Source organism: Zonotrichia leucophrys, chromosome Z, assembly GCF_028769735.1.
Source record: "Zonotrichia leucophrys gambelii isolate GWCS_2022_RI chromosome Z, RI_Zleu_2.0, whole genome shotgun sequence".
Taxonomy (NCBI): Eukaryota; Metazoa; Chordata; class Aves; order Passeriformes; family Passerellidae; genus Zonotrichia; species Zonotrichia leucophrys.
In genome coordinates this window covers 26,389,279-26,533,457 of record NC_088200.1, presented here as the reverse complement: position 1 = coordinate 26,533,457, position 144,179 = coordinate 26,389,279, and the positions used below count along the sequence as shown (strand labels likewise).

The window sequence follows — 144,179 nt, the reverse complement described above, 5'->3', positions numbered from 1 at the left end:
TTATTTCTGAGATATAAACATTTGTTCATTTCCAAAATAGTTGAAGATTGAGGCAAAACCACCAAGTGGATGATAATTCCATTCCCTGAAGATCTCTGGCTCCAGTTTTACAGAGAGAAAGACACAAAAATGTCCAAAATGGCTGCCGTGACATTTGCCCTGTGGATCAGTTTCAGTTTCATCAAAACAATAGAAAATTATGAGGAAAGCATGTTCTGCCTCAGTCCCTCTCCCCCCAATCTTTACAGTTATTTCATTATTCTCATACCTATGTTCTCTCCGTCTAATTGAATATCTAACCCCTTTTGCCATATAGTCGCTTGAAAAATTAATTAAAACTGGCAATAAAGTATAATCCATATAAAAATTGCTTATAAAATGTACTAAAATGATTGGTCCTGTTTTATAAGACTTCATAGCACAGACACAGTCAAAGCAGAGCTCTATAAATATCACCTGTTTTGGGAAGTGTACAAGTATAGCCTTAGCATTTAGAATGTCTCTATTTTTTAAATTGTTATTCAGCTTTAATAAGGTGATGTGTCTCTACATTACAGAGCCCCACGCATTCCATTACTCCTGGCACATGGTCCAGGACTTCAGTGCTCTGAATTGGTTCTTTTCCAAAAGTAAGGACATGTTCTCAGATGCCAGACACCAGCCCACTTTACAGAAGATAAAAAAATAGATGGCACACCCTATATACAAAATATAACATCAAAATATAACAAAGACGCCACTGAAAAATGTTCCTCAAAAACTTCACATAGAGTATGAAGTCATTTATAGGCAGGCATCAAGGACCACTGAGTGTAGGGATATGTCTATAGGAGGCAACTCCCATGCCTCTGCGAAGACTAAATCTGTAAAATATAGTGATTGGCTAGATGTTTCCATTATTGTCAAGTTACTACCCAATCTAGATACCTATACCAGCAGGAATAATTAATTTCAAAAGGCCTTATGTTGTCTATTATCTTTAGATAATTATGTAAAATGCTGTTAAGCACACTAATCTGGAAGACAGGGGGGACTACCTGGCAGTAGCTTAAGTGCATTCAAACCCACATCCTGGAAAAATGCCTCAAGTGTAGAGCTACATCATGAGTACAGCCTTGTCTCCAGCTAAGTGACCTGGCACCAAAAAAAATCACACAAAAATGCAAGGTTCATTTAATGAACAGAAAAGAAAGCTATAGAGAGTGATCAGTCCTAAACTCTGATCTTTTCTTAGCTCTGGAGTTTGTTTTTGATTTAAACCTGGATTTAGCTGTGTAGAGTGAAATACATCAACTAGCCAGGAGCAGTTCCCCCACTCCAAAGCACTATCAGAGAAAATGGTCTCCTTCCTCTGCAATTCCTGTACCTTTTGTAGCCATTACTTATCTAAACTACTTCCCAGCTCCATGACTATTGCACTCTTCTGGTAATTTAACCATTGAAACCCTCCAGACTGAGGTGGGTCCCCACAGTTTCTGAACCAATGCTGTAAATGTATCAGGACTCCTGCTCCTCTCCTTGTATTTTGAAGTGACTGTTGCTGCTGTGTTGCTTTCTCAACCCCATGAAGCCAATCTTTGTTTTTCTAAATCTTTGTTTTTCTAAAATCTAATTTTTCTAAATATTCATGGACTATTCCTCCCTTTTTCTTTATGGTCAATTTAATAAAAACTGTCAGAAAAAACAGGACTACCAATTCGCACCAGGACCTAACCCCAACCAATTACAACAAGTGCTGGACACTTCACTTAGCAATTTCTAATGTATGATCTTTCTGTCTTCCAAGGTTCACAGCTAAGGTAGAGCCTTCACAAATACAATATTACTCAGCAGGGTATTTAGCAATTATTGTTTCATTGGCTTTGCATGAAATCTTAAAGGCTATTATTAGTTTCCAAAAAATGGCTTGGAGATTAATGGCTTCACAGTGTGCTACCATACCTCCAGGGCCACCCAGTTCTCCTTTATAGTTACCTTTCAATATATTCTCCAGGAGAGACAGAGGCATTTTACATCTAGGAGATGTGTCTGATCTCTTTATCCAAGGAAGCTTTAAAGTAACCCTCCTGACTAATCTCTCTCAGGCACCACAGACTGCTGATTTGTGAGGTGACTATCTTCCATATATATCACATCCAGGCCAGATGTCTCAGCTATTGTAAACTTCATCATGACTTAATGGGATAGTTAAAAATTCTGTGCATTTAAAAAAATCCAGAGGTCATTAGCATCAAACATAAAGGAGAGAGTAAAATAAATTAAAAGTCATATCACAAGCTTTGATATGAAATGATACTAGTGAAAAACAAACTCCTTTGCAAGGCAGAGTAAAATGTCTTCAGATAACCTGGTGGGTTTTATCTTGAAAATAAGAGGTCTTGTATAGAATTATGAACATAGAAGCAATATTAAAGCATTGGGATGATTACTTTAAATTTTTCAGGGAAAGTGTTTTCTATTGAATTGATAGTTTCCATATGCAATAACATGGAAGCAAAGCATAATTATGTGATACTCATAGCATGTAAGAGGATGATTACATTTGCGCTTATTCTTATATTTTTTTAATGTTTCTTAAATTAGATGAGTAATAAAAGCTTATTTTATACGGGAATGAAACCTACAATGACATTTCTCTGGGGAAAATCTCTTTCCTTTGCAGTATGAAAAGTTAGATGAAACAATATTTATTGACTATTTCAGTCAATCTGTTGCCAATTACTCCACACTTACTCTGTATTTGAAGCAAAATCTTTCTCTAACTCTAATAACAGCTAAAGATATTATTCCCTAGCCTCTAAATACAGCTCTGATGCCAGAAAGTAAGCATATAAAGTGTTCTACTGTAAACTTTGCAGTTAATTAGCTCAGAGACCACAGAAGACTTCCATTTAATCCATCCCTTAAACTAACTCTTCCTCATGCTCGAGCCAGTCTTTTTCTCAACATCCTCTTGGTGGAGGAAAGCTTTCTGAGTCGTTTCTCTAGAGCTCCTTGGTTGTGCTGGAGACAGAGATCTGTATTTGCCTTGTAGGGTCAGCACTGTTTCTCTGTCCCACAGACATTCTTTAAGGCTTTTTCTTTGTATGTTTGTTTTGTTGGTTTGGGTCTTTTTAATGGAAAAACAGTCACACTTCTTGCATAGGGAAACTTCCGTAAATAACATTTACATCAAAACTTTGGGTTGCACATCTAGCAGGATATTAAAATACCATTTTTGTAAATTTGGCTTCAGTCAGTAAGTAGACTTGCCCAGTAGATTGTCAATAAAGAAGATTGAGGCTTCTTTAGAGCTGTATAATTTGGGTAAATCTCTTCTCTGTACTTGTGTATGTCTTTTCTTCCCTTCCACCACCTTTCTTCCCTTCCAATCAGCCAGAAACCCCTGTGATGCTAATCTTCTTTAGTACTGCTTTTTGAGATACCTGGAAAAAGTGTTATCCTAACCACTATGTGCTAATACACCTCACTACTTCAACTATGTCAATTTGAAAACATGTAGAACACAATCACAAAATCAGAGCTTGGGGGTTAGATGATGATGTTTGTGCTACCCTTTCGCCCTCCTGACTCTTTTGCAGCTTGTGGTGCGTTAGTGCCAAGACAATAACTCACATTATTTATTTTAGTGGCCATATTATTTTGCATCAACTTGTATTTCTCCCCCACCTACCCCAATCTCACCAGTAATGTCTGTGATTATATTCAGGGAAAAGCAAAGGGAAAATCCCCTGACATTACCAATATCAAGACAATTTAAACCTACTTTTCTATTTGTATTGAGAGTTCGACAAAAGTGGGCCCAATAAAATGCATATGTGTGAACATTTTAATATGTGTTGGGAATTCAGGACTTTGTAGACAGACATGTTTTGGCATTGAAATTCACTCTCCTATCTCAGAGGCAAAGGGAGACTCTGTGATTACTGAAATCTGTCTCATATGTTAGGCACTCTTATGTTTTGATTGTGCTTGAAATAGGTTTCTGCCCCTCAAAATGGGGTTTCCTGCATATGTTTGGCTAGAGGACACATCCTAAGTAGGTGTGATTTTCAAACGTACAAATGATATTTATATCTTGCCCGATCTTTTTACCCAAAATTATCTTCATTCCCTCTTTAGTAAGATTGCATTTAAACTGAGTATATTCCATGACAAATGGATTAATATTTCAATACATATTAATGAGCTTCACAAGTCACTGTCTAGTAGTCAACTGGAAAGAAATGGGCAGCTGTTCCATTTTTTTCCATTTGCTTCTGCTAGGAAAAGAAGGTACATCTTTATTGGTTACAGATAGAGGGATGTAAATTTCTACATCAGTGGACACAATATGTATCATCAAAAATTTAATGTTTGGAAAGAAGAAAGTGGATTATCTTCCTTTTTTTTAAAAGATTTTCTGTCTTATTTTTGCTTTCATTTCACTTCCATTTCAAGTCAGTATCTTGTATCATCAGCATTGTTTGTTATAGAAGTTGTTTCTTTCATAATCTGTATTTTTACCTTTAGAACAAATCAGAGCTTTGTCACAGTCCTCAGATACTCAGATAGTGAATTAAATTTGTTTTATTCCCCAGAATGTGACAGATCTTCTTGGGATGAAATTAGTGGATGCATGAAATGTATCACACAATACTAATGTGGTAAATAGATTGTAGGTGAGTTTTCAAGTCTAAATTATCTGTTCTACATGATCTTGTCTGCAAGAACATCATGTGCCCTGAATTTGATGTTCCATAACTAGAATTTCTATTGCAAATATTCATCTATTACACAATACTGATAATCACGTTGACATTTGCAGGCAACATGTAGGGAGTGGGGTTTTTTAGGGTAGCCTGTTTTTCTAAATCGTAACCTCTGCTATGTATTATTTTGAAAAATAACAGCAAAAGAAATTATTTTAATTAGTAGGAAATATAGAGATATCTGTACATTAGACATAAAACAGATTTGGAAATAGCATTTGATGATTATTATTTGTGATGTGAGATTATTTGCTAGACAACAAAGAAGTGACCAAGAAGTAACCTATCAACAGCATGCATTTTAATTATTTCTGTTATTAGTGAAGAACCTGGTTGAAAGTGACAGCTCCATTATTAAAATGTAATCTTTCCCCCATAAACCACCCCTATGTGTATCAGTAGGGCTGTAAGCTAAAAGTACTAATATTTAGCTATGTAATTTTTTCAGACACAGGAAAATGCTGGACAAATAATTCTGAGCCTTGTGACTTTTAATCTGATCAACACAAAATGGAAACAAAAACAGTAGTGATAGTGCAGTCTGAAAAGGACCAGTAGAAAGAGTGACTAGTTTAATTTTGATCAGCAAACTTTAAGGAAAAAATCACCATTTTATAAGTCATGGTTGCTTGAGGGTATGAGTGGAGAGGAAGATTGAAGGCCAGCTTCTTGAAATCCATTCTGCTATTTTTAATTTTCTCAATAGATTTTGAATTAATGACGTTTATTTAAAATAATCCATATGCCAATATTTGTCTAATTCTGTCAGCCTACTGACAAGGGAAATAAACACTTTCCTTCTAAAGTCAAACCAGATTCAATCAGATGTTATGTTTCTGTTGCATGGGCTAATCTGTCTTCTCAAATGGTTATAACACATCAATCCATCTGATAAAAGGCAGTTTAAGGAAGTCAAAGCATGGCATTTTGGTCTGGTCTGTCAAGTATTTTTTCCTTTGCTTTTGAAATATTCCAGTATCCTCTGAAAAAAACCAATCTTTTGTATTTCAACCTGGAATTCATATTAATGGATCATTAAAATACAATTACCCAGGACAATGCCAGTTGAGCATATCTCACCTGCCTTACTCTGTTGCTAATGCTGTGAATGCTCTGCATCTGAAGCAGCTTTATCTTTTGCAAATGGAAGGAGAGCATTTTAGAGCTCAAAACAGTTGAAAGAAAAATATAAGCTGATTTCAGTTAATTATTTTAAAGCTTCTTGTTTCTCTGCTGCATAATTTCTTTGCATTTTTGTGGCTCTTTTGAAAGCATGTAAAAATCATACAGAAAAATCGCTAATTTTGACAAACCTCCTTCAGCAAAGTAACATCCCGACCTTATATTCAACCTTTGCTGAAAGGCCTACAAAATAGTTTCCCATTAGCTGCATCTAATTGAAGTTTCCATGTTGGCATTTAACACTAGGTACATTTGTTTGTCAAATTTGCTATGGAAAGTCTGATTATTGGGAAAATTACTAGGATCTGCTCCTTGCTCTGGGACTGGACTGGTTTGACCCCTTTTGGTGGGTCACTTTGTCAATTTTCAAAAGGAGATTCTGTTTCTGGATTCCATCTTTCATAGAAGCTGTGTAGTGAGTCATCAACGACACTTACACTTTTCTGACTCCTGTATGTACAAGACTTAAAATATACTTTCGTCATGTAGTGCGTCTCTCAAATAAAGGACGTAATTACTCAAAATTTCCTTTTAATATATATCCAGATTAAATACCACAATGAATAATTCATTCAAAGGCTTATGAAAGTAATTAATATGATCTAATACCAATGTTTGGTGGTCGAGTTTGGTTTGCCTGACAGAAAACATACAAAAGTACCAGTCATGACCTCAAATGATTTATAATCTATGGCACTGACAGTCAGACAGAGAGGTAGTGTAACAGAGCCCTAGCTAATGAGCTGTGCTGCAGCTGGAGAGAGGAGTCAGCAGCAGAAATTAGGAGGTAATTACTCAGTGGCATAGATGAAGAAAAGGCAACATCAGTGAGACTTGGCTAAAAGCAGTTGGAAACATTCATATGGAATGTCTTACTATTTCCCTTGTTAAGTCTATGTGGAAACTGGGTCCAGATTCTGTGTTACCCTCTAGATTGCCATCTGGCAGTCACTTTTTCCAGTAGAAATATTAGCTTGCTAACCTACAGACCTCACATTCATGAAATAAGAAGTCACACCTTGCCCTTAATTAGAGCATTTTCTCATGTAATGGATCTACTCTGTAAAAATGTTTTTACATTTCAGGTTTAAGTTCAGACTCCATGGATTTGAATACAAAAGGGTGAAGAACACAGAAGAAAAAGGCACATAATAATGCAACTTCATACTTGTGGGACAAAATTAAGGGACACTGCAAAAGTTAAAATATTAGACTTGTATAATATAAAGTACTCTAGGAGTGTTACACAGAGCACAAATGTGATTATAATTAAGTTTTGAAAAATCACTTTGCAAATCCTTAAAGGTATAAATCACTTATAAAACAACATTTGGTGTGTAATATAACTATGCAGAATTTAGTGTTTTCTGAAGATTGCTTGGAAAGAAATGCCAGCATTGCTTGAGAACATGGTTTTGAGCAGCATGTCTTAGAGTGAAGGGCCTTACATAAGAGGACTGCAAGAAATGAGTAGACTGTCATCTCTAAAGTAAAGCAAAGCAAAATTTTTCAATCCCAGAGGAAACCAGCTGTTCAATAGCACTGTAACTTTGAGTCACTCCAACTTGAGGACTCCACAAAAGCTCAATTGTCCATTTGAGTGGATATGGCAAGAAAATATTTTCCTGATTCACATCGTCCATGATTTCTTTTGGAAGCTGGTATCACTAGTGGGAGAGTGCACATTCTAGTAGAGGCCCTGTTCCCTGCCCCTCGTCACTTTTAGAGATGTTGATTCTGAAAAAGACTTTGAAAGCTGTTTTTCATTCTTATGTATTGGCTTTTCCAGTTAATTTTTAGAAATTAAAAATAAATTTGTTCTTATTCAGGGTCTGCAAAATAGTAGTTTTCAAAGTAATATATGAGAAATCTTAATAAGTGGTTTTTGTTAAAGATAAATGAAAGACACAGTGCTTTAGTGTACATCTGAACAGGTTACATACACAAGCATCCTTCAGAATACTGAATGTTTGCAGAAATATCACTTCCAGTGACTACCACTAGACAGTGGAACACAACTCATCTAAGAAAAATTACTCTTGTTGCCAGTTTCTGCATGGCAGGTTGCTTTATTATATGGCCCTACATCTGCCTTAAAGATAGTTCACCAGATAGCCAGTTGAGAAAATATATTTTCAAAATTGAAATTTTATTTTCATGAGTAGTGTTTTTATAAAGAAGAAGAAATCTTTTACTTAGAAATGTTATTTAAAAGTTTAAGGACATTTTAGTAGCACTATATTGTTGATTTGCAAAACAAATGATTACTTCTAATAGTAAAAGTATCTTTGACCATCTTTCCAGGGACTCTCCAGTCACATGTAATGATACATCATGGGCTCTGTTGCCATTCCAAGTCATTGTAATGGAAAGAACGAGACAAAGACTGTGATCCCAGTGGGAGGTCTGCTATTCTTGGCCTTTGTTTTCCTTCTGCTCTTTCACTTCCAGCTATGGATTCTTCTCAGAAGAGTGGAGCAAGGAGATCAACAGCTTTATTGGGTACACAGACAAAATATATTCTGATTCCGATCTTGGACATCTTTCTCTTTTTTAAAAAGGCTGACCTAAATAAATGAGTTGCAAGTAATTCAGCTCCTCATAGAAGACAAAAATGTGAATATTCTATTTAACAAAATTGCATAGAAAACAAAATAGCAAATCAAGCAGTTATGCTTTATTGCAATGCACATAAAACTTTGATTTTTACTTCACTGGAAGTATCTGAAATTCCTCCTAACTAGAGGAAAGATAAGAAAGAAGAGAAAAATGATGTTTTCACATACAAAAATTCATAGACAGAAAATCAAGGACCCTAAAACATTTTTCTATTCATCTACTTAACTGTGAACTCTCAAAATCTTGGCTAGAACACTGAGGAAGGAATATTCATGCTTTAAGGAAAATACAAGATTAGAAGAAAAGGATTTAAATACTCTCATTCAGTACATTTATTTTGTACAATTTGCACGCCTTCTATAAACAAATAATACGTTTGGATGCATACAGCTACTCATCTTTGGCATGTATATATGGGAGTGAGATGTAGCCAACACACAACTGTGCAAATAAGGAACACAATGTTGCTTAGAAATGATGCTTTTCTTTGAAAAGATGAGTAATATTCCAAGATGAAAACAATTAGTATTGGACTCATATCATATTTTTTCCAATGCTTTCAAAAGAACTGGAAAACGAAGAGACATACTACAATAAAATTGTAAAAACAAAAACATGAAAGGAAAATTAGTGTAGCTATTGAGAGCTGAGTATCTAAATTTGGGCTTCTGAGTCTACAGTAAAGCAGCTGTATATTAGATCTACTTTTCCAAAGGGCTGAGATGGCAGCATCTTCTATTAAAACAGACATTTTTGAAAGTGTGATGACCTACTTAATTGTTTTCACCTGGATTTCAGCTCATAATGCTAAATTTGCATGTTCATTAGCCCTTGGGAAAGAAACATAAATTCTCTGCAAGTAGTAGAACATTATGATGAAAGGAAATAAAAAGAGGAAAAATAAATATAGTAGTAAAAAACCCACCCTGCATTTTATAAATCTGAGATGTCATCTTTTACCTCAGTTCTTTTGGCTATCAAGAAAAGCAATGCTGTTGTTTCTCATATCCTTGTTTTTCCAGAATACTACAAGGTAGGATCAGACCTAAATGTGGAACATACTCAAAGGTTCATTTGACTATGGAAGCATCACTGAACCTGACCAATTTAGCCTTCTCCATTCTATGCTCCACATAGGCTGAGTCTTTTGAACAGCCTGTTACCCGTAAACATCTGGGAATATTTTATGCTTTAACTAGTGACCTTCATCTTGGATGCTGAGAATATGCTGTTCAAAGCCAGCAATAGTCCCTACTTGCCTTATTTCCTGAGTTTAAATGCACAGTGATAGAATGTGCTCGATTTAAGATTAATAGAAGTTAACTTATTGCACTAGGACACTGGATGAGACTATAGCTTTCCTTCAGTTCTTTGGGGAAATCCTTTGTAAAAATAAATCATTTCTACATGCATTTTGATTCCATGAATGTATTATAGAACTTTTTATGTACTAACATAACATAATTTAGGAAAACATTAAAATATATGTAATAGATGTATTTTTGCCTGAGGCACAACTTCTTCTTTTTGCACAATATGTTAAGTATGGCCTGATTCACAATCCTTTTTGGCCTTCTGATTGTTACACCATGGCTCTAAATATTCACAGCAAGCAAGAGGAAGCACCATTCTCTAGTGGAATGCATCAGAGGGAGCAAGGCAGAGATCAGATACCAGCATTCCAGAAGAAGATTCCCTGCAAGAAACCTTCTGGCAGTGAGGATCAGGTGTCCCTCCTGTTCTGTAGAAGAACACTTCCACCTCTCTTGATCCTGCTCTAACTGTGCAAATCTGTGCTGTGTAATACAATCTCACGCTATAGACACATAAGTTTGTTTGTTTGGGACTGTTGATTGGTGTTTTGTTTTGTTCTGGTCTTTTGGTGGTTTTTTTGTTTGTTTTTTTTCCATTAATAGTACTGTTTAAGTTCTTTAGTGGTCTTATAGAAGGTCTGGGAGTACAACATTTCCTGCTCCAGATTCCTCCTGAGATCACTCAAACAGAAGGAAAAGGAGACCCTAAAGGTGGGATTGTCATAAATTAGGAAGAAATATGGGGTTCAGAACTAAAAAAAACAAACAAACAAAAAAAAAAGCAAAACAACAAACAAAAAAAACCCACACCAAAACAAAACAAAAAAAACCCCAGTCACAGCTAAATAAAGAACCATTTATTTTTGAAGGGCAGAGAAAAGCAGTGCTGGGAATTGTTCTCTTCTTAATTGTAGAGAAGCATACAGTTTTATACAGCCAGGTTCTTGAAGACTGCTGTCTGCCTACTTATGCGGCTTCATACAGTTGCTTATCCACACTTAGCAGAAGCTATTATTAACACAGTTTGTACAAAAAAACCCCAAAAACATTCAGACAAAAATGCAGTAAACTCTGAAAACAAACATATTATGACTACATGCATATCATTGCCGGCTTGCACTAAATTATTCTAAAAGGAAAGTAAAAATAGTGATTTTCAATATCAGAACAGGACATTAAACAGGGAAAGGAATATTTATTGTGCCTGATTCCTGGCATAATGGCTTAGATGAACTACCAGATAAATGACTGCTGGTCTTGGCTGATGCTCTGACAAAGAAGAGACTTGGCAAAATTTAAATTCTTTCTTGGCTCAAGGTATTTGTACCCAAAACTAGTCAATTCAATTCAGGGTTTGGGACTACTCCTATATTCCTTATTGATGAAAAACTCTTACACAATGTATTATTCCCAGTCTGTGCTTTCTGGAGTGTCACTGTCCAAACTCTGTCACATAGTGGCAGATGATGATTTAGCCTGGTTATTCAAACTCTCATCACCTTTCAGTTCAACATGAAGCATTAAGTGCCTAGGAAACACTAAGTGGTATAAAACATTTCAGATTGTCCTTTTAGTAATACTGGCTACTGTAAACAGCTCAAACCTTCATCCCATTCTCTACAGTAAAGATAACAACTCATCAAGTTTGAAAGAGTTCAATAACCCCAAACCAGTATATTAGCATTATCACCTAAAGTTCTAGCCTTCCTTTAATAAATTCCTGCTCCTGAGGCAATGGCACTTGCTAGAAAAAGCCTAAAGACTGTCTGTGAAGCAACAGGCATTTTCAGCGGCTGATCTAATGACTTACAATGCTTTACCCATGAATGAAGAACTAGCTTAATAACTTCTGCTCTAAAGTAATTCCTTCAGCACTTATTTTTTGCCCATAGCGTAAATATGCAGCAACATGAATCTATTACTGAAATTAACTGTAGACACAGCATTTCTTGTGCATCTGCCACCGAGGAGAAGATGTGAGAATCAACATGTGGCAGATGCTACTTTTGTTGCTTAATGCATTATTGGAAGGTGTTCAAATATCGGGGTGATTAGATATCATATGGAATACAGCAGAACAGAACATATGCAACAACAAAACCTAAGAAAGTGCAATTGTTCTGCAAAAAATCTGGGTTTGCTTTCCCTTTCCTCATAGCAGTGTTTTCCCCAGTTTAATTGACTCATTCTCTCTATAAACCATAGAACAAATGAGCATGTTATTGTGAAGTCTTTTTCTTTTTTTTCCTGACCTTATCTAAACACAAAACTTGAATGTCTTGCCTTTTCTTTTATTTCTTTTTTTCCCCGGGCTTGTGTGGAAATTTGTTCCCTTAATGTGGTGTTTAATGGAGCTATTTTACTGCTTCCTCTAATATGTTTATGGTTTGTTCTGATATGTAGCTAGATTAATAGTACTAAGGGCCCAAGCTGGCCTCCAGGTCACCTATCTAATCTGACTTCCTGCATATCATGAGCTTCGAAGGTTATGTCTACATATTACAAAGCAGCATGATGAAGAGATGCCTGAGCTAACTCCAGAGTCATAAATATTTTTGTCACATCATTATGGCATTCCTCCTGGGATGATTAGCTCTGTTGGAACACTGTATAACATAGCTATACCACTGCTGGATACAAGCTAATATTTTTGCATGAGACCCCAAGGACGTCCCAATGCAGCATATCTCAATATGAGCCTGCTTAACTTATGTTGGCATCCCCTCAATTTCACTTAGTTTCTGATGTTTGAGACAAAATAAAAATAATGCTGAATAAATATTTGTTTTTTAAAATTAATCTTTGCACATCATTCATAATTTTTGTGTTTTGTAATATAATAGAAGATATAAGTGAAAAATTAAGATAAGAAACCCTATCTGAAATATTCAGCTAGAAAAGTCATGACATATATGAGGACAAGGTGATAAGCAGAACATTAAATTATTCCTATTGTTTTTGAAACTTACATAGCAATATGCAGAGGTTTCTAAGAGGACCAGAGCCACGCAATATTTTAAGCTGTACAAAAGCAGTAGCTGACTTTTTACTTCTTCAGGATCTTGCTCTTCATTTGCTTGTTGAAAATAAAATGCAGAACAGTACCATGGGCAAAAACTAGCCTTGAGGCTGTTTGGGATGTCTCCATGGAAAACACGCTAAACTAAGGATCCCAAGAGATCCCTAATTTAATCATTACATCATATATTCACAAATAATGGATCTCAGTGATTTTATTCCTTGAGGAATAACAACAACTTGAAGAAATCCTGGCAGCAATGTGACCTCTTGTTTATTACAGTTCCTATAGATTTTTATTCATTTGCCTGATGTATATTCAGATGTGTTCATTTTGAGGTTAATAGATTTCAAATAAATCAAGTTAACAGAAAGAAAACAAGATAATACCCAGGCTTCACAGGCTTACTCTGCATTAAAGAGCCAGCTCCAGCTGAACAACAATCATCACAAACATGATTGTCATTATTGTGATGGTGAACCAAGACAGTAAATAGTACAAATTTTACTAAATGAGATATAATTTTAAATCTTTGCTTAGTTTTTTTCTTTTTTTTTTTTTCTGAATTAACTTCCTCTTAGCTCTACCTTGCATGATTTAGCTGAGTGGTTCTTTCTGGCTTCTTCACAAACTTTGGGTGAATATGTAGTGGGCTAAAAACATATTATCCATATTTCAAAAGAAACACTTCTTTTTCTATATACAGCCTAATAGGGTTTGTTTGCTTCTATTATGCAGATACAGATATGTGCTATTGTTTTGATTTTGACCTATGCTTCTCCTATCATCCTTGAGCTCACAATCATCTATAACTTTCATACCAAAGGGCAGTAGTATCAATGCAGGAAGTCACTCCACTTTTCACCACATTCCACTTAAGCCATTGGTAGTCATACCATAAAGGGTAGTAAAAGGGAGAGCAAACAGTTACAAATTCACATGTAAGAATCCGTAAATGAATCACAAATATGATTTGAATGTAATTGGAGTTTGAGACTGGTTATAAATGGGGCAGTTTCTCCTTGGTTCTTTATTCATAACAAATATATGTGATCACTAAATGGAAAATATTTTTTTAGAAAATAAACAACGTCTTTGTGAATCTTTGTGAATGAGAAATAATAACAAAATATGTAAGTCTGGAACTGATGAGTTTGTTCTTAGGTTGCTTCTGTTCCTTCTTATATGCCATTTGCCTTCTGATTTTCAGTAGTTTTGTCCCTTTTCTGCCAGCTGAAATTTTATGCCACATGCCTGTTCTCCCCCTAATCAGCCATTATGGAATCATAGAATCATAAAAGACCTCTAAGATAATCAAGTCCAATGATTATCTGACTGTCAACTCCATCATTAAGTCATGACCCCTGAGTGCCACATCTACATCTACTTATAGCGGCAGGTACAGTCCCACCTTGAGTCCTGGATGCAGCTTGGGGTGTGACACCAACACAGAATATAGTGGGGCAATCACCTCCCTCTAGGTACAAGGGCTTGACCCAGGTACCGTGGATGTTGATGTACTTCAAGTTCTCCTACAGCAGCTCTTTGCTGTTGTTGTCTTCCCTACAGGACAGTGGTTGGTCGCTGCTTTCTTCCCTTTGTGAGTCTCTTGGCCTCTGTTATCTTCCCACTGCTTTTCCCTCTCGGCCAAGGCCCCTGCTTTGGTGTCCAGTGCTGCCAGCTCTGCCTGCTGAGTGCACTGGGGTCCAGCTGGCTTGTGGCACGCTGGGGCAGCAGGGGCACTGCAGGACAGCTGCCTCTCTCTCTGCCCTTGCTCTGTTGCTGTTGCTGCCATTGCCACAGCTGCGCTTTAGGCCAGGTCCCACTGGTCTGTGGGGGTCTTTCCCCCAGTGTAGTGGGTTCTGATCTGTAGGGCTGGGCCATGGACTGTGGCTGTGCACAACTGAAGGTCCAAGCATTCTGCCGGCGTCTTGCATGTGAGGGACACAGGGAGCGTCTCTTCTCTAGCACTCCGGCTTTTGTCTCTGGCATGTTCCCCTTGAATCAAGCCTTGGGAGCTGCAGACTTGTTATTCTTCCTTGGCCAAGGCCCCCTCCTCGATCTCTGGTGCTGCCAGGACTGTTGCCCCTCTTGTCCACTGCCCACTGAGGGTATGGATGTCCAGCCAGCTTGGTGAGGGGCTGGGAGGTAGCAGAGGCAGTGCAGGGCATCTGCCTCATTCTGTCCCTGCTGCTGTTGTCTGTTCACAGAAGGCAGGAGAAGCTGCTTGTCTTTGTTCTCTGCCACCTTCTGTTGTCTCTTGTGCCTGCGGCGCAGCTGCCTGTGGTCCACTTGCAGGCAGGAGGAGGAGGAGGAGGGAGGATAAGGTGCTGGCAGCATGGGATGGAGACAACTGCCATGGCACACAGCAGTCCCCTTTGTCCTGGCAAGCCCGGCTGCATCTTTTGGTAAAAAATCTGTATATTAATCAGTCTGCTTACCTTCTCCTCAAAACAGTTTCCTGGGCTGGAAATTTAGTTAGACTTGATCACCAAAAGATGGAAAACACAAGGTAAATACTAGATTGTGTATATTCATAGTGGTTTTGTTTATATATGATCTTGAATCTGAAGTTTGAGCACAGACAGATTAGATACCCATGCATACACAAAGAGAACATAGTTTCTGTTGTTAAGATACCATGCCATTTTAAATTCATTAAATTTGGTCCTAAGTGTTTGCTTCCAGTATGTAAGGGAAAGGTTTTTTTGGTTGGTTGGTTGAGGATTTTTATTGCAATTTTCCAGCATGGGTTAGGGTTCTTTTCACTTTAGCTGTATATAATTGAACTTATAGTTAAAAGCTAATGTTCTTCATTTGGATCCTCTACATCCAAATAATTTTCTATAGGCATTGAGTTCATCAATAGGGAATCTCATGTTCTGCAGGATGGTTTGCAGTGAAATTATAGAGAAGTCCCATTTCAAAGAGTGAGAGGAAAGTCAAAGCAGCAGATATTCATTACCTCATTCCATCTGCATTTTGAAGGAAGAAAATGTCTATTTCTGGTCAGCTTGATATAGGAAGCAAAGCAGTATGTAAGGGCTGCTGGAGTATGGAGGGAAAAGAGACACCAAATATCATTCATGTCAAGTCCATTGTTTGATGCATGCTTCTTTTCCTTTATATCTTTGCATATTCATATAATTTAGGTTTTATCTACATGAACATGACATCCAGTTGTTGAACTCACAGTCAGTTTTCCAAAACTTCTGATTTACATCCTGAATATGTAGCTAGTTATCCTCTAATCTTACTCATTTAGTAAATAGTTACAATGTTTTTAATAACTTCAGGTCATGTGTTTGGTCAATATTGTCTCTGTAACCAACAGGAAAAAAAGTCATCCATAAATTAAGTATTCCATAGCTTTCAGAAATGTTATTTCTGAAGACTTGTTGTGTAGATTTTCATTCAACAACTTGGATGCTCCTAATTCTTGCACTGTACATTAATCTATTTTTAAATTGTAGTCTCAGGGACTCAGGTACCTCAGCAGGGACATATCTGTGCTTTCTTTGGTTCCCAGTGGTCACAGGCTAGTGTAATAAGATATTGCTTGCCATAAAGGATAGTACAGTATTTGGAGAGGTTTTTAAATGAGCTATGAACTTAGCCTCCTGTAGGTTCTTCTTTGGCTAGAAAGATGAGGGGAAAATAATCATTAAGAGATGTAAAGTTAATAAAAAGCCAAACCAAAAGGTGTCAGCATTTTCTTAGAGAGTGAAGTTGGGAGTTCAGGTTCTTTTAATACTTTGTGAGGAAGGCAAGGTAAAAATACTTGTGTTACAAGCTTGTTTACAGAAAGTCGGCTAACACTAGTAATTTTCATGCAACTATTTACTGAGACTTTCATGCTTAGAACTTGAACTCAGATGGATTTTTGTATCTTCCAGAGTATTGGAATGATGCAGGGCTGAAGAGATACACAGTGCAGTCACTGTATGTGCGGATCAGTTTCACAGAAGCAGGACTGTGCCATTAAATAAGTGAGGTACCATATTAAAACAACCAAAAAATTGTCCCATAAGTAAAGTTCTGTTTTTTCTTTACAATATGCTAAAACTACACTTCTTTTTTGTCTTTTTTTTTCTGTGTGTTCTGTCTCCTAGTACTCATTCAGAAACTTTAACTTGCAACACAAAATAGAAATTGTTGCTTTCACTCCTATGAATGAGTTCACCTACCACTGGGTTTTGTACATGTGAATGAACAAAGACCAAAAGCTTCCTTGTCTTCTCTTTCCAGCAATGAGTCTATTTAGCATTACTGCCTCTTACCTTGCTTCCTTGACTCTTTCAGATCACTGCACACTCAACAAAACTGTCACTGCAGAGTACTTTGTGGTGAATATAATCTCATTCCAACAGCATATGCAAGTTACACTGAAGGCAGGGAGTGACAGGAAAAAGAACCTCCTCAGATCCAGGTCTCTAAACACAGACCTCTGTGACACAGTCAGGAGACAGCCCTGTGTGGTTCAGCTTATTGAGGTAATCATTCATTATTATAGCAAACACTTGTACAGCTGAATCAAAGTTACATTTGCTTTCTCAAGAAGCTACTCAGGTTTAGTTTATGGGTTTATCCAAATATTGTTGTAGGAAATGTTCTTCACTTAAAAATCCTCTCCATGACCAGAAGGGTGCATTGTCTGCACAGGATGAATTACTGCCAGACTTGAGACTGTGAAGACACATACCATGTACCATGGGTGGAGCCTGGCTAAGTATTTCAGTGTTGAAATAATGGCATAAGAAAGGCATCTTTTGACTGCCTATTGTAACAGTGCATACCCTCATGTGGAAAGCATTTTTACACCCTATTCATCAAACAGAAAAGCCTCCACTGACATTGTAAACAGAAAGATTTTAAGAACCTCACACAAGAAATCTGGCTGTAAAAGTTTATGGTACTGCTGAAACTCCTGTTGATGTCATGTTGGCAGCCATGGAAGTCATGTTGACTTCCTCAGCATCTGGTGCTACCACACTTGATCAGGTCAGTGGTGTCTGAATACACTAAGAAAAGGAAGACCACTTCTGTCTTGCCCTAGGGATGACAGTTTAGAAGCTTTAGGGATATGGATCTTAGAATTAACAGTGCAGAATTGAAAAAAAAATCAACAAAATCAACCAACTGACTGCAGGCAATGTCCAACAGTTAACTCTGCTCTGGAAATGAAGAAAATAGGAACATTTCATATAGAAAGCTTGTAACTGCAAAGATAAGACATGAGAAGCTTTATGATGCAGAATCTGAAGATCAATATCCTTCTGAATTCATTATTATTTGTTTATATGTTGTTGGAGACATGCATAGAGTTCATATTCTGTAACTATACCAACTAAAAGATTTGAAATCAAATAAGCAATACATAGACTTCTTCAAAGACAAACCAAACTGTGGTCCAATGCAATTTTCAGTGCCGCTATTATTTTTATTTAACTCATATGTTGCACCCAACTGATATGCCCTGCAAGATCACTATCAATGTTCCATCAAAAATTATTTCCCAGTATTTTTGCACAGCTGTTCAAACTATAATTTATTCTCAGAGGACAAATATAAAAAGGAAATTAATCTAGAAATACTGAAACTTTACCATATGCTATGGTTATTTTGACATAACTTCATTTGCCACCACAGAGATCTATTTTTCAAAGATTCATGAACACGTCATGAATATCTACAGGTCAGAAAACAGCCAGCTATTATTGTGGGAAATTACATGGTTTGTTGATTGCTCCAATAATATTCAGCTGAGCTATTGGTTAAAATGGTTTCCAGAAGTAAGTTCTACTTGAGTCTGTTTTGCAGGCAGAAAATATAGTCCTACAAAAATAAAATCATTCTTTGTCATAAGGCTAAAGAAGATATTTTGTCTTGTGGTCATACAACTGGCTTTTATAACACTTGTCCAGCTGTTTATAAGATAGCTCCTTCCCTGCAAGCTGGCATAAATCTGTGCTCTGTCTACTTGGTAGCAAGAATTATATACAGAGCCATATCTGAGGTATTAAAACATGGGAAAAGAACCTTTATGTATATAAGAAGGCATATCAGTGGTAGTTAGCAGTGCTTTTATTATTTAAATTTTTATTAAATCTGCTGTAATGAGATTGCTGTAGAGTGGAGGCTAAATTAATGTTTTGCTGATTTGGCACAAAACACTAGTGTCTGGATCGTATTAGGAAAAGTACTAGGAAGGCCAGCTGAGGAGAGGATTCATCATTCAGACCTGAGAGTGTTTGGGGCATAAACATGTCTGTATTTCATAGAGTTCATGGCAAAACATGTGTCCCGGCTCTGCCAAGGCTTATTTCCTGTTTCTAAAACATAGCTGCAGGATAGTTAAGTGTGGAATATTGGCCTGATGGGTCATCAGCTGGCTGTGGAAGACAGGTTGGTGTAGTTTGATTCCTCACACATTAACACCATCCTGCACAGGATGTCATTCTGGCCCCTTCTTCTTGCCTGCATACACCTAAGCCAGATGCATTCAAAAGGCAACTTTCATAAATTAGAAACATTGCACATCCCCATGAAAGCTAAGATTTGAAACAGGAGATAATGTGGCTGTTGTTTGCAGTAAATCCAGTATGAAAAGTAGTTAATGCATTTCTGCTTATGTGTCTTTTTCTTAAGCCTTCTAAAAGAAAGAAACTTCTGTTCCATCAGAAGTGCTGCAAACATGTATGAAATTACCTTTGTCATCTCTATGCAGCAGATAATTCTTATGAATGCTGCATCAGACCCTTAACATGTGAAAGAGTAAAAGATATTCAGATTTTAAACATTTGAATGTAACTTGGGTTAAATTAAGCAGCAGATATCAGATATCCCACAAAACCAATCTAGAATTTCTAATTATTTTCCAATTACATTTATCATTACCTTCTGGAATGTGAAATGAAATTAATTGGAGTAGGTCAACAGTCAAACTACTAGTTCTTGAGAAAAACCAATCTTTCTCATCTAACTCAAGCATTAAAGAGGGTCATTGAGTGCACTTTTGAAAAACATTTCAATACTCTTCTATTTAAATTTATTTTACAATTAATCACTTCATTTGTGAAACTGAGTTTCTTAGAACCTTATTTTTCACTTATGTCTTCATGTAAGTCTCTATATGTTTCCAGAGTTACGCATATGTCTGGTATAAGCAGATGTAGCTATAGCTTCCTGCAAACAAGCTTGCAGAGTACAGCTTGGTACAGAAAGCCAGGTTTTGCAGATTTTTCAGTGAAGCACAAAACATTTCAGAGACAATACCTAAATTATTACTGTAAGACTTGCATTATTCATTATTAAATTTATACACAAGGTCTTTGTTCATATAATTTCTGCATGTTGTGCTAGCAAAAGAGAAAATAATCCACTGTCAAGGAATTTAGATCCTCATTAAGCTTCTGTATTGCTGAAGAGGTAATGTTATTATGTTGCTGCAAAAAAAAGCCATGTGAATAATTTTTTTCTGTTAGTTTAATCCAAACTGATCTGGAGCAAAACAAAAGAAAGCCAAACTGGACCAAACCAGAAATGCAAACAAACAAAGAAACAAACAACCACCACTGCAATAAAACATTCTTAACCCAAGCCATTCATAGAGTTAAGATTTATATAGATTTGAAAGTAGAGAGGAAATTCTGAGGCAATCACCTCAAGTTTTCATAGAACGTAATCTCTAAGAAACTTTGATTTATTTGGGTTAGAGCACAAGGTATATAATTGCTCATTGTTTAGATTACAGGGAGAGGTAACTTCTTGTGTTGCAAACTTTGAGTACAGGGGACAATTATGACTAGGCAAGTGTTGAAACCTGCTCAAATAAAGGCAAGAGTGCAGAGAATACAGCTCCTCTTGTGGTTCTCTGTTAATTTTAACTTTGCTTTAAGTGATGTAGTGTCATCAGTATTTTTAATAAAAAGTTAAAGGCAATTCTCATTCATATAACTTACGTAAAAGTAATCAACATATATTTAGTAAACAGATCTCATGTAACTTCTAACATATGTTTTATGTGTCTATGTGTATGTACAGGTACACCTGCACCCACATTTATACAGATCTAAGGGAAATTATTAATTTCTGTGTCTAATAAAATCCTGGTACATTTTCACAAAAATATTTTAGATCCAACATGGACTTAACTCTCTGAATTTACTAGATTTGAGATATTAGAATCTATTTTAATTTTAAGAGGCTTTTCTTTGCTTGCCATAAACTACTGCATAAACTTGAATAAGGACAGAATCTCCAAAAGAGGAACAGAAGAGAACACTGCCAACAGCCTTGCTAGCCAAGGCCTTTAGGAAAGTTTGTTTGGGAAGATGAACACTGTTATCTGAGCCATACATATTGGATACTAATAAAATACATTGTCAGCTTGCCATGAGTCAGGCTGGGTGTAAGACAGCGGCCAGAAGAATTTTAGATTATAAAATATTCACTTCTCTCCTCATTTTCCTACATAGTTTCACAAGCTGGCACAAAGAATCAAGACATCATATTCCATGATTCCTGTGCAACACTAAGTATAGTTTAGTTAATAATTCAGAAGTCATGCTAATTTGAGAACAACTTGGATTAGTAATATGTGCACTGAACATCACAAAGATCTTGTCTAGACAAATATTCTCAAGAAATATAGGGCAAATCAATTAAAGTTAATAATTTAATATACAGGTGCATCCAGATTTTTTTTCCTTTCGACTCATATTCAAGGGCACAGTGGTTTTATTTCAGTTTAGGCTAATCCTATACAAAATAAATAAAAGCATCTTTATTTCTCTTACATCCATATTGTAAGAGGTCACAAATAACAGAAAAATCTATTCATATTTTGTGCATTAGCTGTGGTTGATTCCTCCTAACTTTTCCTTTCCTCTTTTGATAAGACTAATCATAATTTTTGCACCCTAATCCAGTGCACGATTTAGGTACTTGATCACTGCATTGATTTCCAGGTGTACCTGTAAGGTATGTTAATTAGAAAAGTCTCAGGAAAAAGAAAATCTAGCAAAGTCTACAATAGAGCTCTCCTCCAGAAGATCTTTTTTTTCCATTTCTGCAGCACTGGTATAAAATGTAACTCTGTGAGCAATGAGTACAAGTCTTAGGCCTGCTTGAAATAACAGCAGAACAGGTAATTTTCAGCAATATGTTTTGTATTACATTGGACAGATGTAATTTTAATATCATTTAGCAATTATGCTAGAGAGAAAAAAGACAGCTAGATGCAAAAGAGGGGCACCAAGGGGCAGAAACAAGGTGAACCAGGGAATAAAAAAAATAATAGATACAGACGAGGGTCAATCTCTTGGTTTTGCCCAGTCAAAGGAAAAAAGCAAGGAGAGTGATGAGGAAAGGAGCAGAGTCATAGAGAGGGCAGGAAAACTAGTGTAGTTAACTCTGTATGTTGGAACTGTACCCTTAATCCAAGAATGTCAACCTGAGTTATCAAGAGTGAAGCGTAAACAGAAGTCCTACCAAAATTCAACCTAATTTAGAAGAACAAATATGTTTTTCAAGAATATTTTTTTTCTTGCAGTTTCCATCCCCCTTATTTTAGGGTTTTCTGTTTCCATTCACATTGTATTATTGCTTGAAGAGAGGAACACAGTCAAATAGCAAAATGGGAGATGTTCTCTGATAAATTATATGTTTTGGACTTATAACAGGAATTAATAACTTAAATGACTTGATATCGAAAGCAGACATTTAGTTTGCAGTTTGGTCACAAGAAAATCAACTCCAGTAAAGGGCACTGAAGATACTGTTCTGTTCTAGTACTCTCCAGTATATACCTCATATCTATATTTGAATTACTGCTAGTGATTCTGTTAGTAACTGGAAATCAGCAGTTTCCTACACATTGTTATTTTCCTTCTGACACATAACTTTTCACTCTTTTTATAAGTTTAACATGCAGCTAATGTTAAACTGTCCTGTTCTTATCTAAGGATGCAGCTTGATGTTACAACTAAATTGATCTAACCATAAACTGCTGTCAGAAAAAGCAATCTTGCTTCCTCTTTGCTCCCACCAGCTTTTTATTTCCACCCCTTCACTCCACTTTGCACTAGCAAGGTTTATTTTCTCTTTTTATTTTCTCTGTTTTTTTCGTTTCTCTTTTTCTTTTTGTGATTTTATTTCCTTCCTGTCTTTTTTTTCCTCTCTCTCTTCTTGTGTCCCTCCCTGACTCTCCTCCTCCTGCCCTTCCTCTTCTTTTCTCTTTTCCTTCCTTCTGCCACTTCCGCCACTTTCTTCTGCCACTTCCTTCCTTCCTTCCTTCCTTCCTTCCTTCCTTCCTTCCTTCCTTTCCTTCCTTCCTTCCTTCCTTCCTTCCTTCCTTCCTTCCTTCCTTCCTTCCTTCCTTCCTTCCTTCCTTCTCTTCCTTCCTTCCTTCCTTCCCTTCCTTCCTTCCTTCCTTCCTTCCTTCCTTCCTTCCTTCCCTTCCTTCCGCCACTTCCGCCACTTCCGCCACTTCCGCCACTTCCGCCACTTCCTCCGCCACTTCCTTCCGCCACTTCCTTCCTTCCGCCACTCTTCCTTCTGCACTTCCTTCCTTCCACCACTTCCTTCTGCCTTCCTGCCACTTCCTTCCTTCTGCCACTGCTTCCTTCTGCATTCCCTTTTGCCCTTCCTTCGCTTTTCCTTCTACTTCCTTCGTCCCCTTCCTTCTGTCACTTCTACCACTTCCTTCTGCCTCTTCCTTCCTTCTGCTACTTTCTTCTGCCACTTTCTTCTTTCCTTCCCTTCATCTTTCTCTCTCCTGCCATCTGTTTTTCCCAAATGGAGGCAGGGCCGAGGTGCGGGCCAGGCCAGAGCCTGAGGAGAGGTGTAGGCACATGGGATGCAGGAGGGATGCCCGTGCCTCTGATCCCCCTGGAGCAGCAGCAGGAGCCGGTTCTGGATGCCAGCAGAGGGAGCGTCCAGCTCTCCTTCGCCATGGCCACGTCCCAGGGACTTCAGGGACTGAGCAATACGTGCAGAACAGGTTTGAATGGAAAAGTCCTGTCCCGTCTACTACAACATCAAAATGGGGATTTAAGACAGCCAGTCGTTTAAACTGAATAATTGCTTTCCCCTTGCCCTCATAGTAGATTTCATACTAGTCAAATAGAATAATCACTGTTTATTTAACCATTTGGTCAGAATTCACATCTGGGACGTGCTGTAAACAGACATGAAATCATTTCTGAAGAGCAAAGAGGTAACAGACTAACAGCTTTGAGAGAGCCAAAAGCAGCCGTGCAACTCTTACAATTTCCATAAAGCAAATAAATTTATGTAAGAAAATACATGCGACCTAACACAAATAAAGCAACGTTCACGCTAAGTCAGGAAAGCCAAATGCTAAGCTTTAACTTCCCTAGTTTTAACTCTTCACGTTGTATATCCTGTAGTTTTTATGGTAGACCATAAATAACAAAATGATACATTAAGATTTCCATTTAATAAGGAAACCAGGAATAGAAAATAACACATGTACAACTTGGCCAAGTAAACACTGTGGAAGCAGTCTTAAATTTTAGTGTTTCCTGAGTCTGGATTGAGGATGTTTTAGATCCACATCTGGATCAAATGATGTGACTTGAGCTCTTCTCAGACATGAAACTGTAGTATAAGATTCATTTTTACACTAGTATAACTCCACTGCACTGCTTTGGTTTTGGTTTGGCTTGATTTTTTTTTTTCAAATTTGGGGAAATTTACTGTATTTAGATTGAAAAGAAACAACTGTAAATTTTACCTGCAGAGTAATAATTTTTAAATATAGTATCACACTGAAGAAACAGGTGAGAAGGTGAAGAAAAAAAACCACATCCTGAATAAAATTGAGGTTTTTGAGATAACCATGTTTGAACAAGAATGTGCAGTTGATTGCAACTGATAATGATCTGTCTTGCATGAAATGATACCAGGACTACTACATCAGTTGTAAGTAAATTGTTCTATATTTACACAAGCACAAGTGTGATTAAACACCTTTGGTCACATTTAAAATATAATATCATATTTTTCCAGAGCCTACTTTCTAGACAAAAACATCTGTTTTGCCTTTTTGGTACTCATAGCAGACAACTTCAGTTCGCTTATTATTTGTATAAAATACCATTATCTTTTTGAGACCCCAGCTGGAGTCTCTGGAATGTGCACCTCTCACTTGGCTTAGAATCCTGAGCTTTGAAAATATCTACAGTCACATTTAAAGAGAGAAAATGTAGGTGCCCACAAGCATTCTGTGTAGATCACTAATTGTAGATCACTTATATTTGAGGCCTACGGTAACAAAGGAAAAACCAAGCTGTGTCTGTTGTACACTGTAAAGCATCCTATGCAGGTAACAGTCTTCAACAGCTGCAGAATGCCTAAAAGAGAGTCAAAATCAGTTTTAAACCTTGCAGTATTCAGAGTAGGCCTGGTTATGGTGATGGCCTCAGACATGTTGTCACAACCCACCCTGGCACATCAGACTTTCCTCAGAGAGTCAGATGAGGAGGATTAGAAGAAAATTTATCTTTCATCTTCCTAGTCCTTGCCCACCTGGACTCCAGATGCACTGCAGGGGGGAGGATTATTTGTTCTAAAGCCTGTGGAGGTTTATCCCTTGGGCCTTGTAGGGTGGTGTCCAGAAGATGGATCTAGTAGGAGGTGGATGAGGATTCTGGGGCTGGGACTGCACCAGTGTACTCCAGTGGTTTTTCCACAGTTGCACATGGGGCAGCTACCTAAAGTATCTAGATTTCACCACAGCTTCCAAATTCCATTAAAAAAAATATTAATTAACTGCCAGCTTCCCTACGAACCATTTCAAGCCAATTTAGATGACTGGTCAATATTCAAGTAACTTCAAAGTTCCATTACAGGGTTTACTTGATGCCACTAAATAATAGTTCCGGATGCAGTTAAAAATCAATATGTAAGCTAATGTATAGTAACATAAGAATTACATAAACTGTGATTGAGAAGGAAAATGCAGTTACTGGTAGCCAACACAAGCAACAGAGGAAAGCGATATCACATAATTTCAGGTTATGTGTTGGTAAGCTCATTGTCAGAGTACAGAGACTAACAGAATGAGTTTCCTGGAGACTCCAGCATCAGATTGCAAGAGCAGATGTGACAGACCCCTCTAAGAAGGACACACATCCTACCTGGAGTGGTGAGCCCAGTTTTTCTGCTTCCGCCAACACGGTTTCCTCTGGCAGGAAGACAGCACCTACAAAGGGCCCTCACCACCTATTGTTACCTGATCTTGCCAGGTTATCAACTGTGTTACGAATTCTATTTTTATAGTATTTTTCCCTTTTTGTGCATTTTTAATATACACTTCAAATATTCTCTGCAGTACTACCAGAGCAGAGATCACTAAAACAGAGATCCCCTACTTTATTATTTCCACTAGTAAGCTATTACATGGGTCATTGTCCAGCTGCGCAGTACAGCCTGATTTTAGTTGCTTGCAGTGTGGCAAGTCTACCCAGAACAGACAAAATAGAAGAAGTTGTACTTAATTACCCTTTGAAAACTGATTTGGAACCATAATCACCTATTTACGGCTTTCTGATAAGATTGCAGCTAATGAAGATACATTGTTTGTCATGCTTTCTGAAAAGTCTTGAAAAGCTGAAACTGGCTTGTTCAGCAAAAGAGCAAGTGGAAGACAGAAGGAAAAGAAGTATTTTAAATATACAATTGTTTCAGGACTTCATAGGGCCAGTGTTTTGGAAACATACTCTGCATTAGTCTCTTTCTTCAAAAAAAATTGATAGGAGTCCAAAACTACAAACTTTTATTTTTAAAAATATGTCTTTTTTAGATCACTTAATATAATAAAAAATTTAAACAGTTATTAATAAAGAAGTGCCTCTTTTTTTCTCCCTCACAGACAGAGAGGATTCATTGGCCTCAGCCTCACATTCAATATTCTATCAGTGTGTTTTTGCATCTACCATAACAAACATGCACATAATAAACAGAAAAATGTTACAAGAATGGGGTCTTGCAGAGAAACTGTCAATTGTAATGACCAATTTTTAGTGATCTCCAGATAGGAAACAAATAACATACATAGCACAAGTATACTTCCAACCATGAAATACAGGACGCAGGTAAATTATGAAATTATGAAGTAAAAGGATCTGTGCTGCAGAAAGAGATATTTGGTGGGTTTGGAGTTGGTCCATATATGTGACGTTTAGCACTAAAGGTGGAAGGAGTGTTAAGTCATTTCAACCACAATGTTAGACCAAGGCTCTGAATTTCAGGACTCAAGAAAAGGTGCAGGGTCTTGAAGATCTCAAAGGACTTTCTCTAGAGGCAATCTGACAGGTCATCACTGCAACCGTCACAGACATAGTTCACAATTAGCAAAAGGTGGATTATTAAGGGCCCATGTCTGTGGCTAGGAAAAGCACTGGTTTTCGTTATCAGGTTTTTTACCTTTCTTGGATGCCCTTGACATTCAGGGAGGATTTTTCAACTTTGTTTCAGTCACTATTACAGTAGCAGAAAATTCAGACATCAGATGATGTCAGACCGGGTGTGACAAAGTAGAAATTTTCCACTCCAGTAATCAGAAAAGAACTGGGATCAAATACTCAAGCACGTTTATAATTTGTAGGCATTTCATATTTTATTTTATGTAGTAAAGGGTTAGTAACTTCACTAAAAGTAAAATTTATTAATGGGAGACCTTTCGGGAAAAGAAAAGTTTTAAAACTCCTTTAGGTTTCCTTTGGACAAGATGCTAACATGGGATATTTCAACACATTTTTACCAATAAACATGTGAGAACAAAGGATTAGGACAGTTCTCAGCTTGCATTCCAACTGGAATATAGCTTTTATCACTAACCAAAATGTATATTGTAAAAGAATTAAATTGGTTATCCTGGACATCCAGTGAATATTTGTAATAGAACTGCCTGTTCCATAAGTCCTTCTCAAATTATTGTTTTACCAAAAACCCCATTATTTTTCTTTGCTTTGAAACTCCTGCTATACCAAGTTTTCTTAGAGTCATGTCATAATCCATTTTTATAACAGAAATCCCTATGGAAAGCAAGAGGAAATTTCAAAAGCTCTTTATTTCAACAGAGTTGGCTCATCATAAGCAATTGTCTGAAGTACAGTTATTTGAGTTATCTTAAGGCCAGAACCTTAGTAAACACGAAAAAGGGCTATAACTAAGTTTATATTAAAGTATCTTGTTTGCAGAATTATGTTTTGTTGCCAAACCTGGCATATCTTGTAACTGCTGGATGATTACCCAAGAGAACTCAGTCATTAAACTGAATTTTCCTATGCTCACTTTTTCATTTATTTGTGCCAAAACCCTTAATCTGAATCTACCTAAACTCATAGGAATGCCTGTCGAGGAACAGATTAATGCTTTTTAATTCCCCCTTAATATATTGTCCAAACCTGTTTTGACCCTGAAGGCAAATACAGCTGCCCAAATCAATATCAGATTCACCACCAGGTTTGTCATTCCTGGCTGGTGACCCAGAGTGGCTGTCAGCAAAATAATCACTCATTTGCTGAAACTTTTAAAAAATTGGAACCTTAAGTCCATATCCTGACCTGTTTAAATGACAAAGGCACACATTGCTGTGTTGACTGGACTTGGTAGTTGCGCAACATGAAGTTAGATCAGGAGTCCCTAAGGAGGGGAAGTGGGACCAAGAACAAATAGAAAGGTATAATTTAAGTTCTTTCAGAGTAGATTTTAACAAATTAATTTTAAATGTGGTTGCAGGAACATGCATTCATTTCTGGAAAGGCGTATTCCTGTAATTTGTGAACTCCTCAGTGGCTGAACGCAGCCCATGGTGGATGAGCCGTACTTGCAGCATCAGCTGTCCCTGAGAGGAGACCTCAGCACGCCCCAATCTGATCAGGAAGTGGGGAGAAGGACATCAACTCCACCTCCTCAACTTTCTTTCTGAGGTGCAGATCATTGCCAGTCATCACCTTCAGTGGTCACCCTGCTGACCACTCTACCTGTTTATCCCATGAGCAAGCACAAGGTGAGCAATTGCAGCCCTTCATTTCCACTCTGCCTTGCTAAATATGAAATCGTCCAGCCTGGTGTGCAGGGCTGACACTATTTGCCCAGTCTCAAGGACCTCAAAGACCATCCACTCACACTCGAGTAGATGCAGCTGGGAGTATGGTGATTTTCTTAGAAAGGCTGCTCTTATTTGCTGAATGATAGGAGAAGGAGGCTCTACCAGCAATAGATCATCCATAAGAAAGTTTTGAAAATTTAAAAATATATACATTTTATATATTTTATATAAAATATTTAAATTTATATATTTGGTATATAATGGTGTTCGCAATTTTTTTTGCATCTGGTCAGTTGTCTATGGTTTGTATCTTTTCTGTACACATCTAGCAGGATTATAGGAAATTAGCATAATTTAATGTCACAGTTCCATAATCCTGTATTAGAAAATAATTTTTTATAAAAAATACAATCATGTTCATAAACACCCCACTGACTTATGTTATAAAATAAATTATTTTATGCATTCTAAAAATTATATAATAAATTCTAAAAATAACATTATGAGAAAAAAAATGTAATATAAAATTTTTCATTTGGCAATTACTTATTTAGAAGGGGAACAAATGTATGCTGTTTCACAGGTAGGTATTTATGGGTTGTTCTTCCAACTTCCCTGGGACTTCCTATTTATACAATGATCCTTGTTGGGAAAGTTTGCACTAGGTACAACATAATATTTTCAGTCTTTGCTACCTTTTTATAGTATCATTAAAGACACAGATGTTAAAATAAGTTATTAATATACTATAATTACAGATGCTAAAATTGAATTATACTAAATCATGAATTAATTCTTTTCATTGTTATGAAGGATACTTCTAATCAAAAATCTGTCCAATGTTTTACGAACCAGTCAAAAATATTCTGTGGATTGTTTTGCACCACCCTTTTTTGGCAACCAAGGAATGAATAGTGACTTAGTACTTAGACAAATATCATGGTAACATTGTGGTGGTATTAATAAAATTATTATTTAAATTATTGATATAAATTCAGCTATGGAACTGCAGCTGTTAAACCCATGGCCTTTAAACATATAAGAGACATATTGCCAGTAGTCAGAATTTCGCAATCACTTTGCTAACTACTAATTTTTGCACAGACAGATAATGCCAATTCAGGTGCCAATTCATACAATGCCCAATTCACTTTTGCTTTTGGGCACTGTAACACGGTTTAGAGCCAGACTTTCATACAAGCAAACAAATTATGATTAACTCTTTCCTGTGCTGAGATCCCTGCTAACATTCAGATATATTCCTTTTCCCATGGACATAGAAGTTTATTCAGAAATCACTTTTTATAAATTATTAGAATAAATAAAGTCTAGCTGTCCTCTGATATATAGCATAGATGAATGGACCAAGCTGCATTTGCACCTGCTGCAAGTGGTTGTCTCTGAAATTTAGTGGTAAAGGGAGAGATGTTTCAGGAAGGAGAAATTATTTCAGGCCTTATCAGAATTAGTACCTTCAATTAGTGCAGGTTTAATAGTCCTTGTTTCCCAAGACGTGGGTTAAAGTGATAGATTTGAAGTGTTCCCAAATATAATACAGATTTAAGACTTCCAAAGAAGAGGAACATTTCTGAATAGAATTTGTATTAGGGCTATTTTGGAATTTTCTTTCAGGATGATTTTTTTTTTTCCAAGAAAAACTTCATATTTTGATTTTAGAAAATTGCAGTTCTTAAGATGAGAGTGGTAATTTCCAGCTTTGCAAATTGTTCTGGGGAGGATATGGAAAGAGGCAGGAAAGAAAGGCTTCCAGCGCTGAGAGCCTGGAAAGCCTTGGAGGCTGGCAGCCTCTGCTCAAGGTCCCATGTTCAGCCCCCTTTTGACTGAGCTTCCGGGCCTTGCCTGCTACCAGTGGGTGAACATTTCCAGGCTTCCAGATTCTGCTGTGGGGAAGAAAGACAGCAAGTATAGAGCAGTCCTTGTATTTAAGTTTGTCAAAAAGAAAAGGAAAATTAATTTAAGAGATAAGAATTTTGTGGAGGTTTTATGACTTGGAATAAAAATTTCACTGCTTCTCAATCCAGGTTTAATTTTAATTAAGCAAAACTGAAAAATCCTGTCTTTCAATAAATAGGTTGAGTAACACTTGAATTTTATTCCTACTGCAATTTTCATAAGCCTTTCTATACTCATAGAATGTTATTCAACTTTGTGCTATGCTTGCTGTACAAAAAGTAGCTTATAGTCTGATGACATTTACAGAAAGGAACAAAGTCCTATTTTTGTTAAAATGTAACTAGAAGCCAAGTCTGCATATGATAAATGTGGGTGGGAAACTAGCTTTCCAGAAATTTTAGTCATGTTTAATAAGACACACATGAAACCTTTATTGTATGAACACAAGGAACCTGGGAGAAAAAATGGGTGAAGAGCTGCTAGTCCAGGATATGGAACCAGAGATGGTAGAAGTTACAAACAGCTACTGTAACTGAAGCATAGGTGTAGGATTTAGGGGAATAGAGAAACATGAGGATGAAGGTGCCAAACTGAACACTAGTGATGACTGACACTGTGAAAAAAACTAATATAAATAAAAGCAAATCGAACTGAGTCAAAAAAATCAGTCTCTGATAAAGAATGATGGTACATTCTGGATTAATGTTGTAAATCTCTGTGAAATCTTTGGATTAGATTTATATATAAACAAAAATCTTGGTATTTTTAGTAGGGACAAAAACTACTGCAAATTTATATAATTATGGGAGATTATAGCATTGGATATTCAACTTATGAAAAATAAGGCTGTGCTAGTCAGTCCTGGATGGGGTGGCTCTAAGCTGACAATCAGCTGAACCCATGGAAGGTGAGGGTTTGTTTACAAAAGGTTAGACTTTGTTTACAAAAGTAGAAAAAGGAATCTGAAACACTTGCCCGTGAGCAAAAGAAGATATGGGCACAGAATCATAGAATGGTTAATACTGGAGAAGCACTCCAAAATCATTGTGTCCAACCCCTAACCCAGATCCACTGTGTTCACCACTAAAGCATATCACTACATGCTATATTCACAGCCTTTAGAACACTTCCAGAGATGGTGATTCCATCCCTTCCAGGGAAGCCTTTTCCAATGCCTCACTACATTTTCACTGATGAAATTTTTCTTAGTACTGAGTGTAAACCTTTACTGTTGCAACTCAAGGCCACATCCTCTTCTCCGGTGACCTGTTACCTGGGAGAAGATTTGCTTTACTTTAACAGAGAGACAAAAAATAGCTGACCTGCAGTGCAGGGTGTCAGTTTCAGATGGGCAAACTCAGAAATTCGCTGAGTTATGAAGTATTTTGGCTTGGTGATAAAGAATACTCACACTCCCTCATTTTCTTCTTTACAGTTACTAAGTGGCTTTGGTATGAATTTAGTTCCCATTTTGGGGATACTTAGTGGAATTTGTTGAGTGACAAATATTTTTAACAATAAGCATTGTTAAGGGCTAAGAAAGCCTCATTCTGAATGCTTTCTCTTTGCATTTCTGATAATATTTTGGTGTTTATGCTGTATTTATAAACTTGGGATACATTATGAAATCTTCTCTGAATACTTTAGGCTAGGCAAGGTGTACTTAAATAGAGCGCTTCTGGTAAGTCTACAAATATGTAATTTTTACATAGTAATGGGCATTTGAAAGCACAGCTTTGACTGCTGTTGAATGATACAATGAAATTCAATTTTGGAGGCTTCTAGCTCTAGATAGATCAAAGATCATGCAGCCACGAATCATTAAGTGTTCTTGCATTAATTTTATAATGGTGTTTCAGGCGCATTCCAAAAACATTGTTTATCTAAACTGTTAACTTGTTTGGATTTATGCCAAAATATTTGTCTTTCCAGAATCAGCATGCATTCTGGCTTTGTGCTTTAGCTGATCTGTGCCTGTGCTATACCCTATATATATTTCTCAGAACTGGACTGTAAAATTTTTAGTATAGCAGACAGACACATGCACCACAATCAAAAGAAGATACAATGCAATACAGTAGAAATAATAATAGTAATGATGATACTATAAATTAAAGAAGAAAACCAAATTAAACCAAAAACCGAAAACAAAACAAAGAAAACACCCCAAAACAAAACAAAGAACTCAGAAAAAATTTTATATCTATGATTGACAAATCTAAGATAGTACAGTCAGATCACGTTTTCTATTTTAAAACCTTTTCTCTCTGTTAAGCATACAGAAATACCCCAGAAAGTGTTTTGATTCTCTTTAGCTCTTTGCAGCTCTTCAATGCCAAGAAGCACAAGAAGGGACTAGAAGCATAAGTCACAGAATATAAGGACAAATTAATGACATTGGATAATAAAATTGACATAGTTATTAGTTTTGAGAATTTCATCTGCAATTTAATTGGAAAAACGATTCAGTGTCATCCATTTCTAGAAGAGTGACAGGCAATTAAACCAGAAAATTGTATAAATCTGTAATTTTTGGGAAACAAGTGAAATCAGAATTGACGTAATGAAATCTATTTTGATTTTTCAATTTAAACTCAAAGTTTGTTTTTGTCAGATTTAAAAATACATCTGGCTCTTCAAGTAGGTCAAATAACACTCATTGTAGGAAATAAAATGCCTTGCTATCTCAATTTTTTAAAAAAAATAATTTGTTTAGTTTTTTACTTACTAATATTTCAGTTTGTGCTATGTCTGGGACTCAGAAAGATTAATCAATAATATCAAATCTTCTTTCTGTTGAAATCCACATAGAGCATACTGTATCAAGCGTTTTCAAGAACCAGTTACAGAGGAAGAGAAAGTGCCCAATTTGTCAATATTCACTAGAGCAGAATTTTTCAGCGGCATTATTAGGACTTAGCAGGATTGATCAAGGCATGCTCCAGCAAGAGTTGCTTACAAGGGTGCAAGTTATTCATTTTAGTATTCTTCATCCAAGTTAGTATTAACATCCATCTGATTATTTGATTTGGAGAAGCCCTCTTACCATCAGGTAAGATGATTTCTCAAATATCTTGGTGACTATTATACACATGTATACACTTTTAGCCCCTAAGATCATCCTCATTCTCTCCATCAAAAAAGTAAAATGGTTTTAATTCTACAACTTTTTCTATTAGTTAGACTCCAGACCCCCTGAACTAGGTAGGAACTTCTGCTTTACATCAGAGAATAAGCCAAGATTTGAATTCCGTTCTGAAATCAAGTAGTCCATCAATGATAAAGCAGGTGTGAGGAGACTAAAAGAAACTATCTGGTAACAAGTCTGTAAAGTCACATCACTTGCAGCAGGTATCTCTTCAGCAGATGCCAACAAATGCCCGCCTCTTGTCCCCCACTTGAATGCTGTGGTCCTTGGTATGAGAAATTTTCTTAGGAAGACAATTCATAAGTAGGATTAGATTTGTTGCTGCTCCTTAAGGTATTTAAAATGGGAACTGGAAAACTTGAGCTGTAAAAAGTTGAGCTAGCTACTGCTTAGAGACTGTTTGTTCTGTTCTGCTTATTATCCATAATGGCAGCAAACAAATTCCTCTCTGCATTAATTCTGATGATGAGTTCTCCTATGATTATGAAATCCAAGGAATGTTTTCACCACACAATTGCCAGACTTAATTTAGTGTGTCTGACTCTTTAAAAAAGCTCTCTTTTCTTCAACTCTCTGGACATTAGTTGTTGAAATTAGTACATTTCAAATGTACTTACACCCCTGTAAATCATCTCCTGCCATTTGCTGTTGTTGTTAGGAATATCATGAGCTCATAAATCAGTGGACTTTTCACATTTTTAGGATTATCTCTAGAAAATCTTAATAACCCATAAGCTGACTCCAGCAAGAGTGTTTACCACGCTCAAATGTCTTATGGGATAGTCTGCCTCCAAACATTTAGATCATACGGCCAACCACTTCAAATGTACATTAGAAAAATCCCTGATGCATTTGTTCTTAGTAAGACTTCAGTGTCTGGTACCTCCTGCCATCAGACAATTTCCATGGTCTTTGAGGCAACTTAAGAAGTGAGAGTTTCTTAATGTGGCTGTGTGACAGCACACTGGAGATGTTACAACACTGACTTGCAGGACTTAAGTTTTGTTCTCAGTTTGATGCCTTGTCTCTTCACAGTCTCATCCAAAGTCTTCTAAAACTCCTAAAGCCTTTGATAATCTGTGGTTTATTTCATCACGTGGGTGTGCATCTTATAAATGGTTGCTTCTTATTGAATGGCTTCCAGCGCAGACAGCAAATGCCTAGCAGGAGTTTTAGCCAGCATTACCAGGACCTGGTTGATAAGGTATTTTTATCCTTTTTATTAAGTGAAGAATAGAAACAAAAGTATCACAAATCCTGTGGACCTTACTACTAGCCATATCACTTTTTTTTTTCCAAGATCATGTTAAGATCACCTGTTCTATTCTTATATGTAACCAATGGATCAGCAAATGAGGAGCCTAAAACTAATCTCATGATAGAGCACTGTCAGTAAAACAAAAAAAGGTCTTCAGAGAGACAGAGGATTTTATTAAGAATCCTGGGCTGAAAATCTTTCTGGAAAAGTTTGCTGGAAATAAAGTCTAGGTGAAGAAAAAATGCAATTATTTCCCCTTTATGGAGAAGCATTTGGATAAATGACAGGCAATTCATAGCGTAAGAAAGGTAAGACAGAAAGTAAAAGCACAATGAAAAGTTGTCTTCCTTAAATATTTATGACTTCAATTGATGAGATTCTTATTCCTGATGGACAGCTTGCAGACTAATGAGTTTTTAGTTGTTATGCAATTAAGGGTGATGGTCTTTTGCTAAATCTTGAGTTTCAGCCATAGTTTATGTAAGTCGTTCACATTACTCAACCTATAATGATGTACTTGGCTTCATTGTTTGTGATCTGGTTCTCATTTGTCTGGCACTACATTCTAAGATTGCAATGACTCAGATTTCCTTTAGTTTTACAGCAAAAAGCAATAGTATGTATTGCATGAGGCATCTCAAATTTATTCACTTGTTTGTGGTCATTTTAGTGCAGGTTTCTCAAGCAGGTGTACACTGACACTTATCTCTGCATTCAGAAGATAAATAGGAACTTGATGTAGTGTTACTATAGTGATGTCTTCACCATACAATGAATTACTTACATTGAGGGGGTTTCTTTGTTATTTGAAATTTTTCCGTCCAGGAGAAATTATCATCCTCTTGGATGTACTTTCAGCAAAATTTGCTTTACCTTTATTGAGATAAAGCACTGATAAAGTTGGTTAGTCTTTTAACTGTGTCAGGAAGGCAGAAGTTGTCCATTGTGGTGTTAAAAAAAAGAACTGCTATACATTTTAATAAGCTTTAAGTTAATTAGAATGTTTTCTGTAGGCAATAAAAAGGGTTATCCAAAAGTTCATACTGATAAAGCAAAATAGATTCCAGAATTTTAATGGACTTTGGGATTTAACTTGTATGTCTATTCACACAGCAAAAACAACGGTATAAGTTCATGCTAATCAAAGTACATTAGGTTAGCATGAGTATATTAGTATATTTGGTTAGCATATGCTAACCAAAGTATGCATTTAGATTCCCTTGACTGTCTATACTTCAACTCTTTCTGCATGTATGTGGTTTAGGATCATTAGCTAGGATTATTAAAATTAAAACTACTAGAATTGAACCAGAAAGTCAAGTGCATGCTATTGTCTTAACTCTGCTTTGTCATCCCTGTACACAATCAGAATAAAGTATGTCCTGGAAGAAAAAAAAAACTGAAGAAAAAGAAAAACTAAAGAAAAAAAGGATGAACAAAAAGATATATTTTTAAAAAACAGATTTTGGAAAAAATAGCTTTTTTAGTTGTTCTGGTGGGCCTGGAAGTAAAACAGAATTCTATTAACTCTTAAATTTAATTCTTACACTATAGAATCCTGTGGATATTTACGTGGGCCTATCACTCCAAAATGGTAGGTGGTAGGGAAGGTGATGGAAGAGGGCTTTGAAAATACAGGGACAGAATATTATTGTAGTCTGACTTCACAGGCACTGTATAATGCCTATAGAGCACTCTGGAAATTATTGATGGTGTAAGAAGCAACAGAGTGAAGCCTGAGGAGCCACATTTTGACTACAGATCCCATATAATTAAGACTGTGTATTCACTAATCTCTATTATGTGCAGCTATAGCCTCTACTTTAAAAGAAGTAAGAAAAACCAACAACAAAAACTCCTCATAGAGATGATCTTGAAATCTCAAACTACAGACTGAAGCAACTGGATATGGAGAGTCCCGGTTTTGTGATCAGGAGCTGTAACACTCATCCTGTAGATAAATAGAGGGACAAACCTACACAAAATACTCAGCATGAGCTTTTCAATGGCATTTATGTTGAAGTAACTTTATCTTAGTTTTGACAGATTTGTCATTAACAACAGGAAATAAAAAAAAACAACCTGTAACACAGTCTGATGATAATTTTGTCAATGAATTGCAGCCATTTTTTATTCTCTGACTATTGCATTAGTTTTAATAGAGTTTGTGGACTTCTTCAACTATCAAAGCATGTTCTCTCTTCTGGCCAAAAAATCATAAAAGGAAATCATAATTCCTCCTGACCATGGAGAAATCTTGTGTGTATGCCTGCAATCTGTTGTTGGCTTTCTCTGCTCTTTTTCATTTTCTTTTTCTGTAGTAGCTTTATCACTGACCCCTAAAAAAACAGGAAAAAAAGACCATTTTTTTTCCTTTTTCTATAGAAAAGGCCAATAAAAATGGCAAATATAGAAGACTGAATGGACATTGCAGTGATTCATTTTGGCAACTCACAACTAACTTATGTAAAGTTCAGTTGGTTCACAGAGTTTGACTCTATGCCATTATTGATGCAGTTCCTGCAGTTCCTGGGGTACTAACTCAAATTCAACTCCCTGAGCAACTCCAAGGATTCCAGATCTTCTTTCTCTGGGACAGACTGTTCCAAAATCAGAATGTATTTTCTCAGAAATTACTTTAGTGGCATACTACAAGAAACTGTACATTTCCACATGTGACCTGAGATTTCAATAAACAATTTGAATGATGCTGATGAAAGCAAGTTTGAACAGCTTTCAAACTGTTCAAATATAGAACACAACAGATCTGTAGCCAGTGGAAAGCCTTTCCCTTCCATTTCCAAAATCACTTCAGTTGGCTTCAAGCTAGGCATCATGATTATTGTCTTCCCATGAGTGCAATAAGGAAGGTCTTCATTCCTCATTCTATTATGCAATTCACCTTGACATGCTTTTTGAAATTTGAAGCTGTCCCAAAAAATGTAAAATATGATAGTCTTGTTACATAGATGTTTTATTTTCAGAACAGCAATAACAAGAACATTAGAGTTTCAGGAAGAGCAATAAAAGTAAAAACACACATTACATAGTGTGTTTATTTATTTATTATAGTTTAAAGAATCTGCAAAGAATTAGTTGGAACTGTAAATACACTCAGATGGGCTGTAATAATTTTAAATCAGAAGGAGATCATTCCTAGGACTCAAATTCCATATGGGCAAAATCTCTACTTTCCTAAATCAAATGAGTAGCCCCACAGGAGCCAGTGAACCAGGAGAGGAGTAATTTTTGTTTATGCAGGGCTTAGAATGAAGAAAAACATCTCCTACCTGCATATGCCATGCTCTTGCTTCTTAGTACAGACAAGAAAGTTATCCTTTCAACAGCAATTATTTAGAACCTCATCTTAACCTGTTTCCCTCTTGAGTTGAGTGGTTGAGTTGAGTGATGAACAGGAGCAGGGCTAAGAATGGTAAAATTGATGGGTAGGACCATCAGTCATGCCAAGTGAGGGTTTGGAAAGTCAGGTAAAGTGTAGGATTTGGAAAACAAGGCAGCTGGATCCTGGTGGATACAGGATCTTCAGAGCAGAGGAGGGTGTGCACTGACCAGTCCCCTAGCAATGTCACCACACTGTCATAAAATCCTTGTGGTTCTCTGCAGCTCTGCACAGTAACATGTAAAGTCAAGACTCAAACACAAACACCTTGCTGGCTCACATATACCATTTTACAGTCAGGAGAGGATCAGGGTTCCAAAGGGTTTTGCGGTGTCCAAACTTCACCAAATGGGATGTTGCTGTACGTGGCTAGTGTGGCCCACTGGAGAGGAAGACATAAGATTCAGATGTGAACCCCACTTTGGATCTTACAGTAAGGGATTTGAAAATATAATAGGAAAACAAATTTAGTAACTAGGAATACTTTATGTTTCCACTCCCACAACTTTAAAGGAGTTCACCTATTACACAAAATTTTAAATTGTAGAATCTTGTAAAATTTTTTTTCAAATTGCACCATTATTCAAGCTTTCTCTTCATCTATAACCAGATAAAATCATGCAGTTTTAAATACATAATATAAATCTATGGCTTTTTTAAGCTAGTTCCACACAGAACAATTTTTAAGATTAAAAAATATAAAGTCTGAGTCTAGCAAGATGACTTAAAAGAAATTATCCAGTTTACCTTATGCTTTGTGAAATGGCAAAAGTGCTTATTGAAATTAAATCCTCAGTAAAATTTATCATTTTAATTATGTGAGGCTCAATAAAAACCAAAATAATAGAATGCCTCTAAAGCAAAATAAAACACTTAATGATGAAACTTCTTTACAGAATAACAAAGATTAGAAGAAGAACTATCAAAATACCCCTGCTTTTATATTCATTAATATAACCCGGCCAGCTCTTTATAGAGAAGGAAGCACTGGGATACTCTGAGAGGGTACATTTGCGCATGGTTCTCCTCATGAAGGGATATCAAAATTGACCTCTCATACGTCAAAGACTTTGAAGTATTAGTAGAAGGGTAAAAAGCTCCCTTACAACCCCTGGCTCCCTGGCTGCAGGTCTCTGACCACTATCTACAACACACTCATTCTTGAAAACCTCTTTTTAACAAGAACGTCTGGTGCAACACAGAGGAGATATGAGATTATATTATCAATTTCTCTAGTCCAGGATGCTGGCAAAAATGGCATACCTTGTTCCCTTTGGGTGAAACTTCAGCACACAGAAAAATCTTCAGGACGGTCTAGGCAAAAAAGAACAAAATGATAAAGAGCACTGACATGTAGAAAAGTCTCATCCTGTATCAAGGATTATCAACACACAAAACCATGACAGTCAAGGACAAAGATGAAAAAAGATGATCTTTGGAAAGAAGACACCTGTGTCAGAAAGGCAATACAGAAGTAGAAAAGATCAAGCTTTCCCAAAGAAATGTAAATCAAAAGTAAATAAAAATCTTTCTAACAATACAGAGTTTACAGCAGAAATGCTAATACCAAAATATTCTAAGGCTTATAAATCTTTCAGAACACATACTGGTCTTCTCTTTCCCCTATATTTTTCTCAAAAAATGAGATTCTTACCAATATGAAGTGGTGCATCATGAAAAACAACACTAAATATTGGGCTGCTAATATAAAGTAGCAACATGAGGCTGAGCAATCATAACCATGAGTACTAATAGGGCAGGTCAACCTTTCCAGGGCAAAGATATGAAAGCCTTACTTTAAATAAATATTTTTTTTAAGTAGCATCAAAAGCAGACTTGATTAAATTTGTTCACAAAGTTCTTGGAATGATTCTAGCTGGAACACAAATCTCTATTAATTTTGGTCCAGAGGAGAGAACACCAGTAAACCCATCCCAGCTTTTGCAGCATTTTGTTTGTAACATCTGATCAGAGTTTAGCTTGTAGGATCCAAACACAATTGAGCAACATTTGATTATGATTATTTTATTTGATTTTCTGAAGTATTTGCACAATATTCTTGTTACTTTGAAGATAGCTCACTTCAAGCTGTTCAGCTTTTATTCAACAAAGCCAAACACAATTTCTTTTTATGAAACACTGTAAATATAGAAAGCTGTAAATTAAGTTGCTCTGGAACAGAGAAAGAAATATTAAGAAATGTTAAGGGATATATCTAGCTTTGAAATCACTCTCCATGGGAAGAAACAGGACTTTCCTTATTTTCTTGCCAAAAATGGGAAGCAAAAAGGCTAATTCAATTTCACACCAGAAAAAAAGAAAATAAGTATGTGTATATATTATAACACATACCAGTAGGTAGAAGAGATATTTAAGAAAAGGAGAATTGTGCTTATAACCACAAAACTTAGGCATTAGCGAAGGTGTTGGAAGTACACTCCAAATTTTAAAAGTTACAAAGCAATTACTGTATTACCTGTTAGAATATATGCTTTAACTACTCCTTTATCTAAAATAATTAATTACAGGCTTGTACTACTATTTACGTATAACAGTGGTTTAGGGACTATCATAATAAATTTAAATATTCAGGAAAGCATGTAAACTACACTACTGATATGAATGGATGTATTAATTATAAAAACTGGTTTTGCTTTTAACATTTTTTTCATACACAGAATCATCCAACCAGAAACTGAATTGAAAGCTATTCCTCTATACAGGCTGGCAATTATTGAAACCTTACCACAGGAAAAGGTTTGGGAGCAGATGTTTCAAAACTGGTTTGCTGAGCTTAAAGAGTCTCCTAAATAATGGGTTACCTGAGTTGGAGCACTCCTACACCAGCAGCTCCATCTGATCCCTGCCACGTCACTGCTGATTGCCTCAGAGGTCACCCCTTGGCAGCCTGTATGATTGGCAGCCTTTGCTGCAAGAATACAACCAGCGCTGGAACCCGCTCTTCAGGTTCAGCACATGGGATCAGGGCCAAGGAAAGGCAGCTGGCTTGGAGCAGGGAGGGAGTCCAGAGGCTTTACATAGGCTTAAGAGCACAATAGCATTGGCCAGGCAGCTGTGTCTGAATGGAAGTGCACAAAAAGAAGGCAGAACCTTTGTGGTGGTGTTCTGGCTTTAGGGACTATCAGGATAAAGGTGACAAGAATAGGAGAGACCTGTTAGGCTGCCATTTCTCACAGCCTGCATAAAACTGAAACAACCACCTTTACAAATAAAAGAAAACATGGAAGGCCAATATGGTGTTAGGTGACAGTTTATTTGTTCACAACAAATTGTATACCAGTCCTAGATTGAGCTGGTCAAGCAGGTAAGTGAAAGGAAAGAGTCCTAGAATCTGCTAATCTTATTTCCACTGAAGAAATTTTTATTCTAAATTTGTCATTACAAGCTATGTAAGTGCAAGGAACTTTTATAGCCAATTAAGTGTCTAAAAAATTCAGGAAGAAATTTTTCCCAGAAACTGAAAGTGGTTTCTGAAAACGCAGTCCTGTGTGCCCTACTGTGCATGATTCCATCATCCACTTAATGTAAAATTTTCTGTGTGTTTACACTGCCTTCCAATTATCACATAGGACTTGATCATTGTGATTTCAATTCTTCGTAGATGCGTTTTTTGGGGGACACCAATATAAAACAGCCAGTCATGCTTTTTAAATTAACAGTCTATCTGGAAAGCATATAGGTAGATCTCTATTGAAGCAGTCCTCAGAACAGTATTGGTGTTCAATTTAAGCAGCTGTTGAATGCAAATCAGTGATGACAGCACTACTACCACAGTGTACTACTCTAGCAGAACCTGAGAAGTTTTCTTCTGCTACATTTATGAGTCCTGATAATCAATATATTTACACCAAAAAAAAAAAAAACCTGACCCTAAGACTAGTTTAGTTGTTTAGAAAGTGGTGCTAATAAAACCAAGGTCAGGTGTTTGAGCGCCCCTTATGGGCCATTCACTTCAGTGCTGGACTTGATGATCTCTGTGAGTCCCAACCAACTTAGAATACTCTGTGACTGTGATAATCACACCTGAAACCTCCATCTGCCTTACACATCCATATTACAGTGCTTGCTTATTGAAACTAAATTATTCATTACTGGAAGTAAAGAATCCAAGCAGCACAAGCAGATGGCTTCTTCCCAATTTGAAAAGAAAACATACATAAGAAAGACAATGGTGTAGGAACTGGTAGATTTTGTTACCCAGTCTTCTGATCACAGCCCATTGTCTACCACCCTTCCCTTCAATTTAAAGAAAATTATCAACAGAAGTTTTATCTTTTTCCAAACTCCTGAAATCCAAATAGCGTGTCTCCTGACTAGGTTTTGTTCATTTTCTGCTAAAGAGAGCATTGTTTGTTCTTTGTTTGAAATTCTCAGCAACTTTAACTAGATCTATCAGCTGCAAGGAAATCTCTCAAGTTCTGAGCAATTTCTCCTCCACAAGCAATCTTTTATTAGGCAAAAAAGTTGCTGGGAAAATTCCAAATTCCCTCTTCATCCCTCTGGGATGTTTCTTAAAATTCTGCACCAGGTCCTCAACAAAGAAATGAGCTCTTTCTTTTGGAATCAACAAGAATAAAGTGTTTAGTTTCTTAATTACTGGGCTAGGCTCTCTCCAAAAGTGTCTAAGTTTGGAATTCTTTTTCTGGCTACTTTTTCTAATCAAGAGCCAAGCATTTTCTGCTCCCTGGTTGGGAATATAATTATTTTCATTTCTTTTGGGTTTTTACTGTCTTTACTTGCCGCTCAGAAGTGCCTTATGTTCAGGAATACAGAACTGTAGACAGATATGTAACAACACTACCACAAAAGCTACCTGTACAGGACTCTGATAATTCCCAGGGCATTTTACATTAGGAGAGGGAAAAAACCAAACCAAACAAAAACAAAAACAAAAACAAAAAAAAAAAAAAAAAAAAACCAAAGCAGAAGTACAAAAATAAGAAAAATAAGCTCTGTAAAAGCAATGGATAATAGAACACTAGAAAAGTAAAAAATTGTTATTTTTATGTTCTAGCATTTATAGTCTTCACCAAGACTTTAAGCATTTAATTTGCAGCCTCCAAACTCCACACCAATCAAGCTCAATTTATTCAAGTGCAAATCCCACAGCAACTTTCAGCATTGCATAAAAGTAATTTCCCATACAGAAGCCGCAAGTGACTAGGATCAGCTTGGAAATTTAAATACAATCTAGTTCATAAAAATCCTTTCTTCACCAATTCAAATCCTTTTTGCTGTTCCTCTGTCAAAAGTCACTCAATTAGTTGCTACTGCAATGGCATTCCCCAGGCATGCAGAGAGTACAAAAGTCTTTTCTCTCAAAATGGTGAATTTCCTCCCCTCTTGAAGAAATTTCTGGATCCTTTTTAACAGTCAGTTCTGGGATTGGAGGTGCAGTAGCAGAGATGACATTACTTTGAATCTGCTTCATCTTCATGCATGTTAAAGGATGAACTCTAAATTGAAAGCACTCATTTGGATACCTTTAGAATGTTTCTAGTTCCTACCAAATAGCTATACTCTATTCCATATAAAGAGTTGAAATAATTTAAGTACTTGAGAATATCTTCTATTCCCAAAGACTTAGGATATATTATTTCCCCCTCTTTGGAGAATCCAGAGCATTCCACAGTGAGTTTTTCCTCATTTTAATTACAGTCAGAATAATATATTTTATATATTTTGTTCCCAATGCTTTACATTGTCTGCTACAGGAGAAAGCTATTAGCAATCTTGAGTTATCTGTGGGATCGAATCAACATGTCCTCCAGTTTTGGTCATACTTTAAAAAAATTATTCCTGTAAAGGATGTCTAATCAGCTCATTATTTAGTTTCTTTTATCTTTAGGTGATAAAGATAAAAGCAAGATTAAAAGATAAAATCCCACAGGCTGGCTTTCTGTCCATAACATTCTATGGCTTGTCCTAATGCTGCTCCAGATCACATCTCTCAAGTTTTCAATTAGTTACAATTGCTGCTTCCTGCCCTTTTGGCTCGCAAAACATTCTCTAGATCTTTGACTCACATGAGCTTCACAGCTCTCATTCCGTGATTACCTTTGCAGAATAAGCTACAATGAACCCAGTATCCTTGGTCTGTGTTCTGACAGGCTACATCTTGGTCAGCCTTTGTATCCTCAACTGTACATTGCTCAAGAGTACAGTTCTCCATGCAGAGCAAAGAGTTTACTTTCACATCAGTGCATTCACTGCCTCAATGCAACTCTATTTCTGTGCACTTGCAATTTTACTTCCTTTAACTTGCTTTTACAAAGCTTATGTAGAGATGGCCTTTTTCATATATTGTCCCACCGACTGTAGAGGATCATTTTCCATGATGAATCAGTATTCTGTATGTGTAAGTGCTGCAGAATTCACCACTGACGTGTTCACCATGTCCTTCCTACCTCACTTTGGATTTTCCTTTATTCCTCACACAGCCTGTAAGCAACTGATCTTCCAAAAAAGGCTCAGCACAAATATTTCACATATACTCACAGCCTATAAAAGGCTTCAAGATTGTGAAACAGTGCCCAAATCATTAGATATTTAGACACCATTGATGCATTTAGAAATAGGCAGGACAGATGAAATACATCTACATGAAAGCAGCCACTAGATAAATCTAAAGCTAAACACCTTAGCTAGACAATTTCACATCATTGCTTTTATTTGATTTAATGAGATCAATATCAGCCAAGAGTGGAAGGAGAGTATGAAATTTAGATTCCTTTCTCTAAAGCAAAATTTTCTCCTATTTTCCCTTCTAGAAAGCTTTTATGATTTAAGTAACCAGATTCTCATTCTAAGACTTCATCAGTGTATTGTTTTTATAAAGATCTTGGAGGAAGACGTGTCAAGCACTTGGTTTAGGTGAGTTAGAGCCAATTAGAATGTGTTCTTTCAAAGGAAGACATTCTGAGCATCAAAAATGAAAACATTTTTGGAATTTTCATTTGGGATTTTTAGGAAGTTTTTCTTGAAAAATGAAATGCATTTGAAAACTCAATTTTGTATGAAAAACAAATATGACCAAAACTACTTGATCAATTTTGGCTCAACAGATGGTGATAAGTAATGAATCTATTTCCAAAGACTTCTGAATTACTGCGCTGCTGCCTTGATCATCAAAACTGCAGATATCCACTAACTAATAAATCTAGGCAACATTTTAAAATACATTAATTTTAAAACGTAATTTAAGTTCTAGTGTGCTTGGTACTGAAAAAAACTTTAACAAAAAAAAGTTCCTTTCAGAGTCCTACAGCCTCATAATTTGGATAAGATCCTAAGAATACAATTCCCATTTAATTCAATGGTAAGCACATAACTAAAACCCTGTGCAAGGCATTGAACATTTAGCACAGTATTCACTAAGTAGATCCAGATGATGGGCCAAATCCAGCTCTGATGTAGGTGGGCAAAATGCCATTTAAATCATTTGAGTTGCAACACTAGAGCCGAATTTGACCTTATATTTTTTGAACATGATGCCAAATGACTGCAAAAACAATGTAGTTTTTACTCAAGTGCAAATGAATGCGGTGGTTTCATCCTAGACCCTGGAGGACATGTATTCAGAGCACAAAAGCATCACAGACTTTGGCACAGCTTGTAACTGCTTTTCCACAAAGATCCAGGACTCGAGTGTTTAGGGCATTGCAGGTCATGACCAGAAGAGGCAAAGCAGCAGAGCTGCATGGACATGGCTGCACACTGCTCGCCTCTTGCTAACCTCTGGCCAGCACTCGCTTCCTCATTTTCATCATTCACTTTAATGTTTCAAGAACAACAACATCAATTTGAATAATTCTGAAGTCTCAGAGGATGTGCTTTCCCTACTGAAAGGCAACTCTGTAACTTTGTATTTTTGCTGATGGAAATACAAGCTGGATTTGTTTTGGTGAGGTTATTCACACCTGGCCTGTGTAATGTTTTACTTCTGAAGATGTGAAGGGTCTTTCCTAAGGAAAATTTATAGAAGACAGTGATAAATGGAACTAGAATTTATCATATGTAAATTTTCTAGCCATCCATATTTTCATATTTTCATATTATTTTTATATTTTCATAATTAAACTTTATCTTCCAGAATTAGTAAGAATAAAAGAAGAAGGTCCTTTAGAGCTATATGCATCTTTATTTAGCACAAATAAGTACACAACTGGTAACAATAAAAAAATAAATCTAGATGGCCCATAAAAAGGCTGCCTGAATCATGAGATCCAGCAACTCCACTCATCACTTTTTGAGGCTATTGAGTCCACTTAGCTTCAACATCCCCTTACTGCTCATTTTCTTACTTACCTTTTCCATCTTAAGGTAACAAGGAAAAAGATAGATCCTTCCATAGGAAAAGGGAAAAAAGGTACAAAAACATAGTCCGGTGAAAAATTCCTCATTTTGAATGTGTGTACATGTAAGAAACTGGTGTCCAACAAGTTGAATATATAACAGAGAAAAAAGCAAGTCTTCTAATTTTTCTGGTATTTCACAAGAACAATTTTTGTTCTGCTCTTTGTTCATCTCATTTGTACTCTTTCAAACTGTACTGTCAACAAAGACACTTTCCTGAAAGAAATCAGAAGGATAATACCCCAGGACTACAGAATAGCCAAAGAAATAATCTGCAGTAGTACTTGTTCTCTTCTCACATAGAAAATGAGAAGGATAATTTCTTTCTGGTAGCTTTCTCCTTCACGTTCTTAGCAATTTTTATCACCAGTTTAAATTTTCCTTCCAATGTTCTCTGAGAATATTGTTCAAACCAGAGACCATAGCAGAGTTTGTTTTGCAGTTGTATGGACCCCATACCCCCCACCTCTGCAGACCAAAGCCAGCACAAGGCAGGCCCTGCCAGTGTTACCTGAGCAGAAGAAACACTTGGGTCATGCATCCAGACTGTAAAGCACTTATGGCAAACTCAAATGGAGACTGCAAATTTATCAGGAACTCTCTTAAAAGCAAGACAAAAGTCTAAATCTATTAACCTGGTTTTGACAATTTTGATTTACTGCTCTTCAGGCTTTTGATTTGGGATTTTTAAATTTAATTCGGAGTAGATGCCATTCAGTGTTTTCCATTATATTCTATATGACAAGGGTTTGAGTCTCACAATTCATTTATACATCTTACAAAGATTCCACTCAATCATCAGCATGTAATGCTGTTATATTTACCTAAACTTGCTCCATCTGGTTACAGTGACACCAGACTTAAATTCTTCAGACAGATTTTTAAACGGCTGCTGAGAAAATATTTTAAATTTCTGTAGGTGGCAGATAAACTTTTTCTTACCCTTTCCCTCCAACCGGTAGAAGGAATATCTCCTACAACCCAAAACCAAGACTTTTCAAATCAAAAGATGGGCAACATAGTAATTTTAGAAGTGTGGTTTACAACCATAGGTTTTTTCCTCTCTCACATTTTTTTTTCAAATGTGGTATCTGGAAAACTGTAGTAAACTGGCTTGCAATTCCAGTAAGCCCCCCTAGGACAGCAGCTTTCAATTCCAGGAGAAAATTTTTGCTTAGTGGCTAAAAGACTTCCAAGTTCATGATCCAGAAGAGGCCAAGAGCACTTGTAAGTCAAAAACATCATAAATTAACTGAGTAAAACTAAAGTACTGAAATATCTGAAGTTGATTTCAGGGATATCAAATCAGAACTTTGCTCAGACTTCCAAATCTATTTTAATTTTCATAGAGAATTTTTGTCCCAAAAACTGAGTCTTTACCAAAATACAACATCCCACAAAGCCCACCACTGAAACTTGAACAGACTTTTGCATTACAACTGCCAGATTAATTTTTTCCCCCGACCATCTTTTTTGCTAAATCAGACTTCAAATAGAGAGGTTTTCTGGGAGAAATTAAAAGACGCTCACAACTACCCCCATCTTAGATTGACTTTGACATTTCACAAGGATGTTAGAGCTAAGTCTAGCCAAATTTGGGTGGAAGGCTTCCAGCCCAGGATTCTGTGGTGAGTAGGGCTGGTGAATAGGTCACATTCTTTCTTCCAGCCATACAAACTGATGTCCTAATATGGTGCTAGGTGGCGGTATACTGTGAACAGATTCTTTTCCTAATAAAATAACTCTTCATCACCAAATACCACTGTACTCTGACAAAATTGTGGCATTAACCCGTTTTTCAGCAAATACAGGACATGAGCTACCTTTGTCCCAAATGAGTTCTAACCACTCTGTTTTGGTTCAGTTCATACATCAAGCTTCTCGTACTGCCACTGTTAGAGAGGATATAGGTCTTTGTGTATATTTTGAAGATGCTTCTGCTTTCAAATTAGGATCACATTAAAGTTAATGCAATTTTTGAAAACATTCAATAGAGGATTCATTTGGAAAAGCCCCATGGGTCCTTTAGAAGAAAGGCTCCATATCTGTATGAAGAATTGTTTAATGAGAGAAAATTTAAAATCTTTGCTCTGTCATCAGTCTGTCATCAGATTCATGCTGCCCTACTCCCTAACATGCTGACTTCTTCAAAAATATATGGATGATTCTTTCTTTTCAGGGTACCCTTCACTTTCCCCTTTCCTTGCAGGCATCACTGCTGTACAGGGATCCAAGAACAAGAATTCACTGAGACAGGATGTCTATTTCCTTAGGGGACTGAAAACCAGGAACTTGGGCTATAGTCATACACTTTTATATTTTTTATCTGTGTACCTCAGTTTCATCTAAAAGAAATTACATATCTTGACATAACTAAACTGTGGAATCCAACTGTCTCTTATTACCCGTTTCACAAATAAACAGAGTTTTCCTAGGCAAGCAGATCTACTTTCCAAAAAAATGTTCAGCAGCAATGAGAGGGAAAAGGATTCCATCCCTTTTCATGGGAAATTTCTTTTAGTGTCTTGGTGTTGCTCTTGCTTAATGTAGTGTAACTTTCAGATGACACTTCCATCTGTAGTAACTTGTAGCTCCTGTATCAGCCTAGAATATGCTGGGGTTGCTAATGTCTTGTATTTATTTCTTGTATTTTATACTTGTTAATTATAGTCCAATATTTTTTAAAATAGCAGCACTAAGGAATTCTAATAAAAGAGAGTCTATTTTACATTTATTTCTTGCCATTCATTCTTACCAGCAATTTGATTACATTCTGAAAAAAAAATTGGCAATTAGGCATGCAATATGATTATTCTTATTAACCATTACGTTCATAACTATTACATGTTATTGAAAAAACTCTTCTAGTAACAGACAGCCAGTTTTCATTACATGGAAGCCATGGAAATCTACAGATAATAAACATGTATTTTCCCAATCATTTCACATTCAGCTTATAATAATAGGATATCTGTTTAAGCTGAATTCACATATATTATATTGTCTTCATAGGAAGTATAATACACTGCAAAAGGGAGCTATCAGATTTATCATGAACACATTTCATAAAAATGAGGTCTTCATTAAGCACCAAATGAAACAAAGAAACAAAATCAGGAAAGCAGGGGGAAGGGGTGAGATCAGAGAGATTTTGTTTTGTCCTTTTTCAACACCCTCCTGCTTTCTAGGTTGGCTGTTCACTTATATATTCTGTTCCTGCATAAAGGCATTTTGCATTCCTCTTCCCTTGTCCCCCATTCGACCATCTCACATGAAAGATAAGAAGAATGGGACAGGTAGCAAAGGCAGAGCTTGCCCTGGCTTTGATAGCAGAACTATCCATGTCTCCCCTCCATCGGACTGTAGCCAGAGCAACTTTCCCTCCCTTTGGAGGGACAGGTATGGGCAGCAGGAGGAGCAGCCTCCAGGAGATTCACACTCACACTGCAGTCAGTTTGCAGACATCAAATAGCTCCATGGCATTGTCGGACTAACAGCTATCCCGTTTGCTGTTGTCTGTAGAACACTTCTGAGTTATGCTGAGTTTACTTAGCTGCAGAAAGTTTGGTGAACCTGAGTTCACTCTGAGGCCTGTTAACCTGGAAGGAAAAGTCCAGCCTATAGTTTCAGAGCTTCACTGCTTGATGACACTAATAAGATCCAGATCCAAGAGGTAGTGACAGCTGTGATCTTCATACACTCTGCCCTGCAGGCTGAGTATGCTAAATAAAGCATTTCATCTCACAATGTTGCCCCTGCCCACTCAAGCGCCCAGGGTAAGGGGAAAACTGGAGAAATTAGTGCCTTGTTTTTGAGTTAATAAGAATTTTTAAGCCTCTGCCAAGCAGATAAGACTTAGATGGAATGCTGTAAAGATACTCCAGACTCAACAACTTTTTAAATAGATATGCTCATTATGACCAGAAGATTAGAAGCTATTTACAAGTAACACAACCTAGAGAAGAAAAATATACATAAGGAGACTGACACAGGAAGGGTTTCTTTGAAAAAGTCAAGATAAAGGAAATGCAAAACACAGCAAAGAAAAAAAGCTGAAGATTAATTAAGCTGGAAACATGCTTCATGAAAATGTGGGTTTTGTATTAAAATTAAAATAAAAATGAGTACTTAATGAACTAACAGATATTACTACAATTTTTAATAAAATGGCTAGGTATTTGTACAAAATATCAGTATCACAACTGAAAGATATAACAGAAGTATCTGATGGTAAAAAAAGCAATTTCTTCTTTATCTTTTTATCCTTTGTCTTTTCATAAAATGCTTCCATTTCTAATATGAGCAATTACATTAAGGACAGTAATCTCCTTAGCTTAAAATATCATTCACACATGATAGGAGTTATATAGGAAGTGACTGCATGCCACAAGGTCAATAATTTACATTCACTATTCAAAAAACAGAGATGGTCCAATTCTGAAAATAATGCCTTGTGGGTGAGCACCTTTCACTGATGGTACTTCTTTAAGCAGGATCAAGTCCTACTCTGTGCACCTGACATCACACCATCAAGAAAACTCTGCAGATGTTCATCGTAGAGCCCAACAGTGACACCACAAACTCCATCAAAGAAAACACAAAAGCCCTTTTGAACTGTATTTATTGTTGTCGGGAAATACATACCTTTCATCTCATGTAATGGGATATTTTGGTTTAGTAAACCTAATTCGAACAGGTGAAACAGTAAGTTCATAGCTTATCTTTTAAATTCAGATGGCATTGCTATAGTTAAAGGGAATATCAGTAGAAGGCACAAAAGATAAAATTAACAGAAGTCATAAGAGACTAAAAGACATACTTGTTACTGCATTAGACCTGTAGCATCCAGCAAAATATTTATTTGCTTATTAGCTGATAAAAATTATTATCACTAGTCCTCTTTTATCATGAGTTTCTTTACAATTTTTTTAGAAAGGATTAGTTATCAAGTTTCAAAATATTATGGAGATTTTTATGTACTATAGAGATTTTGCTGTATAAAACTTGAGTTCAGGAGGAACCATTATGTCTAAATCAGTATATTGCCTGTGAGATTTTTTTGTCTCCCTTCTACAGTTCTCTCATTTCCAAATTCTTTATGGCCTACAGGATGTTTTAGCAATTATCTGGTTCAGGCACGCTTGGCCTTGACTTTTGTATCAGTTGTGTGCCTGTATCATGCCATACAGGAGGGATCTAATTTAGTTGCTGCATTGTCAGCATTAGTAAAAAAACCAAATTTCTTTCAGAATTAAAGAGTAAAAAAAACATTTTAACATGCAGAAAGTTCAAATGTTGCAGATGGTTCCTATCAAATGACTGCTATCTGGATATAGCTTTATTGGAAAGCTAAATGTTTATAAAATAATTTGGGCTTGAATTTAAAGGTCATCTAATTAAGCAAATAAGTAACATTAAATTAGTCACAAATGTTCTTAAAATATGGGGTTTGCCATTTACAATTAGCCAGTAGAAAGTTGACTCATACTTCTCACATCTGACAAAGTGTTACTTTTGATTTTTAAAGCAATAAGAGGTCTTAAACTATATCAGGGTACTAATATTTAAATACAAATCAGGGTACAAATATTTAAATGCCAAATAAAATTGGCATTGAGTCGTATTTGGCATGATCTCCTACTTTTCTTCCAATGGCAAAAATTATTACTGAACTTCTCAGTAATTCTCATAGCAATGTTTTTTGGACAGATCTGGAGAAATTTGTCAGCAATTTATATTCTGGAATCCCAAGCACTGTAAAGATGCAAATTATGGCCCAGACACTATCTGCCAAAAGGTAACATGCTGTGATGTGTCTGTTTGCCATCAGGATACTGCTGTGGTAAATTACAGTAATAACTATAATATTGCAGTTATCCCAAACACCTTTTCAAAGCCACTGCTCCTCCTTTGAACATTTAGGTGGTGTTTACTGCAGAGAAACATTAATCTGAATGTATTGAGGGTTTTTGATCCCTGTAATTGAGCACTTTTGCACTAGAGCATTTGTCAAGGAACAGATAAATACGCGGTTTCAGAGGAAGATTTTTAATGAGACAAGGAGAACCCTTTTTTTCTTTAATAGAATGGAACCAGTTGTATCTCATCACAGCACTTTCCACTATCCTTCTGTTGTTGACAATGGCTGTTTCAGCTTCATTTAATACCTTTTTGATTTCTGTCTACAGGAAGAATGATTACATATAGTCCTGCGCTGAAATGTTTACCCGTTTGCCAAATGATGGGAAAGTAATCAACAAACATGTATTAACAAAAGTGTTTCCCTACCTCTTACAAGCCAACAAACAAAAAGAAATTCTTAGCCTGATGCAGCAGCATTTTAGAAAGCCCTAATATCAGAGTCCTAGAAGGATTACACACACTGGTTTCAATTGCTGTAGAATTATTTTCACTTCAAAAAAGCTTCTATTTAGAGTACTTTCAGCTTCAGTTTGCAATACTCAAATCTATGATCTACAACAGGTTTTGTTTCGATCTAAACTTTCTTCATTTTAAAGATTGTTTTCTTAGCAGAATAGAGAATTAATGAATTCTCAATTTTACTTGATTCCTCTTCTCCATTTTGAGCATAGCTCTGCTCCTGAAAAAAACTAGATCACAAGGGTGTACAACATATGCCCAAATCTTATTCTATAGCACATGCCAAATAGTAATGCATGGGTTCAAGTTCTTGCTCCAGTGATAGTCTGCAGCATAATTCTCATGGGTAGAAAACCACATTGTGTTGTGTCCTCTTGACACAATGTATAACAATATCCAGCAAGCTTAATACTCTTGAATATATTTCAGCAGCAGAGCCACAATTATTTTTAGACATCTAATTCTTTAAGCCTTTCTGTGTTATTGTAGGAAATTTTGGCCATCCTCTGCACCGCCAAAGCAAGCTTGAATAATTTCTGTCAAGAGTTCAGAACTCACAACAGAGCAGGCTGGGAGATTGCCATTAGCCCCCAAGAGTCTACAGAATTCTGCCCACTTCTGACACACAGAAAGAGGCTGAGGTTTTCAACTTCATACAAGCTTAATAGCCTTAAAATATTTGCAAAGGCTGTAATTCACCTATTTAATAGAAATTTAAATTCATGTGAGAGAGCAAAATATGTCTTCCTTTTAAGGCTGTGTCCTTTTTTCAGGGATTTCAGTCCTTCCCTAATTAAAGGAAATGGCAAAACTCCCGCCCATTTCCCTAGGAGCAGAATCAGATCCTTTCATATTTTTACTAGGGATTGCACCCTGCAATGTGTGTTTTAATATGAGAATCATCCATATCCAAATGTATTTTTGCTATGGAATTAAGAAAAAAATGAGGCCTGTATCACAGACTCCAGAGCAGAGAGTCAGTACTGTTTGCTCAACCCCTAGCATTTGGCCATCTTATTAAGTCCCAACAGGCTTGTTATAATCCATCTCACAGGCCTCAGGGTGTAGGAGAGATCCAGCAGCAACAAGAGCTAGCTGAATAAACAACAAATGTGCAAGTGGAGCAGGGCATCCCACTTGTTTCATTAAAAGCCCTAAGCATACGTGTGCCTGACTGTCATGCATGATCACACCCTAGGACATCACAGTAACACAAAGCAGCTCTCGCTGCAGTTGCCTCATCTCTTTTCAGATTGCGCTGTCTCTTCTGACCAGCAAAAATAATCAAATCCTCTGCTTGGATACACTTTACAAACACTAAAATCTTGGTGTACAACCTTGTCTAACACTTCCATTATTAGCTTGAGCTGTGGCTTGGAGGGTGTTGAGGAAGGAGCAGGAGGAAAGAAAAAGCTGTGTGTTAAATATTGTTAAGACTTCCGCTGTTTTATATGTAACATCAGAAAGAGAGAACTTCTGCATAAGGTTGTTCTCATGGTTTTCATTATCACATATAGTTAATTAAAAACACTTCTACCCCAGGCAACCAACACACTGCAAAGAGAATATTAAGAGGGTATAAAAGCATCCTACTCACTTGGAAACTAATTAACTTGGTTAAAAATGAAACAGTTTTTTAAAAAGTACTGTAGTGTCAGGAAGGGCTTGTTGATACCTCAGATTTACTATGTGTGGACAGAAATGAAAGCCAGTTTTGCTTCTCTTGAATGTAATGGCAAAAGTCCTTCTCCAGGGCAGGCAGATCAGGCCTTTTGAATTAGACTTAAACCTTGAAATCAGTAGAATAGCTCTATGGCATTTAAAATAGGCTTTAGGTGGCTAGTGCTAGTTTGAGAACAATTTAGTAATCTAATTCCAAAACAATAGCCCTGAAAATCTTTCTTCAATATCTTCCTAAATTTTGCAGCACCACTATTCTTATTAATATCTATCTAAAATAGATAGATAATTTACTAAATAACCTATCTATGAAATATAATTCATATCTTCTTTATAAAGACTAAATAGCTTCTTTCTTAAATGCCATATTGAGACTTATTTAACTTACCACTATCCTGTGGCCAGGTAGAGACTGGAGCCAAGACCCTTCCATTGAGCTGTAGAGTCTACAATACAGATTCCCCATTCTGGCATTGCCATCAGAAATATTTCTATGGTCAAGGGAGATCATGTCACTACAGGTAAAAGAGTTCAGACAAAACTGAACTTCTCTCAGAGTTTGCTCAGAACTATGGAATAGATTCTACTCACTTTTTTGTCAACAAGACACTTACCGCAGTCATTAGGTAAAAGAACTCTAGGTTTGGGGTCATGCTTCCTCTCTCTGTTAGGCAAGCATTAATTCTCTGAGCATGTCTACTGAACACCAGTGGAAGTAGGACCTTCATAAAATGCAGTAGGAAGTCCTTTCATTTGAAAAATGTGTGGTATAACTGCTTTCCTTTTTACACTAAGAGATCAGAGAACACATGCATAGTATGAAAAAATAGTTTTCTGTCTTTGCCAAAATCCTCCAGGTATTGGCTAGTAAGATGATCATTTACAGTTTGAGACCCTCTTAATGAAGATTCTCTTTGTTTTTGTTGAAAAAAACAAAACAAAACTAGAAATTTATTGAGCTGGATGAAGACAGCAAGAAGCAACAAGGCTTTTTGCAGCTTGGTGTGCAAATCCCCAGTCTCCTGACCAGATACCAGAAGCAAACAAGTGCATCCTTTCTTTTCTTTAGAAAACTCACCTTCAGCACAAGCCCACATCCCCACATCTCATGAGGTGGCCATGCTTGAGTGTCCCAGCCACACAGCATTCCACAAGCTATGCAAGTTGAGATCTCTTTCCGAAATCCTGACTAAAATACATAAAACAACCAAGCCCAATGGAGGGAACCATCCATGGAATCAATACTAATTCTGGAATATTTTCCAGGCACTCATTTGATGAGAAGAATACAGTTTCCATAATATGTGGCTAGCCTTTGCCAATTTTAGACCTAACCTTGCTCTCAAAGCCTGCTGCTTATATGCTGTGAAATTCTCAGCAAGTACTTTGCTATGTTATAGGAGTTTCTGAAGAATGAAGGCCAGAATTTTAAATTCTCCCTTGCTGACACAGATTTAAATATGAACAGCCAACTGAATAAATATTTACTTTAAAAAAAGCACCCAATCTTACATTACAGGATTATTAGAAATAGCATCAAAATTATTTAAACAAGGATCACTAACAGTACCTAATAAGTTAGAAGGCTAAAATTGTTAATGATGCTTATTTCATACTAGGATATTTTAAGTGTTATTCTGTTGCACCCATTAATAATAGATAGAGCACATTACAGTGGTTTTCTTTACTCAGCTTTCTCTCACACGAAACTAATCCACACATACATTATTGATAAATAATGCACACCTCTCCTGTTCACAGCATCTAAATTAAGCAGAATTAGGAGCAGCTGACAAACTAATACATATAATTGTTTATCTTAATAGACTTCACTTTATTTTTAGCCAGCATACATGGTGAACCTCACTTTTGTGTAAAACATGAAGTTTAATATATAAATGGAGTTTTTTGATAAATGTCAGAACATTTGGCTTTCAGATTGATACCTGTCTCCTTACTCTTTTTTCAGATAAAATACATTAGAGTTAACTTAAATATACATTCAAAAGGATCACTTGAAATAGTGCAGCCTGACAAAAATAAATTTTTTGCAGTGTTTTAGAGTAACTTGCAAATATATCAGTACTATGTTGCACTGTAGCTCTCCCATCAACAATAAATAACCATCATACCAACATTCATTTTGCCTTCCTTTTACAAAGCAATTAGTTCCTATTTTCATCTAGGAACTAAACACATAATTGTCAAGCAACATCTCTCAACAATCATGAAATATTTAGCACCTGAGAGCATCACCTAGTGCAGATTTTCAAAGCAATAATCTTAGGTTACATTTGCATTGGGTTTCCAAGAGGAAGTATGAGTTTTCCTAAGCAGACACACAGTGCCAAATTCACCTCATCAGTTCACCTAATTTACAACTGGGCTATTTTCACGCACCTGAAAATGCTGACAGAGGCATTAGGGCTTCCAACCCCAAAAAGGTAGCAGGATCATCAGCCCAAAAGAAATGCAGGTACATTGCCAGTGCACATAACATGAAAAGAAGCAGGTCTCGTTTGTAGAAGGAATAATTTTAGGCAGTTGCAATAATAAAAACTGATGGGAAGAATTGCACAACTGGGGTACTCCTTTAGAGGGCAATCTTTCAAATGTGTTGAGTTATATTTGCATCTTCAGCTTTTTCTAGCTCAAAATAATTGCCTGAGAAAAGCCTCACAGAATATTAGTTATTTAATAATACAATTTTACAGAGAAATATTCAAAATTCGTCATAAAGTTCATTATTTGCTATATATTCTGACAGTTATGACTGGACAGCTCAGGTGAACAATTCATAGAGCTGATGACGTACATTGTGGGGTCTGAGGCTTTTTTGATCACTGGGGCAATACAAGTACAAGACAAAAGCATAAAACCCTAAAAGCAGGCCATTCTTCAAATACTGAAATCTAAAGCCCATTTTATTATGCTGTCAATGAACTGCCGAGATTCTCCTTTGCTTGTTAACATGATAGCAGACAGATGAGAAGAAATAAAAAGTACTGGTGTGTGAAAGGCAAATCAAAAGGGGAGATTGAAGGGATTTCTCGAGTTACTCAGGTGAGTCTTTAAGCCCCAGCCAGTGACCCAGCCAGTGGTCAGAACGGTGCAGGTTCCGTTTGGTTGCTCCGAACACTTAGACACGGTATCCAACTGTCTGCCCAAAAGGCTGAGAATTTGCAGTTTCTTTGTAAGCTTACTGCACAATTAACAAAAGAAGGGAATTTGATACTAACTAAACAGAGAATGAATAGTCAATAACATTGTATAAACTTTTTCAAGTCACAAATCTTTATGCAGCAGGAGCAACTTCGCATGTTACTGGAGTCTTTTACTGCAAAGATTGGGGGTTTTTTGTTCTCTGCACTCATGTTTTAGTTGTAAAATATATTTTTCTAAAATGGAGCCCTCACCTGTTGGCAGATAATGGCAAAAAATCCCTAACACAAAGAAAAAGATAAATCACAGACTAAACAGAAGTTACAGTAAATTAATAAAATGAAGAGCACTATGGTTAGAAAGATCCTTAAATTCACAGAACTGCAATATAATTATTTTATGACTTTCAACATGGGTAGCATAATATTTACAAAAGAAATTATTTCAGAAAAAAAAATTATATTTTTTCACTGCTGGATTTCTAATTCTTAAATTTAAAAAAAGCATTCAAAGTCCCACAGCCAACATTTTGAATAAAAAAATAAAACACGAAACAATTTCCATGCTATCATAACTCAACAACTACAAAATGAGGTGGCATGTGAAGAAGAAATGCAGCAGACAAAATGCAAACACATTTGTAAAACAAGTTTTAATGCACTACTACTTTCATATTTGTAAAACAAGTTTTAATGCAGTTAACTACAGTTTATAGACCTCAACCTGAATACCCTTACAGTGGAAACATTATTGTTTGCATGATGGTGTATATTTCTCAGAATGCGCTAGCTGTCAAGTTTAAGTAATATTTTACATACCCTTTTCATAACTGCACAATTAGCTTTATGAAACACAGCTGTTCAAAATAAAGCCTGGAGTAGCAGTGCCATCTAGCATCTTTTAAAAAAAACCCAACAACAACAAAATCTCTGTGCACTTACAGAATTGGTAGATTAGCATTTATTAAGACTATCAATCTTTGTAATTGATCTATGCATCAAGTTATAACACTCAAGTGAGTAACAAGACATGTTTTGATAATCAGTGTATTACCAAATATAACATCTGTAACATGTACACGTCACAAACCATCTGGACAATAAAAGTGTCAGATAGAATTCTTTAGCCTTTGAAAGAGTTCAACTGAGACTGGGGAAAAGGGGACTGCATTTACTCATTCAGTGTTGGGTTATAATACATGGATGTGTAACATAGTGTGAAAGTGTGATAATATGGTAAAAAGGAACAGTAAGGTTTTCTTTTGGGAACAGAGGCTACATACACAAACTGTACCCATTTCTTAGGGTAGACTACAGACTGCCTGGGGCCCAGGTTAAAGATGTGAAAGAAATATTCCCACTCTGGTACTGCTTTCTGAGTATTATCCATTTTTCTGGTTGAAAGCAATGAAGTGGCAACAAGAAATCTGAGGCAAATCAGAAGAGATTTCAGGATAACTGATTGAGGGATCAGAAGCAAGTGTTTTTTCTTCTTTCCTTGCATTTTCAGGGACTGGTAAGAGAGCGTCAGAGACAGAGCAGAGTAATATCAGGGTCCAAGCCTGACATAATCAGCAGAATTTTTTGGGTTTTGATCCCAGGTCTGTCCACATGGCACCAGGCCTGATCAGAGCAGGAGAGTCACACCTGTCTCAAAGGGTGAAAGGATCTTTGTGCAGGAGTTAGTAGGGTCACTGAAAGAGCTTTAAAGTATATTTGAACAGTGAAAGGGGTAAAATCAGGCTCCCTAGAGTGGCCTGAGGGTGGCACGACAATGTCAGACGACAGTGTGGTAGGAAGTCTTGCAGTCTTGCAATTTCAGTGGAGAGAGAGAGGGATGGAAATCTATGAAACAGCCAAGATGCAAGGGTTATTGATCTGTTAGAAACCATGGATCCACCTGAAAATGGTGACATAGGAACTGGGGCTTCTAAATCAAAGAAGCCCAACAGAAGTACAGCTACACCAGTGCCCACAGCATGGGCAACAGCAGGAGCCATAGAGCAGCAGGAAAACTACCACACAGCTGACACCTTGAAAAGGTGGTGTGAAGATTGGCACAGCTGGGGTGGTGTAATAGAGATCTAAATTCAATGAGCAATGATGGAGGGACAGTAGGGTAGCCCTGTATATTAGGAAGTATTTTGATTGTCTAGAGCTTAATGATGGTGACAAGAGGGTTGAGTGTTTATGGGGAAGGATCAGAGGAAGGCCGACAAGGCAGATATCCTGGAGGGAATCTGTTATGGAGCACCCAGCAAGGACAGAGAGAAAGATGAAGTATTCTATAAACCTCTCAGAGAAGTCTCACAATCACTAGCCTTTTTTCCATGAGAGACTTCAACTTATCAGTTGAAGCTGCTAGAAATATAATACAAAGGAGAGGTAATAGTCTAGAAGGTTCCTGAAGCATGTGGAAGAGAAATTCCTGTCATGGTTTAACCCTGTCATGTGGTTTAGACTGGGATATATAACTTTTTCAATTATTTGAAAAAAGAGATCAAGTGCACCCCTAGTACATTTTTCAACAACATCCAAGCTGGCTGGGAGTGTTGTTCTGCTGGAGGGCAGGAAGTCCCTGCAGAGGGATCTGGACAGGTTGGATCATGGCTGAGGCCAATGGTGTGAGGTCCAGCAAGGCCAAGTGCCAGGGGTCACAACAGTACCACAGTCTGGGGCAGAGTGGCTGGAAAGCTATCCAGTAGAATAGTCAATAGTAGCTGAACATGAGCCAGAGTATGCCCAGGTGGCCAAAAAGACCAATGGCTGGGATAAGTAACATGTGGCCGGCAGAACCAGGACAGTGAATCCAGTATTCAGTTTTGGAAGAAACACACTGAGGTTCTGGAGTGAGTTCAGAGTAGGGCAAAACGACTTGTAGATGTGACATTCAGGGACACAGCTTAGTGGTGGGCTCAGCAATGTCAGGCTTATAGTCAGACTAAATGATCCTAAAGTTCTTTTCTAACCTAAACAATTTTAATACTCTATGTTCTACCATTTCTTAAGCAACATAAAATACATAGAATGCTTCAGATGATCCAAAAAAATATTTGCTCATGCCAGTTAAAAGCAACATGTGCTTTTCATGGTTTAATTAATTAATTCCTCATTCTGAAATCTGATTGGCTTCTGCTTTGCCCAGGTACATATTGACATGTAACAATACGTGTGAAGCATATTCATTTTCTCCTTTCTATATGGAGTTAAAAGACTTCAGATTCACAAAAGTGTAACAGTAAGCAAAATTTCACCCACTTTCATTGTTTGTTGAACAGAATGAATTGCTTGGCATTGCATAAGACAAAACATGAAAACAAATACTGCCTCTCAGAGCCTACAGTGTAGAGGACAGGCTCTGAAATGACAGGATGTACTGGGAAGCCTTGAAACACATTCATTAATTATTGTCATTGTTAGCAGCAAGCCTTTAGAAAGAACTTGAGTGCAAACAAGGATGGGAACACTGTAACATATGAAGCTTAGGGAAAGAGAAGTGAGATATTATTGCAAGTTCAAATTAGCTCATTGGCACTATGGTATATAGATAAATAATATAGATAGATTAGATATAGCTATATATAGATATATAACCACACATTTTAGCCCCAAGAATAATTTCTATATTGCATAAAACAGATTAATTGCATTACAGAAATGATAATGAGATTACAGCTCTTTCAGTTAAAGCCTCTGAAGAATCATTGCAGGGTAAAAAGTAATGTCTTGGTCACTTTTAAATAGATTTCACCTGCCACTGTTTTTCCCTATTCCTGTGCATTTTTGTGGTGATGCTCCCCTGGAAGGGTTTTATTAATATAGAACTCTAAATTGAAGATGAAACTTGCAATACCATTCTGTTCATGAAGGAAAATTCTCTCTCCACCCCAAAAAGGATTTTGTTGGGATACAAATAAAAAATACAATGCAAAGATTTAAACAAATATCTTCAGAACAAAAACAACCCCATCAAGTATAGATGCCCAGTAAGTGAATTCAGACAACCAGTGAGACCAGTCCACGAGACACCACCAGCAGTGTCTTTCTGAAGAAATGCATACAACAAAACCCCAATAACAACAGCTTAATATACATTCTGACTCACATTTCAGAAATAAAATTATGCCAATGTAACACACACTGTAACACACACTCCAAATATCTCAAAAGTTCTTTTAGAAGGCCTAGTAGAAATTCTGTGACTACATACATATATTAGGATATTAATTAAATTTATTTCCTTTCAAAGGACAAGTATTTCTTTTAGCCACATGATGCTATTATCTACTTATTACACCTGGTATTATGTAAGGTTTTGTGAGCTTCAGCTACAGGTCAGCATTCTGCTGAGTAAAGACTCAGCCAATAAATACATATGTGTGATATTATCATTTTCAGTGTTAGCACTTGGACTGTTTGTTTTCCAAAACACATTTTTTTTTATTCCCAAAGAGAAGTCTTCCCTGTAAGAAGAGTTATGTTTAAATTGTAATGTATTTTCAAAAAGACCGGCATACCATGTGGAGAAGTAAAGCAACAGACTGGCAACACTATAGTCTGAAAGGATGTTTTTACCTCTGTAAAGAAAAAAAAATTACAATGGTGGCAGCAGTATATTCACCCTAACCTTGAACCATTTTTGCCGTTTTCTGAGAAACTTTTATTTTCTCTTCTTATTTTATTTCTGTTACAGCATACTGGCGTGATTGAGAATCCATACCCACTGTGTAAGTCTGTTTCCAGACCTAGGGAGGCAAGGTCCCTTCTGTACCCTAGAGTAGCTATTTATGCACCTCACATCAGTTCATCCACATCATAAGCCTGCAGAGCTCAGGGCCCGATATGCGTGTGCTCCCATTTGTCAAGCATCATCCCTTTAATGATTAAATAGTAAGAACGTTTACAAAGGAAACAACAAGCAGAGATTGGAAGAGGCGGGGGAGGGGGCCATGATGCATTCAAACTAGACTCTCACACACACCACTGGCTCACTGGCGCAAAACTGATTAGCTGCCTAAGGCCACTGAGAGCGCAGGCACAGGATGTTTTCCTAAAGGGAGGAGGGGCGAGCTTGACCTTTTAATTTATAAAGGGAAACCACACACCCAGGTGTTGCAGCTCTGCTCACAAAGAACAATTAGGACATAATCTGGGCTGTTTATTTTGTTGGGTTCAGAGGTCCATGCTGAAAGATCAAAAAAGTCTTACAGTCATTCAGTAATCTCCATGCATGTGATGTTTTTCAACAGCCTTTTGTGTTGGTACTATTTAGTTATTTGTTTGTTTGGAAAGAAAAAACAGTCTCTAAGTAGGAAATCCCACTTGAGCTACAACAAGGCAAATTGCCCTACTCATGTTAGAGCTGGATTTTAAAGGGAAAGGACAGCTTCCTCAGAAGGGGAAGTGGAGGGGCAGGCACTGATCTCTTCTCCCTGATTATCAGTGATGGGATCCGCAGGAATGGTATGAATTGTGTGTCAGGTGAGGTTTAGGGTGGATATGTGGAAAAGGTTCCTCACCCAGAGGGTGGCTGGGCACTGGAACAGACTCCCCAGGGAAGTGGACACAGAACCAGCTTGACAGAGTTCAAGATTTTTCTGGACTACACTCGCAGACACATGGTGGGATTCTGGGCAGGAACAGGCATTGGGCTCAGTGATCCCAATGGGTGCCTTCCAACTCTGTGTATTGTAAGAGTTTCTATGACAGTATATGATAAAAGAAAGCAATAAGCACCAATTACAATAGGTATTTTAAAGGGCTCTTCTGGGCAACAATGACATCAATGTCACAGCCAAAGTTGCACAATTACCTCAGCAACTTTCTTATAAGGAAATTGTCAAACTTGCATGACTCTTCTGATCCAAACTGTGCCAGCTAGGCAAAGAAATTTGGGCAGTGTTAAAAAAAAATTAAAAAATTTCTCAGCCTGTCAGCACAAAACAAATAGTAGAAATATAGAAAATACTGTGGCATACCCAACCTCTGTTATGTTAAATCTTTTCAAAGAATTATAGGCGCTGTTCTAAAATGACAGCCTATCAGCAGGGTCTCAGGTTTCTTTATAACAGTCCTGCATCAAAGATGTTCACAGTAGACTCTTCAGCCAGAGTATTGGTTTGGGGTAAATCTGACTGTAACAGCTTGTGTTACCAGTTTGGTTTCTTTATAAATGGATGCGTAATAGAGTATTTTAAAGATAATTTCTTCTGTCAACCACCCAGGAAATCAAAGTCCCTCAGCAGGGCAAAACCTGTCATTAATTATAGTCGTATATGTTGTTGCATATGTCATTTATTATAGTTGTATATATATATAGTTATATATACATATACACACAAAACTTTTAGCATAATGTAATGTGGTGGACAATCTTCTAGAATGACAGAGATTCTTTCCCTCTACAGAAGTGCTGGGTAGTTGATCAGTCATCAACTACCCACAAGAGAGTGGGAGGGTAAAAATAGATGTTCTTCACAACAAATTCCCTTCCAAACCTTTCAGATTGCCCGGCACTACCTCTTCTGTGGGTGCTGTTCTTGCAGCTACAGGGGACTTTGGCTGACTGGATGGCAGGCAAGCCATATACTGGAAACTCTGAAATCTTGAGACATGCACAGAAAGATGTCAAAGCTCACCATCAGAGTTTCTTTACTGCTACAAATAACAGGTTGGGACACCAAAATCTGGTCCCTACTCTTGCAAAGGCTTGCAGGGAACCTCAAGTTAACACAGTTAGCCTGATTCAGAAAACACAGATAATAATGGAGACCTTTTTCCAGCTGATGTAACAGGCTGTAGGTTCAGGAATTGTAAACAGTCTTTTGTGTGGGTACCATCTCTTCCAGTGTGTGAATTTAAATTAAGAAGTTTATGATGGCAGAACTTTCCTGGGACATGTTGGTATACAGCATCCAAAAGCATTAGAAAGGAAGTAATACAAGGTGCATTTTTTTCTTGGTTTATTTCTAATGTTTGCTGATATTTAAACTTTCAGCAAGAAACTTTAAAAAAAGACAAACTGGCTGTTCAGTCTTGTCTTCACTATTTAGAAACTTTCTCTCTAGAGTTTTCATAGGAAGAAAATAAAATCCAAGTCTAACATCTCAAGCTACCAAATGTCTATTTTCTTTCTTTCTTTCTTTCTTTCTTTCTTTCTTTCTTTCTTTCTTTCTTTCTTTCTTTCTTTCTTTCTTTCTTTCTTTCTTTCTTTCTTTCTTTCTTTCTTTCTTTCTTTCTTTCTTTCTTTCTTTCTTTCTTTCTCTTCCTTCCTTCCTTCCTTCCTTCCTTCCTTCCTTCCTTCCTTCCTTCCTTCCTTCCTTCCTTCCTTCCTTCCTTCCTTCCTTCCTTCCTTCCTTCCTTCCTTCCTTCCTTCCTTCCTTCCTTCCTTCCTTCCTTCCTTCCTTCCTTCCTTCCTTCCTTCCTTCCTTCCTTCCTTCCTTCCTTCCTTCCTTCCTTCCTTCCTTCTCCACCTTCCTTCCTTCCTCCGCACTTCCTTCCTTCCTTCCGCCACTTCCTTCCTTCCGCCACTTCCTTCCTTCCGCCACTTCCTTCCTTCCGCCACTTCCTTCCTTCCCGCCACTTCCTTCCTTCCTTCCTCCTTCCTCTCCTTCCTCTCCTCTCTCTCTCCTCTCCTCTCCTCTCCTCTCCTCTCCTCTCCTCTCCTCTCCTCTCCTCTCCTCTCCTCTCCTCTCCTCTCCTCTCCTCTCCTCTCCTCTCCTCTCCTCTCCTCTCCTCTCCTCTCCTCTCCTCTCCTCTCCTCTCCTCTCCTCTCCTCTCCTCTCCTCTCCTCTCCTCTCCTCTCCTCTCCTCTCTTCTCTTCTCTTCTCTTCTCTTCTCTTCTCTTCTCTTCTCTTCTCTTCTCTTCTCTTCTCTTCTCTTCTCTTCTCTTCTCTTCTCTTCTCTTCTCTTCTCTTCTCTTCTCTTCTCTTCTCTTCTCTTCTCTTCTCTTCTCTTCTCTTCTCTTCTCTTCTCTTCTCTTCTCTTCTCTTCTCTTCTTTTCCCACTAAATTGGAGAAGTAAGTTTTCCCAAAGGTAATGGCATACAGAAAAATTCAGCATTTTAAGATCTGATTGTCTGCAACATTTCAACTAACACAAAAAAGTGATGTAGAGATGTGAGACCTCTCTTTATCTGACATTAATATTTTCTACAGGTTTGATACTCTAAAACAAAAATTACAATAGAGTCAGTTCTTGCATCTTTACCTTCACTGAAGAAAATCTGCAGCATTCTGTAGGATTAAAACTAATCTTTCTTTCCTCAGAGTTAAAACCCCATTTTCCAGGACACAAAGAGCAAAGAGAGATAAAATCTGTTTCTGAATGCATCTGTTGGTTATGAACACAAGTTCAGCTAAGTTTGTGGTCTTTTTAACTGGAGAAGATTAAAATGTCAAAAATACAGCAGAAAATAAAATTTTAAAGTTTCTACATTTCATCTGAAAATAAATTTTCTGCATATAGATACCAATTTCTTCAATTCTGATTACCTGGAACATATTTCCTTTGTATAAATGTTCAATTTTGAGGGGTAAGGCTGTTGCACAGATTCATAAATTTCTAGTCCAGAGAACAGTGGATGTCACACTCAAAGCATGTTCCTCCTTATACTTTTGACTCCACTGTTGGAGGCTTTTGCAAAACTCCTTTTAACCACAAGTTATTAGATACAGGGATTATGTGGAAGATACACACAGAAAAGAGAAACTTTCCACAATTTTAACTTATGTTAAAATACAAGATTGACCAGATAGACATGATAGTTGCTCCTGCTCTAGTATTTATGAAAAAAATGAAGCTTTATCAATAAGGGATGTAAATTTGTTACCATGTTTTAAAGAAAGCCTACCATGTACAAAGCTACAGAGATACAAGGCTGGCAGTAATTTAAAAAGAAAGATGTATTTGAGAAATAGAGAAGCAAAATCAATGGTTTATTTCTTAAAATTTTAAATTACATCAGTTAAACAAAAAAGCAAATTAATAATTACACAGATGAGCAAGACTGTATTTTGTCAGATATTTTACAATTCCAAGTGTATACTATATGAGAAGAAAGAATGTGCTGTACAGATGAAGTAGCAGAATTAGATTCTGGAGGTTTTACTCTTTTTTCTGTTACTGACCTTCTGAGTTCCCTCAGCAAGCACAGCTTGCAATTCAATTTCATAAATTTAATAGACTTCCTCTGAGAAAAATCACATTTAGTGATGTCTTGGTAATCTGTCATAAATTGCAATTTTTGTATATTTTAATGTGATCTTACCCTTTGTAAAGACAAAATATAATTAGAGCAAGTGGGAGACAATTTATCCCCACCATGCTACTCTTGGGCAAATAATGTTAAACCAGGATTCTTTGAAGAATTCAAAATAGGATTTAAGGCAGACTTACATGTCTAATCAGTTGAAAGCTTTGCTCAAAAATTGTTTAATGCTCCTAGGAGCATCAGGCTTCAACAAAGGTGCATTGGCACCTACAGCTCAACTTCTACCACGTTAAAATGTACCTGAGCACCTAAAACTGGACAAACCAAGGAACTCAGCACACGAGTACACACATGTCATACATACATATATGTCATGGTACCAGCAGATGCCCTGCTGGAGCTCTGAAATTAAATGTCCTTATTTCCATGAGGGATTCAATCCATTGAGTGTCAACAATCAAACAAATTGATTGAAAATTAAGACAGACTTGATTATCAATTCCTGTTTGAACTGGCATTGATTCAATTTTCAGACAGTCAGACAGTCATAAAATGCCTAAACATACCATGAGCAATAACTGGGATCCAGATCTTCTAGAAGAGAAGTTTAGCATTAGGCCACAGCTAATGTTTGTGTGCCTGTGTTTTTCTGGACACAGGCACACAAAGCAGGAAAATTACATTAAAATTGATTAAGAAGATAAAGAGATTTCACCTAATGTGGCTTAAGCCCCTTTTTCTATACTGCACATAAGACTGAAATCTGCTTTAGGAAGAATTTGAAACAAGAGGTCTTATCACATTAGGAAGGACTGTGGGTGAAAAGCGATCACTACTTCTGCTTTCAGATCTGTTTTAAATTATCGGTTCTTACTTCATTTGAGCAAAGATTTACCTGAAATGCTTATAAATTTGAATGAGAAGAAGGATCTTGCCCCTCTACAGAAGCAGCACCTCGGCTGGTGTTTAGGTAGCTAGGTAGAAGTCATTCTCCTACCTATACAGACAACAAATTAGATGCATAAAGCTGCAGCTTCTTCTAGGGGAGATGAGCATCATACTTAGGGACTGTGATGATGAACATCACAAGTGCTGAAACCCTTTATTGTGAACAGATTTTCATAGTACCTGTGTTGCACAGAAACAGAGCTCACTCTTGACATTAAGATGCCTCCAGACACCCAGTAATTATTGGCAGTTTCTTGCAGTGTTTCAGCTCAGGTTCCACCATGGTAGTTCATACATTTTCTCATAAAAATGAATGTTTAGGTACCTTACACTTACCAGTAAGAAATGACATTCTGACAGTCAAGTTATAACCCACAACAAATCTGAGTCAAACACAGTATATGTTGAGTTCAGGTCCTTAGTATCTTAAACTGCTTTCACATTTATTACAGCTAATTCCTAGAAAGTTGCAAAAAGCAACTGGTAAGAGGGGTTAGGAGTGGGGGTGTGTGTACGCACAAACATTTCTGAAGAGCTTGATTTGGTATAAATTGCAGCTTCCTGAGTTTTTATTATTGCATTATTTGTTTAAATGCTGGAAATCTGACGATCCAATGCTTGGTACAATTCCCTGTTTCTTGTATCCATTTTCTTTACAGAAAATAGCACAAAATCTGGCTCAATGCCATGAGCACAGTTAAATTTTTGACACAATTCAAAACAGCAGAGGTTCTATGAGTAAACAGGCTTCAGGAGCTGGTCTTGGACGACTGACAGGCCCTGGATTGGTAACATAGCCTTAAGTAAGAGTGGCAACTAAACAGCATCATGACAGAAGAAGCCTGCTCTGAGTAAGATACCATCTTATGACTAACTCTCCCCTTTCTATGAAGGCTGATAATATCACCAGCAAAAGATTCCTCCCCTAGCTCAGTACTAGAGGAGAAAAAGGAACTCAGATTGCCTGTTGTTATCTGGTATCACCATCCCCAGCTAAATACCTTGGTGCATCACACACAGCTCCTTCCTACCTATGCTGTCATAGCAGACCTATGCCCGAGACAGCAGAAGGGTCTGGTGAGGTCCTCTTTTTCTCAGCTCTAAGGATGCATTCTTCAGACTAATTGGTTACAAATGTTCACTTAACAAGCAAAGTTATTCACATGATGCAGTAATGCAATAGTGAGTCTTGAAGACTTTAAATGTTGTTGACTTGTCTTTCTAAATCAAAATCAGACAAAAATTATTATGGAAAAAAAATCATAATTAAAGAAAATGTCATTTTTAATCTAGAGGAAATTAATACCCCAGAATTTAATGGATTGTTAGCATTCTTTTTTTTTTTTTTTTTTTTTTTTTTTTACCAAAGAACAAACCCTTGCTTTGCTAGGAAAAAAACACCAAGAATTAGAAATGAAAGTAGGAGTCTTTTCTTGTTACAGTATTGATCCTTTTCAGTAAGATGTGATCAAACACTTGTACTGTCTCACAGGTATTTAGTGCACTGTGTAGAAAAAAATGCTAAATCAAATTCTTAGTGGATGTGGACACAGGACAGTTACAAACACTGGCAAAAAATTTCAGTCCAATGGAAAAGAAATCAGCATACATTGAATGAGCAATAATTGCTGTCTTCCTTAGTTAAAGCTGGGAATTTCCAGGGAATTTCTAGAATTGCCACACTCTAATGCATCCTCTGCAGCTTGGTCAGTGCAGGAAAACCACACAGAATCTGTTGAAGTCATCCACCCAGAATCAACTGAAATTTGAGTCCTGTTTATTCTCCAAGTTTAGCAGAATTAGAGTTTTAGAGAGAATCCTTATAAAAAGAAATGGAAAATAAATTACTGTGAAATGATCAGAAAGCTTGTTTTGTTCTTGCTTGGGCTGTCGTTTTGCAGAAGCCGTCACTTAGTAATGCAAGTATTTTGTTAAGCTTTTAAAAATAGTCTGAGTCTTACATTTTGGATAATTTTTACTATTTTAAGTTTTTATCATCTCCATCCTGATACTATTCTATAAAAAGAATTCAACATCTGATAAACTTTTTACAGGTGAAAGTATGACTAGGAAATGGTGACTAAATCTGCCCTAAGAGAACTTAACTGCACCTGCAGCTTTGAACATAGGTGCTGTCATGTTGAAATTTATTGGTATATGCAGCTGCTTAAGCAAAGGCATAAGAATCACAAAGAATTACAAAATTAGTAAGGCTGGAAGGGACCACAGTGAATCATCTGGTCCAACCTGCACCTAGAACATGTTACTCGCAATTTTGTCCAGAGGGTCTTGAAAATTTCCACTGATGGAGGCTACAGAACCTCTCCAGGCAACCTATTCCAGTGTGTGGTCACCGGCACAGTAAAGATTTTCTTCTTCATGTTCAGGTGAAACTTCCTGTACATCAGTTCCTGACTGTTGTCCCCCGTGTCCTCAGACTCCACCAAGCAGAGCCTGGTCCCTCTTCTGACCCACCCTCCTGCAGACACTGATAGACATTGGTGAGGTCCCTTCTCAGCCGCCTCAAGGCTTAACAGGACCACACCCCTGAGAGAGAGAGGTGTTCCACACTCTTAATTGTCTTCGCAGGCCTCCCTGGGACTCACTCTCAGAGTTCCATGTCTCTCTAGTCCTGACCGGCCCAGAGCTGGACACAACAGTCCTGGCACGGCCTCACAAGGGCTGAGCAGAGGAGCAGGATCACCATTTTTGAGCTGCTGGCACCGTTCCTCCTAATTCAGCCCAGGATACCATTGGCCTTCTTGGCCACAAGGCCACACTGCTGGCTCAGGCACCGCTCGTTGTCCACCAGGACCCCCAAGGCCTTCTCTGAGCACCTTTGCAGCAGGTCAGCCCCTAGTCTGTACTGAGGCATAGGGTGCAGCACCTGCATTTGCTGCTATTGAACTTCAGACAGTTCTCTGTCTGTCTCCAGCCTGTTAATGTCCCTCTGAAAGGCTGTACATCTCTCCAGGGCAGCAGCCACTCCTCCCAGCTTTGTATTGTCTAAGAATTTTTCTAGAAGGCTGGCAAAGGGCTCAAAGTGCTGTAGAGCTCCCAGTTTTGCCTGAAGATTTCTAATAGTTTAGAGGAACTTATTTATGGACAGTGTTTTCTATGTCATGATTTCATGAGTTGACTTGTATTTATTTCTCTGACATCAGGCTCAGTAGCGACCTCTTCATAGATACAACTTGTATATTGTCATGGTTTGAGCCTGGCACAGAGCCAGTGCCCCCATGAAAATGCCTCACCCTGGTGTCTGCTGTGAGATGTGACCAGGAATAAGCAAAACAGGCTCCAACTTAAACATAAAGAACACTTTATTACCTAAAACTACAGGAAAAAATAGGGAAAGACTATAAGGAAAAGGAAAAAAATTGAAAACCTTACAAAAACCACTTTTCCTCCTCCCCACTCCCTGACTTTCCCAATCCAATACATTCTCTCAAAAACACCAACTGCCCAGCCCGGCACGACACTTTAGTATACTCAAACTGCAGTTCATGAAGAGGAAAGGAGTCCTTCTTGTTCCATAGGCTTCTGGAAACACACTGAAACCTCGGATGCTTCCTTGTCACTTCGGCACCGCCCGGGGGAAAAAAAGTCCTTTTGCCGCTTGTGACATGTTCCTTCCATGCCCAGTGCTCTCACCACCGAGACATGGCCAGAGCTGCTTTAGGGTGGTCTTTCAAGGATGCCTTGTCTCACTCCAAAAAGGCACAGTCTCTGCTTTTGGGACAACTGTCCCCCCCATATTTTTCCAACCCCCTGGGGCCGGGGGGTCCTCACGAATGAACCCTCCTGGTTTTGAGGCACTGCCTCCCCCTAAATGCAGTCTGTGTCACAGGAACAACTGAGTCCATGGCTACAAGAAAAAGTCCAGCCAAAAGGCCACTCCAAATCATCTCTCCCCATCCAATCATCTCCACAATCTCCGGGCCAAAGTCCTTATCTCATCTCATCTCTCATCTCCCTTCTTATTCAGCTTCGAGGAGGATTAGCATTTTTGCAAGGCCCCAATCATGCAAGAAAGGGTTAAAAGTTTTCAGTCTCTGTCTGTCCTGGGACGAGATGATACTCCCACACGTGCTGCTGCTGCGGCCGGCCGGGCTCTCTCTCCCTCCCCCCTTCTCCTCCTGGCTGGCTGCCATCACATTCGGTGCTGCCGGCTCTCTCTCTCCGGGGGGGGGGGGGGGGGGGGGGGGGGAGGCTGGCTGCCCGATGTCTCGATGTCCCTTGGGGCTCCGCCACCCTTCCATCCTTGAAAGCCCCCCCTCAACCCCCACCTCTGTCCAGGCCCCAGGCCTACCGCATGGCGGCTCCTCCCCCGCCCAGCAGCAGCGGGCCGGGCGGGGGAAGAGATCTGACCTCTTCGCCCGACGATGTCCAAAAGAGGAAGTGCCAGGGCAGTGCCTTGCTTTTAACCCCTGTGTATTCTCGGAGGTGTGTCCAAACCCCACTGGCTACACCAGGTGTCAGTATGAAACCCAAAACCTTCATTGGTTTGACCACAGCTTCCCAGAATTCCCACTCCTTCCTGGTCAAACCATGACATATATTTACTTCTCTTGTAGAGGATAATACATTTTATACATTAGACAATGTTGGTTGGTTTGCTTTCATCAGAAGTCCAGTCCGGATGTGGTCATTTTTGGTGGCAGGCCACTCCCTGCTCCCAGTTCTATTCCAGTTCAGAAATGACATCTGTATGTGTGACTCATCAATCAAAATGCTGGGAGTCAACATCCTAGCCTCCATTTCTATGCCAACGTTTAATGTCAGGAATAGGATAGGCTATTTTAAGGGTCCACAGTATCTTCTGAACAAATTTTCAAGGACAAGTTTTTATTTTGGAGGATGTATGGCTACTCCCTAGCTCCTATCTGATGATACTAAACAATTGCAAGACATTTTTTCTGAAGGCCACCAGGGAATAACTTGTCCACTGCGGCTGTGGACAAGCTACCTGTCTTAGACATCTGGAGGAACACAATTTCTGCAAACCATAGAGAAACTAAGAGATTTAGTTCCCTCTTCTCCCTCTCCTCAGAAACCTGACTTCTGGTGGTTTATCTGATTACATGTGTTCCTGACAAATATATATGTATGACCACAGAAATATTGTTTAGTAATCAAATTGTATAATTTGAATCAATACATTGTCTGTAAATACTATTATAAATTCTTTTAATTGCCATTCAGTAATGATGAATCTAGCTAGCACTCTCATGCCCAGAGCTTTGTAGAAAATATTAACCTGCCACTTTACTAGGTAATGAACTAACTAACTAACTAATAGAATTGTTAATTAGTTGAAGTGTTTTCTGCCTTTTGATGTATATCTGACAAAAGCACCAACAAGCAAAGCTGACCTGGGCAAGTCTGAAACAAGGGTCACCACTGTTTTGTTAAACTGTCTGTACAACAGACTCACACAAGTTCAGAAGGCATCAAACACACTGGTCTTAGATGCCTCAGAAGCTAAGCAAATATATTTACCCATATTTAATCTGTAGATTTCATGGGTCAGCCTACCTATTCAGCCCTTCCATATGCCCTCCTCTGCTCAGACAGTATTTTGAAGGTATGTAGCTCCTCTTGCAGTCAACAGACAGCATTTGCCACAACTAAATAACGTGGCCTTTCCTGTTTATATCATTTAGATAGATATAAATGGCTCCAAGACGACATTCTCTGCACAGTAATCACATGAATAGAAGAACTTGATGATTCAGAGCTGGAAGGAATATCAGAGGCAAGGTAGCATCACAAGCAAGGTCAATGAGAAAGAATGCATATAAACCCTCCTTCCTTGGCCTCCTCTATGCTCTGGGTGCATGAAGTTCTTGTACACTTTTGAAAGCTACTCAGAATGATCTTTTACCATATATACAAGCTTCTATTGCTTGTTATGATCATTAATGTCTCTTGGTATCACAAATCCCAGTCTGCTTTAGGGAGTATGTATGACTGAGCTGCGCCAAAAACAAACAAACAAACCAACCCGAAAAAAGCCAAAAAACCTCCTCCCAAAACCCAAAAACTAAACCAAAACAAACTAAACCACCAAAACCAAAACCAAACTAACCAAAAAAGACCAACATCAACAGACAATAAAACTCAAACTAAAAACCAAAAATTAACCAGAAAACAAGACCTGCAGCAGTATTGCTCATATTTAGAAATATCCAGGGAAGGTATTTTAGCAGTTATTGGCATACAAAAAAAAAAAAAAAACCAAACAAACAAACAAAAATTGTGTCATTTTCAAGGTTCCTTGCTTTGAACTACATATAGGGTACATGAAATGCAACGTTAATTTTACCAAATCTGACATTTAGGAGCTAATCATTATCATCAGTAACTGGCAACATGGTAAGGTCTGCAATGATTTGGTTCTGTGTGGCCAGTTGTTAGCCATATGCCATAAAGAAAAATAATCTCCTTAAGCCTTGCAGAATGGATGACTGCTCTTCAGAGGCCTGCTTAAATCTTTAACATGCTGCAAACATTTTAAATAATGCTGGAAAGAAGATACCGTATTGTTATCCTTTTTCTCTGTGTTTGATCTTAATAAAAAGTTAAACAATCTGCTAATAAATATAGAACTAATTAAGCTGCATTTTCAAAACCATAATCTGCAGCTGGAGAGTACCATATAACAGATGAAAATCATCTTTTAGAAGATCACAACTCAGCAATAAGCTGACTTTGGGGGACTCATTCTTTGATACAGAGACTAGAAAACAGCAGAGTCTGGCTATTTTTCGAAACCCAGGCCTAAACAATAAGAGTCTATCTAGCTGCACAATTATATCTGAGTCATGGTGTTCTTACATATAGCATTAAGTGTATGAGAATGTTCTGAGCTGCAAAGCATTGAGGGAAAAAATCCTCTGCGTTCAAGCTGCCTCCACTTTTGGTTCTTGCCTTCATGGCATCTTTGGTGAGACATGTTTGCCATATATAAGTGTAAAGGTACAGTCTTCAGAAGGGTGGTGTCCAGCCCTGCACAGCAATTATGTGGAAATACAGGTGGAATGTCCCCTATATTTCCTACTCTGCTGCACATCCTCTGGGTGATGCCACACTGGAGAAGACTGACACCTGCCCAGCCTGGCTGAGCAGCAGCTCCAGTCCTGCCTGTGTAGCAGGAGACATGGGGAGCTGTCCCTTCCTTCTCGGCCATGCCTCAGGCTCCTGTGCCAGCCGAGGGCTCACTTCCATCGCCCTTCCTCACGCTGAGAGGTGCTTACTCACAGAAGTTATCCCAGTGACTGCTACAAATTAGCTGACAAAGAAGAGGCAATGTGTGAGCTCCCCCTGCAATGTGTGAGCTATTAACCAACTCAGAGGGAGCCCAGCTGGCTACCCTGGTCGCCTGTGGTGAGGCAAGCGTGTTCAGCTGTTGGGCTGATGTTCCTAGCTGTCAGCTCTGTTTCAAATAGCTCCACGAGCAAAGCCTGGAAGTAACTTATTCACTCCCTTTCAGTAGCACTCAAGAAGGATGGTGCTGTGGTTTTTGTATGGCTTTGCTGCATTTCTGAAATGGATTGTGATCGATCCAGGTAGAGTACAGGATAGTTAGCACCTTTTAGGGTACACACCCCTGTGTGTGAAAAAGCACTTATAATTTTTTATCTGTTACATTTTCTTCTCCCCATGCCCCACAAAAAAAACCCAAAAAACATTAAGAAAATTTAAAAAATAACAAAACAAACCACAACCAACTTTTTCTAGTAAACAGAAACCATTCAGAAACCCGAAGATGACATTTGGGCACCATATTATCTGTTTTTTGCATCTTGAGAAAAAGCTGTAGAAATAGATAAAACAGCAGTGGCGGAAGGGGAGGAGGGGAATAATTACTGTTGCCATTACACAGAATACTCACAGGTGTACATGCTTATATGGAATGTATGTCAGAATGCCCAAAATATTTCTTCAAAGCTTTAGCAGGATTCTCCATGGAAAATACAGGCTTAGATGACACTGAGTGGGAGGAGAAAATAATCTGCAAAGGCCTAATGGACCTCTTGCCTCTTCTTGGCTTTTTCTGGCTGGTTTGTTCTGAATTGCTCATATTTATAGGAGAATCTAAGTGGTCCTCATTTATGGTAGTATGAAAAAAGAAAAACAAATCCTCTAAGATTTAAGTACCTCCTTGAAAATACTGCCTTTTTGATTATATTTGTGCCACAGAGTAAGCAAAACTGGCTGCCAGCAGACCATTACTAAACATGGTCATTGTCCAACCCACACACATAGCTACTTATGGCACTACAACTCAGTGTCTGTGGGTCTGTAATTTCCTCTTGCTGACCTTCACAGAATGCATTTTTTACTTATTTCTTATTCTTCTCTTAATAGCTGTATTTACCAAGCAAAAGTTATCCAAATATTTCAAAATGTCATACATCTCTTTGTAATTTTTTTTGTCAGACACAATGTAACCATGAATGTATTTTGAGAGAATAACTACAATTAGCATTTTAGAGAGAATAAACCACTTTGTTAATTGTTTGCTTGAAGTGTAGCATTCAGAGAGTTTTGCCAATGCATCCATGACAGAGTCACCACTAATAGTAATTAATACTATTAATCTAAGTAATGCAACAAAATCCTCCTGGACCCACAATTTATATGTCTATTCACAAGATGACAACCTGTGCATTTCTAAGGGCTTTTACCTTTTGTTTGTGTTTCTCAAAAGAAAAACATGGGACAGGATATATTCCAGTTAATCATTACCTATCACCTGTGGCAGTGCTAGCCCAGCCAACGCTTTGCTCTTCCACCAGATGTCAGAGAGTAAGTGGCATATCACTCATCTCTGGAGGACTCAGCCTGCCTCAAGGGCACTTGGCCATTCTCACCACTGACTCTATGCTGGTGGAACCAGCTCTGGCTGGTTATCTTAGCTTCATTTTGGTTATCTCAGACACATTTTCTGTGTCTCTGTTATGTCTGATCTAGAAACACAAGTGGTTTTGAAATAAAAATGAAATGGTGAAACATGCATTTTATTAACCTTTGCTAAACTCTGCTTGAGTTCTTCTCCATTTTTGGATACTTGGTTGGAAAGGAGTTTACACAGAGGAGCAAGGAGTATGCTGTCACTACCAAGTCCCATTACAGGCAGCTAAAATAGTGTTCTGGCTTTATGTCTTTTATTCCAGCTACAAAAACACTGATGAGTTACACCACCTGCAGGCTTGATCTTTGACAACATAAGAGTTTATATACTTAATTCTTATACATAATATTGGAATAATATTAGTATTCTGACATTCTTTTTCAATGTCACAGAGGTATATGAAATGGTAACAAATAGAGATTAAATTGTGATTTTGCAGATTTTTCAGAAGAAAAAAAACTGAAATATTATTTTTTCTCAAGCTTTAAGACATATTTTATTAGTTAAAGTTCAATGTCATTCAGTCCCTGTTGTTAGGGGACATGAACTACACTCTGTAAATATTTCAGCAAGCAGCACTGTGTCTCAAATCAAACAACCTGTCTCATTGATGGCTGCTGCTACGTGCCACTGCCTTTTCTTTGTAATTCAGAGATACAGTGCCACAGGCTGGGATAGAGTGGAAAGTGTTCCAGCAGAAAACAAGTTGGGTATGCTAGTGACAGCAGCTGCCCATGAGCCATGCTGTGCCCAGGGGGCCAAGAAGGCCAATGGCATCCTGGCCTGGATCAGCAGTGCTGTGGCCAGCAGGGCCAGGGCAGGGATTGTCCCCCTGTGCTGGGCCCTGCTGAGGCCGCACCTCCAGTGCTGTGCCCAGGGCTGGGCCCTCACTGCAGGAAAGGCCCTGAGGGGCTGGAGAGAGTCCAGAGAAGGGCAATGGAGCTGGGGCAGGGTCTGGGGCACAAGTGCTGTGAGGAGCAGCTGAGGGAGCTGGGGGTGTTTGTCCTGGAGAAAAGGAGGCTCAGGGGGGACCTCATCACTTTCCACCACTGCCTGAAAGGAGGCCGTAGCCAGGTTGGGTTGGTCTTTTCTTTCAGGCAACCAGTGACAGAAAGAGAAGACATGGCCTCAAGCTGCACCAGCGGAGCTTTAGCTTGGATTTTAGGAAGAATTTATTCACAGTTAAACATTGGAATGGGCAGCCCAGGGATGCGGTGGAGTCACCAGGAGCTGTTTAAGGAAAGACTCATCACACTCAGTGCCATGGTCTGGCTGACAAGGTGGTGTTCAATCACAGGTTGGACTTGATGATCTCAGTCTTCACAGAATCAGCAATTCCATGATTCAGTGTTTTACAATAATACCAAGTTCTGCAGTTTGGAATTGATGTACAGAGGGAGGCATCTGAGCCATTGATGTGTTTGGCATTCCACACCTTGTTTCTGGCAGAGCTACCTCTCTGGCAGTGACAATCCTGGCTGAAATCCCTCTCAATGAAATCACTGGCAAATTTCCCAATACCTTGAATAAGAACAGAATTGGGTGCCATGACCAGAAGATACATGTGCATCTCTCATCATACTGTAAGCAGCAAATGTTCATGATGGCAATCTAGCAATCTAAACTGAGAGGCTAGTGACATCTGGGAGTAAGTTGATTATATTAATACCCAAGAACATAAACAGAACTTATTTACATCATCAGAAAAAATAGGACATTGACTAAGCGAAATCATGCAAGGCAAAATTTATTCCAACTTCATTAAAATAATCTTTGTCTGATCCAAGTCACCTACTTAACTAGGGAAAAAAAAAAAACCAAAAAAAAACCAACAAAACCCAACCCAAAAACCCACAAATTTGCCTCCTTGCTGATGAAAAGACAAATACATGACATAAGCTATTGCTATAAGTATTTTAAAAATAATTTTAGCCTTTTTTTCATTAAAATTCACCTGTACAACTTATTTCTCTAAATATACTTTAGAGAGAAAACATCTCAAAAAGAAAATTCTTTAAATATATTTTCTACTTTTTTTGCAAATTTTTTTGGAAAGTGTTTTCTTTATTTCATTCTGGATGGGTCAATGTAATTCATAATTTATAAAACTGCCGTGCGGGAGATATTTTGCAGAATTTTGCAGTGGTAAAAGGCAAAACAGAATTACTGGTTTTGAGCAGCAGGTACCATTTCTAGTCTAGGACTTGTACTGAAGGTAGCTGCTTTTCAAGCTTAGCAATGGAACAATTAATAAAGAAACCCATTAAGGTCTGATTGTTGCTGCTAAAAAGGAAGGTTGAATTTCAGGCCTTTGAAGTAACTGAGAATGATTCAGGCCTCATTACAGAGATATAATCTACATTCATACATTTATGTTAGTGATTCAAATCTATTGGGACAGATTGAATTCCGTTAAATAGTGGATCTTTCCTGTGGAACTTTTCTCAGGCTTTCTCAGGCTAACCTAAGAGGTGACCTGACAATACAAAGTAGTGGGGTATTTAGGGATTCAACTGTGCTATAAAAGAAAGGCTATACAGAAGGTAGAAAAAAGAATGAGATATAATCTAAAAAGCTATGTCAGCTTTTCATTTGGACTCTGTTTTGTAAATGCCCTCCTTGTCATCACACAGGACAGAAAAGGACTCTATGCGTTGCAGTAGTTTAAAGTACTGCCCTGAATATTGCACCTGCCAGAAGCAGATCTTATGAGAAATTCTGCGGGTGTTGAATTTTCTGTTTTTAAGTACAAAATCTTGCAACCAATATATAGATAATCATGAGCTAGAAACAGGTTTAAGCACAACTCTTCTTGAGTTAGTTCAAGACAGTACCTATTTTTTCAGGGTTAATTATGGCTGTTTAACCCTCAAATTATTTCTAACTCCCATCAGAGATCTTAAAATGCCAATTTGCTTTAATTTCCAACATTTGACAGGAAAAAGAGAAAAACCAAAAGGAAAGACATACTCAAATCTAAAAGTTTAAGATATTATGGAAATTGTTTCCAATTTAAGCTGTCGGAATCAAAATTACTTCAATTTTAGAAATAATGTCTTGTATCCTTCATGACCCAGGCAGCACTCAAACATTGACATAAGTTTTGTAGACACACATGTAAGCTGTCAGGCATTCACAGAAAAGAGTGGTTTGCTTTACATTTTTTCTTGTTTCTCTGCTTTTATAAAATTAATTACCAAAAGGAAAAGCCTTAGGCAAAAGGAAAGCCTAAATCAGATTTGCAAAAAGAAAGATTTTTGAAATGCTTTGCACTCAGTGCAAATACATGCAGAATAAATAATCTGAAGTACCATAAACAACATCGTAAAACATATTGATTCTAACATTAAATGGTTTCATTTTTAAGGCTGTTTAAATGTCACCCCCAGCAGCTGAACACATAAATTTAGGAGCCAACTCTCTCCAGGATAAACACCACAATTGGAGAAAATAATTTCTAATTTCTGTTGTGAAGTTAACAATATATTTAACATCCTAATCTAATGAATCAGTCTAATTTTAGAACTGTTTGTTCTTCCTGCATTTTCTGTTGTTTAAACTAAGATTTACTCCAAATGCCAAATGGAATCACATAGGAGGTTTTCCATTGCATTCCACTGATCTGCATTACTGCCTATATTTCAAAAAAGTTTTGGGTTTGCTTATTGAGCTACTCACTGTGTTTCTGTACCTATTTCCTTGATATTCCATTCTCTTAGCAAATGTTCCATCCACTCGTGTTCCAAAACAGGTATTTAACATGGCTAAATACTGACTAAAATACAATATCTTGCATGCCGCCCATACCCTGTCAGTTTCTGATGCTTTATTCTGGTGTTAAAAGATAGTACATCATATGGAAGACGCTTGTTGATTGCGGGGAAAGCTGACACTTCAGTGATGGGCTAGAAATATGAAACTGTCATAACACTCAGTACGTGAAATGATAAATCCACTAGAAGAGATGGAATCATAGGAAAAACCAACAACATATGCCCCTCCAGGAAAATAATAGCTTGAAAAATCGCTTAAAATAGCCTCGAAAATGGAAAAATTGTTTCTTTCTGGCAAGGGAAACTGCATTAGTTTAAAAAAAAATTAAAAAGACAGCAAAGTATTCAGACAGATTTTATGGGGAAACCTTTGCAATGCCAATAAAATCCCTTTTGCTTTGAAGTCAGACGCGTGATTCAGTAAATGACTCATGTTAGCAATTAGAAAATGGTCATTTAGGGCCCTGATTTCTTTTGAGACAAGGAGAGTGAGGGTGGGGAAAAAGACACAATAAATCTTGAGAGGCTTAAAAGGAAGAGCAGGCTAAAGTGTGAACTTTTTATTTCAGCAACGGAAGCGAGAAATCAGTGATTCATTGAAGGAGGGAGAAAGACCTCCATGCAAGCTGGCAGAGAAGAAGGAAAAGGAGCTAATTATGTCTCTTCCCTTTTTACTCTCTCTGACCAGCATATAATCTGCTTTTCCAAGGTCTGCCTGTAGTATATACTCCTTTCCAACCTCTCCACCCAACCCCTCCTCCAGCGGGGGGGAGGGGGAGGTCTAGCAGGCAACAAGCTCCAGGTGGCTTTCTCAATCACTTCACTGCCAAAAAAAATAAAGTAAAACCCTCCAGTAGAAAACAAGTTGGGGTTTTGGGGGTTGGTTTTTGTTAGTTTGGGGAGGCTGTTTAGGGGAGGAGGTTGGTTGGTTGAGATTTTTTTCTTTTTTCTGGTGGGGGGGGGGGGGGGGGAGAGAGAGAGAGACAGAGAGAGAGAGAGAGAGAGAGTGGGGGAAGAGTGAGGGGGAGGGAAGCCTCCCTGGAGGGGATTGGTTCAACTTGGAAGACAGGGAAATTAGTAAAGCATGAGTCTCTAAGCCATGCTGGTGGCCGGCGCTCCGAGGAGAAGGACGCTTTAGGAGCAATTAGCAGCGAGCCGAAGGCGGCAGCTGCCGCAGCCCGGGAGGAAGCGAGGGCAGCTCCCGGGGCTGCCTCCGCAGCAGGCACCGCTCGCTCCAGCTGCAAAAAGGTTTCAGATGTCCCACCACTGCCTGACCCCCTGCAAATAAGGGCTGACCACCAGAGGCACATCCCACCTTTGACTTGTAATCGCTGACATTTAGGCTACAGCTTCCAACCTGTTTACAACCAAAGGGGGAGGGAAAGGAAAGGAAAGGAAGGGCGGGGGGACAAGTTGGGATTTCTCCTTCTCTCTTTCTCTCGGGTTTTTTATTTTTTTAAATACTGTTCTGGAGAATTCAAAGCAAAACAAAGAAACTTCCTCCTCTGGGGTTGTCAGTGAGAAAAGGACGAGTTGTGCAACTGGTTTGGGATTTGCAAAAAGGCAAGAGGGTGGGGATCAGAAGAAGGTGCAAAGCCACAAAGTGTGAGTGCGCGTGTGTGTAAAGGTGTATGTGTGAAAAATCCATTCCGGCACCCCTTTCCGCTGGCTATTATTTATCTTAGTTGTTGTTTTTGTTGTTGTCATTGACTTTGCTGTCATCTATTTTTCAGACCTTTCTGCATCTAAGATGGTGAAGAAAGGAGTGAGGAAGAGAACAAAATAACTACTGGAAAGTCTCAAACCAGGTTGGGGAGTGTGTGTGCATGTGGGGGGCTGGGGAAGGGAAAAAGGAAAGAGGATTAACCACAGCAACCCCCCCACCCAAAAAAAAAAAAAACCCAAAAAACCAAACCAACAACCAACAGCTCTTTTTTCTGAGGGAGGACTCGAAGGATTAAAAGGCAGCAACTTCTGAGGCGATTTGTCCCGAGTTATGGATGTTGGTGCACTTACTTCAGGCCAGATCAGAGCTCAGACGAATCTAACCAGAAGCAGCAACCACCGTCTCTCCACTTGCCTTTTACCAGGTTTTACCCTTCCAGTATGTTTCATTTGATAAGACATTTTCCAGCGCCCAGAGTTTCAGTACAATGTGCAAATGGATACTGACAAATGGTGCCTCAGCCTTTTCCCACCTGCCTTGTTGCTGCTTGCTGCTGCTCTTCTTGGTGTCTTCTGTGCCTGTCACCTGCCATGACCTCGGCCAGGACATGCTGTCCCCGGAGGCCACCAACTCCTCTTCTTCATCATCCTCCTCCTTCCCCTCGTCCTTCTCCTCTCCTTCCAGTGCGGGGAGACACGTGCGGAGCTACAATCACCTCCAAGGAGACGTGCGCAAGAGGAAGCTCTATTCTTACAACAAGTACTTTCTCAAGATCGAGAAGAACGGCAAGGTCAGCGGCACCAAGAAGGAGAACTGCCCGTTCAGTAAGTACGGCTCTGCTGCCGCGCTGCCGGGCAGGGGCCGCTGCTCCCCGGGCCGAGCGCCCGAGCCCCGGCCGGGCAGGGAAGGGAAGGGACGGGAGAGGGAGAGGTGGCGCCGCGGAGGGGAGGGGGCGCACGGCAGGGCTGGGTGGGCTCGGCTCGGCTCCTCAGGGACGCCGCTCCCGGACAGCCAGTATCTGCAAACCGCTCCGGTTACATTTGTTTTGCAAATGGCCTCGCTGAGCACCGTTTGTTTCTTCGCCAGGCAGAAGAGCAAATTAGAAAGATTTGCAGGGAAGTGGCGGGGAGTGTGTGGGGGACATTGTCTCCTGAATCTGAAAATCATTATCCCCTGTCATTAGGGCGCCTTGACGAGAGCGCTGCATTGGAACAATTAATCGATTGCCCGCACGCTCCGCTCCCCGCGGCCCGCTCCCGGAGCAGGGCTCTTCATTCCCGGGGCCGGGCTCCCGCCGGGGCTGCCCGCGGAGCCGGAGCCCGTGCGCGCCCGCTCTGCCGCCCGCCGTGCGGCGGAGGCGGTGCCGCGCTGCGCCCCGCCGGTCCCGGGCTGCCGCGCCGCTATACCGCTACTCGCTCCATTGTAAACATCTGGGGCTGCCTTCCCACAGACCTCACACGCTTTTCATTGTCCTTTTCTTTCTTTCTTTTTCTCTCTCTTTTTTTTGTTTTTGTTTTTTTTTTATAAATTATTTCGGAGCCAAAGTCATATGGCGGTCCCCATAGCTGAAGTTTCGAGCTTTTCTCTAGAACTAATTAGATGCTTAGTAATAGCATGCTTCTGGTAATGTAATTTTTTGGCTGTTAGTGCTAGAAACGTACCCTTTACTTGGTTTTCCTGCCTATGCAGTCTCAAATTGAACTGTACTAAATCACAATGTATTGCTTTCTCTTATAAATCTTAACTGACTATGTCCCACTATAGGAACATGCTGAGAAAGTAAGCTCTGTTAGGCAACTCGAGGATACTCTAAGGCTTTCTTCAACTGGTAAAGAACCACATTTTGGTTCTTGTGTTGTTTTACATAAATCCAGATAAATCCCGGAATAAATCTGCTGTTAAATTAAAACAACTGAAAGCGAATTAAGTAGATCCCTTGCTAGCTAATGTGTAAAACAGGCAGTTCTTCAGCAGGTTGCCTTGCTATATGACAGATACTACTGTTAATTCAGCTGTATTTCTGGTAAATACTGTAATATAACTTTAGAAACTGTGAGAAAAGTGTTGGAGTATCATGTGTTGCTGCTTCACTTGCTCCACCTTGCAACTTCATGCTTTATCACACATTCTAATGTTTATAAATGCTTTAGATGTCAAAGCAGCTGAATCTTACCACCTCCCCTTCTGTATTACAGAGAAAGGCAAATTCTTAAAAAAAGCAGAGCTGTGAGGGAGGCTTAACTTTGATGAATTTGTATGGAATGAAGTCCTGGAACTGTGTTTCTTAGATTACCTTTGGCTTTGGAGGAGAACAGCACCCCTAAAATGGGATTTTGAAAGCTTTGCATGCATCTCTGAGAACAGCAAACCGTTCTGTATAGCACACTGCTGCCAAAAAGGGCTGTAAGGTGCCCACTCTGACAGCAGTGTACGCAGGGAAGTAGCTACAGATCTGAGCAGTCCCACTTTGCCAGCAGAATTGCTCAGTGAGTAAACTTACCACATGCTTGAACTTTTGCAAAGTCCTGCCAAGAAGAGGTAGAATGGACTGAAATGCACAAATACAAGTTCCTACCTTTTCAGGCTGCGTGCAAGAACAACCCCCCACGACTGTGGGAGGGGGTGTGCACGGTGTGTCCTGGTTTTTCAGTCAGTGCATCAGAAAGAGAATTGCCTTCTCAGTGATGTCATGGTTACTGCCACATCTGCACAGTATCTGCCGAAAGAGAGGAGAATGTAGGTTTTTTTTCATATAAAAACAAAACAATGCCTTTATTGTACATAATTGCATCCTATCACTGAAGATTACATGCAGTGAAGAAAGCACTGCCGTCATCTTAAAACTTGCAGCTTCCCCACTGTACTTCATCACAACGGCAGACCTAGTGAACATCCTTCAGCTCAAAACTATTTCCATCCTGTTGACAGAAGTCAGAGTTCTATGTTGCTGATTCATACTGATTAAAATATGGAGTGTGACGTTGTCTTTTCTGTAAAAACATAGTCTGAGACTATTTAAAAATATATTTATTGTGCCTTTATTCAAGGCTGTTTGTGTAGCAAAATGTTGCAAGTGAATTCACTAAATCTATGTTTTTCACAGCATCATGTGTAGCAGTGCTATCATAATACTGCTGTAATCCCCAGCTGGACTGATTCCATGCAAAGATATGGTATCTCTCACATGGTCTGAAATAAGTAATTACATGTGAATACATTTCTGCCTTGCATAGGGTTAGCCAGAGAGGCCACTAAATTGTAGCCTGTTTAACATTACAAGCTATTTAATCTCTAAAATTAGTTTCTCCCTCCGAAACCATGTTTTCCTAAACAAATAAGAGTGACTATTGACATACAAGACTGAAATATTCTAATTTGGAGGCTAATTTTCTCATGTGCTAATGTTTAAAATTCATTTATGCTGCAGTAAAGCCTTATCAGTAGGTCTGTAAGATCGTGATATATTGTGTAATTAGACAACAGCCTTCACGGCTCTCTGCCAGTTAAGCACTGTCACGTAAGAAGAACAGTTGGAGAAATTCAGAATAAACATTCAGAAAGCAGAATTTAGTCTCCAGCCTTTGAACGGCTCAAACAGCGTTCATGGATTAGCTCTATAAATATTGTGTAGAGTGCACTAAATTAAAGTTTACTCTGGCAGCTGTATTCCGACTTGATTGCTTGGAACTATTCCATCATCCTTTCTCTACCTGCGGAGTACCAGGTGGTTCCTGACTGTTCTGTCAGAAAACTGGCAGAACTTGTAGCACTTGGCATGGCTGGAGGTGTCTGTCACTAGATAGATGTAGGACACTTAATTTTATTTTTCCTTACATCTGGAAGTTTGATCCTCAAAATACAACTACTACCTTGTCCTACAGCACCACAGCTGTGAAGTCCCTTGCCCCTGTTCTTGACAGAGCCCTTCACAAGCACAAAAAAAGAGAGCTGTAGTGTTTTTTGGAGGCTTACACACTAGATGAGGGACCAACAATCCAAAAATCCTCCAAAGAGCAATAACAAAAGCTTTCACTATACCTTGAGCTCTGGGATCACCAAAAGAATCTAAAGACAAATATTGAAATTGAGAGGGAACTGCATGTATGCAGATTCTGACTTGACTCCCACACTGGCAGTTCTCTTGATTAAGATAGAGAATCTCTCTGTGATTAATGGTTGACATGCATTAAAGCTACATGATATATGATAAGCAGGTTCAAGAAAACTTGAATTTATGTCTCAGTGCTATACAATTTTCAGTTGTCTTCTGAGATAACCATTCACAGTACTATAGGGCACACAATTTGCAAGACAGACCTTATTAGTTGAAGAACAACAACAAAATACACAATACTCCGTTTGCAGCAGCTGACCCGCAGTCTGTGGAGGGCGTTCTGCCTGAGCAAAGATTGCAGGACCAGGCTCTTATTTAGGTGCACGTTCAGGGAGTGCAGTCCGCGTCACTGAGCCTGGAGAGGAGTGGGAAGGATTGCTGGAGGGATCCCTGCGGGCTTTGGACCAAGCGGTGCTATGCAAAACCTACAGCAGATGGCGGCACAGCCACTGCCTGGTGTCACCTCTGCTCGAAGAGGTGGACCACGAGGGTCTGCATCCTCAACTGTGTAGGCTAATTTAGTTCAAGCAAAGCCATTCCAAGCAAAGATATTCTATTTATTTGTCTTATGAGCAACCCAAGTGGTCTATTTCAAGAAAAAGGCACTTTGTTGCAGAATGAAAGTGTATGTCAGGGGAGCTAGCAAGAAATAATTAGCTACTTCCCACAGGCTAACCTATTCCGGGCTTTTCTTCTGAGTATTCAATTATCTTTTATACTAAGCTTTAGGAACTCTTGAATTCCCTGATAGTCCTTGCTTTTGCTTTGGTTAGCGTGGGATAAGCTTAACCACATAGTGAGTGAAAGAAGAAAGTTTTGACCCTCATTCTTTAGCCCAAAAGATTGTAAACAACCACTTAACTACTAGAAGTCCTGAACATTACTAATGAGGATTTTAATTGTGTTCATATATACGTGACATACAAATAGGTATTTGTATTCTAGATTGGTTTATATGCCAAAAAATAGCATTAAGTGTGTTTTGATTAGGTATACTTCATTTGATACTCATTTTTTTCACCATACCTCTGGTGCAGGAAAGACAATAAAGTGCTATAGGTACCTTAACATCAGTTATGAAGCTCCAAGCAGATTAGAATAATTGATAAAATAGACTCTTTTCCTACCAAACATTTTGTAAACTAACTATTTGGGATTATTGACTCCTTATCATATGTGTTTGTAAATTAATGTGAGAATTTTTCACTGTTTTTCTAAAGACTGACTAGTGTTTTGCTCGTTTACTGTCCAAAGAGTTCTGTTTTATGGCTTTACTAATCAAAATACTTAAAATAGGAAATAATAATGAGTGAAGTAATTTGAAAACTTGGTTTCTTACTGTGAAATGTATATGTTTTTGAGGACATGATTTCTCATTTTCGGGTAGGTTTTTTGTTGTTGTTGTCATTGTTTTTGGTTTTGGGTTTGGTTTTTTTTTTGTTTGGTTTGGTTTTTGCTTTTAGTTTGTAGAACTCAGTTATATAATTTATAACCAGCAGTATAAAACCGTAGGCACTTAGGATTTATGAATGTGGAAAGAATTGTACTATTTAATGTCTACATGACACTCTCCCGTTACCCTTACTGCATTCCTGCCTTGTGGACCCTCCATGCTGATACTGTAGCCCTGTCATAAATCTTTTCAAAATACACAGTTGTAAGAAGTCTTTTTGTCTCCATAAATCTAACTTATAGCCACTTGGGAAAAAAAAATCCCAAGAGTTTGGAGCAACTGGAAGTTTGTTCCCAAACCCCAGAAGAAGGAAAGTAAGGGACATGGACATACAGGTTTATAGATGCCATGTTTCTGTTTTAATGGGAGGGTTCACAGGTAGTGGCTCAGTCAAAACTTCCCTTGAAGATGGCATTAGCTGAGTGAGCAGTATAGAATGTGCTTACACTTCTGAAACATCTTGGATGCATTCACTCATAGGATAAGATCCTCTGTTTTGAAATAAGGCATTTTAAGATGACTTTCAGATGTCTTTGAACTGTGTGTGTGAATAGGGGCCTTTTCACTTCAAATGAGAGTCAGATCAGATCCTGCAATACGGGAGTTTTCATTTATTGCAGAACCTTTCATGTAAAAAAAAAAAGAAAACTTTTCTATGCACTTATCTTGTTAAACTGTGTCTTAAGTTAAAAATTGCAGGTACCTGTATGAACATAGAACAACAACTCATGTGAGGTGGACTGCTGATTTTTCCTATGAGAAAGTAATCTAATTCCACAAGAAAGATTCTACATAGGAAAAAAAAAAAAGTATATGTAAATAATGTTGTGCTTCTATTTCTAGGCTTAGTATTTGGGATGATAGTGTCAACAAGGCAGAGAAATGACTTGGTTGGTTTGGGATTTCTTATATACTCCCTTCTTGACATTGATATGCCTTGACAAAACATTGTTTTCTATTCAATGGAGAGCTTTTTGAATCAAGCTCTTACAGTCTCTTTTTCCTCAAGCTAGTACCAGGTTGAAATTTCAGCTTCCTTATTTAAATGCTTGCTACTACTGCTTGCAGTGGTATATATCACTGAACTACTTTATCCTAATATTCTGGGGTATATCATCTAATGACCTCTTTGTCACTTGGAACATCACAAATATTTTGTTTATCAACATTGCCAACCAATGTCAGCATGATGAGGCTGCAAGAAAAAGTAACCCTTGCTGATTTTGGGCTCTGCATACCAAACTACCAGATAAGAAATGGAGGACCAGTTTAGTTAGTCTTAGCACATGTTTGTTTCTCAGTTGGTAGGTGTATTAGTGCCACTAGTCTAACTGTGTGTACCTGTCAAACAAGTTTTCCTTCTTTGACAATTTATTTTTATGTGATATTTTGCTATCTTACATCCTTTCATTGCACAGATGCTTTAACAGGGAAAAGTAGTTAATGGTGCTTGCAACCTTAGTTCTGTTAACTAGAGGGATCCTTCCCTAGCTGCCCTAATTGCTTCTGGTTCTTGCGCCAATTTCTTGTAAAACATCTCTGTTGGTTACAACATAGTAAAAAGGAGACAGGAAACAGTGTTTCATGAAGTTTTGAAAAGTCAGCCTGGGAAAGCACGCTGTGTTTATGAAGAGAATTAAAATCTTCAAGGGTAGGAGTCAGAAGGAAGTGGCTAAATCTTTAATCACTGAATGAATATTAAAAAATTAATTCATTAATTGGGCAGATTATTAAAATTTATTTTGGTGCTTCATGTGTACAGTGCAACAAATAGAAGTTGCAGGGGAAAGAAATGGTTACAAGTAAGCCAAGTCTCATACTAAATAGTGTCTTTAAAGGCACTGTTTTTAAATTAGGTCACTTGTGTTCTTTCTTTGAACATTCAGTTCTAATTGCAACAGTAAATCAAAGAATATGCTCAAAGTAGATTCCCATGTAAGGTGGACAACTGGACAGTGCCTTTTTACTGCTACTAACACGTGCATCCAATTACTGGGTTGATATACTCACAATGTCAGCTGTAAAGCATTCCCCTATTTTATAGTTAGCCTAAAGAATTATTAGCCTGTCCCCTTTCACATTTACCTCTAAATAATCTGTCAGAGTGTATATCTTCTACAGTTAAAGAGGAATTTTCACACACATCGAAGCTGACTTTCAAGAAAAAAGGAAATGTTGAAACTACACCAAACAGTTTTATTCCTTTTCTTTTTCCCTCTTCCATAATTTTTGGTATTGTCAAAGAGAGGAAAAGGTTATGGATAGTAGGAATATGAATGATCATGAATGTTCTATAAAAATAAAGAAGAAGATCAGATCTTTCATAAACCTTGATTTAGGAAAGAAATATGATGCCTGCTCCTTTCGTGGTGGAAAACATATGTGAAGGACATAGTTGTTTTTCCATTCCTGACTCGTCTTCCTATGTGGGGAGCAGAAGTGAAAATGAGGGGGTTGAGGGAGGTGGGGGAATTGTGAGGAGTCTCTTTGCTCTTCTTTATTCTGTCACTGATATTAGAGGTTCAAACATTTCATAGAAATAAATGAAATGTAAGTTTTCTTTTAGGTTCCTGACACACAGCTGTGCAGCTGTAGTCAGTATGTGTGGGAGTTGGGGAGGGAATGCTGAAGCATTTTGGAATCATTCAGGATGTTATTTAATTGGAATTAAGGCACAGTGCTAAGTGGAGACTGGGTATAAATCAATGATATTGTGCCCGCATTTGAGGAAGTGGGTGGGATGTGTGACAAGTACCAGATCAGTACTAGAAAGGATGACAAGAAAGAAATGGGGGCAGCATGTGTCATGAGTGGGAGAGAAGTGGGGAGAGGGGGAGCATGGCTTACCCCTTTTGGCAGCTGTGAACTGCCAGTGATGTTGCGTTGTTCTGTCTGATCTCACTGTAACATCTGTTTGTCACAGACTGAAACTATGAAGACATTAGGGTGCCTTTTGAATTTGTATAAAAGTGTGTGCCTGGTGTTAGGATATGAATGTTCCACTCCCAATTTAATTGTTTCTCTGACCCTGTTCTGTAGATATTAGATACTATTTGGCAGCTGTTCTAGGGTTTTCTTCTTCATTTTATCCTCTTTGAGAAGATTAATAACCTACTTTATTCCTAATATCAAATTCAGTATCAACTACTTGCAAGAAGAAGGGTAGGTGAATTGCCCCTTGAAAGTAATAAACCATTTGAAAGAGCTACACGCTATGCATTAAAGAAAAAAAAAGTGGGGTTTTAGTTGGTTGGTTTTTCTTAATTTTTTCAGTATGCTAATACTACAAGCTATATTTGTTAAGAGAAACATATACCTGAAGGACATCAAGTTACCCTAGAATTCCAAGTGCTTTGACTTTTGGAGCAAGGACTAGAGTGGAGTACAGTGTTTTGGTTGGTGCTGTGTTATCAAATATGTCATATTTTGCAAGCTTATCATTAGGATTTGAAGCAGATACATAGTTACAAGTTTGTTGCTGCAGTGAGCAAGGGAAAATGTGTGTTCTGGAATGGAATAGGAGATGACTGCATTTAACACAATTAATATTTTATAAGACTGCTGTTTAGTGTCTTCTTCTCACAATTTTATTATGACATTTAAGGAGATGCTAAAGCTTCCAGTGTTCTCTGAGGCGGTCTTTTAATTTCAACACAACAAATTTTTTTCTCATTTATTTCCCAGATACTTCTTTCTTCTCTGTTTTTTCCTGAATGTAAACAACAAAAATATAAACCATGTCATAAAGCTGTAGAGCTGTATAATATCCCAAGTCAGAAGGGTCCCACAATGATTGTTGTGTCCAACTTCTGATCCTTCACAGGGCAATCTGGAAGTTGATCTGGAAGTACCGCTCTTATCCTCATGAATTATCTTAGTACCTGTGGCACATTTCCCTTGGAGACAAGCTAATGAAAACCTTCCCCTGAACTGTAACCTGGGCTCATGACTCTGCCCCTCTGCCCTGTCTCAGAGGAAGCAGAGTGGTGCATGTGGTTCACATTCTGATGACAGGACACCTTTCCCTTGTCAAAACACTAGTGCTAATAACTGCAACACAGAAATTCTGTGCTCACTGAGGATCTGTAACTGCAAAACTAATGGCAACATAAAAAGACACAGAGGAAGAGTCTAGAGCTAACCTCATCAGCCAAGGTGGGGTTGCTTTCTGTTTGGCTGCTTGTCTGTCTAGGCCTGGTTACTCTGCCTCTTCAGATGCTGAAAATATAACACCCCGTTTAAGATTCATGTGTAGTTTTGGTGCTACTGTTTTAGTAGCTGGGTCAGCAGTTCATACTTTGGCTGAAGAGCTGAGTTAAGGCACCACCATATGTAAACTGGAGCAGAAAATTATGACAAACCTAGTTTCACTGGGCATTCTGACCTACAAACCATTGCAAGCTCTTTAAATTTTCACTTCATGTGGTTCTGAAACAAATAGCTTAGAAAGTGAGTAGAATGTAAGATGTGGAAGGAAATTATGATTGTTTCAGCTTCCTAGAAGTGAAGATGCTGATGAAATCACATGTGCAAATCCACTTATTATGAACAGTGACATTTAAAGTCATGTATGATAGCTTTTATTCATAAAGCAGTATTACCTTTGCTTCCAAACAGCCCTGAGCACACATAAGCAAGGCTCACTTCTTAGTCCAATGAGTTGTTTCTACCACTTAAGCAGCTAATAGAAAATTCAGTGGGGCAAGTACTGGGAGGTACATGTTCTGCCCTTTCTGAGGCTTAAAGGTAGATTCAATATAAGAAGTTTTGCTTTTTTCTTGGATTTTGGTTTGTCAGGAACCCTGCTCCTGGGGAAAGAATGATGGAAGGAGATGCTGAGATCATGCAGACTGGTAATTCCATCTACCCTGGGAATAATGATGTTTCCTATTGATGACATACTGTGGGAGATACTGCTGGACAGGGAAAGGGGGACAAGGCTAAAAAGAAAATAGTGCTCCAGGTGCTATGAACAGACCATTTCATTCACAGCTTTCTGTGTCTGAATAACCTGAGGAGTGGCAATTGGAACCCTGCCTGTATCTGCCATGGCATTTAAACTATGTAGCAACTCTATATTAGTTTTTCCTTGGTACTTCCTTTTCTCATATGACATAGGCTGCTGATTGTTTAAAATCTGGTGATTATTGTATATTGAGAAATTACAAGACTGAATGCACTGGCATACTAAAAACATTTTAAGAACACCCTATGGACAGAAAGATTACTGTGAGTAAACGCAGGGTATAAAATACCTTGCTATAGGGCAGTGGATGAGAAAATGCTTTTCAACTGAATGAAATACCTCAGAGAGCAGCTGTTCAGTTGTCTGAAAGGAAAGAAAAGGTCCAATACCAACTTTCTTTATAGAAGAGCTTGCAGGTTATTTGAACTTTAGAAAGATTCTTAATTACTACGGTGGATTTTTGTCTCAATACAAGAGTGAAGCAGGTACAGACTGGAGTAATGATGTAGGATTATGGGAATGATTGTCCTTCACCATGTGCTGTGGAAATACTGAGGGGATAAAGGAAGATGAGGGAATCCTAATGGTCCTCCTCATGGGGATTGTCAAGTAGCACAGAGTAGGAATCTGCTTAAAGAGAGAGGGTAGAAGACTGGAAAATTTGGCATGAGGATAGTCTGCAGGAATTAAGATTTGAGTATAAGGAATTCCATAAAGTATTGGGGAATATTAGGTCTTATATGCTGGTTATCCATTGTACCTCAAAGTTTCTGAGAATATTTGAGTCTTATTTCTCCTTGGCTCTTTGCTACTTATAAAATGAAGCTAGCAATACTTCCTACACAAGCAAGGGTGTTATGAAAGGCAATTATCTGTGAAATATACCAAAAACACCATGACAAGTGCCAGGAAAAAAAACCCAAAAACTGAGGACGATTACCAGAGGGTAATGTCATCTGATAGAGCAGGGAAGAATAGGCTACTTCTTAATTCTGTTAAGAATTAACAGAATTGTCTGTTAATTCTGTTAACTGTCTGTGTACCTTAATTAAAGTATTTTTGTCTTTCAACAGAAAAAAACTCTCAAGTTTAAAAAAAAAATTTACGATATTACCCCTCTTGCAAGCATTATGTCAAGATTACCCACAGATTTCTTGCACAGCGCAAAACGAAAATCAATGTCAAAAAGATCCCCTAACCAAATAGCATGAGTGGAGGCAGACATTGGATCTGTCCTATAAAACTGGATCTGGTTATGCTGGTTATGGATCTGGTATGAGCATTGTGATCACAAGCAATGTTAAAATTTCTTTTGCTTTGAAGATATGAACCTTATGGTGTTTCAGCTCAAGGATCTGTATAATTTCCATGTTAAAATATAATTGTTATTTGACTCTCTTTACTGTCAGGCCTATCAGCAAATGAAATTTGAGCATGACATCCTCCTAATATTTATTCTATTAATGTATTATATACTTTTGGAAGTGCCTTAATTTTCCTGAAATGCTGTCAATCTATTGGAGTTAAGCTACTGGAATTATTTGTTTGGGTTTTATTTCTTTTATACCATTTTTTAAATTATTGATACTTCCCCTTTAGTGTCACAGACATTATTCTTTCAGTTTAATTTATTACAATTACTTCTACATGTCACAACTTTGCTTTGAAATGACAGCCATCCAAGTTAAAGCCTTTTCAACTTTAGTGAAAACACTTATAATGAGGCTGACACTTGGCTCATGTGGAATTAATCTGGTCTCTTGGTCATTTCTTCAGTTTCTCCTGCTGCAGTCAGCTCTCAAAAAGACATATCTGCAGCTGGGGAGTACATAAGATTAACTTCCGCCTCTCTGTGGCTTCTTGCCTCAGACCACACACCAAATAATTCCTCAAAGCATTATCCAGATTTGCTCAAAATTCACCATGCTTGCTTTATTCCTTTAGTTCTGCCACACATGCATTTGTGGACTCTGCTTCCAGCTGATTCTCCTTATGAAACAGGAAACATTTTGCAAAGATGAATATTTAGAGACAAACATTCTTGTAAAATATCTATATTAATTTTTCTGTAGAACTCTTTCTGGTTTTGTTAATTTTATACAGGTACACAGTAGACCATTAAGATCAGCAATACAAAACCTTTTTATTTCCAACTATACTAAGGACATAATAAGACTGATAGAGCTTTTCAATACCAACTGAATTACAGTAACTCTTTCACCCAAAATGAATTTTTTTATAAAGAAAAACACAATGCTTATATTCATTAAAAACTTTAGTGCTGTCTGAACTATTAAGTTCAATAATGCTATAAAAAGTTGCCACTGGGGGAAGTGGAGTCAGGTCTCTTATCCAGGGACCTCCAAACCTTAATCACAGTTCAGAATTTTTTAAACAGGAGTAACATATGTGAGGTATACGTACATGTGCTCACACAGCAATGCAGATTCAAAAAGTGTCTAATGATAAGACAAAACACCAGTAGAGAAAAATATGGATTCTTTCTATTACCTTGTACTTTATACTAGAAGTTATAGATGAGACTTCATTAAACCCATAATGGGGAAGGGAATGTAATTTTGGTGTTTGAATCAACTCAGTCAGGCATTTGCTAGTAGTCTCAGTGTTGGGTTTTCAACTAAATATTTTTTCATGAAGGTTTCAGAATGTTTCTGCTTTCCAAAGAGTCAGTATGTATATATAAGCTCTTCATTTATAGATGTGTTTTGTGTGCTGAACTACAGAAGTTCTGGATGCAAAATTCGCTTTTCAGATATACTGATAATGCAAGGGTAGATTGCAGGACAGTACAGATAACATAGCACATAAGATAATGCTTCCAAGGAATCTGTAGAGGCCTAACTGAAGAGCACACTTATATTTTGTCCCAGCTTGAGAAAAATATTTAGCTCTTGGAATGAATCCAGAGAAGAGCCTCTAAGCTGATCCCAGGCCCAAAACACCTCTTGAGAATAAGTAGAAATATGTGCCATTGTTGCAATATATGAAGATATGAATAACTTCTGAAGGACTATAACATATTTTTTACCTAGAAAAGGATGACAAATATTAGAGATTTCTAGACATCCAAAAGTAATTTCAGAGTTTAGTCTTAAAGAACATACCTGTTCTTCAGCTCTCTTTTTCCACTGGTAATGAGTCCTAGTCAGCATGACCTTGTAGCAGAGTTTGTTGCTGTTGCCTTTTTTTTTTTTTTTTTTTGCATTCCTTATCCAAATGGTAGATTTGTTTTCTGTTTCTGAAGGAGAGCTAATACTCACAAGTCATTTGTCACAAGCCACTAAAAGTGTCAAAGTCTTACAGCAGGTCCTTGGTGGCTTGTTAATCTCTCCTTTTTTACCCCCCTCCTTTTTTTTAAAGGAAACAGACTAATTCACTTAAGCATAATGAGAGCCATGCTTGCTATAGCCGACTATGTCCTACTAGCAAAAGTAAAATCTGTCTTATTTCTTCACCTCCTTTTCTTGGCTCCAACAATTAAACACAAAGCTGAAAAGCACAAGCTTTTATGGCAGAGCTATTTCATATGTCAAATGAAAAATGGAGGCTGCCGTTTTCATAACAGAAAAATATACAAATGTGCTTTTCCTTTGTGCCCCCCTCCCTTCTAAATTATCATCAGCAACATGCAAAAGATAAACCTCTATGTTAAATAGGGGGACCAGATGTATGTTTAACCTCTCACCCTCATTTTTCTAACTGGCTTCCATTAGGAACAAAACGTTAATATATTCTAAACAAAAATAACTGATATGGTAAGGTGAACTTTTCAACTGGGTAAGAGTTCTTTAGAAAGAGACAGTATTACAGAGTCCTGTGTTGGGCTTACAGACTGTTTTACTGAAGTGATATTCAGAACAATAATTCCATGGTTACTTTTGATAAGTAGTAGCTGAAAGTTTGTTGAGTTGCAGCAAAACCGATTGTAACAAGTAGGTAAATTCTCATGTGTTACAGAAAATCTAGTAATATGTTCTAGATCCGCTATCCAATGTTAGAATTTTTCATCTATATAGTCGTTCCTTAATCCAAACTTGAAATATGGCTGTGATATTTTCCTCTTCTTTAAACTCTTTAGAGAGTTTAAAGATCAAGATTTTCACTCTTTTGTCTTTACTCAAGCTTATTCCACTGTAAAGCCATAGACTGATGATTCTACTCTCTTCATTATTTTGTGTTCACAATACAAGGGTGATGTTCTCTTTCTTAATAGATAGGGGAATAGGAGGATAAAGGGTAATACTGTTCAATTTTTATAGCAGAATGTTTCTCCAACATAAATGTGTATGTATGACAGACTAGATGACAAATTTAAAGATAATTTATCTTATTTAAGATATAGAAAACAGAGGAAAAGTCTACAAAAGTGATTAATTAGAGACAACAGAAAATTCTATTGAAATGCAGTGGTGTTGGAAAGTGCTGTCTCTTGGTAAAAGTGCCCCTCAGACAGTGGAGTAAAGAAAGTTGTCAATGTTTGATAATGGGGTGCTCTTAATGAGCAAAGTTAGGAGCTGTGTGTAACCCATAAAGTATACCTTGGAAGAGTTTGGGAGCTGAGTTTGTTTTATCAGGAAAGATAAATGTCTAAAGGGCTGTTAATGTATTCACTACAAATACCATCTGTAGAGAGTCTGTCTTTTTGAAATTACACAGTCTGAAAACCATAAGATTTTGCATACAGAGTCTAAATTCATAGTTTTATTTGCCTCATTTTCATACTGTTAAGCTTGTATGGATAAGCTAATGTTTAAGAGAGATTTCATAGAAGAAAAGATATTCACCCAGGAATCAAGGAGAAGTGATTACTGAAGGGCAGGAGAAGCAAGTCTGAAAAGAAACTATTGCAATCAGGGAATCCTTACCAGAAGTGAGTAGAGAAGAAGCCCTCTAGCAACTTGTTCTGACTCCTCAAGTGGAGGTTACTAAATCTCCCCAGCTCATGTTAGCATTTCAAATCTTCCCCCAAGCAAAATCACACATCTTAGCTTTACTGGCATAAATAAAAGATTTCAGCCATTCTCAATTTTGTTCCATAAAGCAAGAATATATTGAAGTGTTTGGAGAGCAGCTAAGCTCCCTCTGGGGAAATAGTATAAGAGTGGCTGGTATAGTTTTTTTCCTTTAGGCATGATTCAAAAGGGTTTAAGAGATGTTTTAAAAGGGGGGACAAAAAAGTAAAGAGAGTATTAAAAATTGAGTGACATTTGAAATAAAATTACCAAAATCATTTACTCTCTGGAGAGAGAGGATGGTGTTTTGACCCAGTCCAGAGTCTCAGGATTTCAGTTATGTTTTTCTAGTATATCTCTGAAATTGGCAATGTAAAGTAGTCAATTTATTCCCACTGTGATTTCAATTTCTATCAAGAGTACCCTTTCAACTCCTTAAAATACCACCTTAGAACCTAGTCCAGGAGTAAATACTAGTTGATTTCATGAGCTGTGCCAGTCCTGGAAGAGATTGCAGATGTCAGCTTTGCAGAAGGCTGAAATAGCCAAAGGAAAAGGTCAGTTGTGGGATAAAGAGGAAAAGGAAATTAAAAAATAATTTATTGTGCTGCAAGATGCAATGAGGAGGTAGGAGCTCTCTGAATTCCTACAATAAACTCCTCATTATTTTGTTCCTTCCAACTACTGTAGAAACTTTGTCTTCTCATTATCTCCATAAATTTCAAAGGCAAAACCATATTGGAACCATTCTTACGGGATAATTCCAGCAGGCAGTTTCTGTGGAACAGCAGCCTATGCCTGGCAGCAATGATAACTTTACCATATTTCCAAAACATGTCATTCACAAAATGGGCACTCCAGATGGCCTCTCCCACTGACAAACGCGTCTGTGGCAGCTTGGGAGCTGTGAGTATGTGGGAAGTGGTTTGTGGCTCTTGGTCTGGAATAGGGAAGCTCTGTAAAGCCGTGTAACAGGTAGCCGGTGAACTTACCATATGAAAAACCAGTGTTTACTTATCTTTCCCTGACTTCTTGTAACATCAGCCTTTGGTGGATCACTCCAAAGTAGCCAGGCAGGCCTTGTGTCCCAGGATCAGGAAGGAAACAGCATTGCTCTGTGATTTATGATGATTGGGGAGCTCTGTTCCAGGAACAGCCTTGGCACAGGCATTTGTTATACTTATGTATAAGTGTGTGTCTGTTAATTAAAAATCTGTCAAATTACAGAAAAGGAGGACCAAAGAAAACCTCCTGGAAATCTTAACAACAGCTCCTGTTATCACCAGCGTTCATTATATAAGTCTGTTCAGAACTTTAACAAGTTCTGTCAACTCCAAATAGGTTTGCTCACCATATTTTTTGGCTGTTCCACAGTAGAAGGGCTACAAATAGTTCTGACTTTCAACCAAAATACTGTCAACAGGACAAGAGGAAATGGCATCAACCTACACTGGGTTGGATGGGTTAGGTAGGATATCAGGAGGAATTTCTTCTCTGAAATGTCAGTTAAACATTGGAATGGGCTGCCCAAGGAGGAGGTGGATTCACCATTCCTAGAAGTGTTCAAGAAAGGACTGGACATAGCACTTAGTGCTACAGTTTAGTTGACAAGGTGTTCAGTCAAATGCTGGACTCAATGACCAGGGAGATCTTTCCCAATCCTAATAATTCTATGATATCATGATAATCAGAGCTGCTCTTTAAGCTATTTCAGCCAAGTAGTATCCTTAACTGACCCAAAAATTTTTTTTTGTACAGTTTACTACACAATATACATGTAGGAGGCAGTTGTATTCTCTCCTTTTTCTTTTCTTCTGCTAAATTTGATGTGCTAAGTTCATTGCTAAGCAGAGAACAGTGTGCTAAAACACAGCCCACTGTCTTGCCCCTGAGATTAACTCTGTGGGTCAGAGCATGGTGCTAATAACATTATATTATGAGTTCAATCCCTGTATGGGTCATTCACTTAACAGTTAGACTTGATGATCCCTGTGGGTCCCTTCCACCTCAGAACATTCTGTTATTCTGTGATCTTCCATTAGCTCTGAATGCAAAGCAAGGTAGCGACATTCACACAGGTTAATGAGCTATGTGTCTTGTTGGGGATTTTATTTACTATATCACACCCTAAAAACATAGGGTTTTCTTGTTTTCCAGTCCTATGTTTAATACCTTTTCTGGGGGGCAGTTTAATTTGAAGTATTTCTTAGTGATCTGCTTGGATCTGTTTGGACATGTTCTTTTCTTGTGAGGTAATGCTTTCATTTCCTGACTTTCAAGAACTGCTTCTAGGTGCCTGGCCTTAAACTAGATCTGTGCACCATGTCCAAGACCTAAAAGAAGAATGCCCAGGTTACCAAAGCTAGTGAGCCTTGAAACAGACCTCATTTCTGGCACTTGGCAATGGCTGCTTTCTCTCCCATTAGTAAACAAAGTGTGGCCTAGGCCTGGTTCTCAGTGTATTTGACAGTGCAAAGTGTTGAAAAGGTTGAACTACCCTGTCAAGAGTGATGGTTGAAATGCAGTGATGCAGACAAATGAGTGATGTAGACAAAAGTGAATTTAAGATATTGATTGTGTAATGTCAGAAATGTAAATCTCATTGATCTGCATGTAAGGCCACATGAAATTTGAAAGGATAATGTTAGTTAATGGGTGTTTCACTGAAAAAACTTATTTTCTCTACTTTCTTAAATATGTTGAAATGCCAAAGCTTTTTCCAAATAGAGTGAATAAGAAATATTGAGAAAGATTTTCTTACAAAATCAAAGTACAAAATAATGTCTGCTTAGATGAAGGATGACATTTTCTGGGAATTAGTTAGAAATATGTCATGAAAACTGTCCAATTTAATTTTCTTTTTCACTATCATAAGTTTGACAAGATGTTTCTCTGTTTCTTTTAGAAGTATAAAAAACTGATTTTATCATAATGTTTAGAAAGTTGAACAGCAAATTTGTTTGAAGCCCATTACTTCTATGGGGAAATGAAATTAATTTAGTGATATTTTCAAATGAAATAATGTTTGGTTATAAAAATTCCATGTACAGCTTACTAATTCAAAAAAGGAAAAGAAATGAAGAAAAAAAAAATGCTCAGAAGACAGTTGTAGTATTCTTTGCCAAAATAATCAGGCTCTTTGCTGACATGATGCTAAAGGCAGAGAATGACTATGTTGTGTTTTGCACAGGCCTGTGTCCAAGTTCTTGGTCCAGGCAAGAAGTTTCACAGTTTATGAAATGTCTAAGTCAGTACTTGAGGCTCAGGGCACTGATGCCTCTATGGCTGAAGTAGGAGACATTTCCAGCCAGTGCTTGGTAGCTTCTGTCACTGGGGCCTGTTGAATTAGAAATACTAGAGAATTGCAGCACATACCCATTATGGCTTAACACTGCACACAGAACTGCTGGTTTTCTTGCAGAAACCTCCCCATGGGTCATTCCTTCTCTGTCCCACATGTGGAAGGGAACAGGCAGAGCTCCACCTTTACTTCATTCCTCCTGCTAAGTGAATGGATTGAGTATAAACATTAGGAAATATGCTTGTTTTCTCCTCCCCAAGCCAAAGCATTGCTTTCCCTGACATTTTTTCAGGACAAGCAAGACAACTACGTTTTTTTCTGGATATAGTGCAAGCTGAGCAACCAGGATAAATTTTCATGAATTTGTATATTTTTTATGCTAAAAACAGATTTGTATTTATGAAAGTGGGCCTTGTGGGGTTGTGTGTTTGCATATGCCATAATACAGGTCTCTTGCTTCTGTGTTGATGAAGGGAGAGAAGGAAAACCTTGACAATTGTGATTTTTTTCCATATTGTGACAAAAAGCTGTATTTCCTGAAGCCTTTGGGTATAATTTCACCTGTTCCTGTCATTCTAAGATGGATATATCAGCCAAAGCTATTCTTAGTCCTCCCCTGATGCATCAGGATGTCACAGAAGAAGTGTGGACTGTTGCAGCTGATATATGGAGATAATGGGCACCACATGACTTTCTTTTTTTTTACTTTCTTTTTTTTTTCCCCCTCTTTTTTTTTTTACTTTTTTTTTCCTGTTTTGCTTTTCTTTCGCTGTCTGTGTGTCTGGCTTTAATCAGTCACTTCTCTGTGAAATGTTTCAATTGGGCCTGAACAAACTCTTTGCTCTTCTCTGATATGGACCCGTGGATTATAGGTGAAACTACATTAAGAGGCTGCAGAGGTTAATTACGCCTGAAAGTTTCCAGTACTCTCCACATCAGTTGACACTCTCAGCACACTACATAAACAATCTGGGAGAAGCTATCATTAGTAAAGCAAGAGTGCTGCACTTGCCCAGCCCCTGCACTTGCATTTCGAAGTTTTCATACGTGCTTGTACATCTTGCATGACCCATTTATGCATAGAAATAAATTTGTAAGTCAGCTGCATAGCCTCTGTGTGATATTTCTTTCATATATATAAGCAAAAAGATTACTACCTGTCCTACCAACACTTAACAGCCAAACAGTCCTTTTCCAATCCTTCATTTTTATTTTAAAGTACTTAATCTTTCTTTTTTTAAATAAAACCTTGTAGTACGTTTGGTAGAACACCTGCATATATTGTACTTGTCAAGAACCTTTGAGGTTCTGTAGGCATATTTTTCAAGTTTAAGAATTTTTTCTCTGTTGAGCTGAATGCTAAGTTTTTGGGGAAAATACTAAAACTGTTTAAACAGAAGTGTTGTCAAGAGTGCAGTGCAAACATCCTGATAAATCATTCCTCTCTTTTTAGTGGAATCCATGTAGGTGTTAGGTTAAAAACCAGAAGGCATAAGGTTTTCAAACAAATGCAGTCCTTAGGACAATCATGTCTCATTTAAGATTATTTCAGACCAAACTCCAGTTAAATCAGTTATCTCCTATGCAAAACAAAGAAATGAAAGGGCAAGTAGCTGCTTCCCTTTATCTCTTGGTATAATGTTTTCTTACATTCCAACACCATTTTCTTTACTGTTTTTGAAGAGAGAGGAGGCAGTTTTATGCTTTGGAGTGTGCAGGAACAAGTTGAGGAAGGGTTGGAAGGTCAGCCAGTGAGCTCAAAGTGTGGCAATTCACTTCTGTCTCACCTCATTCCTGCTTCTTCAGAGCAGCAGCACAATAATCTTTTAAATCTGTTTGATATGGCTCGTATGCTTGAAGCAACTTGGACACTGCTTATATAGGAGCTGTCTTGAATTTGCCTATATGAGATCACAGAAAAAAAAAATCCTAGGACACTCAAGGAATTCTCCAGGTTGCTAGATTTAATTACCAGAATTTCTAAGGAATTCTTTTGTACCAAAAATAATTGGATCATCATTTTTCTAAGTGGATTAGATACAAAAATATAATGTAAAACAGCCATTATGGTGAGGTATGATGTGGGACATTTTTAGCTGTCAAAATGTGCTTAGAAATGTATAACAAATGCCAACATGATACTGTGAATTTTGAAAAGAAAAAGACGTGAGTTCTGCTGTTTGCTGTTGCCAGTAAATGTCTACTTTTGTTTGGACACTATTACTACAAAAGCCAAGATAAGACTGTGATTTGCCAATTGTTACATTGTGCTGTCCAACTCTGGTTTTGAATTAAAATACACATATGCCAAAAATTATGTTTATATAATTTAGTATGTTGTGTAACGAAGGAGTGTTAGGTAGTCCAGTTAATGAAATTATTAAATTTTGGCAGAGTGTTGTTAAATTAAGTTTATATTCCATTTTTTTCGGACATTGGGTGGAAGGAAAGTTGAATTCTATTTCATATTAATTGAAACCAACTAGGTTGTTGATATAATAATGCCTGTAAATAGCAATTAACTGCATTGTGGCACTAGTTTTTTCTAAGAGGACAACTCAGAAAGTGCTTGCTTTGAAATAAAACAGTCTAAAGAGGAGTTTTTATTCTGCATAAAAGTGTGTGTAGATAACATCTATTTTGGACATGTTAGATGTTGCTAGTTCCACAACCACATACTGGAGGAAATATCTTATAACTCACAATGCAAGCCAAAAAAGGAGAATTAAATATTCAGTTCTTGAAGATGGCCTATGGGATATTGCACACCTTATTATCTTATGTCTTATTATCTGAGGTCTTGATTCTCAAAGTGAGTACAGCATTTTCCATTTTTTTTTGAGTACATGTACAGTTTTAAGGATCTCATTCTTTATCGCAAAACCCTATTGCGGTCAGTTGGATAATTTTCTTGACTTTGAATATCGCATGGATGAAGGAGTTTGCAGGATCAGCCTTGTTCTCTTTGTGAGCTGCCCAAGCACTTTCAGTTGAACAAAATCTGCACACCCCAACTTTTTTGAGTTGTTTGTTGTTTATTTTTCCATTATCAAGATGACCAGTTATATGTTTCATAAGTAGGTTTAAGAGTGTGGCAAACAGGCTCCGGTCGTCCCTTGTTTGGTTTGACACACTTCATGGACACTAACACCTAATTAGTCATTGTCTGATCCAAAGAATTTGAGTAGCTTGTTGGTTTTGTTTGTTTATTCCATTCCATCCCATCAGCAAGTACAGAAGTGTAAAACATATCTGGAAACAGAAAATTACGTGAAATGTCCATGTTGAAAAATTTCTCATCATAGGTAACAGAAGTTTGACCATTGCACCATTCTTAAATTCATGTTCATTGTGCTGTGAGAGACGACACTCTTGTAAAATACACATCAGGAAAAACTAGGAAAAGATTTAAATTGTAGTTAACAATATAACAGAGAACTGAAAGTGAATTTAGACACTTTCTGAGGCAAAAAGAAAGTCAGTCAAAATTTGAAAATGTAATCTACTTAAGCTAGATTGAAATAAAGTTGTCTGGAAATCAACATTAGCACTTTCAAAGGGTTTGTGCTGTCAGTCAAGACATATACTACTCTTTCTTCTGGGCATTTGTTTTCTAGTTTGGGATTTACTGAATAAAAATGTTAAAAAGATTTCCATGCAGACAAAAATTCCAGCCCTGTTCCTTTTTGAGTGACTTATATAAACACTTGCAACAACTCAGTCCCAGAATGTTCATTAAAGTCAACGTCTGCTAAGCCTCAAAATTTCTGGCTTTACTGTGAATATTTCCAGTTGTTGTGAACTAGGTAATTAGGTTTTTCCCCTTTAACACAGCATATTTTGCTACAGCAATAAGCAAAGAGGTTGGTAAAGTTTTAAAGTATCATTTTTTGATCAATCTAAGCCAAACCTTGACAGTTTATATTTGTATGAAACCTTTTCCTTCATATTTATTTTAAATTGAAAGAAGTTTAAAATCTTTGATGCTAGAAACTAACCCTTAGGGTATCTAGTGATAATGTCATGTCCAACTGACATGACATTATCAGAGTCAGTGTCAATTATCAGTGACATTGTCTTTATCAGTGTTAATGTGCATACCTTAATACCTTAAACAAAAATATCATCACTGCCATATAGATCATGAACATTTGCTTAGCAGAGATATTCATAAAGATGACCAGGTCTTACTGCCCAGCTGTAGGAGGGCATTAGGTGCCTTGCAGTGTTACCAGCAGACAGAAACCAAGAGAATTGAAAAGGGAAGAGGAGGGTGTAAGATACTTTACACAAGGTGGGTAACTGCAACATAAGGGGTATTTTAAATTTTTCTGGGTTGGGTGAGGGTGTGTTTTGGTTGGTTTGATTTTTATTTCAGTTTGGTTTTGTTTTGATTTGGTTTTTTTTAAATGTAATTTATGTTATCTAGCTGCCTGGTTTTGTTCTCCTGGCTGCAGTTTTTTTGCCCAGAAACACATATGCATGAATATATATTGCAGGGAATTTGGAGGAAGGGTTTACAGTAATTTGCAGAAGTTAGCCACATGAAATAAAAGCAGGGGCATTTCTGTTAGAAACCTGGCTTCAGCAAGTGTCTGCCTAACCACTGTTGAGTCTAATGAATAGCAATGGAGTCTGGTATTATGAAGTGCAGGGAATCATCAAAGGTAATAAAACTGAGATCAGACCAAAGCAGCATCTGGGAGTGAAGTTTTAAGTAGCAGACAGGAATGTGTACTAATTATTGCATTGTTAATATGTTGCATGTGTTGCTTGAATAGAGATGGTGTGAGTAAGGGCAGTCAGTAGCACAGCCAGTAGCCCTGGATTTTATCCATCACAGATTCTGTATTAAATCTCCAGCTGCTTTATAACTTTCCTAATGTGACATATTCCCATGCAAAACCAGTCTGTCCAACTGAGCACACCACTTCTTTCAGATGTCACCAAATTTATGTAGCAGCCTAGGACCACTTGGCTTCCTGCTAAACCGGATTGAAAGCTTAGAAGAGACAGCTGGACAATGTTTCATTGCTACTAAAATATTTGCATTGTATGCAACAGACACTCAAGTTCATCAAAATGCTTTGATAGCTCTTTTCCTATATATATATATATATATGTATATATATATAGGAGGAACATTTAGTTGAGATGATACTGCAGCACTGGATTCAAACACGGCTTTCCAAAATGTCTTTTATCCTTAGAGAAGACTGTTCTTTCTCAATATAAATCATGAGGCTTTGGAAAAAGTATTGTTTTTCTCCTGGTACGAGGTGGGCCGAAAAAGTAAAAAACAGGCACACTACACTAGTCAAAAACACTTTTTATCCTGAATTTTACATGCCTATTACTTGAAATATCAAAACTGTGAAATTAAATTTAATATTCACCAACCTATTGAAGAGAGTAATATATAGCAATTATACTTCAAATTTGCAAAGCCAGAGCAGCGTAAGCTCATTAATGTTCTGGAAGCACAGGAAGCAATAAAAATCCTGTAGTGCTTTGAAAATGATGCAGCAGGATAATGTAATCAGCTTTCTCATGTCTGCATGAGAAATAGTCTTGAATACTAGCTGCAGTAATAGTGGTAAGTGAGGTCATCATTTACCACCATTTAGCCTTCCAAATTTCAGACTTTTACTATCTTTACTGTTTAAAATGCAGAAAATTCACCTGTTTATAAGTAATACGATATGGAGTTTGTTTATCCTTTGTAAAATGAGGTATTGAATACTCCACTGGCAGTCTACTGATGTATGTGGTAATCTATGATGAAAACTTTTGGTTAGTGAAAACTAGAGAGGCACTGGAGGAGCTCACATCACCATTCGTTTGACCTGGAAATGGAATTTCTTCTGTGATTTGATTTGAGCATCCATCAGAACAGTTAGTTTTTCTTGGGGCTCTAGTCACAGAGCCTTCAGGAAAGAAGGCAGCAGGGCAGAGGCCCCCAGCTGGATTATGGTGGTCTGGATTTGTTCAGTAATGTTCAGTCCCAAACAATCCAATGACCAGATCCTAAAAAAAAACATAAAGAACTTGTATTTGAAAAGAGAAAGGGGAAAAGGAGGAAGTGTGTTGTAGTTCTTCTGGGCTTTGTTCATCCTCCTATCTGTTATTTTTGCCCGTCGGTCAGGACTGCATTAAGGTGTTCCCTATTCAAGTTTTGCTCTCTGACTCCAGGGATCAGAAAGTCTGATATTGAATTGTTTTCTCCTCAACTCTCTAGATTTTGAAGCCTATGTTTTTACTATGTATCTTGCTCTGTGTTGTATTTTACTTTGAACACAAATGCCCACCTATCTGATTTCAGTGCTAGCAGTAGCTTGGTGAACCTCCATGGTGCAGAATGGGAATATTTTTGAAATCTGGAAATGTTTCCTGGGCTAGAGAGATGGTTTCCCACCCAGCTCTAACTAGCAGTCACATATTTATCCATGGAATTCCCATATGGCTTTGTGGGTGGTAATGTGTAGAGGGCAGATTTCCCACCACAGCAGTTTCCCTCAATACAGATTTATTTCTTTTTAGCTCTGCAGAGTTTTCAGTCTTAATCACTGCTAAACTTAGGCCTGGTGTTTGTATTAACTGTATGATTAAATAGTCTATATTGAACCTTACAGATCTTTGGATACCCATTTGTTACTTTTGTCTTTAAAATTGGATAATTACTTTGAAAGTTTCCTCATCCTGACTAGAGGCAGAATAGAATGTACAAAATCCTGGCACCAAGACTTTAATTACAAGCTCCAGCCTGGAGGCAAATTGATGACTCTGAGGGTTGAAAACTTCAGCCATGCAGAAAGCAAAGAACCAACAAAAACAGAGTCCTCTGGCTGACTCCTGCAGATGAGAGCGCTGCACTGCTCTGTGTACGTAGCGGGGGGCAGAGAGCAGTCAGCTTTTGGCATCTTTGTCAGCTCTGAAGTCAGCACTCCTCAGAAATTCATGGCAAGGAAATATTGGAGCAAAGGGGTCATCCTGAAATTGATAAATACCAGTTTGAAAATGTCTCACATTGCATAATGATTGGCCAGAACCAGGCTGAGTGGGACATATTGTGCGGTGTTAACTTGTGAGCTGAATCCAGGAATTTTAGATGTGTACCTGACTTTTGCTATTAATGTGCTGCAAGGGGCTGAGAAGTTTTTTGGCTCCAGTCCAGTACAAACAGATCTTAGCTCAGTTAGATGATAACTTTCTGGCAAATGTTTCTCATTCTCTTATTTTGAGGAAATACTTTTTTAAATCATGGTAGAAAAGCAAAAGAATAAGGAAGGCATGGTTCAGTTGAGACCTGGGATGCAAGAGGCCTTTTAATACACACTGTGACTTTTGATTGTGGCTTGGTCCAAAGGCAGATGCCCTGGCTGGACATAGCAGGAGACCACCTCCTCTTCCCTTGCAGGGTGCATGGACTACTATTATTCTACCCCTACCACACTAATGGGGCCCAATTATAAGTGCTGCTTTGATAAGAGTTTTTCTTCATTTTGTGGAGCTGATTGGAGGCCAAAATGTTTCTTAAACCAGTAGCTTTTGAAAATATTGTATAGTGATTTAATATAAAAACTGTTAGCGTTTGGCGTCCGTGCAGAAACCTCATAATGATGCACCAATGCTGATCATCTGGCTCAACTCTTGAGTTTTTGCTTTTAAGACTGCTTTCAAAGAATTCTTCTCCTCTAAATGCTTAAAATTGCATGGACGTCATCATCACCTCACTATGTTTTATTACTTCACAAGTGCTACTGCAAAGCAAAAATCTTGTTGAGTACCTTATCCATTCTTAGCAGATTTCAGCACTGTTCACCATAGAGGGTTACACCTTCTTTCACTTCCCTTTTGTGAGTTACATACGTGTAGAAGCCCTGCTATTCCTTGCATCTCTTGCTGGGTTCAGTTCCAGCTTGTCCTTGGCTTTCCTCACCCCATCCCTATGTAATCAAACTTTGTGTCCATATTCTCCCTGCATCACCTGTCCTGGCTTCACCTGTCTATGCATTTGCTTCTTTCTCTAGTCTGACCACCAGTTCCCTACTCAGCCACATCAATCTCCTGCCTTCCTTGCCTGATTCCTTGCCCCTGGGGCTGTTAATTCTTGTGCTCTATAGAAGGTCCTTTCACCTGAGACATGGTAGAAGAGACCAATCCTCCTCTGGTCACAACCACTTTTCAAGCAGTTGTAGAGAGAGATGAGGTCCCCTCAGAGCCTCCTCTTCTCCAAACTAAACTGCCTCAATTCCATCAGCTGCTCCTCACAGGACATGTTTTCTAAACTCTTCACCAAGTCTATTGCCCTCTTTGGACATTCTGCAGCACTTGAGTGCCCTTCACTCTAACAAAGACCCCAGCCCTGGGTACAGCACTGGAGGTGCAGCCTCAGCAGGGCCCAGCACAGGGGGACAATCCCTGCCCTGGCCCTGCTGGCCACAGCATTGCTGATCCAGGCCAGGATGCCATTTGCCTTCTTGGCCCCCTGGGTTCACCCCCAAGTTCCTTTCTGCTGGGTAAATGGACTCAGCCACTCTGCCCCAGCCCGTGGCACTGCCCAGGGCTGTTGTGACCCAAGGGCGGGACTCAGCACCTCACCTTGTTGAACCTCACTGCACTGGCCTTTGTGCATCGAAGCAGCCTGTCCAGACCCCTCTGCAGAGCCTTCCTGCCCTCCCACCAAACATGCAATTAAGCACCTAGGCATGCAACTTCCTTCTGCCTAAGAAAATTAACTTATAAAAGAATCTGATTTTGTGCTTCTGCAATTAATTGAGTTTTGTATAGTTTGTAATTTAAAGACATGAGTTATGTTCTCCTTTATAGTAGCATTGCCCTGATTTAGTCTTCTCATTAAAATAAATACTGAATATTTTTGGAAGTATACTTAAAAGAGGTCAGGCTGCTTTTTCATGATTTTTAGTTGTTTAGTGATTTGAGGCAATTTTCTTTGTATGAAGAAGCTGGATTCTGAGACCACAAGGGCTGGTGTTTGAGGTGCTGTACCAGCACTAAGAAAGCTAATTGTACTAATTTTCAGTACAAGTGAAGTCTTTCACCTGTCTTTAGAAACAGCAATGGCAACAAAAGCCAGAACAAGACATGTCATGAACTCTTATCAGACTCAGGATTTCAGGATTTCTTGTCATAATTGTTAGGACCTTAACCTTTACAAAATGAAGCATTTGCTCCTGCTTTAGGAACAAAAGGTTTCCTTCCGTAGTTGTAAGTTTAGTGTAAGAGAAGATTGAGTAGAGCAACTGCAACATGCTCTGGAGTAAGCTGAGCCCCAAATACATTTACCAAATTTGTTGAAAGGTGAACCAGAGGAGGCTGGAATACTCAGAGAATTAGACTGAACAAAGGGAGCTGTGCACTGAAAAGCCATAAAAAGGGCTCTTAACCCTCTGCTTGCTTGAGTAACTTAGTGGCAGTATATTAAATATTGCAACTGACTGCAAGGGAAGCAGAAAGTTCAGCAGTTCATTCATTTTAGTGCCTTTTGTTTGGAAAAAAATTTTAAGAATAAACCTTAAAAGAGGAAGAAATAAACATAATTCTGAGTGTTTCTTTGGTGGAAAGCACTAGAGAACTGTTTCTTAAACCCAAGACAAACGTTTTCTTTGTAATGTAAATCAAAGGTATCTTTCCCTGACACATTGATGCAATGTCTTATCTTTGATAGAGTAACAAAATATTCTCTTTTCATTTTCTTTCCGAAGTTGGAAGAAGTTAGTTTTTTGACAGAGAGAAAGTCAATATCATGTCCTCAGCGAATTTTGTTCATCTGTTAGCTGTATTACACCACAGTAAGAAAGTAGCAGCTGGAATTGCAGGACCTGATAATGTTATCTTTCAAAGAAATTGTCATTTTTCCAGTGACTTCATTGGGATTGAGGCCAGTTTACATTTCACTAGTGTAAATCACTGATTTCTGAAGAGGAATGGCACTTCTAAAGCAACACTTGAACTACCTTTCACAACCTGCAAGTCTTAAGAGTGTCATCCAGATTTTATCTCATACAAAATAATCAGTTGAGAAGACAGTGCTCTTGGTAGTCACTGACAGTGGCATTGCAAGTGAGGTCTTTGTGCATAGCAGATCTCAATAGAGATTACTTTGTCAGCAGCAAGGAAAACCTTCACTTTTTCTTCTTACAGTGACATTTCATTTGAAGCAGCTACTGCAATAATGTAGCAATGTGCAAACTGACAAATATGAGACTGGTTGTGCATGTGTTGGTTTCAGGCTTATTTAACTCTCTTGAAATTGCTGAGGCCATTTGGGTGTGCATGTTTTTAAGTAGCCTCTAAATATGGTGTCACAGAAATAAACAAGAAAAACATTTTCTGGACATTAGTTCTTTGTGGATTACTAGCAATATTCAAAAAGTGACAGAAGCTCTGATCATTCCCATTTGAAAGTCACTAAATCACTAAAATTCTAGAAATCAAATATTTCATTAGGGTATTACATACCACCAATGCATTTACACATCATCACGGTCACAAAGTCCAAACAACTTCATATTCAAGAACATTAATAAAGGGTGAAGTACCTCATAGTGACATAAAAGAGAATGTTCACTGATTCCAAGGGAGCAGCTTTGATATCAAGCAGATGAGGGTTTGGTGTCATTATTTTACTGAGTTACTTCAGGTTTTGCTTGTCTTTGTGAGTGGGAAGTATTTTGCTGTTTTGTTTTTGGTATTCAAATATTTCCCTTTTAGAGGTCAAATAGGAAATATCCCTTCATATATGTTTGCTAAGAGCAGTTGATAGAGTGATTATAATTTTTTTCTTTGAAGAAAAATATGTCCTTCACTGTAGATTGATTAAAAACAACTGTTGGTTGTATTTGGCACAGACATAGTTGATCATCAACATACATTAATACATAATTTTGCTATGTTTTATCTTACAGATATTTTCTGTTGTGTGTATATTTCAGATTGTGATAAAGTAATATATATCTAATAGAGAGCTGAGTTTGAGTTGCAAGGAAATGGACTTCACTGAGATATGTGCCACTAAAGGATCCAGACTGAAGTTCATGGAAACTTTTTCACTGGCTCCCATGAACTTTAAATCTGATTCCTAATCAATTTCTAATTAAAGTTGCCTTCTTTTCTTAGATTACTCAGAAATACTGCCCTGTAGTTTTGGTTCACAATTGGACAAAAAATAACATTTAGCTTAAACACTTGAGTTCCAATTCTCCTGTGTAAAACAATATTTTATATGAGAGAAGTGTGTTCCTCCATTGGTACTGTGATATTAGAAAGCAGGTACTTCTTTGTGAGGTGAGGAGGTGGAAACATATTTCATACAGCTGACTTCTATTTTGTTTGATATTAGAGCCTTTTGTCTGCAAGGGCAACTCTTTACCTTAACTTTTAAATGAGATTTTAAAAATTCTGTTTAAATGCAGCTCCAGAAAAATCAACTTCTAGCATGGTTGTCTTGGCAGAATACCTGTTTTAAGTACAGTTTCTTAGAGTACCCCAGATGTGTAAATGTGTATCCTCTTTAAATGATCAAATTACATTCCACCTCTCCACTCACCAGTCTCATAAAATGCTTCTTATTTCTAAAACTGCTTTATATGTCTGAGACTTTGCAATGTCTCACGACCAATTTAATTTGCCTTGTTGTCCAAGTTACTAGTGAAAACACAGAAAATGTATCAATTTTCCTGAAGTCCAGCCAGATAGATCCCATCCCATTTATCTTCCTTCTCCCAAATAAACTCCAACCAACCAGTCATCAAAGAGAGCTATCAGATTACCTTGGCATCATACTCTTTTGGAAAAAGCATGTTAAATTTTTATGCCATTTTCCATTTATTTCCATGCATGTTAATGAATGTAGAAGAGAAAAAACTTTATACTATGATTTTTATATTATTTCAGAATTACTAAGAGTAGTCTTTTTTCTCCTGAATCAGAAGTAAAACCCAGCATTACTGGGGTGTTTTTTTTCTTGATAATATCCAGTGGTAAAGCATTCTCTTTTTTTTTTTTATTCCACTCTGTAAAGAATATGTAATGGATAGGTGTGGCCAGCTACCACAGGACAGAAGTCTCAGGATGCCTCATTTTTACCAAAACCTGCCTCTGAAACCCCATGTCCTGAGAGCACCTCACCATGTTAAGCTTTTCTGAAAAAAAATGCTCAAATTCATTTTGGGGGGAAAAAATGTCCCACACAAGCACATGGGCACTGTAAAGGGTCACAGTCTGTCCATGTTTATCAACAGATGGAAGTCAAATTACAACTTTGCTGTCTTCATGCAATCCAAAGGGTGAATGTAAATGCATGAGTAGAAGATGAATATATAAACAGAAAAAAAAGAGACAAAATTATTCCTCTTATCTTGTAATTATGCGTCATCTGAACTTAATATACACAAGGATTTCTGCAATTCCTCCAGATGTCAGAGACCAAAATCTTTGAGGACAGCCATTTGTCCAGGAGGACCCTTTGAGATAAAACTGTGTTCAGATTAAGATGCTGGCAAGGAAGAGTTCAAAGTCACGTCGAAATTGCTATCTAAGATCATTTTTCAGGAGGAACCATGCTTGTCTCCAAGGCAAAGCAAGAAATTTGATGCTTTGTCATCTATCCCAAGCATACAATAATTTTTATGGTTCATTATAACTTGGAAACATAGAATGGCTTCACACAACAAGTCACTTAGCTTTACTGCCATTAGTTCCTTATACTAATATGATTTAAAGCATCCAACAGGAACATGTAATTTAAAAATAATAATTTTGCTTTTGCTTGCTTTAGTAATTTTGTTGATTCTCCGTGTTTGGTACTGTTTAACACTCTTTTTACAAACCACAAAGTATCTGCAGATTTTTATAGGCATAGTTACATGACTTCATGAACAGCTACTCAGATTCATAATTTTTCATTTCTGGTTTTGCTAGAAAATGGTGGATGATAAGTTAGTTATTTGCAAGATAATGATTTACATATGGCTTTTGTCAAGCCACATTTGGAAAGAAATCAGCCTGTAGCTAAAAAATTCAAACCCAACAATTTAACATTGTTTTGTTAGTTAAATTACATTAAATGACATTATGTTGGAGGCACAAGAAGTACATTCTGTTGGAAGCATAAAAATTTGTCAAAATTGCTTTTCATTTAACTTTAACTGATTTATTAAGCAAAGGAGAAGTAAGCAGTTAGTTGCCAAACTAGCTGATTCTGGTTGCTGTTCCTATTTTTTTTTTTTCTTTAGTAGCAGAACTCATCTTCTGACACCTTTTTTCTTATTGTTAGTCATTGATTTCTTTCCTGTAACAAAATCCAATATTTTTCAAAATCCAAATCACTTCTTAATTTTGAATGAATAGGGACACGAATAAGTTGAATAAATCATAATGAAGTTATTTTCTCTACTAAAACTCTGACTCAAGGTTTCATGCACATCCTTTACTATTTAAGTATTTGACGCCTAACTTTATTAGCAAATGCACTACTCTATTTAATATCATAATTTTACTTTCAGTCCTAATATGTTGTCATACAACTAAACCTATTAAATAGTAGAATCATAGGACCACTTGAGCAACTTCCATGAATTACTTCATAGAATTATTTAGGCAGCTTTGGTTATAAAGATCCACCCAGCTGGTCAATCACTCCCTCCTCCAGTGAGACTGGGGTGAAAATCAGAAGGATAAAACCAACTAAGTTATGCACCGCCAGCCCCTGGCCAAACACCCTCCCCAGGGCAGTTTTATTGTTGTGCATGACACCGTATGGAATGGAATATCCCTGTCACCCATTGGAGTCTGCTGTCCCAGCTGCGTCACCTTTGAATTTCCTGTGCTCCCCCTGTTTCCTCACTGGCAGGGCAGAGAGGGCCAGAAAAGGCCTTGAATTTGTAAGCCCTGGTCAGCTGTAGCTAAAACATCTCTGTGTTATCAGCACTGTTTTCACTGCTTACCCAAAGCACAGCACCGTTTGAGCTGCTATGAAGAAATTTAACTCTGTGTCAGCCAAAAAACAGTACAAAAAAGGCCAGCATTGCATTTAGACTTGCACACCCTACTACAACCATAGTATCTCTTGATGGACCTATGAGATAAATGATCAATCACTAGATACCCAAGAGGCAAAATATTCTAAAGAGATAGAGAGATGCAGGGTTGAAATGAATACGACTGTGATTTTAGTGGAGCAGACTTATGAATGAATGAACCTTTTAGTTTTAGGCCAGTCTTGAAATTTATTGTGCATTTATCTCACATGCCCACCCTAGTGGCACAAATAAAATATTCCTGCAATAGATGAGGCAAAATAATGTTGCCTTGGAAATTGTACGATGAACTGGTTTTTTGTGTACTATCTTATGTAATAATTCTGCAATAGTCACTAAAATTTTAATTATTCGCGATGTTTTCAGGGGCCTCAGGCTTTTTTCAAGTGAATTTTGTCCAGGGTTAAGAAGACTTCCAGGCAAGTGAAAATATCTTACATGGAGAAGTCAGAGAAGAAAGAGATTTGACTATAGCTGACACATCTCTACCAAAACTGCTGTCACCACTGTATTTGTCATCTGTGTTGACAGCTCGCAGGAAGAAAATCAATAAATTCAGTCATTTTGTGCATCTCTTGTCAGATACTGCACTTCATAATTACATGTAACAATTCCCTTATAGCAAAGCCAAAGGTTTTTTTTAATCTCTTTATTAACTAGGAGTCCCATGTCCAGATATATTTCTGCTGGTTCTTTGTTGATGTAATTGCAGCTACTCTGTGAGCAGCCTGTGTGAATACACTTCAGCCCTGTGCTGCAGTGCACACTGGAATACAGTCCATCACTTTCAGTTCTCATCATGTATTTGCTTTGATGCCACTTAATGATGTTTCTGCTTATTTATAATATGCAGAAAAATCATGCATTGGGATATTTGGCAGACAATTTCTGTGGTATGGAAAAAGATGCAAACACCTACATTAATGAGCTTAATATTCATAAGCATTATCAGTAGTAGATATTATTATCTTAGGGATATGTCTGTGTATTCACATGTATTATCTGATGTCATGAAAATAAAGTCATGGTCTTCATAGATGTTTGGTAAAAGTTAGCTAAACACAACTAAGCTGAAAAGATGCCCATAATTAGTGAAAAGCTTGGAATACTTTCCGAAATATATCATTCTCTCATTCTAGCTGTTATTACTTTTGTTTGGCCTGCTTCCAGATGGGAAATAGCTTAGACAAGATCTATCCATTAGACAACATTGACATCTGTCTTGTGAGTAGAAACATGAGAAGGGAAGATAAATGATGTCTCATGCCTGCTCTGAAATATATCAAATTTTAAGAGAAACAAATTCACCCTCTGCCCTAGGATTATATGTAATATTTGCAGTATGTCACTATAATTTTGCCTTCATGTAGAATCCCTTAACTGTTCTTTTTCCACATAATTTTTGTATCAAAAATATTAATATCACTGGCTAGTTAATTTTATAAGTGTTCAACCCCATTTGAGAGTATGAACAATTTGACAGCTATGTAGCAGTTTGGCCTCTGATGGGAAATATGACAGGTATTTTGCATCCAGGTAAATGTACTTCAGAGCTAAGGAGTATATTTAAATTAAATGTGAAATGCTCAATATGTGTGTGTAAATATAGGTGTGTATATCTATGTCTTCATGAACAGTATGTCAGTAGCTAGCATTCATATTGTTGAACTATAATTTAACATCAACAACATAATAAAGCATATCTATGTACAATATTTAGTATGCTCAGTACATACGCAAAAACACACATATGAGAAGAATCCCTTTTCCTGCATGCAGCTTAATGCTGTGACAAGTGAATTTAGACACTTGCAGGTGCATAGCTGAAGATATTACCTCTGTCAGTTCATTTTTGTTGTTGAAATGATTTTTTTTTCTGGTGTCTTTTAAGTAAAGAGTAATGTAAAATTTTTTGTGGCAACTTGGCCTTTGCAGCCGCATGCCAGTCTAAAATGCTATCACTTAAGACATGGTAAGATGAGAACAGAAGTGGAATCATCATTGCTCAACTGGACCAATGGCCCAGAAGCACAGAGAATCAGAATTGCTGAGACAGAAAGGGTGAGCCTTAGTCTGGAGAAGAGACAACTTGTTCACTAAAGTATGACAAAGCTTTTAAAATTAGCTTTAAAAAAGCAAGCCTGAGAATTAACAGCGGTGAAGTCACTGGGCGGAATCCCTCTGCAGAGCTAGCGCAGTGGCATGGTGAGCGCTCAGAAATAATTGAATGGTCAGCGTTGGAAGGGACCTTAAAGACCATCTAGGTTCCAATGCCCCATGCTGCTAATCCCTTCATGCTAAACAGTACAAGTACAAAATAGGAAACTGTTCCTCTGATAAAAATGTGCTGCATATATACAAAACAGACACAAATTTTCGTAATAAATTCATTTGGCATAGGTAAAAAAGCATGCGCTTATTTATAAAACATATATATTTAAACATATTATTTGCTTCTTTGGGGGAAGGGGTATTGATCATATAGAGGCATTATATTAAAGCTGAATTGCATTTAAATTCAATTAAGTTGTGCAAGCTCCTAGCCTGCATGGGAGTTTGTCACACAAGTAGGTTTGGTCTGTCAGATACTGAGATGTCTTACCAAGCGGAAAGAATATATTCTTTTAAAATATTCTCTTTACTGCCTCAACTGCTGCAAAATCTTTATCGTTCTAATTGTTCTGGTAAGTGATGTTACCCAAGTTTCTCTAGACACAACCACTGATGAATTCCAAGGGTTTCAGAAGATCTGTACTCAGTTTACATTGTGGTATTTTAATTTCTCTATTAAGGCGAACTTCTGCCTCAAATTTTTGTATATATTTCTACCCTTTCTAGAGTGCTACCTATATTTAGTAGTACCCTCATGTATGCGCTTTGTGCACCACTGTCATGAGAGGCAATGATATTCAAATTTTGTTACAGATAAAACAGATATTTTTATCTTGAAAAAAAAATTGCATACTTAAGGTTTTCTGCTTTCTTCTGCTTGAATTTTTTATTACATTTGTTTTCTAGAACTGGATTTTTCACAATGAATCCTATGGCCAGTGTACAGCCTGTATATTCCTGGTGTCTCCAAGCATCTATAGTTTTTTTCCACCACAGTGTGGAAAATAAATTAACACCAACTAATAAAACAACTGTTTAATAAACTTATCTCATATATTATGGCATTTTTTATAATTGCTAATCTGTATGTGGCAGTTCAAAGCTGCTAGAAAGCTTTTGTTACAATTCAGCTTTTTTGTTATATGTTTTCTTTGAACTTGCACTGCAATGGGGAAGCTGAGGAAAAGGCTCTACTGATATTTGAAACACATCAAAGGCTTAAGAAACTAAACATGCAAGACAGATGCTTTTGTTAATGTCTGCTGTATCTCATTTCACAATCTTTAGCAGCACATACAGCTTCATGATTTCACACGACCACTGTTATCCTGCTCATTAATGTGAAAATTTGATGAGTAAAAAAACACTTGTTTCAGCATAAAATTCTGATTTTTTACAGGAATTCTAGTTTTAACATGCAAAGTTGGAAAAAAAATTTAAAAAGCAATAAATAGACAAAAAATTGCTAGTATAAACCAAATCTTAGGTCTATCTTTCCATTCTTTATGGAAAGATAAATAGCATCTAGTCTGACAGTTCATGTATTGCAACCTATTGCATTTAACACTATAAAAGAGAATAGTAACTTCCACATTTAGCATCTGTGCATATGATTATGGCTAACTATATAACCAGATAAGCAGTAATCTTGGATTAGACATAAATTTTTAGAAAAACTTAATTTTTTATTTGCTAGGTGGTACCAAATCCCAATCCAAATTTTTCACTTAAGTGGTTTCTTTCTTAATGAGTTATCCTGACTTCCGCTTCTACAATTTGATCTCTCCTGAGCCTCAAAGTATTTTACATTAGGCAGTCATCTTTCTTTTTTTTTTATTAGCAGAAACCTCAGCACAGAAATAATCCTAGAAGTAAGCAGAGTTAACCACTATGGTTGTTAGAGCTAATCCTGCCTAACACAGACCCAACTCTAGACTCCAGTTCTGTAGTTTGAATTGGAAACCGTAGAGGAAAGGGAGTTTGAGACTCCTCATTCCTCCATGCGGAAGGATGCCCCAGGTATGCTTACCCTGGTACTCCTATATTGCTAGCTTCTGATTGCTGATATCTTTTCTTGAAATATAGTAATAGTTATGGTCAGCATATTCTAATACATTGACTAATTAATACGAAACAAATTGGCTAATGAATGTTGCCCTCTGCTGCAACAATGCTAAGGATGTGCATGGGTCCTGTTTACAATTATAAGTTCAAGTGGTAGAGAGGCCTCTTACAGCAGAAAGAGATGGGTGCTATCCTCACTTCTGCTTTGTAACCACAAATTTGTTACAGCACTTCACACATACTTCTTTCCTTTTGGAGACCTCATTGAAAATACTCATCTGTAAATATTCCCAGCTTTCCTCCTTGCTCAGAATATGATATTACCACTGAGATTTCCTTATCTTGTTTAAATTGAAAATGGGCATGGACTAAGGCTGTCAGTTTTGGTTTATTCCAAAAAGTAGCAGCCAAAAGTTAAAGTAGCAGCCTTTAATCATTACCAGCAATATTAATGCCACAACAGTGTTTACGTCTCAAATATGCTTCTAATTTTCCCAGTCAAAGGCAAATTGTTGGTGATATCTTAATGTTTTTTTAGGTAGCTAATGCCAAAATGCAAGGTTATGATCTTGATCTGAATATTTCCCAGATGTGTGGTAAGGTGAAAGGTGGAGCAGCTAACAGAACTTGACTTCCTATCTGTGTTAGTCTAAGTTAAGTGAATTCTAAGTCAGGCATAATTAGAGAATGAGACCCCTAGAAACCTTCACCTTCACAACTGCTTGAGATGAAAGCTTCGCGCTTGGGTGAGTGTAACATAATCCACATGTTGGAAGAGAAATCAGAATCAGCTGTCACTGTCTTTTGCATATGTTTTACAGTGCCCCATTAACCACCTTCTTGTCAAAAGTCAGTGATCTTCTCTGAGCTTAATGCTTCTAATTCATTTACACTGGAATCAGGACCAGATTCTAAATCTGATGCTGGTTTGAACACAGTGCTGTCCACTGAGGTTTCAGTTTGCATATGACAGATCCAGTTTGGAAAGGTGTAGTTGATAGAGATGGATTCCAGTGATCCTCAGTTACAGGAGTCACCTAACTTCTTTTCAAGACAGACACATCAGATATAACATAGATAATAAAAACCAAGAAATAGAACAACATATGAAAATTTGGATTTGGCCCCTGAGGTTTTGACCAGAAGACCTTCAAAGGCTTTTGCAACCTGGAGCATTCTCTGAAATGAAAAAGCATCGAGAAATCTCTGCTGTGTCCAAGAATGCTGAAATTGTTAAGCTGGGACTCAGACACTGATATTCAAATAATTTGAGATAATTAGGAAAATTTGGTTTTTTTAATTATTGTAGTGTTTCCAGATGAAACACTGACATAGATGTCAGAATGCAGTCTTCTTTCAAGTTTTGCTATTATCCTGCAAGGTCACTGCAGCAAATCAATCAGTCCTCAGAATCAACTGTTTGCTGGCTTCCCAAACTGATCTTACTGGCTCTGATTGCTAATGATCCTGCAATGAGGGTCACACGCTTTCCAGGTGTGGTAATCTGTATGCTAATATGTAAAATTAAGTGGAGTGGCATTCAGGGGCATGTCTGTTAACACTTACAGAGGTAATGGCTTGTTTTTAATGTACATGGTAAAAATCTTTTTATGAGAGTAGAGTGGGAAGACATTTTAGAGTGGTCCCATAACAAATCCATCAGTGATTTGCCTTAGCCCCTTGTTACTGAGACATATGCCAGGTTTCTTGAAGAAGTGAAGTTCAAGTATTAGTAGGCTTCTCCTAATAACTTTCACTTATGTTCATTCACTTTTGTTAATGAATAACTCAGAGTTCTCATGTAAATGAGGATGTAGCTCCAATTAGAAACTAGGCAAAAAAAAAGCGAGAAGTTACAAATTTTTAGTTCTGCACTATGAAAAATGGTAGATTTTAATCTACCACAGGCCACAGATTTGCAAGAATGTATTATGTATAGTTTTCCAAGCTATGTATGTTTCATTGGAAGTAGCACAGAAATCAGGAATTGCTGAAGTATCAACTGCAAATTATATTGCAGTATAACTTGTGATAGTAATGATTGCTGCTTATATGTATGTTACACCTTTAAGAAGAGAGAAGGCTTCTCTGAAGTCTCTCTAAAGCAGAGCATACTTCTCATTAAAATCAATTTCTGAGCATTGGACTTAAAATGTTTTTGAGCAACCAATGGTGAAATAGCTGAGAATAGTGACAGCCTCGTCGCTTACCCATTTGTCTGACATGTCCTGTTGAAATGGAATTTGAGAAGGGTAAATCTGGCATAAACTTACGCCACCCTTTGGAAATTCACCATCTTCTTGATTGTGTGTAGCTTGCCTTTCTTTGGGATTTTTTTCTCCCTTTTATGTGCCCCATTAGCACTGGAATCATTGCTTTTGACATATATATCAGAGATTGATATATAAAGTCATCAGATCAACTAGAAGGGATTTCTGAGGTCAGTGGGCACTAGATCTTGTCAGCTGATATTTTAGCAATGGTACTGGAAGCTTTGAGATACTAAAGGCAATGTGCTAGATCCCTTTGAGCCAGAACTGTTCCATTTTGACACCAGAGAGCTGGAAAGGTGGTTTGCCAACAAGGATGTCATCATCTCTGTCCTGTTAAAGATTTTACAGAGTCTTTGCTGTTGCTCACTATGTAAGTGAAATATATGAGACCTGGAAACTAAAAATCACCACAAATACTTTCAAATTATGTTACTCTATTGTTATAAGAAAATATTTTGAATATAATTTTTGCCCTGATACAAAAATTTATTCTATCTTTCCTTCCAGATTTTTATATTTTGCTGTCTCTGAAGGCTTTTGTGTTTTCATAGGCAGCTGAGAATGTAATAGAGGGACTGAGTGGAGTCAGGCAGTTCAACTGCTCTGTAGTTGCATGGAAGGGAATTATGATTGAGCACATGCATGACAAAAGATTCAGCAGTATTGTAATTTTTGTTAATTGTGCTAGTTTAAAACTAGCAAGGAGCTCCCAAGAGTGGTCTTGGCACAAAATTTTTAAAACAGGAAAACATGTAAAGTAAATAAAGAGACTGAGAGATTAAAGGTAGCCACTGTGATCCTTAGTCACATGTTTCAACTTAGTCTTTTTCTATCAAGTTCTTTTGTTAGTGTCCACAAGGAAAGGGGAGGAGATTACAGTGTGGGCTTGAGAATAAAAAGAGGTATTGGAAAGTAAAGAATAGGAAAAAATAAGTAATTCTATAGAGGTGGGCAGAAAAAAATGGCCATTAAGAATCAAATTTGCATAGGTGATATCTTCATGCTTTGCCTTGTAGGATACTTGCTGTCTGTGAGCCTGATTTGTGAAAGGAGACCATAAATTAATAATTCTTGTAGGAACTATAATGGGGAGTCCAGGTTTCATGTACTGAATCACAGGTTCTCTAGGATTTACTAGTGTTCAAACACAATTTTTATTTTGTTTTTAAGTAAAATTCCCTTCACATTTCAGTCTAACAGGATTAGTACAGTTGTCAATTACTACTTATTTACAGAAATCAATGCCTCTTGTATAAACAGCACTGACTGCAGTGTTTGAGTCTGCAATTTGTTTTATTTGTCTAATAGAGCAAAAAAAGGAAATATGGTTAATGTTGGATTTGATCAGATCATAAGCACAAAATAAGCAAATTAAGAACATGGGGATGAGGGACATAAATCTCACAATTTAGAGGCAAGTATCCAAAGATAGATATAATATATCTAATCTATATAGACAATATAGATGTATATATATGAATATATATGTAATCTATAAAGACAATGCAATGTGAAAAAACTATGGTTTTGAATTTTTTGTCACCATAATGTGAATGATTACACTCCTGCTATTGCCTAGGACTAGCGCTATATCTGAACCATCTTCTGCTGCTGCCTAGACGTTTTAGAGTTTCTTTGCACTCCTGGAATTTCAGTGAACTAGCCAGAAATATCATACAGTAGTTACAACTGGTTCCTTGGTAGTGAAATATCATCAGCACACCATGCACACTATGAGTACATCGAAGTGCAAATACTGTAAAAAGTACTGCTCTTTGGTGTAGTAAGTCCAGCCCAGCATATTCAGAAATAATTGATTGGCTTCCTGTGTGTGAAAACAGAGTTTTATGGGCTTGGAAGCATTCTCAAGAGATCATGTGGTACATCCCCTTGTCCCACAACATATCTATCATTAACTCAGCTGGACACTTTTATCACCTGCTCTTAAAGTCTGCACACACTCCAAAGTATCTTTAATGAATAAAGAGAGTTTTTATCACCCTTATTAAAATCTTATTATTCTTAACATCCTCTCTTACTCCTCTGTGTAGCTGAGCCCATTATTTCTGTTGTCTGTTTCATGCAATATTCCTCTTCTTCCCAGAAATTTTGAACTACTTGAAAGTTACTGTTACATTTTTTCTTCCCAACTCTCCTCTTCCTAAGGTAAACTTTAACTTACAATTAACTACAAATCTTGTTTTTCTATGCCTAACACTATGCTGATTGCACTGCTTAGGCTACCTTGAAACAAGCAAAGAACTCAGATGAATCCTTCCAAATGCTGGATTATGTAGAAAGATTTTGTTTTGTATTTTCAACATGTTTAGATGTGTCAGGAGGCTATTCACTTTTCACGTTCCTCCCTCAAGGCCACATTGTACACCAGTAACCACACAGAAACTTTTCTGCAAAATACTTATCTTGTTATTCTTCCTGCATTTGCGCTTCCTCAACACTTCATTCTATTTTTGCAGTTAATCCTGGCAACAATTGCCTAAACACAGTTTTCTAGCCTGTTTTTCATCCTACTTAAAATAAATTTATATTAAACTAGGGTATTTATGATAATGTATTGTGGTTGTGTCAAAAGCTTAACTACATAGCCCTTTTCATGACGTGACCTGTTACGCTGTTATAAAATCAGATTAGATTTAATGAAATTTGCTCTTGACTGGTCTTTGCTGGCTGCTTCTCTGCTTTCTTTCATTTCTCTATATGGAGGAATGTATATGTAAGAATTAAAGGGTGACTCCACTGCTTCAGACTAAAGGTCAGTCTGGTTTCCTGTCTCTGACAGTAGCAGCAGGAGAAGCCCCAAGAGGAGAGGAACAAGCAGACAGTGCTAACTGCCTGCTACACTTCCCTACTGTGCATCAGTATGCAACTCAGAGACCAATGATTGTATTGATTTACTTCTCTTAGAACATTATTTTGGGATTAATTGCTCTGATTTCTTCTCAGTTCAGGTAAACTGACATCCTAACAATGATTGCTGTAATCTGACAAGTGAAAAAAAATCACTTCTTTAGTTTTAAGCATTAAATTGTTGTTTTCTGGCCAGTAATTTCATTTAAGATGCAGTGCATAGTCCATACTCCTTTTTCATTTTCTCAGTTACTTTCAGTTTTACAGATTTTTGCTACTGAAGTCATTTTTGTTCCACCCTGAAAAGCCAAGTGGTTTAGGTATTCCTCAAATACTAGTTAACCATTATTTCTGATAGTGCATGTTGCTCTTTCCTGTAACTTTTCCAGTTCTGTTCTATCTTTTATGAAACAAAAGACAACTGTAGCATTTGGGTTTAAAATGAAGTCATGGATGGATTTAAACTTTGTGGCTGTATTTTTCATTTCCTAAACATCCTACTCTTCTCCAGTAAATTTCAAATTTTTTTAGTACCTATTACAAGAATAAGAGCTAGCAGCTGGGCCATAAACCATTCTGTAACACATTCAATGTTTATAAACCTGACGTTATTTTTCCTGTGTGCATCACTTTTTACAACATTCACCTACACTGATATTTTTTCTGGAATTTTATTTCAGAAATTTATTTTCTGCATTTTATTCTGGAATAATTGCCTTATCAGGTTGGGTTCTGAGAGTCTTTTGCAATTATTATTCCCAATTCCTTCAGATTTAGTACCCTGAATAATTTAGTATAATCAGCAGGGTTTTTCATGGCATTACTGTAAATCATTAATGAATACACTGAGGACAGAAAATACCAGGACTTTGTTGATTACTTTCCCAAGAAAAATTACTTTTCCCCCCTATTTTTAACCCATAACTTGTTTTTTTATTGTTTTCTATGCACCAGCTATACAACGTGTAGAAAGAACCTGGAATACAATTATTGAGTTGGTCAAGCACAAGCAGTTGTAGACAGTTTTACGTTTAATGTCTGTGCACAGGCTGTACAAGGAGCATGCTCACCATTGATCCCACATTCTCAGGTGTTTCTGCATCCACATGCAAAATCCCATTATATGGCAGCTCTGCTCTTCAGCTGCTCATCTCCAAAGCTGTCTACACTGCAGGTCTACACTGTCAAATAACTTATTTCCCAAGGTGGCTGTTGGATCCAGTGCTAATGTTTTACACTGCACTTGTTAGTTCACACCTAGCTTTATTTGGCATGAGCTATTTTCCACTGGGATCAATTTCCATAAGATTTTCAATATAATTCACTGCAGGGACCACATAAACAAGACCAAGCCAGTCCTACTTCCTTTGGTTTTTAACAGTTTGATGCCAGGCCATGCAGAGCAGTGCCTACATGACCTTGCCATCAGACTATACAGGACCAAACTGGTGGGCTGCCACACAGCCTTCCCAATATGTCAGACATCAGAACAGAAAATCCACAGGTGTCTCTGACATACAGGTGAAGCCTCTAGAGGTAATATTCTGAGGAAAATTGATCCAAGCCCTCTCAGGGACACACCAGACCAGCTCCATAAGGTGTGAATATGATTGTCAGACAGGTTTCTTCAAATGGCCTAGGGACAGGTTCTCCTTGCAGTGTTAGGCAGTGGTGTAAACAAAAGTATCTCTGAACCTGACACAGAAATAGGCAGAGAGGATAGGACATTCTTTGCCTGCTCTCTACACATTTCCTGACACAGCTTCTGCTGGTATGACAGCACAAATCACACTCACTGTCATCTGAGTGGTTCATTGGGGTGCCTTGCTTGAGTGTACTTTGTGCTGCTAAATTGCAGAATGTTGAGCAGAAAAACTGGAAAAAATATATCAAACCTTGTGGATTTGATACATTATCTTTTAAACATAGTTTAGCAAGCATTTGTGCACACACACAGTTTGAGAAGAAGTAGCCCCAAAAAATTTCAGCAATCCAGGCTAGGGAACCATAGTTTTTATAAAAGGACAAGATGTGAGTTGCAAGCACGTGCAGGTAGATCACATAATCCTGTGTGCAAAACATGCTTGTTAGCTGTTATCTGAAGATGTCAGCAGGGAAGATGGAAACAATATAGAAGGAGACTTAAAGATAATAAAAGCAGAAGGGTGTGAAGTGATTGTGCTCTTCAGATCAGCCTTTTAAGTTTCTGTGCAAGATTGACGATTTTGTAATCCTGCTTTTTATGAGGTGTTGAATGAATGCTTAAGAAGACAGCACTTATCAGTGCTCATCAAAGTTTAAAAAGAACTGTTTGTACTAGCAGTCTGAAGATACGGGGTCTAACTAGGTTAGAGACAGTCAAGTATTAAAGATGAAAACACTGTGAAAGACATATATCAGGTTGCACTGCAGCAGGCCATAGTTTACATATGTGTGCTAGAGTACAGACCTTGTTACATGCTTTTACTGCATACCTTTGATGAAGAAGGAAATGTACATAATAGGTAAGACAAAGAAAAAAATCTAGCATTAAATATTGAGAAGTGGGTCACCTAGCATTGTAACAAGAATAATACAGTTATTGAGTGGTGTCTTTTTGAGTGGTTGCCATTTAGGATGCATTAAGCACACAAAATTATTTATGTCAGAGAAAGAAAAGCAATTAATGGATAAAAGAGTAAACTGGTGATCAGAGGTCATCATGTTTTTTTCAGCTGCTAAACTGCTGGTCTTAATATCTTCTCATATAATAACAATATGCAATTAATTTATCTTTCTTTACTCCGAGACTGTTGAACAACAAGTTTTATAACAATTGTGTCTTTCAATAAATACTTTGTTTGAAAAAGTTTAGAGAGTGGTTTGCTTGCAAAGTACCAACTAGGTTATAAGTTACTCAAAATCACCCATCAAATCATATACAACATTGTCCCAAACTATATAAATATAAGTATTAAGGTCAGAGGCCTGCCTTTTATTTGATATTATCCAGACTGGCTAAGAAAAAAAATTCTGGAGGAAAAAAAAGCCAGGACGGCCAAAAACAGATGTGAATTTTAAGGAATTTTTAGATACAGTGAAATACTGTTTTCATTGATTTTCTAAATACTGATTACCCATACCGTAGAGCTGCCCTAGTGTACACTTCCCAGATATTCATTCTGTTCCCAGAGTCCTTATAAAGTTTTCTTTCAAAAGTGATTATTATGATCAAGTAACATTAGGAATATTTGTGGCATTGCAGAAGAAAACTACTGAAAGTGTTGATGAGTAACTACCACCAAATATAATTATGTGAAAAATAATGATCATTACAACTGTCCAGGGGTAATCTTTCATTATAGACACGTGGGTCCCATATTTTAAAATACCATGGACTCCTTTTTCCCATGTGAGGCAAAGACAGACATAAACCATTAGAACCAACAACTAATTGATGTTGTGGATTAGTGTGTTTGGCAACTTTCTGATTTGCAGGGAAAACACTAAAGCATCATTTTTTTTTCCCAGAGAAACATAGCAGTAGCAGAATACTGCTAGAAACTGCTCTTACTCATGGTATTTTAAAGAGGAGCCTGTAGAATATTGCAACTTTTTTTTCTATTTCCCCCCATTACTAAGTTATTATGCCCATAGACATTCGGGAGAAGATCCTACCTGCCACAGGCAGTGCAGTGCACACTTGTAAGCTTTGTGATAGCTATGCAGGTAGTTTTGCTTCTGTCTCCTACCTTCCACAATAAGGTAAGTTTTGAGATGGGGAAATAACAGACCATATTTTTCCAGTCCTGTTTGCTTGCACAGAGGGGAGTCAAGATCCACCCTAAAGAAAAACGAGGTCCAAAATGAAACAAAACTGATGAAAGAGAACTATTATCCCATTTAGCTGTTGTTCTAGCAGCCTTAGCTAGAGCAACAGCCACAGTATGTGTCAGATAGTCTTAGCAGCAGACAACAAACTTGTCATTTGGATAAAGATTGTTGGTAGACAAATTGCAGAGGACATCTGCAGCACGCTGGGTTTCCTTTCCCATAACGCCTATACAATGCCTCATAAGAGTTTTTTCATCTGTTTGTACATACTCTGACTGCTTTAGCACCCTGGCTCGCTTCCATCTGCTCATATATGTCAGTGCCTAAGTACTGTTTGGCTCCATTTAATTGTCATTTGCACCCCCTTTGCAAATAGAGGTATTGTATCTGCTAGCTGATTTCAGCCCGTTAATTCTCTTGCCAATACATTCCACCCAGCTAGGAGATACTCCCTTCCCCAGGAGGGAAAGGACAGATTGCAGGTGATGTACAGATACTTCTATCAGCGACCATGCCTTTGGACTGTTCCTTCTGCAGTGCAGCTGTCTGTTATCCCTCCATAGTCTGTTGGAATGGACATTAAATGGAATTGCCTTACCTCTATCCAGTTTCTTCCAGTTAAAGTTATTCACTTTGAATCTTATACAAGTGGTAAAATGCAGGAGGCGAATAAAGTAATCGTGAATGTCAAAGATAACTTGGGATTTCACCCAGGCAGATCCATACAGCCCTCAGAAAATGTACTGATCTGTACTACTCACTTATAAGCTTTCCATTCTCCTGCATGTTTCTGTGGAGACATGGAAATTTAAGATTTGGCAGAAATCCTGAGTGCCTGGTCCTGTCTACAAAATGGAAAAATACATGGACTGCCAAGTTTCGATTAGGATTTGGATTAGGATCCAAGTTTCCTTATAAACACATGAAGTAGTCATTCTGCTCAAGTCAGTACCCATCAGGCCTTAGTTAGAACATTGGTCCAGTCTTGGGCACCTCAGTTCAAAAAAATTAGTCATCTGGAAAGAGACCAAAAAGAGTGCACTAGAAGGTCCAGAAAATATATACTACTAAAACTGACTGCAAAAACTTGGATTGTTTAGTCCTTAGGGTTTAAGGCTGATTTGTTTTCTATTGGGAGTTTTTTTTCCAAGCCAAATCATTCCAATGATTTTGTTTATAGTGCTGCTCCACAAACAGTTACATTTGAAGGGTTGGTGAACTTCAGCACAGAGGCAGGAAAAAGAAGCCAGGGAGGGCTGAAACTCCTTAAGGCATCTTTGTCAAAAGATCTAATCAGATAACTGCAACCCTGCATCTAATCATATGTACTATACTGTTGTGGTGTTTTGTTTTCCATTTTCTCTCTTGGCATATGAATCACTGCTCTTCCTTGGTTAGTATGAGTTGTCACTTATAGCTTCTCTGTCCCAAAACCAGATCAGATAACGTATTCCTACACTGTCTGTGTCTAATCTAAAAGTTACCAAATCTTGTAGTGTTGGGGTCATGCAGGCTGAGAGGCTCAGAAATCAACATTTTCTGTCAACATTCATGCAGCTGTTTATATGTCTTCCCATCTTAGCTCAAAACACAGAGCCCAAGAAATCTGAGCTCTGGTTAACAGAACCAGAGCCAACCAGGTACTGTTGGCTCTATGTGCCAACAGCATTCAATCTCAAGAGCGTGAATGAAGTCCATCTGAAGGAAACAAACATGTTTATATTCCCTAGCACTTTAGCTAAATCTGATTACACGCTTGTGTGTTTGTGATGAAAGCGACAAACATGGTGTCCTTGAGGGAACATCTGAACTCATCATAACTGACAAGATAGATGGATCCTCAAAGTCACTTCCAGAATTTCCCTTGCTTCAGTTTAACCTATCTAGCTTTGGAAACTTAATAGAGGGAGTGGTGGTGTTTAGAACTGTCCTTTGAAGTTGGCTGTCTTCACTGACCAGAGAGAAAAATGTAGGCTAACTGTGATTCTGAATTAATTGTTTCTGCTAGATTGCAGGATGTATACTAGCTAAACTGATTCCTTCCAATTTTGTAGCTAAACCTAAACTCCTCCTTTGCTAACCAATGGCTCTCATTATCGATCCCTAAGAGGTTCTCTCATCCCAGGTGGCATCCTTCATTTGCTTGGCTACAGAGAAACATTGATTGACTCATCCGTGCTCTGCTCTGAAATTAAAGCCATAAAAGCAGTAAAAGATGAAAAGGAAGTCGGTACAGACTGTGTGAATCTGAGAACGGGCTCTAATAATTAGTCTTTAATGTGATTTTTATGCACTCTGCACCTGTCACATCTTATGCTGATACTATGGTTATGCAGGAAGGCTCAGAGGTTTTGTTACTATAATCTTCCATAAGTTTAGATATATATCTCAGGCTTATCCAAAAGTATTAGATGTGCGCATTGTATAGAGAAGTTCATGGAACATTAGTATTTTGGTTATAGTTGATCTAAAGATGACATATTAGCAGATTGCTTTGTGGTCTTTCAGTACATTAACTTCTGACTTAGAGTAGGAATGATGGCAGTCTCAAAAAAAAAATCAAATATTAATAAAATTCAGAATCAAGTCTTATAAACAGAACTGGTTTAACTTCAAATAAACTTAATTTTTAAGTCAAAGCTTAGGTTTGGTTATTATTCAGGTTTGTTATTATTTGAGGTTTCTGCCCATAACTGTGGCACTGTGGGTTGTGTGACTTGTATTTTAAGCTCCCTTACAAATTCAAGACCTCACTCTTCATCTACAATACTTTTGCAGACAGAAGAAAACTCAAAGGGGGGAGGAGAGATTGTTTGTGGATTGCTGCATGTATGGGATAATCTTTGAAAGGTGTGGGAAGATGAATGGTGGTTCCATTCTTCTGCATGGATAGGACTGCAACTAGTGATGGAGATGTTCTAAATGTGTTTATAAGAACTCCTTACACAAATTACACAACTACAGGAAAATTACCACTGTCTCACATTGCAAAGAAGTTGAATTTGGCCCCAGAATCAAGTGTTTCTTGTGGCAGACCACGTCTACAGCCACTGCTCTTCTGCCTTGACAACAGATCTGATATTCTGTCAAATGCCCTTCCTAAGAATTGATTGACATAATTTCATTATATTTCTAGGATATTATGCATTTTTTGCTTCATATTTATCAGCATTTTTATAAAATATAGGACATTTTTAATTAACATATAACCAAGGAGGTGCAATTTTCACTTGTAGTTTTTACAGACCCTCTGTGCAAAGCAAGAAGACAAACAGGTTTCTGTTGCCTTGTAATATGTATAATGATCACTTTTATAAAGTATAAAAATACAGTTTATTTAAGGTAAATACATTTGGGTTCTATTGGGAATATGTTTAAAGTCTTTGGGACCTGTAAAGAGAGTGCATGCACAGCTACAGGGCACATCTCATCTTGATATTTGAAATCTTTCTAATTATAATTGGAAATTATTTGGGTATTGAAAGCTATGCTTTTACAGTGAATGTGGTCAATGAGGATTAGTTGTAATTGTTGGGTTTTACAAAGTTATGGCTGTGAAATAACAGTGTGCTCTCTGGTTTAAAGCAATAATAGAGGCCAGAACATTTTGATTTATTTTTAGTTAATTCATTTTCATTTCCAAGTTCCTAAGAAGCATGAAATCAGAATAAGTAACTCCTAAGACTTTTACCCCAATAACATTAATTTTTTTGTACTGCTTATTATCAAGAATAATTGCAAGTCACATTATATCATGGAAATTATTTACCTTAGAGATCTTCTTGGACCTAAGTCTTAAGGCTTGGAAATACCTAAGCCCAAGCAATGGTATAATATCAGATACAAGAAGCATGCAAGGAAGCATATTGAAATGCCTTTTTTGTTTCAGTCTTAGAGAAGAGAAAAAAGAGTTCCAATGAAAGGTAACATTGTTGGGAATAGAATAAGAAAATAAAAAAAATAAAAAAGAAAGGGATGGGGAAAGGGGGAAACACTGTAGTTTTAAGCTTCATACTGTATATCTCAATTTCCTTTTAAAATATATTCCTGCTGAATTTAATAGCACTTCAAGAATAATCAAAGTCATATTTTCACCCTTACATCAAATGCATTTTACTTCTTTTTATTCTAATTAAATTATTTCAAAGTTCTAGAAACTTCTTAGACTTTCTTGCAGATTCATGTCAGAGGAGTAGGTGATTTGTCTACAGCAGATTTGTCTATATCACTGAAACCAATAAAAGATTCCTACTCCCTTCAAAAGACTTCTATCAAATTAGAGATTCTTCTCTTGGGAAGATCTGTAAATACAGTGAATAATTTGCAATCTAGACAAAATCTAGCTGGTAACAGTGCTTGTAACTAGCAGGTAACTCTTCGGGGGACTACAGAGAGTAGCAAAGTATCAAAGTATCAAGTTAAGTCTGTATTGCCCAAGGGTTAACAGATCAAGATTAAATTGATCTGAAAGAAAAACATCCATTAAATATCTACTTCTCCCAAATAAAATACTGTAGAAGATAGAAAATGCAAAATTGTCAACAAAAATATACCTTTTTAAGCTTTCAGGTACACAGAACACACTCAGTGAGAATAAATCCAGGATCACTAGTTATGATATTATCAACCTGACAATAATTTGGAACAATTCTTCTATGTTTGGCTACAACTAAATAGCTTAACCAGCTAAAAGCAAGCTAGTTGTTTTGAATATAATAAATGTAGTAACATTTCTCCTCATGGACCTCCTTACAGTTGCTCCACCAGGAACATTATGGAGTATGAAACTGCAAACAAACTTTACCAGAAAAAGCAGACTATATTTTCACTAATTGTACTTGTGTTATTTTTATTTAAGTATTTTACTGGAAAGCAGTGATGTCCATCATTCAAGTGCAAGACACTTAAAATGGGTTAATTCTGTACAAGTTTCTTATTTAGGCACTGCTCTCCTTCAGCTCTTGGTGAAATAGTTAATGAAATAGCCTAATATGTTATTGTTACAATGATAGTATAGCAAAATCCAAATCAGTTTAATCCCTTTCAACATGAAAATTTATAATGGCACATGTTATGCCAGTATTTTTCTTGCTTCTTTGTTTGTGGTTTGGTTTGGTTTGGATTTTTGTCATGGTACTGGTGATAGGAATGGACCCAGACACAGTTCAGAATACAATTCTGCAAAAAGAATTAACTGAATTCTTCTCATCAGTTTTGGCATGGAAAATAAAAAAGAAAAAGGCATCACTCATGGTGTTGCAGCAGTGTGTGCATCAGATTCTTGCCCTCTATTAGTTTGCTATCCGGAAGTTAGTCCATTTTACTCTGATTTTGAGCACAATTACTTTAGCAGATGTCCTGTGGGAGAGCTGCTCAGTCCTCTGTAACAATGCTCTCTCAGAAGATCAAGAAAGCAACTTTGGCTTTTCTTTGCTGTGAAAATGAACAATATTTTAAGAATAATAGGGATTAGAGCCTTGCAAACATGGCAAGGCTCTAATCAAGGGCATGGCCCTGGTTGATGTAAGCTACCACAGCCTAATCAAGGAGGACAGTTTTGGCCCTCCTGTAATTTCCCTATTGGTACACCCTAAGTGTGCCACACTGAGTTAGCCAGGATATTGATCTAACTGTTGCTACATAGGTGTCAGGGGAACAGGAGAAATTTTGGAGCCAGGCATGCAGTCTCCTACTCCCAAATCAGTATGTTCCTGGGCAGAAAACAGAGATGAAAAGATGTATCTCCCATTACAGGTCCCTTGAAGCATCCAATGTCCCAGAAAGAGACTGTTTTAAAGCCAGGGTGTGGGGGAAGAATAATATTTATTACAAACAGCAAAATGTTTCTGCTATCTGGAAGACAAAGATAGTGTGGCCATTAGTGTTGGTTTTACTGTTTCCCATATTGTCAACACACTTGCCAAAAGTGAATTTATCAGCTCAGTGCAACCAAGAGATTTAGTTTATCTAAATGTTCTACAAGGAAAAAATTGTTTACCCAGGGTTTTAAAGATTGGGGAAAATCCAATATTCTATTGACATATGCTATATATTTAATTTGATGCTGTGGTTCAATGTCTCTTCTGATAAATTATAGTAAAATCTTTGCTAGGAAGAATGAAGTTGTTTCAGTATCTATGGGTTGTAAAATGTGGGGTTAGGAAACATGTTAATTGGAAAAACATTTGTGTATAGTCTTGTAGTGACTTAAAAAATACTTCTGCTGAGTTTTTTGGTCAGTTGGTCCTAAATATTACAAGTCTTGTATTTTTCAGGTTTATTGTCTTTTCTACAGAAAGAAAATCCTGTATCAAAGTGATTAAATAGCTCAATTTATATTTTTTAGGCATATTGGAGATAACATCTGTAGAAATTGGAGTTGTGGCAGTTAAGTCTATTAAGAGCAACTACTATTTAGCCATGAACAAAAAAGGAAAAGTCTACGGCTCTGTAAGTACCTTTTCACATTCCAGATGGATTTCAGGAATCAGCCCAGTTCCCTGTCTTGCCTATTGAAACACTGCTTGTCTGTGTATTGCTACTAAATAGAGCTGAAATTAGCTTTTTATCAAAATTTCATCCTCTGATAAACCAGGATCACCCCTCTCCACAAGCTTCCTGTTGTTTGCTAAGCTCATGTCATACATAGCTGCTGGGATTTATCATGCTTACTGCCTCAGTCATATTGCTTTTTAAGGAGTGTTCAGTAGACAGGGTCTCACAAAATGTAATCTTTAAGGCTTGTTTTCCCTGGTTTTTTCTACAGAGCAATCACACTTAGCAGAAATTTGAGGGTGGGGAGAGAGGAATAAAGGTGCCTGAAATCATTGAGCTGATGGAGTGAACACCCCAAATCATTAAATTAAAACTTTGAAGAAGATTCCTAGAGTAGCAGGCTTTAAATTGACTACATTGACTAATGAGTAAGCTTATGGACAGTACAGCGAGACATGAACTGAAATATCAGCAGCTGAGATTTATCTGAGCAGAATTCAGGTAACACTTGAAAGTTGTCCATATACACTTAATTTGCATTTGTGTAAGTTTGGGATTACAGATACTTTCAGGGAAAAAAAATATCCAAACACCAAATCCCAAAAGTAATCACCAAACAAAAACAAACCAACTCAAGGAAACTCAGAAACTATCCAATTTTTTCTATAAAGTGATATGATCTATAAATGTAACAATTAAACTCAAATATATCCTCACACATCCCCATGATTACAGAAACACCAGGTTGTTCTGGTACTACATCTGGTTTGATTTGCAGTTTTTCAATGTTTTTCCAGTTCCTGGAAAGGTTATGAGCCATTCTGCAGGTTGCTTAATGTTCAGATCATCCATATGTTTTGTGGAAAGGATGTCACATATAGGGACTGAGTTTATGGTTGAGCAGTGTAGCTAGGCCACTTATTTCTGCTGGAAACAATGAAGTAATGGTAATCTCAAGTGAGACTCAAAGGATCTCTAGTCATTTGGTTCTCTTTCTTAAGAAGAGAGTGTGTTTAGTTCATACAAACTATATACAGTGTCCTCTCTCACCTACACTGTGGCTAGTCACTCCTGGCTCAATAACATACTGCTGGTTTTCTAAACTCTGCGACAGTTTCAAAGAATCACATTAAGGAGAGACAAGAACAAGACATTTTTCTTATATTCCTGTAAATGTAGATTTAACTTCTAGATTTATACTTGTCAGAAACACAGGATGATCAGTGCTTATTGAGAGAGGAAACTGTGTACTGAGTTACTCAATACAGTCATTGATCATGGGTGTGTTTGTGAGGTAGGTGAGGGTTTTAGCATAAATCACCATGTTCAGTCCACACATCTCAGTGGTGCACCTCAGCCATTTGTGATGGTCCATCCCAAAGCCCAAGACAGACTCTCTAACCCCAGTTGTCAGCCTTGCCTGGTTGGTGAGAGTCTGTTTAGAGTCTGTCCCAACACTATATATGTACAAAAGACATCGAAGCAGCTTTCATGTACCATAGATGGAAATTGCTGCCATAAGATTCAGTAATTCATAGTGTATTAGAAATAGTGTTGACAGGAAGATACGAATGTGGGAAACCTTTTTTTTAATTCCAGCTGAGATAATTTTTCAGTATTCACATCATAAAATCACAATATAATGATTTATCAAAACCTATTCCATAATACTTTAGCAATTTCAAGAATGCTTCTGTTACTATTTTTCCAGTAATCCCAGGACTTGCAGTTAGCCTCATATTACTGCAGTGTGGCAGCTTGCAGATGGATACGAATACCAAAACCAGAACCAATAAAAATTCTAAAAACACCCTTGAGCACGTGCACAATAGACATTGGTGCAGACTTATGCTGAAAATTGTTTTAAATGAGTAAAGCAGTCCTGTGTAGCACTCAGACCCCTGCCAGTAAGACTTCAGAAGCACATCAAAACATCATATTTTCTGTTATCTAAGAATAGAAGTGCAAGTTGAATTTGAGTACAATTCTGCATCTAAGAAAACAAGCAAAGCTCTTTCTGTATTAATCAAATACTTTTCCATTTGACTGATTTTCGTTAAAATGAGGGGGAAAAGACTCACTCTTAGATTTCTTTAACAAATTTACCTTCTTTAAGTCTCTTTAACAAATTGGCAGATAGGAGAAGTTACTGTGGTTTAGGACTGTGATTGATGAGCACCTCCCTTTTTAATACCTTGATCCCAGAGGTGACATATTGCAGAAAACAACTGGTAAATTATCTATATGGTGGCTTTGTGGTGAAGGCAGTGCCAATAGTGGTCTTGTAAAGAGTCTTGCCTTGATAGTGTCTTCCTCGCTTATCATTGTTCTGATCATAATCCTGAAATTAAAGAACACTTTGGGAGCCAAATTTAATTTGAATATGTGCAATTCCATCAAGCAAGTCTTCAATGGTTGTAGAAGCAACCAAGGGAAACGAACTGTTCACACAAAATGCTCACTGGATCAAAGCCCTTATCATTAACTAGTATAAAAATTCTAATTTAAATTAATAGGTATGGGAAATATATTTAACTTGATTTAATTGACATGAAACTTGATTTATTATTCAGACATATTTCTTGTCTTGTTCATGATCACATTAAAAATAGTACATGTAGTTAGTACATCATACTCTGAGATTCTGACCTGCTTCTCCCTGAGCTGTGCAATGACATCTTATTTTCTGAAATGCAGGAACAACAAAATGCTGATTTTTCATTCTAATTTAATTATGTTTCAAACACCCCAGTTTTAAAAGCCTTCTAAATGCAATATAAGTAGTTTGTTAAAATTGGATGGCTTTATATATACTTGTTTATGAAAAGAACTATTCTTGACTTCTATATAGAACAGTGCATCTACGTAAAATTACATTTAACAGTATAAAAAATAAGTAGGCTCCCCTACGTTCTTCCACAGGCTTGTATTTTTGATTCATTTTAACAGCCTGACAACTGTTTCTCCTTTAAAAACAGAAAATCTTAATCCCTGGTCCCATACATAAAATTACTTCCAACTTTGTTTAGTCAATAAGATATGGGATCATACATGATTCCTTTTTAGGCTAAGCTTTTTTTCAGGTCAGCCAAGTGATAGGCCTCACACCAATTGTGATAGCAGCCTAACAGTGATTTACACCTATCCAAAAAAAAAGCCCTTTTTCATCACCAGAGTGGTTCAAAGATTCTTACTTTAAATAAGAAATAGTCCTATACCATCAATATTTGTTTAATGTATAGTATCAATAATTTCATTCAAGGTATTTAAGAGTTATATTTGTTAGAAATGAAATGTGATTTATGATTCCAAGATTGCTTCTTTATGCTTTTGAGTTTATGAATGAGAACTTGATTTAATATTCTTGCCATATTCCAACACAGAGACCCTGATTTTCAGTTCTTAATTAATGAAATCATTTAACTGCTATATTTATGCATTGAATTATTAATTATATCCTTTTTTAATTTCACTTTTTGCAGTTTAACTGATGATGCTTTATATGCCATGAAACTTTTTTTTAAATACACTGTGGAATCCTAAAAGAGTGTCACATACAAGAGACTACAATCTTTTGAAACATTTTTAAAAAGTATTTTCTTTCAGTATGCTGAAATATTATGTTTGTTCTGAATCTGTGGGTTTTTTCTTCTTTTAACAGAAGGAGTTTAATAGCGATTGCAAATTGAAGGAAAGAATAGAAGAAAATGGATATAACACATACGCATCCTTAAATTGGAAGCACAATGGAAGGCAAATGTTTGTGGCCCTGAATGGGAGGGGAACCACGAAGAGAGGACAGAAAACAAGAAGGAAAAACACTTCAGCTCACTTTCTTCCTATGGTAGTCATGTCGTAGATGAACAAACTTTTTTTGACGCAGTTGAACCAAAGGCTGTTATGTCAAGAATATTTGGTAATTCTCTTAAAAGGTAGATGCGGAGAAGTAGCACAGACATCTGCATGTTTGAAATGAGAGCAGGGGAAGCCTTTGAAGGTTTTGTACTTATTGCTGGCACATGAAATACCTTTATTTAGTTCGTTGTCATATCTTATAATCAAAATGAAGCTGGATCAAAGGGGATGGAATTTATTGCCAGTGTGAACTTTTTTTTTTTTTTAATCACTGCAACAGACCTTGATGGACTTAGGACAATCTGTTGCGTGATCTTCATGGGGAATGCTATTTATGGAATACTAACTCTTATCAAAGTCCTTAATTGCTCATTCAAGCCTAATGATTCAATGAACAGTTAGACACACAAGTATTTACTGGAAGCACTTGGGTCATATGCACAAATAATGACATTTCTGGAGAAGCCTTGTGGACGAATGGATAGGATAAGCAAAGTAGTGTATAACTGTTCTAACAAAATGAATAGTATGGTTTGCTTGTATGTCCTAAATTCATTTCTCTTTATTTCTCTCTAAGTTATTTATTTAATAGGATGTTAAATATCTTTTTTATTTGAAATGTTTCCTCATTTGCTTTTTTCTTATTTTCCCTTTTTCTTAGTACTTCACAGAGAGGTTGATAGATTAAAATGTCAGAACCTCAGAAGTACTCAGAGAATTAGACAAGGCTTTAAAGGGAAAATTTAGAGTGTATACTCCATTTTTTCATAAACTGTCTTGCACTTAAGCATAAGACCAAACAAGCAGTGCTTGGATTTATGGTATTGAGTGTCTTTATATTGCAGAAATTTTTGTACTTATCAGCACTCAAGAAAAACCTTCAAGAAATACTTTGTTCAAAGGGTCTTTCTGCTATTTTGAAGTTGAGAAAAGGAGCCACATCTGTACTTGGGTGTCAATGCATCTGTGTGTATATTCACCTGCCTTTAATTTCAGTTTGGAGCTAGGATCTAACACACTGCTATCAGTGTGATATTCTGCAGCACACATTGGGCTGGAACCCTGATGTGGTCAGCCCTGTTAAAATCACTGAGACTGTGAGCATTGAAGTAAAACAGTAGTGTGTAATTCCTAAGTGTAACATTTGGCCACTGAAAGGCAAGCAAGAAGGCAACACAGTCCTGCATACCTTACTCAATTGATACTTGTTCAACCCATTTGCCTTTGGTACCAGCTTGAAGAACCACAGGCATATAGTGGGAGTGATGTCTAGCTAAGGGCTGCGAGACGAAAATCACCCTCGTGCGATCCAAATCATGCTCATGCGTTTTTCAGAGATTATTACTCGTGTATATTATATATGAGAGCCAAATGAAAAGCTGTGCTGGTTTCCAGCTTTAGCATGCCTTTCACAACCATCACAGTAACTGAAGGCTCAAAATACATAATATCCAGCACAATTTTATGAAGTGTTACTCATCCCATGGCTTAACTTGAGCAACTGCAGTATAATAAAGTTAAGCATAATATGAAGTCTGTTCAATTAAAGGTACATAAGGTTTGTTTTATATTTTGCTTTACTCAGTAATTTTAGAGAGCTCTGGAAAGCTCACCAGTGTAACCATATTGAGATTCATTTTGTTAGAGCAGATAAATAGAAAACAGTACATCAAACAATTTGTACCACTGTCTTCACATTGTATTCCACTAAATAAATAAATAAGCCTTTGCAGTGTCTTTAGTAAGAAACAAAAGTAGTATAATATTATTTTGTTTTAAATACTTTACTGATAACTATAAGATTATATTGATGCTGCAGTTTATCTTCAATATTTCTCGTTGTGAAAAAGTTGGTTTTATTTTTATTGTTTGGAGACTGTATTTTGGTACAAAGGAGAGCCTTGCTTAATGTGTCTTTTTGAGAATGTTTAACCTCTATAAAGGCTGGTGTTGTTGGAATCTTCTATAACTTATTTAAGTCAATGTTTAACCAGCACTTCAATCTTAATCTGTTATTTAAATAGTAGCTGTTTTTTTTAAAAAAAAGCAAAAAAAAAAAAGCTTTCCCATAAAATACAAAATGGTCAGATTATATTTCCTGTCCTTAAATAAAGTCAGCTCTTTTAAAACTAGGAATTCATTGAGAGACAACATATTTTTAGTTGATAGCTGATGTTGCATTTCATGGTAGTTTATCTCCAGTTTTCTTCTTCACAAATGACATTTTTCTAGAAAGAGAAATAAGAATTTTAGATTTTAAATGTAATTGCAACTCACAGCAAAATTTACCTACCATGATAAAAGCGAGTCTCTTTTTAAATTTGTAATCAGTAATTAAAACTGACAAGACATAATGGACCACCCATACTGAACCTTCAGTATGAGTTGGATGAATGCAGTATTGAATGACGACTTAAAGAACATTTAGGGCACAAATGAAATTCTCTTCTTACAGACTTACCTAGATGACTTGGTCAGGGGAGGATTATGCATAAATATTATCATAGTACTCAAAACACCATGCTGCTCAAATGACAAGATCAGGAAATATCACTTTTCCAAAGTGAGCCAGGAGCCATTTGTGACATGAAGAGTGGTTTCTGAAAATTAACCAAAATAAAAAAACCCTTGAAGGAATCAATGATTCCTGTGTGTTTGGTATACTGTAACACCCACTATAGTGGGAGCAAACTGCAGATATTAGAGTATCCCAAGTCCTCAACCATAAGCTCTGTTTTCTGTCACCCTGAGCATAATAGTCTCCTGAGTAAAAGGAAAACAGGGGAAGGGGTTTAGAAAATAAAAGGGATACCAAAATCACTGAGCAACAATGTATAGTATGTTATATTTAAATAAAAATAATAAAATGTGGGGATTAGAGAATAAAAGTATTGTCTTTGTTTGTTTTATTAACCTAAAATTGTACTGCACAATAAAAATAAAGAAGAAAAAGATCTGTTGTATTACGAGCTCTGCTTTCATGCTGTGTACTCCCCAAACAAAAATAATTTTAACATTTCTAAGTATTTTTAATATTTTGTATGTGTGAGGCCTCTATCTCCACACTAATAACAACCAAATGTTCCAGATTCTTCCTGTATTTGAGTCCACCTAGTTTTATACAGTGGAAAAAAACAATTAATTTAGAGGAAGCTTGATTGATGAAAGAAAGAAGGGGTTTAGGAAGAAGAACATGTACTAAATATAACTTAAGCTATAAGATTCCAGCTTTGGAAGAAGAGATATGGCTCAGTTTATCATGTTAAATGAGTACTGTATCCTTTGCCTGACAGAGACAGATAAGATTTAATCCATTTATTTATTTAACTGATTGCTTCTTAAATGTTATTAAGTGAACGATATAGTGTGAGAGAAGAGTCTTGCTGATAGCCATAATTATTACATTTCTATGGTAATTTGGAGATACAGTAGGAAGGTGCAGTGTCAGAACTGTTAAAGTGCTTTAATACAAAATCAGCATAAGTTCACACTGAAAGCCACCATCAAGTAGAAGATGAATGCCTGGGCCTCAAGACTGAGGAACTCATTTATACAGAAGTTCTGGTTGGCCCTTCACTCCCCTGACTGGTGTAGTGTCTCACCATCCTTCACAACAAAGCCATAACAGTCAACAAAGTCAAACCTGAATGTGATTACATGTATAGGTGTAGAATGTGAAGCCAATTCCATTGGCAGTCAGAAAGTGACAGCATCTGAGTTTAAGTCACCTGCAGCAATCTTTCTTTTCTTCCCCTCCACTCTGTAACATTTAAGATTTTCCTTGGACTTTTGTCAGAGGCCTGTCACAGTTTTTCCTCGCTGCAGATGAAATGCAATGCAGCATGAGGTTTCTAAAAACATGTCCTACCTATACCAGCTAAAAATAAAATTCATTTGTGAAGAAAATCCAATTAAAACTCTCAGGTGGAACGTTGCAAACACAGCCATTGCTGAAACCTGCCTGTGACACACAGGACTGGATATAACAGCAGACAAGTCCTCAGCACTCATGAGCTTAGTTTAAGACTTACTTGTATTAGATTTTCCTCAAACTTGTCATCTATTTTGTTATAAAGAATGTCAGTGAGATTCAGACAATCATATGAGCTTGTCCACTGGGGGTGTTTAATACTAGACACATGGTTTTGGCCCAAGAAGTATTTGAGTTTCTTGGTGCTTTGGAAGTGTACTTTAAGGAAATATTATAAAATTTCTCCATTCTTCTGCTAATCCCTCTGGCTACAATTCTGTGCTCACTTTTGGAGACAAAACATTTTAGAAGAAAATTTTTTTTGTCTGTAAACTGATGAAACATGGACCTCAGAGATGGCCTCCTCAGCAGAGAAAAAAAATGTGGCATGGTTGCACTATGAAGGTTGTGGAGAGAAGTTGTCCATATCAGGACAAACATATTTTAACACCTTTGTCAGGGATGTGGACAGTGGGATCCAGGGCAGTCTCAGCAAGTTTGCTGCTGACACTGAGCTGGGTGGGGCTGTCCACACAGGGGAGGGCAGGGATGGCATCCACAGGGACCTGGACAGCCTTGAGAGGTGGGACCCTGCAAACCTCAGGGAGCTCAGCAAGGCCAAGGGCAAGGTCCTTCACATGGGCCAGGGCAATTCCAAGCAAAAGTACAGACAGGGCAGAGAATGTATCAAGACTCACCCAGGAGAAAAATACTTGGGCATGTTTGTGGTCAAAAAGCTTAACATGACAGGACAACACCTGCTTGCAACCCAGAAAGCCAGCCACATCTTGGGTTTCATCAAGAAGCCTGACCAGCAGGCCAAAGGAGCTGATTCTCCCCATTTACATTGCTCTATGAGACCCCACCCCTGGAATACTCTGTACAGATCTGGAGTCTACAACACAAGAAATAGGTGGTCATGTTGGAACAAATTCAGAGGACAGCCATTAAACTGATCACAAAGATGAAAGACCCCTTCTGTGGTGACAAGATGAGAGAGCTGGGGCTTTTCAGCTTGGGGAAAAGAAAGCTCCAGGGAGATTTCATTGCTGCCTTCCAGC

The 144,179-nt window shown here is 37.6% G+C and overlaps 1 protein-coding gene and 1 long non-coding RNA gene across 6 annotated transcripts; one reads left to right on the top strand and one right to left on the bottom strand.

Moving 5' to 3' along the window:
* Positions 1 to 38,962: 38,962 nt before the first annotated feature.
* LOC135460049 (uncharacterized) lies at positions 38,963 to 85,514 on the bottom strand. The gene is made up of 3 exons (XR_010443149.1): positions 85,377 to 85,514; positions 39,949 to 39,999; positions 38,963 to 39,067 (listed from the first exon to the last, which is right to left on the bottom strand). It is a non-coding gene; the product is annotated as an uncharacterized LOC135460049 (long non-coding RNA).
* FGF10 (fibroblast growth factor 10) lies at positions 82,245 to 141,063 on the top strand. 5 transcript variants are annotated; one of them, XM_064736669.1, is made up of 5 exons: positions 82,245 to 82,383; positions 82,869 to 82,943; positions 83,064 to 83,625; positions 135,145 to 135,248; positions 138,955 to 141,063. In XM_064736669.1, exons 3-5 carry the CDS (start codon positions 83,289 to 83,291, stop codon positions 139,150 to 139,152), a joined length of 639 nt encoding a protein of 212 aa, XP_064592739.1. In that variant the 5' UTR covers positions 82,245 to 82,383; positions 82,869 to 82,943; positions 83,064 to 83,288; the 3' UTR covers positions 139,153 to 141,063. The 5 variants fall into 5 exon arrangements, with proteins under 5 accessions (XP_064592739.1, XP_064592735.1, XP_064592738.1 ...); XM_064736670.1 differs by lacking the exon at positions 82,245 to 82,383 and adding an exon at positions 82,586 to 82,740; XM_064736665.1 differs by having other exon boundaries at positions 82,869 to 83,625.
* Positions 141,064 to 144,179: the final 3,116 nt, after the last annotated feature.

What these genes read in the sequence shown, in the direction of transcription:
- FGF10 (XM_064736669.1), top strand. Translation starts at nt 83,289, where the DNA reads ATGTGCAAATGGATACTGACAAATGGTGCCTCAGCCTTTTCCCACCTG. An exon ending in GAAGGAGAACTGCCCGTTCA is followed by an intron (nt 83,626 to 135,144) that starts GTAAGTACGGCT and finishes TATATTTTTTAG; the next exon opens with GCATATTGGAGATAACATCT. An exon ending in AAGGAAAAGTCTACGGCTCT is followed by an intron (nt 135,249 to 138,954) that starts GTAAGTACCTTT and finishes TTCTTTTAACAG; the next exon opens with AAGGAGTTTAATAGCGATTG.